This window comes from Pseudophryne corroboree, unplaced genomic scaffold (genome assembly GCF_028390025.1).
Source record: "Pseudophryne corroboree isolate aPseCor3 unplaced genomic scaffold, aPseCor3.hap2 scaffold_586, whole genome shotgun sequence".
Classification (NCBI taxonomy): Eukaryota; Metazoa; Chordata; class Amphibia; order Anura; family Myobatrachidae; genus Pseudophryne; species Pseudophryne corroboree.
In genome coordinates, this window is record NW_026970185.1 from 159,373 (window position 1) to 290,830 (window position 131,458).

Consider the following 131,458-nt stretch of genomic DNA (forward strand, 5'->3'; position numbering starts at 1 on the left):
GTTTGAAATTTTGACTTGTCTACTTAAAGATCACCAAAATCTGATAACAAGGTCAATTAAGTCCCTGGGTGGGATTGAACCACCAACCTTTTGGTTAATAGCCTTACACACTAACTGATTGCGCCACAGCGACACTTTGCAAAAGTACTTACTGACAATGGCTAATAAGCATTCATCTAGAACGATTCCTAGAAACATTTTAAAAAGTCAATAATGTGGAGAGATTTTGTAAGATGTTTCTTCCATCAACCAATGAAGAAACACATTGGTACTTTCCCATGATGAGTGAGTGCTTCGGGATCTCTGGCACTTACATGTGCAGCAGAGTACTGTAATGGAAGCATGCTGGGCCCATAACTCATAACTCAGTAATAGGTGAAAAACCATCCTTACAAAGATGTTAATCAGATACTTGGCTTTGTGGACACTTTTCAGAGAACAAATTTGTTAGCATAAAAATAAAGCCAGAAAATGAAGAGCTGTTTAAATTATACTAACAGGAGGCTTTAAAATTTTCATTCTAGTGTCTTTCGTTTGGGAGAAAAATGCAAAAGTACAATGCAGCTTTTCCTTGCCGATATCTCTCTTTTGCAAAGAGATAGGCATTGGAAAATGCAGGGCTATAACGTGTAGATGAAGCACTAACAGGAGGCTTTAAAATTTTCATTCTAGTGTCTTTCGTTTGGGAGAAAAATGCAAAAGTACAATACAGCATTTCCTTGCCGATATCTCTCTTTTGCAAAGAGATAGGCATTGGAAAATTCAGGGCTATAACGTGTAGATGAAGCACTAACAGGAGGCTTTAAAATTTTCATTCTAGTGTCTTTCGTTTGGGAGAAAAATGCAAAGGTACAATACAGTTTTTCCTTGCCGATATCTCTCTTTTGCAAAGAGATAGGCATTGGAAAATTCAGGGCTATAACGTGTAGATGAAGCACTAACAGGAGGCTTTAAAATTTTCATTCTAGTGTCCTTCGTTTGGGAGAAAAATGCAAAGGTACAATACAGCTTTTCCTTGCCAATATCTCTCTTTTGCAAAGAGCTAGGCATTGGAAAATTCAGGGCTATACCGTGTAGATGAAGCACTAACAGGAGGCTTTTAAATCTTCATTCTAGTGTCCTTCGTTTGGGAGAAAAATGCAAAGGTACAATACAGCTTTTCCTTGCCGATATCTCTCTTTTGCAAAGAGCTAGGCATTGGAAAATTCAGGGCTATAACGTGTAGATGAAGCACTAACAGTAGGCTTTAACATTTTCAATCTAGTGTCTTTCGTTTGGGAGAAAAATGCAAAGGTACAATACAGCTTTTCCTTGCCGATATCTCTCTTTTGCAAAGAGATAGGCATTGGAAAATGCAGGGCTATAACGTGTAGATGAAGCACTAACAGGAGGCTTTAAAATTTTCATTCTAGTGTCTTTCGTTTGGGAGAAAAATGCAAAAGTACAATACACTTTTCCTTGCCGATATCTCTCTTTTGCAAAGAGATAGGCATTGGAAAATTCAGGGCTATAACGTGTAGATGAAGCACTAATAGGAGGCTTTAAAATTTTCATTCTAGTGTCCTTCGTTTGGGAGAAAAATGCAAAGGTACAATACAGCTTTTCCTTGCCGATATCTCTCTTTTGCAAAGAGATAGGCATTGGAAAATTCAGGGCTATAACGTGTAGATGAAGCACTAACAGGAGGTTTTAAAATTTTCATTCTAGTGTCCTTCGTTTGGGAGAAAAATGCAAAGGTACAATACAGCTTTTCCTTGCCAATATCTCTCTTTTGCAAAGAGCTAGGCATTGGAAAATTCAGGGCTATACCGTGTAGATGAAGCACTAACAGGAGGCTTTTAAATCTTCATTCTAGTGTCCTTCGTTTGGGAGAAAAATGCAAAGGTACAATACAGCTTTTCCTTGCCGATATCTCTCTTTTGCAAAGAGCTAGGCATTGGAAAATTCAGGGCTATAACGTGTAGATGAAGCACTAACAGTAGGCTTTAACATTTTCAATCTAGTGTCTTTCGTTTGGGAGAAAAATGCAAAGGTACAATACAGCTTTTCCTTGCCGATATCTCTCTTTTGCAAAGAGATAGGCATTGGAAAATGCAGGGCTATAACGTGTAGATGAAGCACTAACAGGAGGCTTTAAAATTTTCATTCTAGTGTCTTTCGTTTGGGAGAAAAATGCAAAAGTACAATACACTTTTCCTTGCCGATATCTCTCTTTTGCAAAGAGATAGGCATTGGAAAATTCAGGGCTATAACGTGTAGATGAAGCACTAATAGGAGGCTTTAAAATTTTCATTCTAGTGTCCTTCGTTTGGGAGAAAAATGCAAAGGTACAATACAGCTTTTCCTTGCCGATATCTCTCTTTTGCAAAGAGATAGGCATTGGAAAATTCAGGGCTATAACGTGTAGATGAAGCACTAACAGGAGGCTTTAAAATTTTCATTCTAGTGTCTTTCGTTTGGGAGAAAAATGCAAAGGTACAATACAGCTTTTCCTTGCCGATATCTCTCTTTTGCAAAGAGCTAGGCATTGGAAAATTCAGGGCTATAACGTGTAGATGAAGCACTAACAGTAGGCTTTAAAATTTTCATTCTAGTGTCTTTCGTTTGGGAGAAAAATGCAAAGGTACAATACAGCTTTTCCTTGCCAATATCTCTCTTTTGCAAAGAGATAGGCATTGGAAAATTCAGGGCTATAACGTGTAGATGAAGCACTAACAGGAGGCTTTAAAATTTTCATTCTAGTGTCTTTCGTTTGGGAGAAAAATGCAAAGGTACAATACAGCATTTCCTTGCCGATATCTCTCTTTTGCAAAGAGATAGGCATTGGAAAATTCAGGGCTATTACGTGTAGATGAAGCACTAACAGGAGGCTTTAAAATTTTCATTCTAGTGTCTTTCGTTTGGGAGAAAAATGCAAAAGTACAATGCAGCTTTTCCTTGCCGATATCACTCTTTTGCAAAGAGATAGGCATTGGAAAATGCAGGGCTATAACGTGTAGATGAAGCACTAACAGGAGGCTTTAAAATTTTCATTCTAGTGTCTTTCGTTTGGGAGAAAAATGCAAAGGTACAATACAGCATTTCCTTGCCGATATCTCTCTTTTGCAAAGAGATAGGCATTGGAAAATTCAGGGCTATAATGTGTAGATGAAGCACTAACAGGAGGCTTTAAAATTTTCATTCTAGTGTCTTTCGTTTGGGAGAAAAATGCAAAGGTACAATACAGCATTTCCTTGCCGATATCTCTCTTTTGCAAAGAGATAGGCATTGGAAAATTCAGGGCTATAATGTGTAGATGAAGCACTAACAGGAGGCTTTAAAATTTTCATTCTAGTGTCTTTCGTTTGGGAGAAAAATGCAAAAGTACAATGCAGCTTTTCCTTGCCGATATCTCTCTTTTGCAAAGAGATAGGCATTGGAAAATGCAGGGCTATAACGTGTAGATGAAGCACTAACAGGAGGCTTTAAAATCTTCATTCTAGTGTCCTTCGTTTGGGAGAAAAATGCAAAGGTACAATACAGATTTTCCTTGCCGATATCTCTCTTTTGCAAAGAGATAGGCATTGGAAAATTCAGGGCTATAACGTGTAGATGAAGCACTAACAGGAGGCTTTAAAATTTTCATTCTAGTGTCTTTCGTTTGGGAGAAAAATGCAAAGGTACAATACAGCTTTTCCTTGCCGATATCTCTCTTTTGCAAAGAGCTAGGCATTGGAAAATTCAGGGCTATAACGTGTAGATGAAGCACTAATAGGAGGCTTTAAAATTTTCATTCTAGTGTCCTTCGTCTGGGAGAAAAATGCAAAGGTACAATACAGCTTTTCCTTGCCAATATCTCTCTTTTGCAAAGAGCTAGGCATTGGAAAATTCAGGGCTATAACGTGTAGATGAAGCACTAACAGGAGGCTTTAAAATTTTCATTCTAGTGTCTTTCGTTTGGGAGAAAAATGCAAAAGTACAATACAGCTTTTCCTTGCCGATATCTCTCTTTTGCAAAGAGATAGGCATTGGAAAATGCAGGGCTATAACGTGTAGATGAAGCACTAACAGGAGGCTTTAAAATTTTCATTCTAGTGTCTTTCGTTTGGGAGAAAAATGCAAAGGTACAATACAGCATTTCCTTGCCGATATCTCTCTTTTGCAAAGAGATAGGCATTGGAAAATTCAGGGCTATAATGTGTAGATGAAGCACTAACAGGAGGCTTTAAAATTTTCATTCTAGTGTCTTTCGTTTGGGAGAAAAATGCAAAGGTACAATACAGCATTTCCTTGCCGATATCTCTCTTTTGCAAAGAGATAGGCATTGGAAAATTCAGGGCTATTACGTGTAGATGAAGCACTAACAGGAGGCTTTAAAATTTTCATTCTAGTGTCTTTCGTTTGGGAGAAAAATGCAAAAGTACAATGCAGCTTTTCCTTGCCGATATCACTCTTTTGCAAAGAGATAGGCATTGGAAAATGCAGGGCTATAACGTGTAGATGAAGCACTAACAGGAGGCTTTAAAATTTTCATTCTAGTGTCTTTCGTTTGGGAGAAAAATGCAAAGGTACAATACAGCATTTCCTTGCCGATATCTCTCTTTTGCAAAGAGATAGGCATTGGAAAATTCAGGGCTATAATGTGTAGATGAAGCACTAACAGGAGGCTTTAAAATTTTCATTCTAGTGTCTTTCGTTTGGGAGAAAAATGCAAAGGTACAATACAGCATTTCCTTGCCGATATCTCTCTTTTGCAAAGAGATAGGCATTGGAAAATTCAGGGCTATAATGTGTAGATGAAGCACTAACAGGAGGCTTTAAAATTTTCATTCTAGTGTCTTTCGTTTGGGAGAAAAATGCAAAAGTACAATGCAGCTTTTCCTTGCCGATATCTCTCTTTTGCAAAGAGATAGGCATTGGAAAATGCAGGGCTATAACGTGTAGATGAAGCACTAACAGGAGGCTTTAAAATCTTCATTCTAGTGTCATTCGTTTGGGAGAAAAATGCAAAGGTACAATACAGATTTTCCTTGCCGATATCTCTCTTTTGCAAAGAGATAGGCATTGGAAAATTCAGGGCTATAACGTGTAGATGAAGCACTAACAGGAGGCTTTAAAATTTTCATTCTAGTGTCTTTCGTTTGGGAGAAAAATGCAAAGGTACAATACAGCTTTTCCTTGCCGATATCTCTCTTTTGCAAAGAGCTAGGCATTGGAAAATTCAGGGCTATAACGTGTAGATGAAGCACTAATAGGAGGCTTTAAAATTTTCATTCTAGTGTCCTTCGTCTGGGAGAAAAATGCAAAGGTACAATACAGCTTTTCCTTGCCAATATCTCTCTTTTGCAAAGAGCTAGGCATTGGAAAATTCAGGGCTATAACGTGTAGATGAAACACTAACAGGAGGCTTTAAAATTTTCATTCTAGTGTCTTTCGTTTGGGAGAAAAATGCAAAAGTACAATACAGCTTTTCCTTGCCGATATCTCTCTTTTGCAAAGAGATAGGCATTGGAAAATGCAGGGCTATAACGTGTAGATGAAGCACTAACAGGAGGCTTTAAAATTTTCATTCTAGTGTCTTTCGTTTGGGAGAAAAATGCAAAGGTACAATACAGCTTTTCCTTGCCAATATCTCTCTTTTGCAAAGAGATAGGCATTGGAAAATTCAGGGCTATAACGTGTAGATGAAGCACTAACAGGAGGCTTTAAAATTTTCATTCTAGTGTCTTTCGTTTGGGAGAAAAATGCAAAGGTACAATACAGTTTTTCCTTGCCGATATCTCTCTTTTGCAAAGAGATAGGCATTGGAAAATTCAGGGCTATAACGTGTAGATGAAGCACTAACAGGAGGCTTTTTCCTGGTGTCAACCTGTATTATTTCAGTAGACATTGAAATGAGGATGCATCTTGCTGCCTTTCCAATGAAGCAAGTTTAATTTAGTAATAGGTGAAAAACCATCCCTACAAAGGTGTTAATCAGAGACTTGGCTTTGTGGACACTTTTCAGAGAACAAATTTGTTAGCATAAAAATGGTTTCATAGGTAGGGGCGTGGCCTGGTGGCCTGAATCTACATTTTGTTGCTCCGGGTGTCCCGGGGGTTGGGGGCTGCACCCGGGGACTAGTGTGTGAGCGGTGCTGGCTCCTGCACAGTGACAGGGCATGGCCACCCAGCATGACGCCTCCCTTCTTGACCATGCTGTAATTGCAGTCGCACTGCAGTTCAGCGTGATCATAAAAAATGGTGTAGGCTCCTGCTGGTGCAGACTGTATGTGCGCGCAGGAAGCCGCCACCATTTTTGTGATCACAGCGGCTGAATGTGATGTCATACAGCCGCTGTGACCACGCCCCCTGTGTCTCCTCCGTTGCAGACCCCATTTTGAAGCCTTGCCCCCGCACCGCTCCATCCCTGACTTGGAAATGGAGTGTTGCTGACCCACCTCTCCCCCCCTTCCCCGCCCCGATTGACAGGCAGAGGCAATCACATTCTCTGCGGGGTGCCGCAGAAAATGCAGGCACATGCGTATGCTCTTAGCAATTTTTGCAGTTGGATCGCTTATTGTGATTGCAATCCAACCTGAATCAGGCCCTATTACCTATCACAATGCGCTGCGGGCAGTACAAAATTGGGTTAATATAGGAGAAAAACCCCCAGACCTGTGCTCCTTAACTGTACCTGGTGGCTAGTGGAGCGGCTGCCCAGTAATCAGTGTCCACCGCAGTGCGCACACGGCCCACCCCCTACGGCCTCGCTCCCCTTCATCAGCGGCCTTGTGATCCGGAAGGGTGGTGTGTGTGTGACTGACCTTAGGATGAAACCGGAGCCTCCGCTGCAGTGACCCAGCAACCAGGGCACGGGAGTATATAGCGCCGCTGGGAGTGATGAAGCTGCAGTAAAGATGTCTATTAGACCTAGCCTGCTGCAGCCCTTGTAGATTCTCATAAAACAAGTTCTTCTTTTCTTGTCAAAATTAATAGCTAAGAATAGGCTGCCTGAGGCAGGCCCCTGTTAATTGGCCTGCTACTGAAGGCACCAACTACAAACTGAGCTCCCTGTTCATGGAAGCGGGGTTATAGAGGAGAATGCACTGAGCTTCTTGGGAACAGTCAAAAGCTTTGAGCCGGTTGGTGCCTCAGATCAAGATCCTACTCTACACCCCAATGTGAATCCTTGTGGAGTCCAGTGTACCCCACAGAAGAAATTAATGTGTCACACCCATTGGCAGCAACCTTAGAATAGCTGCTGACGGGCACAATTGAGAAAGGAAGGGGGGGGGACATTTGAATCCAGCACATAGATGCAATTCAAATATGTAATTTGTACCTTCCTATTTTAAAATATAATGGATGAACCTCACCCTGTGAGAACAATCTTCATGATCAAGAGATCTAATATGTAAAATAAGTATGAGTTGGGATAGGGCTGGGGAGGGTGGCAGCTCGGGCAGCCCCTCCCCCGTCAAGTTAAGGAGATTCAACTGAGGAAGCACAAGGGAACTCTCGTCTGGGGACAACAACTGCAGGGAGACCACATCTTTTCAGATGAACATGGGAGGGCGGAAGGCTGCCTAATACTGAAGCACCATCAAATATCAAACCATATCCAACAACTAGTACAAGCATTCCTGGGGGAAGGTCTGCAGCAGACGGATTTGCATACGGTGATGTCATCCAAGCAGTGGGCCAAAGTTGGCTGGAACCCTCATCTGCATATAAAAAGAGAAAAGGGGCATGCAGGGCATGGCGGCCTTTTGCAGTGCTTGGATGACCCCTAGTTCGCATTAAACACCCCCACCCTCCTTTGGTGTGGGGCTCATGTTGGCCATGCCCCATCCCCTGAAGCATTCATGCTGATTTCTTGCAGCAGCTGGGCACTGTAACAGCTCCAGAGCTGCTCTGTAAGGCAAGTAAAAGGGTGTGGGCCCTGCAGCACCACCTGTAGTTCGCATTGTGCGTTGGAAGGCACAAAGTAAGCAGACGGGAGGAGAAGTCAGGATAGTACACAAGGGCATCCTTTTCTCTTAGTCCGTAGAGGATGCTGGGGTCACATTAAGAACCATGGGGTATAGACGGGATCCGCAAGAGACATGGGCACTTTAAGACTTTCAAAGGGTGTGAACTGGCTCCTCCCTCTATGCCCCTCCTCCAGACTCCAGTTATAGGAACTGTGCCCAGGGAGACGGACATTTCGAGGAAAGGATTTATTGTTAAACTAAGGTGAGCATCTTACCAGCTCACACCTTAAGCATGCCGCAGAACGTGGCATTCAACAGAACACAAGCCAACGGCATGAACAATTGCAGCAAAAAGCTGACCAGAACCGTAACACAACATGTGTATAACCACAAGTAATAACTGCAGACACAGTATGGACTGGGACGGGTGCCCAGCATCCTCTACGTACTAAGAGAAAAGGATTTACCGGTAGGTATTAAAATCCTATTTTCTCATACGACCTAGAGGATGCTGGGGTCACATTAAGAACCATGGGGTTATACCAAAGCTCTTGAACGGGTGGGAGAGTGCGTACGACTCTGCAGCACCGAATGACCCAACTTGAGGTTATCATCAGCCAAGGTATCAAACTTGTAAAACTTAGCAAAAGTGTTTACTAAATAGCTGCTCGGCAAAGTTGCAATGCCGAGACTCCCCGACCAGCTGCCCAGGATGAACCCACCTTTCTAGTAGAATGGGTCTTCACCTAATTCAGTAACGGCAATCCTGCCGTGGAATGAGCATGCTGAATCTTACCACAGATCCAGCGCATAATGGTCTGCATGGAAGCAGGACACCCAATCATGTTGGGAGCATACAGGACAAACAGAGCCTCTGTTTTCCTAATCTGAACCGTTCTGGTGACATAAATTTTCAAAGTTCTGACCACAGCCAGAGACTTTGACTCAACGAAGGTGTCAGTGGCCAAAGGCACCATGTGGAAAGATGAACCACCTTCGGCAGAAATTGTTGACGTGTCCTCAATTCTGCTCTATCTTCATGAAAGATCAAATAAAGGCTCTTGTGATACTGCATGGTTTGTACTGTTTTCCATGTGCTCCCAGATCTTTCAAGCAAGTAGCATGGTCAAGAAAGTTCTGTTTGAAAAGAAACAAACATTTACTGTCATTGTTATGCAAATAAACTTACATTAAAGCTAACAAGAAAGCACACTCGTTCTGTCTTTAAACTGATAAAAGAAACCCCAATAATATGGGGCATGCAAAAATTGAGATAAAACTCAGTTTTGCTTCTCTCCACGGAAATCATTAATAAAAGGCGAAATATTTGTTAGTTCTGAAGAGAAACCAGAGCATGACCAAGATTCCACCTGTCGCCTGAGTGCCATGCCAGCAGTTCTCATTCAGCTCAAAGTGAGCACCCAATTTGAATGAAAGAAAGCAGATTTCTCACCAGGCTTCCCCTTGCTATAAACATGGTTTGTACTCTTTTCCATGTGCTCCCAGATCTTTCAAACAATTAGTGTGGTCAAGAAAGTTCTGTTTGAAAAGAAACAAACATTTACTGTCATTTCTATGCAAATGAGCTTACATTAAAGCACACTCGTTCTATCTTTAAACCAATAAAATAAAACCCCAATAAGATGGGGCATGCAAAAATTGAGATAAAACTCAGTTTTGCTCCTCTCCACGGAAATCTTTAGTAAAAGGCGAAAGATTTGTTCGTTCTGAAGAGAAACCACAGCATGACCAAGATTCTACCTGTCGCCTGAGTGCCATGCCAGCAGTCCTCATTCAGCTCAAAGTGAGCACCCAATTTGAAAGAAAGAAAGCAGATTTCTCACCAGGCTTCCCCTTGCTATAAACATGGTTTGTACTCTTTTCCATGTGCTCCCAGATCTTTCAAGCAATTAGTATAGTCAAGAAAGTTCTGTTTGAAAAGAAACAAACATTTACTGTCATTTCTACGCAAATGAGCTTACATTAAAGCACACTCGTTCTATCTTTAAACTGATAAAAGAAACCCCAATAAGACGGGGCATGCAAAAATTGAGATAAAACTTAGTTTTGCTCCTCTCCACGGAAATCTTTAGTAAAAGGCAAAAGATTTGTTCGTTCTGAAGAGAAACCAGAGCATGACCAAGATTCCACCTGTCGCCTGAGTGCCATGCCAGCAGTCCTCATTCAGCTCAAAGTGAGCACCCAATTTGAAAGAAAGAAAGCAGATTTCTCACCAGGCTTCCCCTTGCTATAAGCATGGTTTGTACTCTTTTCCATGTGCTCCCAGATCTTTCAAGCAATTAGTATGGTCAAGAAAGTTCTGCTTGAAAAGAAACAGACATTTATTGTCATTGTTATGCAAATAAACTTACATTAAAGCTAACAAGAAAGCACACTCGTTCTGTCTTTAATCCGATAAAAGAAACCCCAATAATATGGGGCATGCAAAAATTGAGATAAAACTCAGTTTTGCTCCTCTCCACGGAAATCTTTAGTAAAAGGCGAAAGATTTGTTCGTTCTGAAGAGAAACCAGAGCATGACCAAGATTCCACCTGTCGCCTGAGTGCCGTGCCAGCAGTCCTCATTCAGATCAAAGTGAGCGCCCAATTTGAAAGAAAGCAGATTTCTCACCTGTCTTCTCCTTGCTATAAGCATGGTTTGTACTGTATTCCATGTTCTCCCAGATCTTTCAAGCAAGTAGCATGGTCAAGAAAGTTCTGTTTGAAAAGAAACAAACATTTACTGTAATTTCTATGCAAATGAGCTTACATTAAAGCACACTCATTCTATCTTTAAACCGATAAAAGAAACCCCAAAAACATGGGGCATGCAAAAATTGAGATAAAACTCGGTTTTGCTCCTCTCCACGGAAATCTTTAGTAAAAGGCGAAAGATTTGTTCGTTCTGAAGAGAAACCAGAGCATGACCAAGATTTTTATCTGAAAATATGTGTTCTCCCTGCAGTTGTTGTCCCCAGATGAGAGTTCCCTTGTGCTGCCTCAGTTGAATCTCCTTTACTTGACAGGGGGATGCTCGAGCAGCGACCCTCCCCAGCTCTAGCCCAACTCCTACTTACCTGCCAGGTGAGATACTATGATCATGAAGGTGCTTCTCCCAGGGCAAGGCTCACCCATTGCACTCTGGGTGTGCTGCTTCTGCGATTTCCCCAAATGTGGGAAACTTGACTGCATAATTTGTGTTTCCCCTGGTCGGCTCTCGTATAATTCAGATCTCTTTGTCTCAGGTCTCTCTCCAGCCTAGTTTGCTGTCTGTTTCTACTTCTCTTTTCTTGAGCCGCTCCCTTCTATGCCCTTGCGCACTATCCTGACTTCTCCCGTCTGCTTACTTCGTGCCTTCCAACGCACAATGCAAACTACAGGTAGTGCTGCAGGACCCACACCCTTTTACTTGCCTTACAGAGCGTCTCTGGAGCAGTTACAGTGCCCAGCTGCTGCAAGAAATCAGCTTGAATGCTTCAGGGGCTGGGGAATAGCCAACATGAGCCCCACACCGAAGGAGGGTGGAGGTGTGTAATGCGAACTAGGGGTCATCCAAGCGCCGCAAAAGGCCGCCATGCCCTGCACGCCCCTTGTCTCTTTTCATATGCAGACGAGGGTTGAAGCCAACTTTGACCCACTGTTTGGATGACATCACCATATGCAAATCCATCTGCTGCAGGCCTTCCCCCAGGAATGCTTGCACTAGTTGTTGCATTTGGTTTGTTGTTTGGGGGTGCTTCAGTATTAGGCAGCCTTCTGCCCTCCCATGTTCATCTGAAAATATGTGTTCTCCCTGCAGTTGTTGTCCCCAGATGAGAGTTCCCTTGTGCTGCCTCAGTTGAATCTCCTTTACTTGACAGAGATGTGCCTGAGCAGCGGCCCTCCCCAGCCCTATCCCAAATCATACTTATTTTGCATAGGCGATACCATGGTCATGAAGATTGTTCTCCCAGGGTGAGGTTCATTCATTGCATTCTGGGTATGCTGACCCCTGTGATTTCCCCAAATGTGGGAAACTCGACTGCATTATTTGTGGTAGTGGGGGACTGTGTTTGTGCTTTCCTCTGGTCAGCTCTGGTAAAAGTCAGATTTCTTTGTTTCAGTTCTTCCTCTAGCCTTGTTCTTCTTTCGAGAGTTCCCTTGTGCTGCCTCAGTTGGATCTCCTTCACTTGACAGTGGGGTGCCCGAGCAGCGACCCTCCCCAGCTCTAGCCCAACTTCTACTTACCTGCCAGGTGAGATACTATAATCATGAAGGTGCTTCTCCCAGGGCAAGGCTCACCCATTGCACTCTGGATGTGCTGCCCCTGCGATTTCCCCAAATGTGGGAAACTTGACTGCATAATTTGTGTTTCCCCTGGTCGGCTCTCGTATAATTCAGATCTCTTTGTCTCAGGTCTCTCTCCAGCCTAGTTTGCTGTCTGTTTCCACTTCTCTTTTCTTAAGCCGCTCCATTCTATGGCCTTGCGCACTATCCTTACTTCTCCCGTCTGCTTACTTTGTGCCTTCCAATGCACAATGCAAACTACAGGTAGTGCTGCAGGGCCCACACCCTTTTACTTGCCGTACAGAGCAGCTCTGGAGCTGTTACAGTGCCCAGCTACTGCAAGAAATCAGCTTGAATGCTTCAGGGGCTGGGGCATAGCCAACATGAGCCCCACACCAAAGGAGGGTGGAGGTGTTTAATGTGAACTAGGGGTCATCCAAGCGCCGCAAAAGGCCGCCATGCCCTGCACGCCCCTTTTCTCTTTTCATATGCAGACGAGGGTTGAAGCCAACTTTGACCCACTGCTTGGATGACATCACCATATGCAAATCCATCTGCTGCAGGCCTTCCCCCAGGAATGCTTGCACTAGTTGTTGCATTTGGTTTGTTGTTTGGGGGTGCTTCAGTATTAGGCAGCCTTCTGCCCTCCCATGTTCATCTGAAAATATGTGTTCTCCCTGCAGTTGTTGTCCCCAGATGAGAGTTCCCTTATGCTGCCTCAGTTGAATCTCCTTTACTTGACAGAGATGTGCCTGAGCAGCGGCCCTCCCCAGCCCTATCCCAAATCATACTTATTTTGCATAGGAGATACCATGGTCATGAAGATTATTCTCCCAGTGTGAGGTTCATTCATTGCATTCTGGGTATGCTGACCCCTGTGATTTCCCCAAATGTGTGAAACTCGACAGCATTATTTGTGGTAGTGGGGGACTGTGTTTGTGTTTTCCTCTGGTCAGCTCAGGTAAAAGTCAGATTTCTTTGTCTCAGATCTTCCTCTAGCCTTGTTCTTCTTTCGAGAATTCCCTTGTGCTGCCTCAGTTGGATCTCCTTCACTTGACAGGGGGGTACCCGAGCAGCGACCCTCCCCAGCTCTAGCCCAACTCCTACTTACCTGCCAGGTGAGATACTATGATCACGTAGGTGCTTCTCCCAGGGCAAGGCTCACCCATTGCACTCTGGGTGTGCTGCTCCTGCGATTTCCCCAAATGTGGGAAACTTGACTGCATAATTTGTGTTTCCCCTGGTCGGCTCTCGTATAATTCAGATCTCTTTGTCTCAGGTCTCTCTCCAGCCTAGTTTGCTGTCTGTTTCCACTTCTCTATTCTTAAGTGCCTTCCAATGCACAATGCAAACTACAGGTAGTGCTGCAGGGCCCACACCCTTTTACTTGCCGTACAGAGCAGCTCTGGAGCTGTTACAGTGCCCAGCTGCTGCAAGAAATCAGCTTGAATGCTTCAGGGGCTGGGGCATAGCCAACATGAGCCCCACACCGAAGGAGGGTGGGGGCGTTTAATGCGAACTAAGGGTCATCCAAGCGCCGCAAAAGGCCGCCATGCCCTGCATACCCCTTTTCTCTTTTCATATGCAGATGAGGGTTCCAGCCAACTTTGGCCCACTGCTTGGATGACATCACCGTATGCAAATCCGTCTTCTGCAGAACTTCCCCCAGGAATGCTTGTACTAGTTGTTGCATTTGGTTTGTTGTTTGGGGGTGCTTCAGTATTAGGCAGCCTTCTGCCCTCCCATGTTCATCTGAAAATATGTGTTCTCCCTGCAGTTGTTGTCCCCAGATGGGAGTTCCCTAGTGCTGCCTCAGTTGAATCTCCTTTACTTGACAGAGATGTGCCTGAGCAGCGGCCCTCCCCAGCCCTATCCCAAATCATACTTATTTTGCATAGGAGATACCATGGTCATGAAGATTGTTCTCCGAGGGTGAGGTTCATTCATTGCATTTTGGGTATGCTGACCCCTGTGATTTCCCCAAATGTAGGAAACTCGACTGCATTATTTGTGGTAGTGGGGAACTGTGTTTGTGCTTTCCTCTGGTCAGCTCTGGTAAAAGTCAGATTTCTTTGTCTCAGATTTTCCTCTAGCCTTGTTCTTCTTTCGAGAGTTCCCTGGTGCTGCCTCAGTTGGATCTCCTTCACTTGACAGGGGGGTACCCGAGCAGCAACCCTCCCCAGCTCTAGCCCAACTCCTACTTACCTGCCAGGTGAGATACTATGATCATGAAGGTGCTTCTCCCAGGGCAAGGCTCACCCATTGCACTCTGGGTGTGCTGCTCCTGCGATTTCCCCAAATGTGGGACACTTGACTGCATAATTTGTGTTTCCCCTGGTCGGCTCTCGTATAATTTAGATCTCTTTGTCTCAGGTCTCTCTCCAGCCTAGTTTGCTGTCTGTTTCCACTTCTCTTTTCTTGAGCTGCTCCCTTCTATGCCCTTGCGCACTATCCTGACTTCTCCCGTCTGCTTACTTTGTGCCTTCCAACGCACAATGCGAACTACAGGTAGTGCTGCAGGGCCCACACCCTTTTACTTGCCTTACAGAGCAGCTCTGGAGCTGTTACAGTGCCCAGCTGCTGCAAGAAATCAGCTTGAATACTTCAGGGGCTGGGGCATAGCCAACATGAGCCCCACACCGAAGGAGAATGGAGGTGTTTAATGCGAACTAGGGGTCATCCAAGTGCAGCAAAAGGCCGCCATGCCCTGCATAACCCTTTTCTCTTTTCATATGCAGATGAGGGTTCCAGCCAACTTTGGCCCACTGCTTGGATGACATCACCGTATGCAAATCCGTCTTCTGCAGACCTTTTCCTAGGAATGCTTGTACTAGTTGTTGCATTTGGTTTGTTGTTTGGGGGTGCTTCAGTATTAGGCAGCCTTCTGCTCTCCCATTTTCATCTGAAAATATGTGTTCTCCCTGCAGTTGTTGTCCCCAGATGAGAGTTCCCTTGTGCTGCCTCAGTTGAATCTCCTTTACTTGACAGAGATGTGCCTGAGCAGCGGCCCTCCCCAGCCCTATCCCAAATCATACTTATTTTGCATAGGAGATACCATTATCATGAAGATTGTTCTCCCAGTGTGAGGTTCATTCATTGCATTCTGGGTATGCTGACCCCTGTGATTTCCCCAAATGTGGGAAACTCGACTGCATTATTTGTTGTAGTGGGGGACTGTGTTTGTGCTTTCCTCTGGTCAGCTCTGGTAAAAGTCAGATTTCTATGTCTCAGATCTTCATCTAGCCTTGTTCTTTTTTCGAGAGTTTCCTTGTGCTGCCTCAGTTGGATCTCCTTCACTTGACAGGGAGGTGCCCGTACAGCGACCCTCCCCAGCTCTAGCCCAACTCCTACTTACCTGCCAGGTGAGATACTATGATCAGGAAGGTGCTTCTCCCAGGGCAAAGCTCACCCAATGCACTCTGGGTGTGCTGCTCCTACGATTTCCCCAAATGTGGGCCACTTGATTACATAATTTGTGTTTCCTCTGGTCGGCTCTCGTATAATTCAGATCTCTTTGTCTCAGGTCTCTCTCCAGCCTAGTTTGCTGTCTGTTTCCACTTCTCTTTTCTTGAGCCGCTCCCTTCTATGCCCTTGTGCACTATCCTGACTTCCCCGTCTTCTTACTTTGTGCCTTCCAACGCACAATGCAAACTACAGGTAGTGCTGCAGGGCCCACACCCTTTTACTTGCTTTACAGAGCAGCTCTGGAGCTGTTACAGTGCCCAGCTGCTGCAAGAAATCAGCTTGAATGCTTCAGGGGCTGGGGCATAGCCAACATGAGCCCCACACCGAAGGAGGGTGGAGGTGTTTAATGCGAACTAGGGGTCATCCAAGCACCGCAAAAGGCAGCCATGCCCTGCACACCCCTTTTTTATTTTCATATGCAGACGAGGGTTGAAGCCAACTTTGACCCACTGCTTGGATGACATCACCATATGCAAATCCGTCTGCTGCAGGCCTTCCCCCAGGAATGCTTGCACTAGTAGTTGCATTTGGTTTGTTGTTTGGGGGTGCTTCAGTATTAGGCAGCCTTCTGCCCTCCCATGTTCATCTGAAAATATGTGTTCTCCCTGCAGTTGTTGTCCCCAGATGAGAGTTCCCTTGTGCTGCCTCAGTTGAATCTCCTTTACTTGACAGAGATGTGCCTGAGCAGCGGCCCTCCCCAGCCCTATCCCAAATCATACTTATTTTGCATAGGAGATACCATGGTCATGAAGATTGTTCTCCCAGTGTGAGGTTCATTCATTGCACTCTGGGTATGCTGACCCCTGTGATTTCCCCAAATGTGGGAAACTCGACTGCATTATTTGTGGTAGTGGGGGACTGTGTTTGTGCTTTCCTCTGGTCAGCTCTGGTAAAAGTCAGATTTCTTTGTCTCAGATCTTCCTCTAGCCTTGTTCTTCTTTCGAGAGTTCCCTTGTGCTGCCTCAGTTGGATCTCCTTCACTTGACAGGGGGTGCCCGAGCAGCAATCCTCCACAGCTCTAGCCCAACTCCTACTTACCTGCCAGGTGAGATACTATGATCTTCACTGTTAGGGCAATCAGGATGTGGAATTCCCTGCCAGGGAAGGTGGTAATGGCGGACTCTGTAATTGGATTTAAAAAAGGAATGGATACATTTCTGAATGAAAAAGCTATCCAAGGTTATAATACTTAAAATATCAACATGGTTAATCCGGGGGTAACATGAGTTATAGTAGCTAACTAGTCATAAAACATTATTCAGCAAGTATGTAGAATCATCACAACTTAAAACAGGTTGAACACGATGGGCAATTTGCCTCTATTCAACCTCAAAAACTATGTTACTATATGTTACTATATTACTATGTTACTGTAGTATACAGAACACCACAATTTTATGAGCAGTGATAGTGAGCACTGATGAGGATACTAGAACTGACACTGAGCAGCAAGATGCAGCACTGGACTATTAGTAATGTACTGTAGTATGCTGAGCACCACAATGCAGCACAAGACAATGAGCAGTGATACTGAGCACTGATGAGGATACTACTGAGAACTGACACTGAGCAGGAGAGACACACTACTAGTATTACTGAGCAGCAATAAGTAACCACTGATACTGAGCACTGATATTGAGATTTCCACTGAGAGAACATAGCCACGTCCTCTCCGCTCTCTCTTCAATGCACGAGTAAAAATGGCGGCAACGCGCAGCTCTTTATATGGAATCCGAATCTCGCGAGAATCCGACAGCGGGATGATGACATTTTCCCTTGTTCAGGTTTTCCGAGTCAGGCGGGAACAACCGAGCCTGCCTCGGACCAGTGTAAACCACGTGGAGTTCGTCGGGAATTCGGTTCTCGGAGAACCGAACCCGCTCCTCTATATATACTATATTACTATGTTACTGTAGTATACAGAACACCACAATGCAATGAGCAGTGATAGTGAGCACTGATGAGGATACTAGAACTGACACTGAGCAGCAAGATGCAGCACTGGACTATTAGTAATGTACTGTAGTATGCTGAGTACCACAATGCAGCACAAGACAATGAGCAGTGATACTGAGCACTGATGAGGATACTACTGAGAACTGACACTGAGCAGGAGAGACACACTACTAGTATTACTGAGCAGCAATAAGTAACCACTGATACTGAGCACTGATATTGAGATTTCCACTGAGAGAACATAGCCACATCCTCTCCGCTCTCTCTTCAATGCACGAGTAAAAATGGCAGCAACGCGCAGCTCTTTATATGGAATCCGAATCTCACGAGAATCTGACAGCGGGATGATGACATTTTCCCTTGTTCAGGTTTTCCGAGTCAGGCGGGAACAACCGAGCCTGCCTCGGACCAGTGTAAACCACGTGGAGTTCGTGGGGAATTCGGTTCTCGGAGAACCGAACCCGCTCCTCTCTACCTTATACCCATCAATTTTTTTTATTTTCAATCTAAGCCCCTGCAGTTTTCTGTAAGCATCTGCTTCGCTATGATGATCAACAAGTCACAAGGGCAAACACTCAGGGCTTGAGGCGTAGATCTTAGGACCAGCTGCTACAAGCATGGCAGAGGTGTCACTATCACTGGTGACACCCAGAGAGGTGGCGAGGGAGATTGTAATGCAGTGCGCGCAGATAAACAGCGCAATGGTAAAAAGGAGGCATGGTTTCATAGGTAGGGGCGTGGCCTGGTGGCCTGAATCTACATTTTGTTGCTCCGGGTGTCCCGGGGGTTGGGGGCTGCACCCGGGGACTAGTGTGTGAGCGGTGCTGGCTCCTGCACAGTGACAGGGCATGGCCACCCAGCATGACGCCTCCCTTCTTGACCATGCTGTAATTGCAGTCGCACTGCAGTTCAGCGTGATCATAAAAAATGGTGTAGGCTCCTGCTGGTGCAGACTGTAGAGAAAAGCTGCTGTGACCACGCCCCCTGTGTCTCCTCCGTTGCAGACCCCATTTTGAAGCCTTGCCCCCGGACTAAGAGAAAAGAATGCCCTTGCGCACTATCCTGACTTCTCCTCCCGTCTGCTTAATTTGTGCCTTCCAACGCACAATGCGAACAACAGGTGGTGCTGCAGGGCCCATACCCTTTTACTTGCCTTACAGAACCGCTCTGGAGCTGTTACAGTGCCCAGCTGCTGCAAGAAATCAGCTTGAATGCATCAGGGGATGGGGCATGGCCAACATGAGCCCCACACCAAAGGAGGGTGGGGGTGTTTAATGCGAACTAGGGGTCATCCAAGCACTGCAAAAGGCCGCCATGCCCTGCATGCCCCTTTTCTCTTTTCATATGCAGATGAGGGTTCCAGTCAACTTTGGCCCACTGCTTGGATAACATCACCGTATGCAAATCCGTCTGCTGCAGACCTTCCCCCAGGAGTGCTTGTACTAGTTGTTGCATATGGGCCCTCATTCCGAGTCGTTCGCTCTGTAAATTTCATCGCATCGCAGTGAAATTCTGCTTAGTACGCATGCGCAATATTCGCACTGCGACTGCGCCAAGTAATTTTACAATGAAGAAAGTATTTTTACTCACGGCTTTTTCTTCGCTCCGGCGATCGTAATGTGATTGACAAGGAAATGGGTGTTACTGGGCGGAAACAGGCCGTTTTATGGGCGTGTGGGAAAAAACGCTACAGTTTCCGGAAAAAACGCAGGAGTGGCCGGAGAAACGGGGGAGTGATTGGGCGAACTCTGGGAGTGTTTGTGACGTCAAACCAGGAACGACAAGCACTGAACTGATCGCAGATGCCGAGTAAGTCTGAAGCTACTCTGAAACTGCTAAGTAGTTTGTAATCGCAATATTGCGAATACATCGGTCGCAATTTTAAGAAGCTAAGATTCACTCCCAGTAGGCGGCGGCTTAGCGTGTGTAACTCTGCTAAAATCGCCTTGCGAGCGATCAACTCGGAATGAGGGCCATGGTTTGATATTTGATGGTGCTTCAGTATTAGGCAGCCTTCCGCCCTCCCATGTTCATCTGAAAAGATGTGGTCTCCCTGCAGTTGTTGTCCCCAGATGAGAGTTCCCTTGTGCTGCCTCAGTTGAATCTCCTTTACTTGACAGAGATGTGCCTGAGCAGCGGCCCTCACCAGCCCTATCCCAAATCATACTTATTTTGCATAGGAGATACCATGGTCATGAAGATTGTTCTCCCAGGGTGAGGTTCATTCATTGCATTCTGGGTATGCTGACCCCTGTGATTTTCCCAAATGTGGGAAACTCGACTGCATTATTTGTGGTAGTGGGGGACTGTGTTTGTGCTTTCCTCTGGTCAGCTCTGGTAAAAGTCAGATTTCTTTGTCTCAGATCTTCCTCTAGCCTTGTTCTTCTTTCGAGAGTTCCCTGGTGCTGCTTCAGTTGGATCTCCTTCACAGGGGGGAACCCGAGCAGCGACCCTCCCCAGCTCTAGCCCAACTCCTACTTACCTGCCAGGTGAGATACTATGATCATGAAGGTGCTTCTCCCAGGGCAAGGCTCAACCATTGCACTCTGGGTGTGCTGCTCCTGCGATTTCCCCAAATGTGGGAAACTTGACTGCATAATTTGTGTTTCCCCTCGTCGGCTCTCGTATAATTCAGATCTCTTTGTCTCAGGTCTCTCTCCAGCCTAGTTTGCTGTCTGTTTCCACTTCTCTTTTCTTGAGCCGCTCCCTTCTATGCCCTTGCGCACTATCCTGACTTCTCCCGTCTGCTTACTTCGTGCCTTCCAACGCACAATGCGAACTACAGGTAGTGCTGCAGGGCCCACACCCTTTTACTTGCCTTACAGAGTAGCTCTGGAGCAGTTACAGTGCCCAGCTGCTGCAAGAAATCAGCTTGAATGCTTCAGGGGCTGGGGCATAGCCAACATGAGCCCCACACCGAAGGAGGGAGGAGGTGTGTAATGCAAACTAGGGGTCATCCAAGCGCTGCAAAAGGCCGCTATGCCCTGCACGCCCCTTTTCTCTTTTCATATGCAGACAAGGGTTGAAGCCAACTTTGACCCACTGCTTGGATGACATCACCATATGCAAATCCATCTGCTGCAGGCCATCCCCCAGGAATGCTTGCACTAGTTGTTGCATTTGGTTTGTTGTTTGGGGGTGCTTCAGTATTAGGCAGCCTTCTGCCCTCACATGTTCATCTGAAAATATGTGTTCTTTCTGCAGTTGTTGTCCCCAGATGAGAGTTCCCTTGTGCTGCCTCAGTTGAATCTCCTTTACTTGACAGAGATGTGCCTGAGCAGCGGCCCTCCCCAGCCCTATCCCAAATCATACTTATTTTGCATAGGCGATACCATGGTCATGAAGATTGTTCTCCAAGGGTGAGGTTCATTCATTGCATTCTGGGTATGCTGACCCCTGTGATTTCCCCAAATGTGGGAAACTCGACTGCATTATTTGTGGTAGTGGGGGACTGTGTTTGTGCTTTCCTCTGGCCAGCTTTGGAAAAAGTCAGATTTCTTTGTCTCAGATCTTCCTCTAGCCTTGTTCTTCTTTCGAGAGTTCCCTTGTGCTGCCTCAGTTGGATCTCTTTCACTTGACAGGGGGGTGCCCGAACAGCGACCCTCCCCAGCTCTAGCCCAACTCCTACTTACCTGCCAGGTGAGATACTATGATCATGAAGGTGCTTCTCCCAGGGCAAGGCTCACCCATTGCACTCTGGGTGTGCTGCCCCTGCGATTTCCCCAAATGTGGGAAACTTGACTGCATAATTTGTGTTTCCCTTGGTCGGCTCTCGTATAATTCAGATCTCTTTGTCTCAGGTCTCTCTCCAGCCTAGTTTGCTGTCTGTTTCCACTTCTCTTTTCTTCAGCCGCTCCCTTCTATACCCTTGTGCACTATCCTGACTTCTCCTCCCGTCTGCTTACTTTGTGCCTTCCAATGCACAATGCAAACTACAGGTAGTGCTGCAGGGCCCACACCCTTTTACTTGCCTTACAGAGCAGCTCTGGAGCTGTTACAGTGCCCAGCTGCTGCAAGAAATCAGCTTGAATGCTTCAGGGGATGGGGCATGGCCAACATGAGCCCCACACCAAAGGAGGGTGGAGGTGTTTAATGCGAACTAGGGGTCATCCAAGCACCGCAAAAGGCCGCCATGCCCTGCACGCCCCTTTTCTCTTTTCATATGCAGATGAGGGTTGAAGCCAACTTTGACCCACTGCTTGGATGACATCACCGTATGCAAATCCGTCTTCTGCAGAACTTCCCCCAGGAATGCTTGCACTAGTTGTTGCATTTGGTTTGTTGTTTGGGGGTGCTTCAGTATTAGGCAGCCTTCTGCCCTCCCATGTTCATCTGAAAATATGTGTTCTCCCTGCAGTTGTTGTCCCCAGATGAGAGTTCCCTTGTGCTGCCTCAGTTAAATCTCCTTAACTTGACAGAGATGTGCATGAGCAGCGGCCCTCCCCAGCCCTATTCCAAATCATACTTATTTTGCATAGGAGATACCATGGTCATGAAGATTTTTCTCCCAGGGTGAGGTTCATTCATTGCATTTTGGGTATGCTGACCCCTGTGATTTCCCCAAATGTGGGAAACTCAACTGCATTATTTGTGGTAGTGGGGGACTGTGTTTGTGCTTTCCTCTGGTCAGCTCTGGTAAAAGTCAGATTTCTTTGTCTCAGATTTTCCTCTAGCCTTGTTCTTCTTTCGAGAGTTCCCTTGTGCTGCCTTAGTTGGATCTCCTTCACTTTACAGGGGGGTACCCGAGCAGCGACCCTCCCCAGCTCTAGCCCAACTCCTACTTACCTGCCAGGTGAGATACTATGATCATGAAGGTGCTTCTCCCAGGGCAAGGCTCACCCATTGCACTCTGGGTGTGCTGCTCCTGCGATTTCCCCAAATGTGGGAAACTTGACTGTATAATTTGTGTTTCCCCTGGTCGGCTCTCGTATAATTCAGATCTCTTTGTCTCAGGTCTCTCTCCAGCCTAGTTTGCTGTCTGTTTCCACTTCTCTTTTCTTGAGCCGCTCCCTTCTATGCCCTTGCGCACTATCCTGACTTCTCCTCCTGTCTGCTTACTTTGTGCCTTCCAACGCACAATGCGAACTACAGGTAGTGCTGCAGGGCCCACACCCTTTTACTTGCCTTACAGAGCAGCTCTGGAGCTGTTACAGTGCCCAGCTGCTGCAAGAAATCAGCTTGAATGCTTCAGGGGCTGGGGCATAGCCAACATGAGCCCCACACCAAAGGAGGGTGGAGGTGTTTAATGCAAACTAGGGGTCAGCCAAGCGCCGCAAAAGGCCACCATGCCCTGCACGCCCCTTTTCTCTTTTCATATGCAGACGAGGGTTGAAGCCAACTTTGACCCACTGCTTGGATGACATCACCATATGCAAATCCATCTGTGGCAGGCCTTCCCCCAGGAATGCTTGCACTAGTTGTTGCATTTGGTTTGTTGTTTGGGGGTGCTTCAGTATTAGGCAGTCTTCTGCCCTCCCATGTTCATCTGAAAATATATGTTCTCCCTGCAGTTGTTGTCCCAAGATGAGAGTTCCCTTGTGCTGCCTCAGTTGAATCTCCTTTACTTGACAGAGATGTGCATGAGCAGCGGCCCTCCCCAGCCCTATTCCAAATCATACTTATTTTGCATAGGAGATACCATGGTCATGAAGATTTTTCTCCCAGTGTGAGGTTCATTCATTGCATTTTGGGTATGCTGACCCCTGTGATTTCCCCAAATGTGGGAAACTTGACTGCATTATTTGTGGTAGTGGGAGACTGTGTTTGTGCTTTCCTCTGGTCAGCTCTGGTAAAAGTCAGATTTCTTTGTCTCAGATCTTCCTCTAGCCTTGTTCTTCTTTCGAGAGTTCCCTTGTGCTGCCTCAGTTGGATCTCCTTCACTTCACAGGGGGGAACCCGAGCAGCGACCCTCCCCAGCTTTAGCCCAACTCCTACTTACCTGCCAGGTGAGATACTATGATCATGAAGGTGCTTCTCCAAGGGCAAGGCTCAACCATTGCACTCTGGGTGTGCTGCTCCTGCGATTTCCCCAAATGTGGGAAACTTGACTGCATAATTTGTGTTTCCCCTCGTCGGCTCTCGTATAATTCAGAAAGAAACCTTTCAATGAACATAGGGCCCAACTATAAGGTGAGCGTCATATTGAAGGGGGAGGATAAATCCTTTGCTGTATGAATATAAAGCTTTATGAGAAGATCAGAATAAAGAAACCTTTCAAGACACATAGGGCTCTTTATTAAGGTGAGCGTCTATACGTAGGGAGAGAGTGATCCCATGTGAATTCAGAAGTGGCGTAAAAGATACCTTTTGAGGCACGTTCCCCTTTAGAGGAGGTTAGTCCAAAGGTGCGAACCTGTTGGAAGAAGTCTTCACCTGAATATTAAAGAAATTCATGAGGAATCTTGATATATTGTAGCGCTTGTGGACCACTCCATATTTTTTGTATTATATGTAAATTAGTGAGTGGTGATCCTAGGGAAGTGGTACAAAGCAGCTACAGGGCGCAAGTCTTACCACTCTTGTTTTTTGTTGGAACAGTCCCCCACTACCACAAATAATGCTGTCGAGTTTCACACATTTGGGGAAATCACAGGGGTCAGCATACCCAGAATGCAATGAATGAACCTCACACTGGGAGAATAATCTTCATGACCATGGTATCTCCTATGCAAAATAAGTATGATTTGGGATAGGGCTGGGGAGGGCCGCTGCTCAGGCACATCTCTGTCAAGTAATGGAGATTCAACTGAGGCAGCATAAGGGAACTCTCATCTGGGGACAACAACTGCAGGGAGAACACATATTTTCAGATGAACATGGGAGGGCAGAAGGCTGCCTAATACTGAAGCACCCCCAAACAACAAACCAAATGCAACAACTAGTGCAAGAATTCCTGGGGGAAGGCCTGCAGCAGATGGATTTGCATATGGTGATGTCATCCAAGCAGTGGGTCAAAGTTGGCTTCAACCCTCGTCTGCATATGAAAAGAGAAAAGGGGCGTGCAGGGCATGGCGGCCTTTTGCGGCGCTTGGATGACCCCTAGTTCGCATTAAACACCTCCACCCTCCTTTGGTGTGGGGCTCATGTTGGCTATGCCCCAGCCCCTGAAGCATTCAAGCTGATTTCTTGCAGTAGCTGGGCACTGTAACAGCTCCAGAGCTGCTCTGTACGGCAAGTAAAAGGGTGTGGGCCCTGCAGCACTACCTGTAGTTTGCATTGTGCATTGGAAGGCACAAAGTAAGCAGACGGGAGAAGTAAGGATAGTGCGCAAGGCCATAGAATGGAGCGGCTTAAGAAAAGAGAAGTGGAAACAGACAGCAAACTAGGCTGGAGAGAGACCTGAGACAAAGAGATCTGAATTATACGAGAGCCGACCAGGGGAAACACAAATTATGCAGTCAAGTTTCCCACATTTGGGGAAATCGCAGGGGCAGCACATCCAGAGTGCAATGGGTGAGCCTTGCCCTGGGAGAAGCACCTTCATGATTATAGTATCTCACCCGGCAGGTAAGTAGAAGTTGGGCTAGAGCTGGGGAGGGTCGCTGCTCGGGCACCCCCCTGTCAAGTGAAGGAGATCCAACTGAGGCAGCACAAGGGAACTCTCGAAAGAAGAACAAGGCTAGAGGAAGAACTGAAACAAAGAAATCTGACTTTTACCAGAGCTGACCAGAGGAAAGCACAAACACAGTCCCCCACTACCACAAATAATGCAGTTGAGTTTCCCACATTTGGGGAAATCACAGGGCTCAGCATACCCAGAATGCAATGAATGAACCTCACCCTGGGAGAACAATCTTCAAGACCATGGTCTCTCCTATGCAAAATAAGTATGATTTGGGATAGGGCTGGGGAGGGCCGCTGCTCAGGCACATCTCTGTCAAGTAAAGGAGATTCAACTGAGGCAGCACAAGGGAACTCTCATCTGGGGACAACAACTGCAGGGAGAACACATATTTTCAGATGAACATGGGAGGGCAGAAGGCTGCCTAATACTGAAGCACCCCCAAACAACAAACCAAATGCAACAACTAGTGCAAGCATTCCTGGGGGAAGGCCTGCAGCAGATGGATTTGCATATGGTGATGCCATCCAAGCAGTGGGTCAAAGTTGGCTTCAACCCTCGTCTGCATATGAAAAGAGAAAAGGGGCGTGCAGGGCATGGCGGCCTTTTGCGGCGCTTGGATGACCCCTAGTTCGCATTACACACCTCCACCCTCCTTCGGTGTGGGGCTCATGTTGGCTATGCCCCAGCCCCTGAAGCATTCAAGCTGATTTCTTGCAGCAGCTGGGCACTGTAACTGCTCCAGAGCTGCTCTGTAAGGCAAGTAAAAGGGTGTGGGCCCTGCAGCACTACCTGTAGTTTGCATTGTGCGTTGGAAGGCACGAAGTAAGCAGACGGGAGAAGTCAGGATAGTGCGCAAGGGCATAGAAGGGAGCGGCTCAAGAAAAGAGAAGTGGAAACAGACAGCAAACTAGGCTGGAGAGAGACCTGAGACAAAGAGATCTGAATTATACGAGAGCCGACCAGGGGAAACACAAATTATGCAGTCAAGTTTCCCACATTTGGGGAAATCACAGGGGCAGCACAACCAGAGTGCAATGGGTGAGCCTTGCCCTGGGAGAAGCACCTTCATGATCATAGTATCTCACCTGGCAGGTAAGTAGGAGTTGGGCTAGAGCTGGGGAGGGTCGCTGCTCGGGCACCCCCCTGTCAAGTGAAAGAGATCCAACTGAGGCAGCACAAGGGAACTCTCGAAAGAAGAACAAGGCTAGAGGAAGATCTGAGATAAAGAAATCTGATTTTTACCAGAGCTGACCAGAGGAAAGCACAAACACAGTCCCCCACTACCACAAATAATGCAGTCGACTTTCCCACATTTGGGGAAATCACAGGGGTCAGCATACCCAAAATGCAATGAATGAACCTCACCCTGGGAGAACAATCTTCATGACCATGGTATCGCCTATGCAAAATAAGTATGATTTGGGATAGGGCTGGGGAGGGCCGCTGCTCAGGCACATCTCTGTCAAGTAAAGGAGATTCAACTGAGGCAGCACAAGGGAACTCTCATCTGGGGACAACAACTGCAGGGAGAACACATATTTTCAGATGAACATGGGAGGGCAGAAGGCTGCCTAATACTGAAGCACCCCCAAACAACAAACCAAATGCAACAACTAGTGCAAGCATTCCTGGGGGAAGGCCTGCAGCAGATGGATTTGCATATGGTGATGTCATCCAAACAGTGGGTCAAAGTTGGCTTCAACCCTCGTCTGCATATGAAAAGAGACAAGGGGCGTGCAGGGCATGGCGGCCTTTTGCGGCGCTTGGATGACCCCTAGTTCGCATTACACACCTCCACCCTCCTTCGGTGTGGGGCTCATGTTGGCTATTCCCCAGCCCCTGAAGCATTCAAGCTGATTTCTTGCAGCAGCTGGGCACTGTAACTGCTCCAGAGACGCTCTGTAAGGCAAGTAAAAGGGTGTGGGTCCTGCAGCACTACCTGTAGTTTGCATTGTGCGTTGGAAGGCACGAAGTAAGCAGACGGGAGAAGTCAGGATAGTGCGCAAGGGCATAGAAGGGAGCGGCTCAAGAAAAGAGAAGTAGAAACAGACAGCAAACTAGGCTGGAGAGAGACCTGAGACAAAGAGATCTGAATTATACGAGAGCCGACCAGGGGAAACACAAATTATGCAGTCAAGTTTCCCACATTTGGGGAAATCGCAGAAGCAGCACACCCAGAGTGCAATGGGTGAGCCTTGCCCTGGGAGAAGCACCTTCATGATCATAGTATCTCACCTGGCAGGTAAGTAGGAGTTGGGCTAGAGCTGGGGAGGGTCGCTGCTCGAGCATCCCCCTGTCAAGTAAAGGAGATTCAACTGAGGCAGCACAAGGGAACTCTCATCTGGGGACAACAACTGCAGGGAGAACACATATTTTCAGATAAAAATCTTGGTCATGCTCTGGTTTCTCTTCAGAACGAACAAATCTTTCGCCTTTTACTAAAGATTTCCGTGGAGAGGAGCAAAACCGAGTTTTATCTCAATTTTTGCATGCCCCATGTTTTTGGGGTTTCTTTTATCGGTTTAAAGATAGAATGAGTGTGCTTTAATGTAAGCTCATTTGCATAGAAATGACAGTAAATGTTTGTTTCTTTTCAAACAGAACTTTCTTGACCATGCTACTTGCTTGAAAGATCTGGGAGCACATGGAATACAGTACAAACCATGCTTATAGCAAGGAGAAGACAGGTGAGAAATCTGCTTTCTTTCAAATTGGGCGCTCACTTTGATCTGAATGAGGACTGCTGGCACGGCACTCAGGCGACAGGTGGAATCTTGGTCATGCTCTGGTTTCTCTTCAGAACGAACAAATCTTTCGCCTTTTACTAAATATTTCCGTGGAGAGGAGCAAAACTGAGTTTTATCTCAATTTTTGCATGCCCCATATTATTGGGGTTTCTTTTATCGGATTAAAGACAGAACGAGTGTGCTTTCTTGTTAGCTTTAATGTAAGTTTATTTGCATAACAATGACAATAAATGTCTGTTTCTTTTCAAGCAGAACTTTCTTGACCATACTAATTGCTTGAAAGATCTGGGAGCACATGGAAAAGAGTACAAACCATGCTTATAGCAAGGGGAAGCCTGGTGAGAAATCTGCTTTCTTTCTTTCAAATTGGGTGCTCACTTTGAGCTGAATGAGGACTGCTGGCATGGCACTCAGGCGACAGGTGGAATCTTGGTCATGCTCTGGTTTCTCTTCAGAACGAACAAATCTTTTGCCTTTTACTAAAGATTTCCGTGGAGAGGAGCAAAACTGAGTTTTATCTCAATTTTTGCATGCCCCGTCTTATTGGGGTTTCTTTTATCAGTTTAAAGATAGAACGAGTGTGCTTTAATGTAAGCTCATTTGCGTAGAAATGACAGTAAATGTTTGTTTCTTTTCAAACAGAACTTTCTTGACTATACTAATTGCTTGAAAGATCTGGGAGCACATGGAAAAGAGTACAAACCATGTTTATAGCAAGGGGAAGCCTGGTGAGAAATCTGCTTTCTTTCTTTCTTTCAAATTGGGTGCTCACTTTGAGCTGAATGAGGACTGCTGGCATGGCACTCAGGCGACAGGTAGAATCTTGGTCATGCTGTGGTTTCTCTTCAGAACGAACAAATCTTTCGCCTTTTACTAAAGATTTCCGTGGAGAGGAGCAAAACTGAGTTTTATCTCAATTTTTGCATGCCCCATCTTATTGGGGTTTTATTTTATTGGTTTAAAGATAGAACGAGTGTGCTTTAATGTAAGCTCATTTGCATAGAAATGACAGTAAATGTTTGTTTCTTTTCAAACAGAACTTTCTTGACCACACTAATTGTTTGAAAGATCTGGGAGCACATGGAAAAGAGTACAAACCTTGTTTATAGCAAGGGGAAGCCTGGTGAGAAATCTGCTTTCTTTCATTCAAATTGGGTGCTCACTTTGAGCTGAATGAGAACTGCTGGCATGGCACTCAGGCGACAGGTGGAATCTTGGTCATGCTCTGGTTTCTCTTCAGAACTAACAAATATTTCGCCTTTTATTAAAGATTTCCGTGGAGAGGAGCAAAACTGAGTTTTATCTCAATTTTTGCATGCCCCATATTATTGGGGTTTCTTTTATCAGTTTAAAGACAGAACGAGTGTGCTTTCTTGTTAGCTTTAATGTAAGTTTATTTGCATAACAATGACAGTAAATGTTTGTTTCTTTTCAAACAGAACTTTCTTGACCATGCTACTTGCTTGAAAGATCTGGGAGCACATGGAAAACAGTACAAACCATGCAGTATCACAAGAGCCTTTATTTGATCTTTCATGAAGATAGAGCAGAATTGAGGACACGTCAACAATTTCTGCCGAAGGTGGTTCATCTTTCCACATGGTGCCTTTGGCCACTGACACCTTCGTTGAGTCAAAGTCTCTGGCTGTGGTCAGAACTTTGAAAATTTATGTCACCAGAACGGTTCAGATTAGGAAAACAGAGGCTCTGTTTGTCCTGTATGCTCCCAACAGGATTGGGTGTCCTGCTTCCATGCAGACCATTATGCGCTGGATCTGTGGTAAGATTCAGCATGCTCATTCCACGGCAGGATTGCCGTTACTGAATTAGGTGAAGACCCATTCTACTAGAAAGGTGGGTTCATCCTGGGCAGCTGGTCGGGGAGTCTCGGCATTGCAACTTTGCCGAGCAGCTATTTAGTAAACACTTTTGCTAAGTTTTACAAGTTTGATACCTTGGCTGATGATAACCTCAAGTTGGGTCATTCGGTGCTGCAGAGTCGTACGCACTCTCCCACCCGTTCAAGAGCTTTGGTATAACCCCATGGTTCTTAATGTGACCCCAGCATCCTCTAGGTCGTATGAGAAAATAGGATTTTAATACCTACCGGTAAATCCTTTTCTCTTAGTACGTAGAGGATGCTGGGCACCCGTCCCAGTCCATACTGTGTCTGCAGTTATTACTTGTGGTTATACACATGTTGTGTTACGGTTCTGGTCAGCTTTTTGCTGCAATTGTTCATGCCGTTGGCTTGTGTTCTGTTGAATGCCACGTTCTGCGGCATGCTTAAGGTGTGAGCTGGTAAGATGCTCACCTTAGTTTAACAATAAATCCTTTCCTCGAAATGTCCGTCTCCCTGTGCACAGTTCCTATAACTGGAGTCTGGAGGAGGGGCATAGAGGGAGGAGCCAGTTCACACCCTTTGAAAGTCTTAAAGTGCCCATGTCTCTTGCGGATCCCGTCTATACCCCATGGTTCTTAATGTGACCCCAGCATCCTCTACGGACTAAGAGAAAAGGATGCCCTTGTGTACTATCCTGACTTCTCCTCCCGTCTGCTAACTTTGTGCCTTCCAACGCACAATGCGAACTACAGGTGGTGCTGCAGGGCCCACACCCTTTTACTTGCCTTACAGAGCAGCTCTGGAGCTGTTACAGTGCCCAGCTGCTGCAAGAAATCAGCATGAATGCTTCAGGGGCTGGGGCATAGCCAACATGAGCCCCACACCGAAGGAGGGTGGAGGTGTTTAATGCGAACTAGGGGTCATCCAAGCGCCGCAAAAGGCCGCCATGCCCTGCATGCCCCTTTTCTCTTTTTATATGCAGATGAGGGTTCCAGCCAACTTTGGCCCACTGCTTGGATGACATCACCGTATGCAAATCCGTCTGCTGCAGACCTTCCCCCAGGAATGCTTGTACTAGTTGTTGGATATGGTTTGATATTTGATGGTGCTTCAGTATTAGGCAGCCTTCCGCCCTCCCATGTTCATCTGAAAAGATGTGGTCTCCCTGCAGTTGTTGTCCCCAGACGAGAGTTCCCTTGTGCTTCCTCAGTTGAATCTCCTTAACTTGACGGGGGAGGGGCTGCCAGAGCTGCCACCCTCCCCAGCCCTATCCCAACTCATACTTATTTTACATATTAGATCTCTTGATCATGAAGATTGTTCTCACAGGGTGAGGTTCATCCATTATATTTTAAAATAGGAAGGTACAAATTACATATTTGAATTGCATCTATGTGCTGGATTCAAATGTCCCCCCCCCCCCTTCCTTTCTCAATTGTGCCCGTCAGCAGCTATTCTAAGGTTGCTGCCAATGGGTGTGACACATTCATTTCTTCTGTGGGGTACACTGGACTCCACAAGGATTCACATTGGGGTGTAGAGTAGGATCTTGATCTGAGGCACCAACCGGCTCAAAGCTTTTGACTGTTCCCAAGAAGCTCAGTGCATTCTCCTCTATAACCCCGCTTCCATGAACAGGGAGCTCAGTTTGTAGTTGGTGCCTTCAGTAGCAGGCCAATTAACAGGGGCCTGCCTCAGGCAGCCTATTCTTAGCTATTAATTTTGACAAGAAAAGAAGAACTTGTTTTATGAGAATCTACAAGGGCTGCAGCAGGCTAGGTCTAATAGACATCTTTACTGCAGCTTCATCACTCCCAGCGGCGCTGTATACTCCCGTGCCCTGGTTGCTGGGTCACTGCAGCGGAGGCTCCGGTTTCATCCTAAGTTCAGTCACACACACACCACCCTTCCGGATCACGAGGCCGCTGATGAAGGGGAGCGAGGCCGTAGGGGGTGGGCCGTGTGCGCACTGCGGTGGACACTGATTACTGGGCAGCCGCTCCACTAGCCACCAGGTACAGTTAAGGAGCACAGGTCTGGGGGGTTTTCTCCTATATTAACCCAATTTTGTACTGCCCGCAGCGCATTGTGATAGGTAATAGGGCCTGATTCAGGTTGGATTGCAATCACAATAAGCGATCCAACTGCAAAAATTGCTAAGAGCATACGCATGTGCCTGCATTTTCTGCGGCACCCCGCAGAGAATGCGATCGCCTCTGCCTGTCAATCGGGGCGGGGAAGGGGGGGAGAGGTGGGTCAGCAACACTCCATTTCCAAGTCAGGGATGGAGCGGTGCGGGGGCAAGGCTTCAAAATGGGGTCTGCAACGGAGGAGACACAGGGGGCGTGGTCACAGCGGCTGTATGACATCACATTCAGCTGCTGTGATCACAAAAATGGTGGCGGCTTCCTGCGCGCACATACAGTCTGCACCAGCAGGAGCCTACACCATTTTTTATGATCACGCTGAACTGCAGTGCGACTGCAATTACAGCATGGTCAAGAAGGGAGGCGTCATGCTGGGTGGCCATGCCCTGTCACTGTGCAGGAGCCAGCACCGCTCACACACTAGTCCCCGGGTGCAGCCCCCAACCCCCGGGACACCCGGAGCAACAAAATGTAGATTCAGGCCACCAGGCCACGCCCCTACCTATGAAACCATGCCTCCTTTTTACCATTGCGCTGCTTATCTGCGCGCACTGCATTACAATCTCCCTCGCCACCTCTCTGGGTGTCACCAGTGATAGTGACACCTCTGCCATGCTTGTAGCAGCTGGTCCTAAGATCTACGCCTCAAGCCCTGAGTGTTTGCCCTTGTGACTTGTTGATCATCATAGCGAAGCAGATGCTTACAGAAAACTGCAGGGGCTTAGATTGAAAATAAAAAAATTGATGGGTATAAGGTAGAGAGGAGCGGGTTCGGTTCTCCGAGAACCGAATTCCCCACGAACTCCACGTTGTTTACACTGGTCCGAGGCAGGCTCGGTTGTTCCCGCCTGACTCGGAAAACCTGAACAAGGGAAAATGTCATCATCCCGCTGTCGGATTCTCGCGAGATTCGGATTCCATATAAAGAGCTGCGCGTTGCTGCCATTTTTACTCGTGCATTGAAGAGAGAGCGGAGAGGACGTGGCTATGTTCTCTCAGTGGAAATCTCAATATCAGTGCTCAGTATCAGTGGTTACTTATTGCTGCTCAGTAATACTAGTAGTGTGTCTCTCCTGCTCAGTGTCAGTTCTCAGTAGTATCCTCATCAGTGCTCAGTATCACTGCTCATTGTCTTGTGCTGCATTGTGGTGCTCAGCATACTACAGTACATTACTAATAGTCCAGTGCTGCATCTTGCTGCTCAGTGTCAGTTCTAGTATCCTCATCAGTGCTCACTATCACTGCTCATTGCATTGTGGTGTTCTGTATACTACAATAACATAGTAATATAGTAACATAGTTTTTGAGGTTGAATAGAGGCAAATTGCCCATCGTGTTCAACCTGTTTTAAGTTGTGATGATTCTACATACTTGCTGAATAATGTTTTATGACTAGTTAGCTACTATAACTCATGTTACCCCCGGATTAACCATGTTGATATTTTAAGTATTATAACCTTGGATAGCTTTTTCATTCAGAAATGTATCCATTCCTTTTTTAAATCCAATTACAGAGTCCGCCATTACCACCTTCCCTGGCAGGGAATTCCACATCCTGATTGCCCTAACAGTGAAGAAACCTTTCCTCCATTGCGTTCTGAACTTTCCTCCAGTCGCAGCAAGTGACCACGTGTTCTTTTAATAAATAATTCCTCTGATAACTCTTTGTTATGTATCTTTACATATTTGAAGATATTAATAATATCTCCTCTTAGGCACCTCTTTTCTAGTGTATAAATATTCAGCCTAGTAAGTCTTTCCTTATAGTCCAGTACTTTTAGGCCTTTAATCAATTTAGTCTTCAGGATCTCTTACACTTCCATGAGCAGCAGAGTAGTGCAATGGAAGCATGCTGGGCCCATAACCCAGAGGTTGATTGATCGAAACTATCCTCTGCTGTGTGCATTTTTTTTTTTATAATTAAAGTAATCAAAAACTGGGATTGATATTTTGGCTCTTTTATTTTTACTTAAAGTACAATAACTTTTATCATTTTAATTTGTTTTAATAGTATATTGACAGCATTGTTTTCTTTAAAAAATCCACTTAATTTTCTTTACCCTATTACTGAAATGGTAATTGACAAAAACAAACTACATTGTCACCAGAAGAGCAATGCAAAATGTACAAGTGATATATGAAAATCATCTTCCATCTTGAATTTCAATGATGCATTGGGACAACAATTTGTGAGAAACATCTTCACCCATAAAGAAAGATTTTCTTAATTCCTTACCTGTGTGCTGATTAGATATCACCTTGTTTTCACATTAAACAGACTTCCCCATGAGGAAGCAGCAAGGATGCAGTGACGTTTCCTGGTGTCAACCTGTATTATTTCAGTAGACATTGAAATGAGGATGCATCTTTGATGCCTTTCCAATGAAGCAAGTTTATTTCAGTAATAGGTGAAAAACCATTCCTACAAAGGTGTTAATCAGAGACTTGGCTTTGTGGACACTTTTCAGAGAGCAAATTTGTTAGCATAAACATAAAATCAGAAAATGAAGAGCTGTTTAATCACTCAATTGGACTTTTCTGCCAGCATATTTTTTTTTCTCTGCAACCCACTGCTAAATTGTGCTTCCTAGCTGTTTTTTTATAAAATCACTTAATGAAATCTAACTCTGATTACATCAGAGAAGGCCAGGTACCCTACACCATAAGGGGGGTTTTTGAAATTTTGACTTGTCTACTTAAAGATCACCAAAATCTGATTACAAGGTCAATTACATCCCTGGGTGGGATTGAACCACCAACCTTTTGGTTAATAGCCAAACATGCTAACCGATTGCGCCACAGAGACACCTTGCGAAAGTCAATACTGACAAAGGCTAATAATCATTCATCTAGAACGTTTCCTAGAAAAACTTTAAAAAGTCAATAATCTGGAGAATTTTTGTAAGATACACATTGGTACTTTCCCATGATGAGTGAGTGCTTCAGGATTTCTTGCACTTACATGGGCTATTAACCAAAAGGTTGGTGGTTCAATCCCACCCAGGGATGTAATTGACCTTGTCATCAGATTTTGGTGATCTTTAAGTAGACAAGTCAAAATTTCAAACCCCCTCTTATGGTGTAGGGTACCTGGCCTTCTCTGACGTAATCAGAGTTAGATTTAATTAAGTGATTTTATAAAAAACAGCTAGGAAGCACAATTTAGCAGTGGGTTGCAGAGAAAAAAATAACATTTTAAACCTACCGGTAATTTTTTTTTCTCGTAGTCCGTAGAGGATGATGGGGACTCCGTAAGGACCATGGGGGATAGACGGGCTCCGCAGCAGACATGGGCACTTTAAGAAAGACTTTAGATCTGGGTGTGCACTGGCTCCTCCCTCTATGCCCCTCCTCCATACCTCAGTTAGAGAAACTGTGCCCAGAGGAGACGGACAGTACGAGGAAAGGATTTTTGTTAATCCAAGGTCAAGATTCATACCAGCCACACCAATCACACCGTATAACTTGTGATATACTACCCAGTTAACAGTATGAAAACAACATAGCATCAGTCCAAGACCGATGAAAACTAACATATAACCCTTATGTAAGCAATAACTATATACAAGTCTTGCAGAAGTAGACCGCACTTGGGACGGGCACCCAGCATCCTCTACGGACTACGAGAAAAAGATTTACCGGTAGGTTTAAAATCTTATTTTCTCTTACGTCCTAGAGGATGCTGGGGACTCCGTAAGGACCATGGGGATTATACCAAAGCTCCCAAACGGGCAGGAGAGTGCGGATGACTCTGCAGCACCGATTGAGCAAACAGGAGGTCCTCCTCAGCCAGGGTATCAAACTTATAGAACTTTGCAAAGGTGTTTGAACCAACTTTGACCCACTGCTTGGATGACATCACCATATGCAAATCCATCTGCGGCAGGCCTTCCCCCAGGAATGCTTGCACTAGTTGTTGCATTTGGTTTGTTGTTTGGGGGTGCTTCAGTATTAGGCAGCCTTCTGCCCTCCCATGTTCATCTGAAAATATGTGTTCTCCCTGCAGTTGTTGTCCCCAGATGAGAGTTCCCTTGTGCTGCCTCAGTTGAATCTCCTTTACTTGACAGAGATGTGCCTGAGCAGCGGCCCTCCCCAGCCCTATCCCAAATCATACTTATTTTGCATAGGAGATACCATGGTCATGAAGATTGTTCTCCCAGGGTTAGGTTCATTCATTGCATTCTGGGTATGCTGACCCCTGTGATTTCCCCAAATGTGGGAAACTCAACTGCATTATTTGTGGTAGTGGGGGACTGTGTTTGTGCTTTCCTCTGGTCAGCTCTGGTAAAAGTCAGATTTCTTTGTCTCAGATCTTCCTCTAGCCTTGTTCTTCTTTCGAGAGTTCCCTTGTGCTGCCTCAGTTGGATCTCCTTCACTTGACAGGGGAGTGCCCGAGCAGCGACCCTCCCCAGCTCTAGCCCAACTCCTACTTACCTGCCAGGTGAGATACTATGATCATGAAGATGCTTCTCCCAGGGCAAGGCTCACCCATTGCACTCTGGGTGTGCTGCCCCTGCGATTTCCCCAAATGTGGGAAACTTGACTGCATAATTTGTGTTTCCCCTGGTCGGCTCTCATATAATTCAGATCTCTTTGTCTCAGGTCGCTCTCCAGCCTAGTTTGCTGTCTGTTTCCACTACTTTTTCTTGAGCTGCTCCCTTCTATACCCTTGTGCACTATCCTGACTTCTCCCGTCTGCTTACTTTGTGCCTTCCAACGCACAATGCAAACTACAGGTAGTGCTGCAGGGCCCACACCCTTTTACTTGCTTTACAGAGCAGCTCTGGAGCTGTTACAGTGCCCAGCTGCTGCAAGAAATCAGCTTGAATGCTCCAGGGGCTGGGGCATAGCCAACATGAGCCCCACACCGAAGGAGGGTGGAGGTGTTTAATGCGAACTAGGGGTCATCCAAGCGCCGCAAAAGGCCGCCATGCCCTGCACACCCCTTTATTCTTTTCATATGCAGACGAGGGTTGAAGCCAACTTTGACCCACTGCTTGGATGACATCACCATATTCAAATCCATCTGCTGCAGGCCTTCCCCTAGGAATGCTTGCACTAGTTGTTGCATTTGGTTTGTTGTTTGGGGGTGCTTCAGTATTAGGCAGCCTTCTGCCCTCCCATGTTCATCTGAAAATATGTGTTCTCCCTGCAGTTGTTGTCCCCAGATGAGAGTTCCCTTGTGCTGCCTCAGTTGAATCTCCTTTACTTGACAGAGATGTGCCTGAGCAGCGGCCCTCCCCAGCCCTATCCCAAATCATACTTATTTTGCATAGGAGATACCATGGTCATGAAGATTGTTCTCCCAGGGTTAGGTTCATTCATTGCATTCTGGGTATGCTGACCCCTGTGATTTCCCCAAATGTGGGAAACTCAACTGCATTATTTGTGGTAGTGGGGGACTGTGTTTGTGCTTTCCTCTGGTCAGCTCTGGTAAAAGTCAGATTTCTTTGTCTCAGATCTTCCTCTAGCCTTGTTCTTCTTTCGAGAGTTCCCTTGTGCTGCCTCAGTTGGATCTCCTTCACTTGACAGGGGGGTGCCCGAGCAGCGCCCCTTCCCAGCTCTAGCCCAACTCCTACTTACCTGCCAGGTGAGATACTATGATCATGAAGATGCTTCTCCCAGGGCAAGGCTCACCCATTGCACTCTGGGTGTGCTGCCCCTGCGATTTCCCCAAATGTGGGAAACTTGACTGCATAATTTGTGTTTCCCCTGGTCGGCTCTCATATAATTCAGATCTCTTTGTCTCAGGTCTCTCTCCAGCCTAGTTTGCTGTCTGTTTCCACTTCTTTTTTCTTGAGCCCCTCCCTTCTATACCCTTGTGCACTATCCTGACTTCTCCCGTCTGCTTACTTCGTGCCTTCCAACGCACAATGCAAACTACAGGTAGTGCTGCAGGGCCCACACCCTTTTACTTGCTTTACAGAGCAGCTCTGGAGCTGTTACAGTGCCCAGCTGCTGCAAGAAATCAGCTTGAATGCTTCAGGGGCTGGGGCATAGCCAACATGAGCCCCACACCGAAGGAGGGTGGAGGTGTTTAATGCGAACTAGGGGTCATCCAAGCGCCGCAAAAGGCCGCCATGCCCTGCACACCCCTTTTTTCTTTTCATATGCAGATGAGGGTTGAAGCCAACTTTGACCCACTGCTTGGATGACATCACCATATGCAAATCCATCTGCTGCAGGCCTTCCCCCAGGAATGCTTGCACTAGTAGTTGCATTTGGTTTGTTGTTTGGGGGTGCTTCAGTTTTAGGCAGCCTTCTGCCCTCCATGTTCATCTGAAAATATGTGTTCTCCCTGCAGTTGTTGTCCCCAGATGAGAGTTCCCTTGTGCTGCCTCAGTTGAATCTCCTTTACTTGACAGAGATGTGCCTGAGCAGCGGCCCTCCCCAGCCCTATCCCAAATCATACTTATTTTGCATAGGAGATACCATGGTCATGAAGATTGTTCTCCCAGGGTTAGGTTCATTCATTGCATTCTGGGTATGCTGACCCCTGTGATTTCCCCAAATGTGGGAAACTCAACTGCATTATTTGTGGTAGTGGGGGACTGTGTTTGTGCTTTCCTCTGGTCAGCTCGGGTAAAAGTCAGATTTCTTTGTCTCAGATCTTCCTCTAGCCTTGTTCTTCTTTCGAGAGTTCCCTTGTGCTGCCTCAGTTGGATCTCCTTCACTTGACAGGGGGGTGCCCGAGCAGCGACCCTCCCCAGCTCTAGCCCAACTCCTACTTACCTGCCAGGTGAGATACTATGATCATGAAGATGCTTCTCCCAGGGCAAGGCTCACCCATTGCACTCTGGGTGTGCTGCCCCTGCGATTTCCCCAAATGTGGGAAACTTGACTGCATAATTTGTGTTTCCCCTGGTCGGCTCTCATATAATTCAGATCTCTTTGTCTCAGGTCTCTCTCCAGCCTAGTTTGCTGTCTGTTTCCACTTCTTTTTTCTTGAGCCCCTCCTTCTATACCCTTGTGCACTATCCTGACTTCTCCCGTCTGCTTACTTTGTGCCTTCCAACGCACAATGCAAACTACAGGTAGTGCTGCAGGGCCCACACCCTTTTACTTGCTTTACAGAGCAGCTCTGGAGCTGTTACAGTGCCCAGCTGCTGCAAGAAATCAGCTTGAATGCTTCAGGGGCTGGGGCATAGCCAACATGAGCCCCACACCGAAGGAGGGTGGAGGTGTTTAATGCGAACTAGGGGTCATCCAAGCGCCGCAAAAGACCGCCATGCCCTGCACACCCCTTTTTTCTTTTCATATGCAGACGAGGGTTGAAGCCAACTTTGACCCACTGCTTGGATGACATCACCATATGCAAATCCATCTGCTGCAGGCCTTCCCCCAGGAATGCTTGCACTAGTAGTTGCATTTGGTTTGTTGTTTGGGGGTGCTTCAGTTTTAGGCAGCCTTCTGCCCTCCCATGTTCATCTGAAAATATGTGTTCTCCCTGCAGTTGTTGTCCCCAGATGAGAGTTCCCTTGTGCTGCCTCAGTTGAATCTCATTTACTTGACAGAGATGTGCCTGAGCAGCGGCCCTCCCCAGCCCTATCCCAAATCATACTTATTTTGCATAGGAGATACCATGGTCATGAAGATTGTTCTCCCAGGGTGAGGTTCATTCATTGCATTCTGGGTATGCTGACCCCTGTGATTTCCCCAAATGTGGGAAACTCGACTGCATTATTTGTGGTAGTGGGGGACTGTGTTTGTGCTTTCCTCTGGTCAGCTCTGGTAAAAGTCAGATTTCTTTGTCTCAGATCTTCCTCTAGCCTTGTTCTTCTTTCGAGAGTTCCCTTGTGCTGCCTCAGTTGGATCTCCTTCACTTGACAGGGGGTGCCCAAGCAGCAATCCTTCACAGCTCTAGCCCAACTCCTACTTACCTGCCAGGTGAGATACTATGATCTTCACTGTTAGGGCAATCAGGATGTGGAATTCCCTGCCAGGGAAGGTGGTAATGGTGGACTCTGTAATTGGATTTAAAAAAGGAATGGATACATTTCTGAATGAAAAAGCTATCCAAGGTTATAATACTTAAAATATCAACATGGTTAATCCGGGGGTAACATGAGTTGTAGTAGTTAACTAGTCATAAAACATTATTCAGCAAGTATGTAGAATCATCACAACTTAAAACAGGTTGAACACGATGGGCAATTTGCCTCTTTTCAACCTCAAAAACTATATTACTATATGTTACTATATTACTATGTTACTGTAGTATACAGAACACCACAATGTAATGAGCAGTGATAGTGAGCACTGATGAGGATACTAGAACTGACACTAAGCAGCAAGATGCAGCACTGGACTATTAGTAATGTACTGTAGTATGCTGAGCACCACAATGCAGCACAAGACAATGAGCAGTGATACTGAGCACTGATGAGGATACTACTGAGAACTGACACTGAGCAGGAGAGACACACTACTAGTATTACTGAGCAGCAATAAGTAACCACTGATACTGAGCACTGATATTGAGATTTCCACTGAGAGAACATAGCCACGTCCTCTCCACTCTCTCTTCAATGCACGAGTAAAAATGGCGGCAACGCGCAGCTCTTTATATGAAATCCGAATCTCGCGAGAATCCGACAGCGGGATGATGACATTTTCCCTTGTTCAGGTTTTCCGAGTCAGGCGGGAACAACCGAGCCTGCCTCGGACCAGTGTAAACCACGTGGAGTTCGTGGGGAATTCGGTTCTCGGAGAACCGAACCCGCTCCTCTCTACCTTATACCCATAAAAATTTTTATTTTCAATCTAAGCCCCTGCAGTTTTCTGTAAGCATCTGCTTCGCTATGATGATCAACAAGTCACAAGGGCAAACACTCAGGGCTTGAGGCGTAGATCTTAGGACCAGCTGCTACAAGCATGGCAGAGGTGTCACTATCACTGGTGACACCCAGAGAGGTGGCGAAGGAGATTGTAATGCAGTGCGCGCAGATAAGCAGCGCAATGGTAAAAAGGAGGCATGGTTTCATAGGTAGGGGCGTGGCCTGGTGGCCTGAATCTACATTTTGTTGCTCCGGGTGTCCCGGGGGTTGGGGGCTGCACCCGGGGACTAGTGTGTGAGCGGTGCTGGCTCCTGCACAGTGACAGGACATGCGTATGCTCTTAGCAATTTTTGCAGTTGGATCGCTTATTGTGATTGCAACCAAACCTGAATCAGGCCCTATTACCTATCACAATGCGCTGCGGGCAGTACAAAATTGGTTTAATATGGGAGAAAAACCCCCAGACCTGTGCTCCTTAACTGTACCTGGTGGCTTGTGGAGCGGCTGCCCAGTAATCAGTGTCCACGCCAGTGCGCACACGGTCCACCCCCTACGGCCACGCTCCCCTTCATCAGCGGCCTCGTGATCCGGAAGGGTGGTGTGTGTGTGACTGACCTTAGGAAGAAACCGGAGCCTCCGCTGCAGTGATCCAGCAACCAGGGCACGGGAGTATACAGCGCCGCTGGGAGTGATGAAGCTGCAGTAAAGATGTCTATTAGACCTAGCCTGCTGCAGCCCTTGTAGATTCTCATAAAAAAAGTTCTTATTTTCTTGTCAAAATTAATAGCTAAGAATAGGCTGCCTGAGGCAGGCCCCTGTTAAGTGGCCTGCTACTGAAGGCACCAACTACAAACTGAGCTCCCTGTTCATGGAAGCGGGGTTATAGAGGAGAATGCGCTGAGCATCTTGGGAACAGTCAAAAGCTTTGAGCCGGTTGGTGCCTCAGATCAAGATCCTACTCTACACCCCAATGTGAATCCTTGTGGAGTCCAGTGTACCCCACAGAAGAAATTAATGTGTCACACCCATTGGCAGCAACCTTAGACTAGCTGCTGACGGGCACAATTGAGAAAGGAAGGGGGGGGGGACATTTGAATCCAGCACATAGATGCAATTCAAATATGTAATTTGAACCTTCCTATTTTAAAATATAATAAATGAACCTCACCCTGTGAGAACAATCTTCATGATATAGAGATCTGATATGCAAAATAAGTATGAGTTGGGATAGGGCTGGGGAGGGTGGCTGCTCGGGCAAGCCCCTCGCCCGTCAAGTTAAGGAGATTCAACTGAGGAGGCACAAGGGAACTCTCGTCTGGGGACAACAACTGCAGGGAGACCACATCTTTTCAGATGAACATGGGAGGGCGGAAGGCTGCCTAATACTGAAGCACCATCAAATATCAAACCATATGCAATAACTAGTACAAGCATTCCTGGGGGAAGGTCTGCAGGAGACAAATTTGCATACGGTGATGTCATCCAAGCAGTGGGCCAAAGTTGGCTGGAACCCTCATCTGCATATGAAAAGAGAAAAGGGTTATGCAGGGCATGGCGGCCTTTTGCGGCGCTTGGATGACCCCTAGTTCGCATTAAACACCTCCACCCTCCTTCGGTGTGGGGCTCATGTTGGCTATGCCCCAGCCCCTGAAGCATTCAAGCTGATTTCTTGCAGCAGCTGGGCACTGTAACAGCTCCAGAGCTGCTCTGTAAGGCAAATAAAAGGGTGTGGGCCCTGCAGCACTACCTGTAGTTCGCATTGTGCGTTGGAAGGCACAAAGTAAGCAGACGGGAGAAGTCAGGATAGTGCGCAAGGGCATAGAAGGGAGCGGCTCAAGAAAAGAGAAGTGGAAACAGACAGCAAACTAGGCTGGAGAGAGACCTGAGACAAAGAGATCTGAATTATGCGAGAGTCGACCAGGGGAAACACAAATTATGCAGTCAAGTTTCCCACATTTGGGGAAATCGCAGGGGCAGCACACCCAGAGTGCAATGGGTGAGCCTTGCCCTGGGAGAAGCACCTTCAAGATCATAGTATCTCACCTGGCAGGTAAGTAGGAGTTGGGCTAGAGCTGGGGAGGGTCGCTGCTCGGGCACCCCCCTGTCAAGTGAAGGAGATCCAACTGAGGCAGCACAATGGAACTCTCGAAAGAAGAACAAGGCTAGAGGAAGATCTGAGACAAAGAAATCTGACTTTTACCAGAGCTGACCAGCGGAAAACACAAACACAGTCCACCACTACCACAAATAATGCAGGCGAGTTTCCCACATTTGGGGAAATCACAGGGGTCAGCATACCCAGAATGCAATGAATGAACCTCACCCTGGGTGAACAATTTTCATGACCATGGTGTCTCCTATGCAAAATAAGTATGATTTGGGATAGGGCTGGGGAGGGCCGCTGCTCAGGCACATCTCTGTCAAGTAAAGGAGATTCAACTGAGGCAGCACAAGGGAACTCTCATCTGGGGACAACAACTGCAGGGAGAACACATATTTTCAGATGAACATGGGAGGGCAGAAGGCTGCCTAATACTGAAGCACCCCCAAACAACAAACCAAATGCAACAACTAGTGCAAGCATTCCTGGGGGAAGGCCTGCAGCAGATGGATTTGCATATGGTGATGTTATCCAAGCAGTGGGTCAAAGTTGGCTTCAACCCTCATCTGCATATGAAAAGAGAAAAGGGGCGTGCAGGGCATGGCAGCCTTTTGCGGTGCTTGGATGACCCCTAGATCGCATTAAACACCCCCACCCTCCTTTGGTGTGGGGCTCATGTTGGCCATGCCCCATCCCATGAAGCATTCAAGCTGATTTCTTGCAGCAGCTGGGCACTGTAACAGCTCCAGAGCTGCTCTGTAAGGCTAGTAAAAGGGTGTGGGCCCTGCAGCACTACCTGTAGTTTGCATTGTGCATTGGAAGGCACAAAGTAAGCAGACGGGAGGAGAAGTCAGGATAGTGCACAAGGGTATAGAAGGGAGGGGCTCAAGAAAAAAGAAGTGGAAACAGACAGCAAACTAGGCTGGAGAGAGACCTGAGACAAAGAGATCTGAATTATACGAGAGCCGACCAGAGGAAACACAAATTATGCAGTCAAGTGTCCCACATTTGGGGAAATCGTAGGAGCAGCACACCCAGAGTGCAATGGGTGAGCCTTGCCCTGGGAGAAGCACCGTCCTGATTATAGTATCTCACCTGGGTGTGCTGCCCCTGCGATTTCCCCAAATGTGGGAAACTTGACTGCATAATTTGTGTTTCCCCTGGTCGGCTCTCATATAATTCAGATCTCTTTGTCTCAGGTCTCTTTCCAGCCTAGTTTGCTGTCTGTTTCCACTTCTTTTTTCTTGAGCCCCTCCCTTCTATACCCTTGTGGACTATCCTGACTTCTCCTCCTGTCTGCTTACTTTGTGCCTTCCAATGCACAATGCAAACTACAGGTAGTGCTGCAGGGCCCACACCCTTTTACTTGCCTTACAGAGCAGCTCTGGAGCTGTTACAGTGCCAAGCTGCTGCAAGAAATCAGCTTGAATGCTTCAGGGGCTGGGGCATGGCCAACATGAGCCCCACACCGAAGGAGGGTGGGGGTGTTTAATGCGAACTAAGGGTCATCCAAGCGCCGCAAAAGGCCGCCATGCCCTGCATACCCCTTTTCTCTTTTCATATGCAGATGAGGGTTCCAGCCAACTTTGGCCCACTGCTTGGATGACATCACTGTATGCAAATCCGTCTTCTGCAGACCTTCCCCCAGGAATGCTTGTACTAGTTGTTGCATTTGGTTTGTCGTTTGGGGGTGCTTCAGTATTAGGCAGCCTTCTGCCCTCCCATGTTCATCTGAAAATATGTGTTCTCACTGCAGTTGTTGTCCCCAGATGGGAGTTCCCTTGTGCTGCCTCAGTTGAATCTCCTTTACTCTAAAACTTTTAAAACTTAGCAAAAGTGTTTACTAAATAGCTGCTCGGCAAAGTTGCAATGCCGAGACTCCCCGACCAGCTGCCCAGGATGAACCCACCTTTCTAGTAGAATGGGTCTTCACCTAATTCAGTAACGGCAATCCTGCCGTGGAATGAGCATGCTGAATCTTACCACAGATCCAGCGCATAATGGTCTACATGGAAGCAGGACACCCAATCCTGTTGGGAGCATACAGGACAAACAGAGCCTCTGTTTCCTAATCTGAACCGTTCTGGTGACATAAATTTTCAAAGTTCTGACCACAGCCAGAGACTTTGACTCAACGAAGGTGTCAGTGGCCAAAGGCACCATGTGGAAAGATGAACCACCTTCGGCAGAAATTGTTGACGTGTCCTCAATTCTGCTCTATCTTCATGAAAGATCAAATAAAGGCTCTTGTGATACTGCATGGTTTGTACTGTTTTCCATGTGCTCCCAGATCTTTCAAGAAAGAAGCATGGTCAAGAAAGTTCTGTTTGAAAAGAAACAACATTTACTGTCATTGTTATAGAATTTGGGAGAAAAAACAAGAAGAAATCTGCACTGTTGACGCACTGGACAGAATGAATGAATCATAAAATATAACCTTTATTAAGTATGTATTAAAATTGGATAAATATTAATATTATTATCCCAAACTGCAGTGAAACATAAAGGTTAAAATCACAGAACTAACATACATGTGCATAAGAAGAATAAAGAGATGTGAAAAAAAGGTTTAAAAAGCGTGTCCTTGTGTGATTATTTTTGAAGGCACAACCCTGGCGGGGTTGTTTATATAGATATATATGTTGCTAATAATCACTTTCTAGCGTAATGTTATTAAATAGCTGTTAGTATCTATGTCGTCAGGTACCACTGGGTCGTATCCTATATACTCCTGTGGGAAACTTGACTGCATAATTTGTGTTTCCCCTGGTCGGCTCTCGTATAATTCAGATCTCTTTGTCTCAGGTCTCTCTCCAGCCTAGTTTGCTGTCTGTTTCCACTTCTCTTTTCTTGAGCCGCTGCCTTCTATGCCCTTGTGCACTCTCCTGACTTCTCCTGTCTGCTTACTTTGTGCCTTCCAACGCACAATGCAAACTACAGGTAGTGCTGCAGGGCCCACACCCTTTTACTAGCCTTACAGAGCAGCTCTGGAGCTGTTACAGTGCCCAGCTGCAGCAAGAAATCAGCTTGAATGCTTCAGGGGCTGGGGCATAGCCAACATGAGCCCCACACCGACGGAGGGTGGAGGTGTTTAATGCGAACTAGGGGTCAGCCAAGCGCCGCAAAAGGCCGCCATGCCCTGCATGCCCCTTTTCTCTTTTCATATGCAGACGAGGGTTGAAGCCAACTTTGACCCACTGCTTGGATGACATCACCATATGCAAATCCATCTGCGGCAGGCCTTCCCCCAGGAATGCTTGCACTAGTTGATGCATTTGGTTTGTTGTTTGGGGGTGCTTCAGTATTAGGCAGCCTTCTGCCCTCCCATGTTCATCTGAAAATATGTGTTCTCCCTGCAGTTGTTGTCCCCAGATGAGAGTTCCCTTGTGCTGCCTCAGTTGAATCTCCTTTACTTGACAGAGATGTGCCTGAGCAGCGGCCCTCCCCAGCCCTATCCCAAATCATACTTATTTTGCATAGGAGATACCATGGTCATGAAGATTGTTCTCCCAGGGTTAGGTTCATTCATTGCGTTCTGGGTATGCTGACCTCTGTGATTTCCCCAAATGTGGGAAACTCAACTGCATTATTTGTGGTAGTGGGGGACTGTGTTTGTGCTTTCCTCTGGTCAGCTCTGGTAAAAGTCAGATTTCTTTGTCTCAGATCTTCCTCTAGCCTTGTTCTTCTTTCAAGAGTTCCATTGTGCTGCCTTAGTTGGATCTCCTTCACTTGACAGGGGGGTGCCCGAGCAGCGACCCTCCCCAGCTCTAGCCCAACTCCTACTTACCTGCCAGGTGAGATACTATGATCATGAAGTTGCTTCTCCCAGGGCAAGGCTCACCTATTGCACTCTGGGTGTGCTGCCCCTGCGATTTCCCCAAATGTGGGAAACTTGACTGCATAATTTGTGTTTCCCCTAGTCGGCTCTCATATAATTCAGATCTCTTTGTCTCAGGTCTCTCTCCAGCCTAGTTTGCTGTCTGTTTCCACTTCTTTTTTCTTGAGCCCCTCCCTTCTACACCCTTGTGCACTATCCTGACTTCTCCTCCTGTCTGCTTACTTTGTGCCTTCCGATGCACAATGCAAACTACAGGTAGTGCTGCAGGGCCCACACCCTTTTACTTGCCTTACAGAGCAGCTCTGGAGCTGTTACAGTGCCAAGCTGCTGCAAGAAATCAGCTTGAATGCTTCAGGGGCTGGGGCATGGCCAACATGAGCCCCACACCGAAGGAGGGTGGGGGTGTTTAATGCGAACTAAGGGTCATCCAAGCGCCGCAAAAGGCCGCCATGCCCTGCATACCCCTTTTCTCTTTTCATATGCAGATGAGGGTTCCAGCCAACTTTGGCCCACTGCTTGGATGACATCACTGTATGCAAATCCGTCTTCTGCAGACCTTCCCCCAGGAATGCTTATACTAGTTGTTGCATTTGGTTTGTTGTTTGGGGGTGCTTCAGTATTAGGCAGCCTTCTGCCCTCCCATGTTCATCTGAAAATATGTGTTCTCCCGGCAGTTGTTGTCCCCAGATGAGAGTTCCTTTGTGCTGCCTCAGTTGAATCTCCTTTACTTGACAGAGATGTGCCTGAGCAGCGGCCCTCCCCAGCCCTATCCCAAATCATACTTATTTTGCATAGGAGATACCATGGTCATAAAGATTGTTCTCCCAGGGTGAGGTTCATTCATTGCATTCTGGGTATGCTGACCCCTGTGATTTCCCCAAATGTGGGAAACTCAACTGCATTATTTGTGGTAGTGGGGGACTGTGTTTGTGTTTTCCTCTGGTCAGCTCTGGTAAAAGTCAGATTTCTTTGTCTCAGATCTTCCTCTAGCCTTGTTCTTCTTTCGAGAGTTCCATTGTGCTGCCTCAGTTTGATCTCCTTCACTTGACAGGGGGGTACCCGAGCAGCGACCCTCCCCAGCTCTAGCCCAACTCCTACATACCTGCCAGGTGAGATACTATGATCATGAAGGTGCTTCTCCCAGGGCAAGGCTCACCCATTGCACTCTGGGTGTGCTGCTCCTGCGATTTCCCCAAATGTGGGAAACTTGACTGCATAATTTGTGTTTCCCCTGGTCGGCTCTCGTATAATTCAGATCTCTTTGTCTCAGGTCTCTCTCCAGCCTAGTTTGCTGTCTGTTTCCACTTCTCTTTTCTTGAGCCGCTGCCTTCTATACCCTTGTGCACTCTCCTGACTTCTCCTGTCTGCTTACTTTGTGCCTTCCAACGCACAATGCAAACTACAGGTAGTGCTGCAGGGCCCACACCCTTTTACTTGCCTTTCAGAGCAGCTCTGGAGCTGTTACAGTGCCCAGCTGCTGCAAGAAATCAGCTTGAATGCTTCAGGGGCTGGGGCATAGCCAACATGAGCCCCACACCGACGGAGGGTGGAGGTGTTTAATGCGAACTAAGGGTCATCCAAGCGCCGCAAAAGGCCGCCATGCCCTGCATAACCCTTTTCTCTTTTCATATGCAGATGAGGGTTCCAGCCAACTTTGGCCCACTGCTTGGATGACATCACCGTATGCAAATCCGTCTTCTGCAGACCTTTTCCCAGAAATGCTTGTACTAGTTGTTGCATTTGGTTTGTTGTTTGGGGGTGCTTCAGTATTAGGCAGCCTTCTGCTCTCCCATGTTCATCTGAAAATATGTGTTCTCCCTGCAGTTGTTGTCCCCAGATGAGAGTTCCCTTGTGCTGCCTCAGTTGAATCTCCTTTACTTGACAGAGATGTGCCTGAGCAGCGGCCCTCCCCAGCCCTATCCCAAATCATACTTATTTTGCATAGGAGATACCATGGTCATAAAGATTGTTCTCCCAGGGTGAGGTTCATTCATTGCATTCTGGGTATGCTGACCCCTGTGATTTCCCCAAATGTGGGAAACTCGACTGCATTATTTGTGGTAGTGGGGGACTGTGTTTGTGCTTTCCTCTGGTCAGCTCTGGTAAAAGTCAGATTTCTTTGTCTCAGATCTTCCTCTAGCCTTGTTCTTTTTTTGAGAGTTTCCTTGTGCTGCCTCAGTTGGATCTCCTTCACTTGACAGGGGGGTGCCCGAACAGCGACCCTCCCCAGCTCTAGCCCAACTCCTACTTACCTGCCAGGTGAGATACTATGATCAGGAAGGTGCTTCTCCCAGGGCAATGCACTCTGGGTGTGCTGCTCCTACGATTTCCCCAAATGTGGGACACTTGATTACATAATTTGTGTTTCCTCTGGTCGGCTCTCGTATAATTCAGATCTCTTTGTCTCAGGTCTCTCTCCAGCCTAGTTTGCTGTCTGTTTCCACTTCTCTTTTCTTGAGCCGCTCCCTTCTATGCCCTTGTGCACTATCCTGACTTCTCCCGTCTGCTTACTTTGTGCCTTCCAACGCACAATGCAAACTACAGGTAGTGCTGCAGGGCCCACACCCTTTTACTTGCTTTACAGAGCAGCTCTGGAGCTGTTACAGTGCCCAGCTGCTGCAAGAAATCAGCTTGAATGCTTCAGGGGCTGGGGCATAGCCAACATGAGCCCCACACCGAAGGAAGGTGGAGGTGTTTAATGCGAACTAGGGGTCATCCAAGCGCCGCAAAAGGCCGCCATGCCCTGCACACCCCATTTTTATTTTCATATGCAGACGAGGGTTGAAGCCAACTTTGACCCACTGCTTGGATGACATCACCATATGCAAATCCATCTGCTGCAGGCCTTCCCCCAGGAATGCTTGCACTAGTAGTTGCATTTGGTTTGTTGTTTGGGGGTGCTTCAGTATTAGGCTGCCTTCTGCCCTCCCATGTTCATCTGAAAATATGTGTTCTCCCTGCAGTTGTTGTCCCCAGATGAGAGTTCCCTTGTGTTGCCTCAGTTGAATCTCCTTTACTTGACAGAGATGTGCCTGAGCAGCGGCCCTCCCCAGCGCTATCCCAAATCATACTTATTTTGCATAGGCGATACCATGGTCATGAAGATTGTTCTCCCAGGGTGAGGTTCATTCATTGCACTCTGGGTATGCTGACCCCTGTGATTTCCCCAAATGTGGGAAACTCGACTGCATTATTTTTGGTAGTGGGGGACTGTGTTTGTGCTTTCCTCTGGTCAGCTCTGGTAAAAGTCAGATTTCTTTGTCTCAGATCTTCCTCTAGCCTTGTTCTTCTTTCGAGAGTTCCCTTGTGCTGCCTCAGTTGGATCTCCTTCACTTGACAGGGGGTGCCCGAGCAGCAATCCTCCACAGCTCTAGCCCAACTCCTACTTACCTGCCAGGTGAGATACTATGATCTTCACTGTTAGGGCAATCAGGATGTGGAATTCCCTGCCAGGGAAGGTGGTAATGGTGGACTCTGTAATTGGATTTAAAAAAGGAATGGATACATTTCTGAATGAAAAAGCTATCCAAGGTTATAATACTTAAAATATCAACATGGTTAATCCGGGGGTAACATGAGTTATAGTAGCTAACTAGTCATAAAACATTATTCAGCAAGTATGTAGAATCATCACAACTTAAAACAGGTTGAACAACGATGGGCAATTTGCCTCTATTCAACCTCAAAAACTATGTTACTATATGTTACTATATTACTATGTTACTGTAGTATACAGAACACCACAATGTAATGAGCAGTGATAGTGAGCACTGATGAGGATACTAGAACTGACACTGAGCAGCAAGATGCAGCACTGGACTATTAGTAATGTACTGTAGTATGCTGAGCACCACAATGCAGCACAAGACAATGAGCAGTGATACTGAGCACTGATGAGGATACTACTGAGAACTGACACTGAGCAGGAGAGACACACTACTAGTATTACTGAGCAGCAATAAGTAACCACTGATACTGAGCACTGATATTGAGATTTCCACTGAGAGAACATAGCCACGTCCATTCCGCTCTCTCTTCAATGCACGAGTAAAAATGGCGGCAACGCGCAGCTCTTTATATGGAATCTGAATCTCGCGAGAATCCGACAGCGGGATGATGACATTTTCCCTTGTTCAGGTTTTCCGAGTCAGGCGGGAACAACCGAGCCTGCCTCGGACCAGTGTAAACCACGTGGAGTTCGTGGGGAATTCGGTTCTCGGAGAACCGAACCCGCTCCTCTCTACCTTATACCCATCAATTTTTTTATTTTCAATCTAAGCCCCTGCAGTTTTCTGTAAGCATCTGCTTCGCTATGATGATCAACAAGTCACAAGGGCAAACACTCAGGGCTTGAGGCGTAGATCTTAGGACCAGCTGCTACAAGCATGGCAGAGGTGTCACTATTACTGGTGACACCCAGAGAGGTGGCGAGGGAGATTGTAATGCAGTGCGCGCAGATAAGCAGCGCAGTGGTAAAAAGGAGGCATGGTTTCATAGGTAGGGGCGTGGCCTGGTGGCCTGAATCTACATTTTGTTGCTCCGGGTGTCCCGGGGGTTGGGGGCTGCACCCAGGGACTAGTGTGTGAGCGGTGCTGGCTCCTGCACAGTGAAAAGGCATGGCCACCCAGCATGACGCCTCCCTTCTTGACCATGCTGTAATTGCAGTCGCACTGCAGTTCAGCGTGATCATAAAAAATGGTGTAGCCTCCTGCTGGTGCAGACTGTATGTGCGCGCAGGAAGCCGCCACCATTTTTGTGATCACAGCGGCTGAATGTGATGTCATACAGCCGCTGTGACCACGCCCCCTGTGTCTCCTCCGTTGCAGACCCCATTTTGAAGCCTTGCACCCGCACCGCTCCATCCCTGACTTGGAAATGGAGTGTCGCTGACCCACCTATCCCCCCCCCCCCCGCCCCGATTGACAGAAAATGCAGGCACATGCGTATGCTCTTAGCAATTTTTGCAGTTGGATCGCTTATTGTGATTGCAATCCAACCTGAATCAGGCCCTATTACCTATCACAATGCGCTGCGGGCAGTACAAAATTGGGTTAATATAGGAGAAAAACCCCCAGACCTGTGCTCCTTAACTGTAGCTGGTGGCTAGTGGAGCGGCTGCCCAGTAATCAGTGTCCACGCCAGTGCGCACACGGTCCACCCCCTACGGCCACGCTCCCCTTCATCAGCGGCCTCGTGATCCGGAAGGGTGGTGTGTGTGTGACTGACCTTAGGATGAAACCGGAGCCTCCGCTGCAGTGACCCAGCAACCGGGGCACGGGAGTATACAGCGCCGCTGGGAGTGATGAAGCTGCAGTAAAGATGTCTATTAGACCTAGCCTGCTGCAGCCCTTGTAGATTCTCATAAAACAAGTTCTTCTTTTCTTGTCAAAATTTATTGCTAAGAATAGGCTGCCTGAGGCAGGCCCCTGTTAAGTGGCCTGCTACTGAAGGCACCAACTACAAACTGAGCTCCCTGTTCATGGAAGCGGGGTTATAGAGGAGAATGCACTGAGCATCTTGGGAACAGTCAAAAGCTTTGAGCCGGTTGGTGCCTCAGATCAAGATCCTACTCTACACCCCAATGTGAATCCTCGTGGAGTCCAGTGTACCCCACAGAAGAAATAAATGTGTCACACCCATTGGCAGCAACCTTAGAATAGCTGCTGACGGGCACAATTGAGAATGGAAGGGGGGGGGGGGGGGACATTTGAATCCAGCACATAAATGCAATTCAAATATGTAATTTGTACCTTCCTATTTTAAAATATAATGGATGAACCTCACCCTGTGAGAACAATCTTCATGATCAAGAAATCTCATATGCAAAATAAGTATGAGTTGGGATAGGGCTGGGGAGGGTGTCTGCTCTGGCAGCCCCTCCCCCGTCAAGTTAAGGAGATTCAACTGAGGAAGCACAAGGGAACTCTCGTCTGGGGACAACAACTGCAGGGAGACCACATCTTTTCAGATGAACATGGGAGGGCGGAAGGCTGCCTAATACTGAAGCACCATCAAATATCAAACCATATGCAACATCTAGTACAAGCATTCCAGGGGGAAGGTCTGCAGCAGACGGATTTGCATACAGTGATGTTATCCAAGCAGTGGGCCAAAGTTGGCTGGAACCCTCATCTGCATATGAAAAGAGAAAAGGGGCGTGCAGGGCATGGCGGCCTTTTGCAGTGCTTGGATGACCCCTAGTTCTCATTAAACACCCCCACCCTCCTTTGGTGTGGGGCTCATGTTGGCCATGCCCCATCCCCTGAAGCATTCAAGCTGATTTCTTGCAGCAGCTGGGCACTGTAACAGCTCCAGAGCTGTTCTGTAAGGCAAGTAAAAGGGTGTGGGCCCTACAGCACCACCTGTAGTTCGCATTGTGCGTTGGAAGGCACAAAGTAAGCAGACGGGAGGAGAAGTCAGGATAGTGCGCAAGGGCATCCTTTTCTCTTAGTCCGTAGAGGATGCTGGGGTCACATTAAGAACCATGGGGTATAGACGGGATCCGCAAGAGACATGGGCACTTTAAGACTATCAAAGGGTGTGAACTGGCTCCTCCCTCTATGCCCCTCCTCCAGACTCCAGTTATAGGAACTGTGCCCAGGGAGACGGACATTTCGAGGAAAGGATTTATTGTTAAACTAAGGTGAGCATCTTACCAGCTCACACCTTAAGCATGCCGCAGAACGTGGCATTCAACAGAACACAAGCCAACGGCATGAACAATAGGTATTAAAATCCTATTTTCTCATACGACCTAGAGGATGCTGGGGTCACATTAAGAACCATGGGGTTATACCAAAGCTCTTGAACGGGTGGAAGAGTGCGTACGACTCTGCAGCACCGAATGACCCAACTTGAGGTTATCATCGGCCAAGGTATCAAACTTGTAAAACTTAGCAAAAGTGTTTACTAAATAGCTGCTCGGCAAAGTTGCAATGCCGAGACTCCCCGACCAGCTGCCCAGGATGAACCCACCTTTCTAGTAGAATGGGTCTTCACCTAATTCAGTAACGGCAATCCTGCCGTGGAATGAGCATGCTGAATCTTACCACAGATCCAGCGCATAATGGTCTGCATGGAAGCAGGACACCCAATCCTGTTGGGAGCATACAGGACAAACAGAGCCTCTGTTTTCCTAATCTGAACCGTTCTGGTGACATAAATTTTCAAAGTTCTGACCACAGCCAGAGACTTTGACTCAACGAAGGTGTCAGTGGCCAAAGGCACCATGTGGAAAGATGAACCACCTTCGGCAGAAATTGTTGACGTGTCCTCAATTCTGCTCTATCTTCATGAAAGATCAAATAAAGGCTCTTGTGATACTGCATGGTTTGTACTGTTTTCCATGTGCTCCCAGATCTTTCAAGCAAGTAGCATGGTCAAGAAAGTTCTGTTTGAAAAGAAACAAACATTTACTGTCATTGTTATGCAAATAAACTTACATTAAAGCTAACAAGAAAGCACACTCGTTCTGTCTTTAAACTGATAAAAGAAACCCCAATAATATGGGCATACCTCCCAACTTTGTCGGCTCGCATAGAGGGACACACGCGTGGCGAAGTCGTGCGCGCTCCCCAAAAGGGCGTGGCCTAAGTAAAAGGGGTGTGGCTTCGCGGGAGGACCCGCGATCGCGAGTCACGCCCCCGTTTTCGGCACTGAGGGGGCATGCCCAGCGCTCTGTGAGCCGCTGGCATGCCACCTCTCCCTCTGACTTCAGTGAATAGACGCTGTGCGCATGCGCACAGCGTCTATTCACCGCTGCTCTGCTAAGCAGGGCAGCGACAGACAGAGCCTCCCAATTGTCCTCCCCACTGCGGGACACTGCGGCCCGCAGGTGGGACAGCGGGACAGTCCCCAAAAAACGGGACTGTCCCGCGAAAATCGGGACAGTTGGGAGGTATGATATGGGGCATGCAAAAATTGAGATAAAACTCAGTTTTGCTCCTCTCCACGGAAATCTTTAATAAAAGGCGAAATATTTGTTAGTTCTGAAGAGAAACCAGAGCATGACCAAGATTCCACCTGTCGCCTGAGTGCCATGCCAGCAGTTCTCATTCAGCCAGGGCCGGCGCTACCACTAGGCAGCTTTAGGCAGCTGCCTATGGGCGGCGACCACTGGAGGGCGGCACTGCTTAGTGAACGAAAGTGAAAGAGAACACTTTTTTATCATGTGCCTCAGCAGAAACAGAGGAGCTGCTCGTGTGCGCCCACCACGTCTGTCTGACTCTGCCTTCAAAAGTGAGTTGACTGACTGTGTGCCTACTTCTGCAACCCTGCCGTGCCGCCGCCCCCCCACCTCTGCGATCATAACACATTCCACTATGTTATGTGGGCTATGTGCAGCCTGCTGCCGCCTGTGCTCCTGAGTCCGGGGTCCCACAGTATCAGCCTATCACTGACTACCCGCCGCTCCCCCACGCGATGGTCTCCCGCGTCCCCCCCCATCACCCCTGCATTTGGGCACAGGGCACATGAAGGAGAGTCACCCGCTGGCCTGGTCCGCTCCGCATCACTGACTACCCGCCGCTCCCCCACGCGATGGTCTCCCGCGCCGCGTCCCCCCCCCATCACCCCTGCATTTGGGCACAGGGCACATGAAGGAGAGTCACCCGCTGGCCTGGTCCGCACTGCTGCCGCATCGGGCGCCGCCTCTCCCTAGAATCCAGTGCAAATTGTTATCCGCGCTACCCCCCCAATCCCGCGACCGGCTCCCGCATCAGTACCTGCTGCTGCCTCTTTTTGTGACAAGCGCCCCCACAGCTATTAGGCTCCCGCTGCACCCCCCCCCCCCTCCCCTCCTGTTAGCTTTAATGTAAGTTTATTTGCATAACAATGACAGTAAATGTTTGTTTCTTTTCAAACAGAACTTTCTTGACCATGCTACTTGCTTTAAAGATCTGGGAGCACATGGAATACAGTACAAACCATGCTTATAGCAAGGAGAAGCCAGGTGAGAAATCTGCTTTCTTTCAAATTGGGCGCTCACTTTGATCTGAATGAGGACTGCTGGCACAGCACTCAGGCGACAGGTGGAATCTTGGTCATGCTCTGGTTTCTCTTCAGAACGAACAAATCTTTCGCCTTTTATTAAAGATTATCCGTGGAGAGGAGCAAAACTGAGTTTTATCTCAATTTTTGCATGCCCCATATTATTGGGGTTTCTTTTATCAGTTTAAAGACAGAACGAGTGTGCTTTCTTGTTAGCTTTAATGTAAGTTTATTTGCATAACAATGACAATAAATGTCTGTTTCTTTTCAAGCAGAACTTTCTTGACCATACTAATTGCTTGAAAGATCTGGGAGCACATGGAAAAGAGTACAAACCATGTTTATAGCAAGGGGAAGCCTGGTGAGAAATCTGCTTTCTTTCTTTCTTTCAAATTGGGTGCTCACTTTGAGCTGAATGAGGACTGCTGGCATGGCACTCAGGCGACAGGTGGAATCTTGGTCATGCTCTGGTTTCTCTTCAGAACGAACAAATCTTTCGCCTTTTACTAAAGATTTCCGTGGAGAGGAGCAAAACTGAGTTTTATCTCAATTTTTGCATGCCCCATCTTATTGGGGTTTTATTTTATCTGTTTAAAGATAGAACGAGTGTGCTTTAATGTAAGCTCATTTGCATAGAAATTACAGTAAATGTTTGTTTCTTTTCAAACAGAACTTTCTTGACCACACTAATTGCTTGAAAGATCTGGGAGCACATGGAAAAGAGTACAAACCATGTTTATAGCAAGGGGAAGCCTGGTGAGAAATCTGCTTTCTTTCATTTAAATTGGGTGCTGACTTTCAGCTGAATGAGAACTGCTGGCATGGCACTCAGGCGACAGGTGGAATCTTGGTCATGCTCTGGTTTCTCTTCAGAACTAACAAATATTTCGCCTTTTATTAAAGATTTCCGTGGAGAGGAGCAAAACTGAGTTTTATCTCAATTTTTGCATGCCCCATATCATACCTCCCAACTGTCCCGATTTTCGCGGGACAGTCCCGTTTTTTGGGGACTGTCCCGCTGTCCCACCTGCGGGCCGCAGTGTCCCGCAGTGGGGAGGACAATTGGGAGGCTCTGTCTGTCGCTGCCCTGCTTAGCAGAGCAGCGGTGAATAGACGCTGTGCGCATGCGCACAGCGTCTATTCACTGAAGTCAGAGGGAGAGGTGGCATGCCAGCGGCTCACAGAGCGCTGGGCATGCCCCCTCAGTGCCGAAAACGGGGGCGTGACTCGCGATCGCGGGTCCTCCCGCGAAGCCACGCCCCCTTTTACTTAGGCCACGCCCTTTTTGGGAGCGCGCGCGACTTCGCCGCACGTGTGTCCCTCTTTGCGAGCCGACAAAGTTGGGAGGTATGCCCATATTATTGGGGTTTCTTTTATCAGTTTAAAGACAGAACGAGTGTGCTTTCTTGTTAGCTTTAATGTAAGTTTATTTGCATAACAATGACAGTAAATGTTTGTTTCTTTTCAAACAGAACTTTCTTGACCATGCTACTTGCTTGAAAGATCTGGGAGCACATGGAAAACAGTACAAACCATGCAGTATCACAAGAGCCTTTATTTGATCTTTCATGAAGATAGAGCAGAATTGAGGACACGTCAACAATTTCTGCCGAAGGTGGTTCATCTTTCCACATGGTGCCTTTGGCCACTGACACCTTCGTTGAGTCAAAGTCTCTGGCTGTGGTCAGAACTTTGAAAATTTATGTCACCAGAACGGTTCAGATTAGGAAAACAGAGGCTCTGTTTGTCCTGTATGCTCCCAACAGGATTGGGTGTCCTGCTTCCATGCAGAGCATTATGCGCTGGATCTGTGGTAAGATTCAGCATGCTCATTCCACGGCAGGATTGCCGTTACTGATTTAGGTGAAGACTCATTCTACTAGAAAGGTGGGTTCATCCTGGGCAGCTGGTCGGGGACTCTCGGCATTGCAACTTTGCCGAGCAGCTATTTAGTAAACACTTTTGCTAAGTTTTACAAGTTTGATACCTTGGCCGATGATAACCTCAAGTTGGGTCATTCGGTGCTGCAGAGTCGTACGCACTCTTCCACCCGTTCAAGAGCTTTGGTATAACCCCATGGTTCTTAATGTGACCCCAGCATCCTCTAGGTCGTATGAGAAAATAGGATTTTAATACCTACCGGTAAATCCTTTTCTCTTAGTCTGTAGAGGATGCTGGGCATCCGTCCCAGTCCATACTGTGTCTGCAGTTATTACTTGTGGTTATACACATGTTGTGTTATGGTTCTGGTCAGCTTTTTGCTGCAATTGTTCATGCCGTTGGCTTGTGTTCTGTTGAATGCCACATTCTGCGGCATGCTTAAGGTGTGAGCTGGTAAGATGCTCACCTTAGTTTAACAATAAATACTTTCCTGGAAAATGTCCGTCTCCCTGGGCACAGTTCCTATAACTGGAGTCTGGAGGAGGGGCATAGAGGGAGGAGCCAGTTCACACCCTTTGATAGTCTTAAAGTGCCCATGTCTCTTGCGGATCCCGTCTATACCCCATGGTTCTTAATGTGACCCCAGCATCCTCTACGGACTAAGAGAAAAGGATGCCCTTGCGCACTATCCTGACTTCTCCTCCCGTCTGCTTACTTTGTGCCTTCCAACGCACAATGCAAACTACAGGTGGTGCTGCAGGGCCCACACCCTTTTACTTGCCTTACAGAACAGCTCTGGAGCTGTTACAGTGCCCAGCTGCTGCCAGAAATCAGCTTGAATGCTTCAGGGGATGGGGCATGGCCAACATGAGCCCCACACCAAAGGAGGGTGGGGGTGTTTAATGAGAACTAGGGGTCATCCAAGCACTGCAAAAGGCCGCCATGCCCTGCACGCCCCTTTTCTCTTTTCATATGCAGATGAGGGTTCCAGCCAACTTTGGCCCACTGCTTGGATAACATCACTGTATGCAAATCCGTCTGCTGCAGACCTTCCCCCAGGAATGCTTGTACTAGATGTTGCATATGGTTTGATATTTGATGGTGCTTCAGTATTAGGCAGCCTTCCGCCCTCCCATGTTCATCTGAAAAGATGTGGTCTCCCTGCAGTTGTTGTCCCCAGACGAGAGTTCCCTTTGTGCTTCCTCAGTTGAATCTCCTTAACTTGACGGGGGAGGGGCTGCCCGAGCAGCCACCCTCCCCAGCCCTATCCCAACTCATACTTATTTTGCATATGAGATCTCTTGATCATGAAGATTGTTCTCACAGGGTGAGGTTCATCCATTATATTTTAAAATAGGAAGGTACAAATTACATATTTGAATTGCATTTATGTGCTGGATTCAAATGTCCCCCCCCCCCCCCCCTTCCATTCTCAATTGTGCCCGTCAGCAGCTATTCTAAGGTTGCTGCCAATGGGTGTGACACATTAATTTCTTCTGTGGGGTACACTGGACTCCACAAGGATTCACATTGGGGTGTAGAGTAGGATCTTGATCTGAGGCACCAACCGGCTCAAAGCTTTTGACTGTTCCCAAGATGCTCAGTGCATTCTCCTCTATAACCCCGCTTCCATGAACAGGGAGCTCAGTTTGTAGTTGGTGCCTTCAGTAGCAGGCCACTTAACAGGGGCCTGCCTCAGGCAGCCTATTCTTAGCTATAAATTTTGACAAGAAAAGAAGAACTTGTTTTATGAGAATCTACAAGGGCTGCAGCAGGCTAGGTCTAATAGACATCTTTACTGCAGCTTCATCACTCCCAGCGGCGCTGTATACTCCCATGCCCTGGTTGCTGGGTCACTGCAGCGGAGGCTCCGGTTTCATCCTAAGGTCAGTCACACACACACCACCCTTCCGGATCACGAGGCCGCTGATGAAGGGGAGCGTGGCCGTAGGGGGTGGACCGTGTGCGCACTGGCGTGGACACTGATTACTGGGCAGCCGCTCCACTAGCCACCAGGTACAGTTAAGGAGCACAGGTCTGGGGGGTTTTCTCCTATATTAACCCAATTTTGTACTGCCCGCAGCGCATTGTGATAGGTATTAGGGCCTGATTCAGGTTGGATTGCAATCACAATAAGCGATCCAACTGCAAAAATTGCTAAGAGCATACGCATGTGCCTGCATTTTCTGCGGCACCCCGTAGAGAATGCGATCGCCTCTGCCTGTCAATCGGGGCGGGGGGGGGGGGATAGGTGGGTCAGCAACACTCCATTTCCAAGTCAGGGATGGAGCGGTGCGGGGGCAAGGCTTCAAAATGGGGTCTGCAACGGAGGAGACACAGGGGGCGTGGTCACAGCGGCTGTATGACATCACATTCAGCCGCTGTGATCACAAAAATGGTGGCGGCTTCCTGCGCGCACATACAGTCTGCACCAGCAGGAGGCTACACCATTTTTTATGATCACGCTGAACTGCAGTGCGACTGCAATTACAGCATGGTCAAGAAGGGAGGCGTCATGCTGGGTGGCCATGCCCTGTCACTGTGCAGGAGCCAGCACCGCACACACACTAGTCCCCGGGTGCAGCCCCCAACCCCCGGGACACCCGGAGCAACAAAATGTAGATTCAGGCCACCAGGCCACGCCCCTACCTATGAAACCATGCCTCCTTTTTACCATTGCACTGCTTATCTGCGCGCACTGCATTACAATCTCCCTCGCCACCTCTCTGGGTGTCACCAGTGATAGTGACACCTCTGCCATGCTTGTAGCAGCTGGTCCTAAGATCTACGCCTCAAGCCCTGAGTGTTTGCCCTTGTGACTTGTTGATCATCATAGCGAAGCAGATGCTTACAGAAAACTGCAGGGGCTTAGATTGAAAATAAAAAAAATTGATGGGTATAAGGTAGAGAGGAGCGGGTTCGGTTCTCCGAGAACCGAATTCCCCACGAACTCCACGTGGTTTACACTGGTCCGAGGCAGGCTCGGTTGTTCCCGCCTGACTCGGAAAACCTGAACAAGGGAAAATGTCATCATCCCGCTGTCGGATTCTCGCGAGATTCGGATTCCATATAAAGAGCTGCGCGTTGCTGCCATTTTTACTCGTGCATTGAAGAGAGAGCGGAGAGGACGTGGCTATGTTCTCTCAGTGGAAATCTCAATATCAGTGCCCAGTATCAGTGGTTACTTATTGCTGCTCAGTAATACTAGTAGTGTGTCTCTCCTGCTCAGTGTCAGTTCTCAGTAGTATCCTCATCAGTGCTCAGTATCACTGCTCATTGTCTTGTGCTGCATTGTGGTGCTCAGCATACTACAGTACATTACTAATAGTCCAGTGCTGCATCTTGCTGCTCAGTGTCAGTTCTAGTATCCTCATCAGTGCTCACTATCACTGCTCATTACATTGTGGTGTTCTGTATACTACAGTAACATAGTAATATAGTAACATATAGTAACATAGTTTTTGAGGTTGAATAGAGGCAAATTGCCCATCGTGTTCAACCTGTTTTAAGTTGTGATGATTCTACATACTTGCTGAATAATGTTTTATGACTAGTTAGCTACTATAACTCATGTTACCCCCGGATTAACCATGTTGATATTTTAAGTATTATAACCTTGGATAGCTTTTTCATTCAGAAATGTATCCATTCCTTTTTTAAATCCAATTACAGAGTCCGCCATTACCACCTTCCCTGGCAGGGAATTCCACATCCTGATTGCCCTAACAGTGAAGATCATAGTATCTCACCTGGCAGGTAAGTAGGAGTTGGGCTAGAGCTGTGGAGGATTGCTGCTCGGGCACCCCCTGTCAAGTGAAGGAGATCCAACTGAGGCAGCACAAGGGAACTCTCGAAAGAAGAACAAGGCTAGAGGAAGATCTGAGACAAAGAAATCTGACTTTTACCAGAGCTGACCAGAGGAAAGCACAAACACAGTCCCCCACTACCACAAATAATGCAGTCGAGTTTCCCACATTTGGGGAAATCACAGGGGTCAGCATACCCAGAGTGCAATGAATGAACCTCACCCTGGGAGAACAATCTTCATGACCATGGTATCGCCTATGCAAAATAAGTATGATTTGGGATAGGGCTGGGGAGGGCCGCTGCTCAGGCACATCTCTGTCAAGTAAAGGAGATTCAACTGAGGCAACACAAGGGAACTCTCATCTGGGGACAACAACTGCAGGGAGAACACATATTTTCAGATGAACATGGGAGGGCAGAAGGCTGCCTAATACTGAAGCACCCCCAAACAACAAACCAAATGCAACTACTAGTGCAAGCATTCCTGGGGGAAGGCCTGCAGCAGATGGATTTGCATATGGTGATGTCATCCAAGCAGTGGGTCAAAGTTGGCTTCAACCCTCGTCTGCATATGAAAATAAAAATGGGGTGTGCAGGGCATGGCGGCCTTTTGCGGCGCTTGGATGACCCCTAGTTCGCATTAAACACCTCCACCTTCCTTCGGTGTGGGGCTCATGTTGGCTATGCCCCAGCCCCTGAAGCATTCAAGCTGATTTCTTGCAGCAGCTGGGCACTGTAACAGCTCCAGAGCTGCTCTGTAAAGCAAGTAAAAGGGTGTGGGCCCTGCAGCACTACCTGTAGTTTGCATTGTGCGTTGGAAGGCACAAAGTAAGCAGACGGGAGAAGTCAGGATAGTGCACAAGGGCATAGAAGGGAGCGGCTCAAGAAAAGAGAAGTGGAAACAGACAGCAAACTAGGCTGGAGAGAGACCTGAGACAAAGAGATCTGAATTATACGAGAGCCGACCAGAGGAAACACAAATTATGTAATCAAGTGTCCCACATTTGGGGAAATCGTAGGAGCAGCACACCCAGAGTGCATTGCCCTGGGAGAAGCACCTTCCTGATCATAGTATCTCACCTGGCAGGTAAGTAGGAGTTGGGCTAGAGCTGGGGAGGGTCGCTGTTCGGGCACCCCCCTGTCAAGTGAAGGAGATCCAACTGAGGCAGCACAAGGAAACTCTCAAAAAAAGAACAAGGCTAGAGGAAGATCTGAGACAAAGAAATCTGACTTTTACCAGAGCTGACCAGAGGAAAGCACAAACACAGTCCCCCACTACCACAAATAATGCAGTCGAGTTTCCCACATTTGGGGAAATCACAGGGGTCAGCATACCCAGAGTGCAATGAATGAACCTCAACCTGGGAGAACAATCTTCATGACCATGGTATCGCCTATGCAAAATAAGTATGATTTGGGATAGGGCTGGGGAGGGCCGCTGCTCAGGCACATCTCTGTCAAGTAAAGGAGATTCAACTGAGGCAACACAAGGGAACTCTCATCTGGGGACAACAACTGCAGGGAGAACACATATTTTCAGATGAACATGGGAGGGCAGAAGGCTGCCTAATACTGAAGCACCCCCAAACAACAAACCAAATGCAACTACTAGTGCAAGCATTCCTGGGGGAAGGCCTGCAGCAGATGGATTTGCATATGGTGATGTCATCCAAGCAGTGGGTCAAAGTTGGCTTCAACCCTCGTCTGCATATGAAAATAAAAATGGGGTGTGCAGGGCATGGCGGCCTTTTGCGGCGCTTGGATGACCCCTAGTTCGCATTAAACACCTCCACCTTCCTTCGGTGTGGGGCTCATGTTGGCTATGCCCCAGCCCCTGAAGCATTCAAGCTGATTTCTTGCAGCAGCTGGGCACTGTAACAGCTCCAGAGCTGCTCTGTAAAGCAAGTAAAAGGGTGTGGGCCCTGCAGCACTACCTGTAGTTTGCATTGTGCGTTGGAAGGCACAAAGTAAGCAGACGGGAGAAGTCAGGATAGTGCACAAGGGCATAGAAGGGAGCGGCTCAAGAAAAGAGAAGTGGAAACAGACAGCAAACTAGGCTGGAGAGAGACCTGAGACAAAGAGATCTGAATTATACGAGAGCCGACCAGAGGAAACACAAATTATGTAATCAAGTGTCCCACATTTGGGGAAATTGTAGGAGCAGCACACCCAGAGTGCATTGCCCTGGGAGAAGCACCTTCCTGATCATAGTATCTCACCTGGCAGGTAAGTAGGAGTTGGGTTAGAGCTGGGGAGGGTCGCTGTTCGGGCACCCCCCTGTCAAGTGAAGGAGATCCAACTGAGGCAGCACAAGGAAACTCTCAAAAAAAGAACAAGGCTAGAGGAAGATCTGAGACAAAGAAATCTGACTTTTACCAGAGCTGACCAGAGGAAAGCACAAACACAGTCCCCCACTACCACAAATAATGCAGTCAAGTTTCCCACATTTGGGGAAATCACAGGGGTCAGCATACCCAGAATGCAATGAATGAACCTCACCCTGGGAGAACAATCTTCATGACAATGGTATCTCCTATGCAAAATAAGTATGATTTGGGATAGGGCTGGGGAGGGCCGCTGCTCAGGCACATCTCTGTCAAGTAAAGGAGATTCAACTGAGGCAGCACAAGGGAACTCTCATCTGGGGACAACAACTGCAGGGAGAACACATATTTTCAGATGAACATGGGAGAGCAGAAGGCTGCCTAATACTGAAGCACCCCCAAACAACAAACCAAATGCAACAACTAGTACAAGCATTCCTGGGAAAAGGTCTGCAGAAGACGGATTTGCATACGGTGATGTCATCCAAGCAGTGGGCCAAAGTTGGCTGGAACCCTCATCTGCATATGAAAAGAGAAAAGGGGTATGCAGGGCATGGCGGCCTTTTGCGGCGCTTGGATGACCCTTAGTTCGCATTAAACACCTCCACCCTCCGTCGGTGTGGGGCTCATGTTGGCTATGCCCCAGCCCCTGAAGCATTCAAGCTGATTTCTTGCAGCAGCTGGGCACTGTAACAGCTCCAGAGCTGCTCTGAAAGGCAAGTAAAAGGGTGTGGGCCCTGCAGCACTACCTGTAGTTTGCATTGTGCGTTGGAAGGCACAAAGTAAGCAGACAGGAGAAGTCAGGAGAGTGCACAAGGGCATAGAAGGCAGCGGCTCAAGAAAAGAGAAGTGGAAACAGACAGCAAACTAGGCTGGAGAGAGACCTGAGACAAAGAGATCTGAATTATACGAGAGCCGACCAGGGGAAACACAAATTATGCAGTCAAGTTTCCCACATTTGGGGAAATCGCAGGAGCAGCACACCCAGAGTGCAATGGGTGAGCCTTGCCCTGGGAGAAGCACCTTCATGATCATAGTATCTCACCTGGCAGGTATGTAGGAGTTGGGCTAGAGCTGGGGAGGGTCGCTGCTCGGGTACCCCCCTGTCAAGTGAAGGAGATCAAACTGAGGCAGCACAATGGAACTCTCGAAAGAAGAACAAGGCTAGAGGAAGATCTGAGACAAAGAAATCTGACTTTTACCAGAGCTGACCAGAGGAAAACACAAACACAGTCCCCCACTACCACAAATAATGCAGTTGAGTTTCCCACATTTGGGGAAATCACAGGGGTCAGCATACCCAGAATGCAATGAATGAACCTCACCCTGGGAGAACAATCTTTATGACCATGGTATCTACTATGCAAAATAAGTATGATTTGGGATAGGGCTGGGGAGGGCCGCTGCTCAGGCACATCTCTGTCAAGTAAAGGAGATTCAACTGAGGCAGCACAAAGGAACTCTCATCTGGGGACAACAACTGCCGGGAGAACACATATTTTCAGATGAACATGGGAGGGCAGAAGGCTGCCTAATACTGAAGCACCCCCAAACAACAAACCAAATGCAACAACTAGTACAAGCATTCCTGGGGGAAGGTCTGCAGAAGACGGATTTGCATACAGTGATGTCATCCAAGCAGTGGGCCAAAGTTGGCTGGAACCCTCATCTGCATATGAAAAGAGAAAAGGGGTATGCAGGGCATGGCGGCCTTTTGCGGCGCTTGGATGACCCTTAGTTCGCATTAAACACCCCCACCCTCCTTCGGTGTGGGGCTCATGTTGGCCATGCCCCAGCCCCTGAAGCATTCAAGCTGATTTCTTGCAGCAGCTTGGCACTGTAACAGCTCCAGAGCTGCTCTGTAAGGCAAGTAAAAGGGTGTGGGCCCTGCAGCACTACCTGTAGTTTGCATTGTGCATCGGAAGGCACAAAGTAAGCAGACAGGAGGAGAAGTCAGGATAGTGCACAAGGGTGTAGAAGGGAGGGGCTCAAGAAAAAAGAAGTGGAAACAGACAGCAAACTAGGCTGGAGAGAGACCTGAGACAAAGAGATCTGAATTATATGAGAGCCGACTAGGGGAAACACAAATTATGCAGTCAAGTTTCCCACATTTGGGGAAATCGCAGGGGCAGCACACCCAGAGTGCAATGGGTGAGCCTTGCCCTGGGAGAAGCAACTTCATGATCATAGTATCTCACCTGGCAGGTAAGTAGGAGTTGGGCTAGAGCTGGGGAGGGTCGCTGCTCGGGCACCCCCCTGTCAAGTGAAGGAGATCCAACTGAGGCAGCACAATGGAACTCTTGAAAGAAGAACAAGGCTAGAGGAAGATCTGAGACAAAGAAATCTGACTTTTACCAGAGCTGACCAGAGGAAAGCACAAACACAGTCCCCCACTACCACAAATAATGCAGTTGAGTTTCCCACATTTGGGGAAATCACAGAGGTCAGCATACCCAGAACGCAATGAATGAACCTAACCCTGGGAGAACAATCTTCATGACCATGGTATCTCCTATGCAAAATAAGTATGATTTGGGATAGGGCTGGGGAGGGCCGCTGCTCAGGCACATCTCTGTCAAGTAAAGGAGATTCAACTGAGGCAGCACAAGGGAACTCTCATCTGGGGACAACAACTGCAGGGAGAACACATATTTTCAGATGAACATGGGAGGGCAGAAGGCTGCCTAATACTGAAGCACCCCCAAACAACAAACCAAATGCAACAACTAGTGCAAGCATTCCTGGGGGAAGGCCTGCCGCAGATGGATTTGCATATGGTGATGTCATCCAAGCAGTGGGTCAAAGTTGGCTTCAACCCTCGTCTGCATATGAAAAGAGAAAAGGGGCATGCAGGGCATGGCAGCCTTTTGCGGCGCTTGGCTGACCCCTAGTTCGCATTAAACACCTCCACCCTCCGTCGGTGTGGGGCTCATGTTGGCTATGCCCCAGCCCCTGAAGCATTCAAGCTGATTTCTTGCTGCAGCTGGGCACTGTAACAGCTCCAGAGCTGCTCTGTAAGGCAAGTAAAAGGGTGTGGGCCCTGCAGCACTACCTGTAGTTTGCATTGTGCGTTGGAAGGCACAAAGTAAGCAGACAGGAGAAGTCAGGAGAGTGCACAAGGGCATAGAAGGCAGCGGCTCAAGAAAAGAGAAGTGGAAACAGACAGCAAACTAGGCTGGAGAGAGACCTGAGACAAAGAGATCTGAATTATACGAGAGCCGACCAGGGGAAACACAAATTATGCAGTCAAGTTTCCCACAGGAGTATATAGGATACGACCCAGTGGTACCTGACGACATAGATACTAACAGCTATTTAATAACATTACGCTAGAAAGTGATTATTAGCAACATATATATCTATATAAACAACCCCGCCAGGGTTGTGCCTTCAAAAATAATCACACACGGACACGCTTTTTAAACCTTTTTTTCACATCTCTTTATTCTTCTTATGCACATGTATGTTAGTTCTGTGATTTTAACCTTTATGTTTCACTGCAGTTTGGGATAATAATATTAATATTTATCCAATTTTAATACATACTTAATAAAGGTTATATTTTATGATTCATTCATTCTGTCCAGTGCGTCAACAGTGCAGATTTCTTCTTGTTTTTTCTCCCAAATTCTATAACAATGACAGTAAATGTTGTTTCTTTTCAAACAGAACTTTCTTGACCATGCTTCTTTCTTGAAAGATCTGGGAGCACATGGAAAACAGTACAAACCATGCAGTATCACAAGAGCCTTTATTTGATCTTTCATGAAGATAGAGCAGAATTGAGGACACGTCAACAATTTCTGCCGAAGGTGGTTCATCTTTCCACATGGTGCCTTTGGCCACTGACACCTTCGTTGAGTCAAAGTCTCTGGCTGTGGTCAGAACTTTGAAAATTTATGTCACCAGAACGGTTCAGATTAGGAAAACAGAGGCTCTGTTTGTCCTGTATGCTCCCAACAGGATTGGGTGTCCTGCTTCCATGTAGACCATTATGCGCTGGATCTGTGGTAAGATTCAGCATGCTCATTCCATGGCAGGATTGCCGTTACTGAATTAGGTGAAGACCCATTCTACTAGAAAGGTGGGTTCATCCTGGGCAGCTGGTCGGGGAGTCTCGGCATTGCAACTTTGCCGAGCAGCTATTTAGTAAACACTTTTGCTAAGTTTTAAAAGTTTTAGAGTAAAGGAGATTCAACTGAGGCAGCACAAGGGAACTCCCATCTGGGGACAACAACTGCAGTGAGAACACATATTTTCAGATGAACATGGGAGGGCAGAAGGCTGCCTAATACTGAAGCACCCCCAAACGACAAACCAAATGCAACAACTAGTACAAGCATTCCTGGGGGAAGGTCTGCAGAAGACGGATTTGCATACAGTGATGTCATCCAAGCAGTGGGCCAAAGTTGGCTGGAACCCTCATCTGCATATGAAAAGAGAAAAGGGGTATGCAGGGCATGGCGGCCTTTTGCGGCGCTTGGAAGACCCTTAGTTCGCATTAAACACCCCCACCCTCCTTCGGTGTGGGGCTCATGTTGGCCATGCCCCAGCCCCTGAAGCATTCAAGCTGATTTCTTGCAGCAGCTTGGCACTGTAACAGCTCCAGAGCTGCTCTGTAAGGCAAGTAAAAGGGTGTGGGCCCTGCAGCACTACCTGTAGTTTGCATTGTGCATTGGAAGGCACAAAGTAAGCAGACAGGAGGAGAAGTCAGGATAGTCCACAAGGGTATAGAAGGGAGGGGCTCAAGAAAAAAGAAGTGGAAACAGACAGCAAACTAGGCTGGAAAGAGACCTGAGACAAAGAGATCTGAATTATATGAGAGCCGACCAGGGGAAAACAAATTATGCAGTCAAGTTTCCCACATTTGGGGAAATCGCAGGGGCAGCACACCCAGGTGAGATACTATAATCAGGACGGTGCTTCTCCCAGGGCAAGGCTCACCCATTGCACTCTGGGTGTGCTGCTCCTACGATTTCCCCAAATGTGGGACACTTGACTGCATAATTTGTGTTTCCTCTGGTCGGCTCTCGTATAATTCAGATCTCTTTGTCTCAGGTCTCTCTCCAGCCTAGTTTGCTGTCTGTTTCCACTTCTTTTTTCTTGAGCCCCTCCCTTCTATACCCTTGTGCACTATCCTGACTTCTCCTCCCGTCTGCTTACTTTGTGCCTTCCAATGCACAATGCAAACTACAGGTAGTGCTGCAGGGCCCACACCCTTTTACTTGCCTTACAGAGCAGCTCTGGAGCTGTTACAGTGCCCAGCTGCTGCAAGAAATCAGCTTGAATGCTTCATGGGATGGGGCATGGCCAACATGAGCCCCACACCAAAGGAGGGTGGGGGTGTTTAATGCGATCTAGGGGTCATCCAAGCACCGCAAAAGGCTGCCATGCCCTGCACGCCCCTTTTCTCTTTTCATATGCAGATGAGGGTTGAAGCCAACTTTGACCCACTGCTTGGATAACATCACCATATGCAAATCCATCTGCTGCAGGCCTTCCCCCAGGAATGCTTGCACTAGTTGTTGCATTTGGTTTGTTGTTTGGGGGTGCTTCAGTATTAGGCAGCCTTCTGCCCTCCCATGTTCATCTGAAAATATGTGTTCTCCCTGCAGTTGTTGTCCCCAGATGAGAGTTCCCTTGTGCTGCCTCAGTTGAATCTCCTTTACTTGACAGAGATGTGCCTGAGCAGCGGCCCTCCCCAGCCCTATCCCAAATCATACTTATTTTGCATAGGAGACACCATGGTCATGAAAATTGTTCACCCAGGGTGAGGTTCATTCATTGCATTCTGGGTATGCTGACCCCTGTGATTTCCCCAAATGTGGGAAACTCGCCTGCATTATTTGTGGTAGTGGGGGACTGTGTTTGTGTTTTCCGCTGGTCAGCTCTGGTAAAAGTCAGATTTCTTTGTCTCAGATCTTCCTCTAGCCTTGTTCTTCTTTCGAGAGTTCCATTGTGCTGCCTCAGTTGGATCTCCTTCACTTGACAGGGGGGTGCCCGAGCAGCGACCCTCCCCAGCTCTAGCCCAACTCCTACTTACCTGCCAGGTGAGATACTATGATCTTGAAGGTGCTTCTCCCAGGGCAAGGCTCACCCATTGCACTCTGGGTGTGCTGCCCCTGCGATTTCCCCAAATGTGGGAAACTTGACTGCATAATTTGTGTTTCCCCTGGTCGACTCTCGTATAATTCAGATCTCTTTGTCTCAGGTCTCTCTCCAGCCTAGTTTGCTGTCTGTTTCCACTTCTCTTTTCTTGAGCTGCTCCCTTCTATGCCCTTGCGCACTATCCTGACTTCTCCCGTATGCTTACTTTGTGCCTTCCAACGCACAATGCGAACTACAGGTAGTGCTGCAGGGCCCACACCCTTTTATTTGCCTTACAGAGCAGCTCTGGAGCTGTTACAGTGCCCAGCTGCTGCAAGAAATCAGCTTGAATGCTTCAGGGGCTGGGGCATAGCCAACATGAGCCCCACACCGAAGGAGGGTGGAGGTGTTTAATGCGAACTAGGGGTCATCCAAGCGCCGCAAAAGGCCGCCATGCCCTGCATAACCCTTTTCTCTTTTCATATGCAGATGAGGGTTCCAGCCAACTTTGGCCCACTGCTTGGATGACATCACCGTATGCAAATTCGTCTCCTGCAGACCTTCCCCCAGGAATGCTTGTACTAGTTATTGCATATGGTTTGATATTTGATGGTGCTTCAGTATTAGGCAGCCTTCCGCCCTCCCATGTTCATCTGAAAAGATGTGGTCTCCCTGCAGTTGTTGTCCCCAGACGAGAGTTCCCTTGTGCCTCCTCAGTTGAATCTCCTTAACTTGACGGGGGAGGGGCTTGCCCGAGCAGCCACCCTCCCCAGCCCTATCCGAACTCATACTTATTTTGCATATGAGATCTCTATATCATGAAGATTGTTCTCACAGGGTGAGGTTCATCCATTATATTTTAAAATAGGAAGGTTCAAATTACATATTTGAATTGCATCTATGTGCTGGATTCAAATGTCCCCCCCCCCTTCCTTTCTCAATTGTGCCCGTCAGCAGCTATTCTAAGGTTGCTGCCAATGGGTGTGACACATTAATTTCTTCAGTGGGGTACACTGGACTCCACAAGGATTCACATTGGGGTGTAGAGTAGGATCTTGATCTGAGGCACCAACCGGCTCAAAGCTTTTGACTGTTCCCAAGATGCTCAGCGCATTCTCCTCTATAACCCCGCTTCCATGAACAGGGAGCTCAGTTTGTAGTTGGTGCCTTCAGTAGCAGGCCACTTAACAGGGGCCTGCCTCAGGCAGCCTATTCTTAGCTATTAATTTTGACAAGAAAATAAGAACTTTTTTTATGAGAATCTACAAGGGCTGCAGCAGGCTAGGTCTAATAGACATCTTTACTGCAGCTTCATCACTCCCAGCGGCGCTGTATACTCCCGTGCCCTGGTTGCTGGATCACTGCAGCGGAGGCTCCGGTTTCTTCCTAAGGTCAGTCACACACACACCGCCCTTCCGGATCACGAGGCCGCTGATGAAGGGGAGCGTGGCCGTAGGGGGTGGACCGTGTGCGCACTGGCGTGGACACTGATTACTGGGCAGCCGCTCCACAAGCCACCAGGTACAGTTAAGGAGCACAGGTCTGGGGGTTTTTCTCCCATATTAAACCAATTTTGTACTGCCCGCAGCGCATTGTGATAGGTAATAGGGCCTGATTCAGGTTGGGTTGCAATCACAATAAGCGATCCAACTGCAAAAATTGCTAAGAGCATACGCATGTGCCTGCATTTTCTGCGGCACCCCGCAGAGAATGCGATCGCCTCTGCCTGTCAATCGGGGCAGGGGGAGAGAGGGGGGTCAGCAACACTCCATTTCCAAGTCAGGGATGGAGCGGTGCGGGGGCAAGGCTTCAAAATGGGGTCTGCAACGGAGGAGACACAGGGGGCGTGGTCACAGCGGCTGTATGACATCACATTCAGCCGCTGTGATCACAAAAATGGTGGCGGCTTCCTGCGCGCACATACAGTCTGCACAAGCAGAAGGCTACACCATTTTTTATGATCACGCTGAACTGCAGTGCGACTGCAATTACAGCATGGTCAAGAAGGGAGGCGTCATGCTGGGTGGCCATGTCCTGTCACTGTGCAGGAGCCAGCACCGCTCACACACTAGTCCCCGGGTGCAGCCCCCAACCCCCGGGACACCCGGAGCAACAAAATGTAGATTCAGGCCACCAGGCCACGCCCCTACCTATGAAACCATGCCTCCTTTTTACCATTGCGCTGCTTATCTGCGCGCACTGCATTACAATCTCCTTCGCCACCTCTCTGGGTGTCACCAGTGATAGTGACACCTCTGCCATGCTTGTAGCAGCTGGTCCTAAGATCTACGCCTCAAGCCCTGAGTGTTTGCCCTTGTGACTTGTTGATCATCATAGCGAAGCAGATGCTTACAGAAAACTGCAGGGGCTTAGATTGAAAATAAAAAAATTTATGGGTATAAGGTAGAGAGGAGCGGGTTCGGTTCTCCGAGAACCGAATTCCCCACGAACTCCACGTGGTTTACACTGGTCCGAGGCAGGCTCGGTTGTTCCCGCCTGACTCGGAAAACCTGAACAAGGGAAAATGTCATCATCCCGCTGTCGGATTCTCGCGAGATTCGGATTTCATATAAAGAGCTGCGCGTTGCCGCCATTTTTACTCGTGCATTGAAGAGAGAGTGGAGAGGACGTGGCTATGTTCTCTCAGTGGAAATCTCAATATCAGTGCTCAGTATCAGTGGTTACTTATTGCTGCTCAGTAATACTAGTAGTGTGTCTCTCCTGCTCAGTGTCAGTTCTCAGTAGTATCCTCATCAGTGCTCAGTATCACTGCTCATTGTCTTGTGCTGCATTGTGGTGCTCAGCATACTACAGTACATTACTAATAGTCCAGTGCTGCATCTTGCTGCTCAGTGTCAGTTCTAGTATCCTCATCAGTGCTCACTATCACTGCTCATTACATTGTGGTGTTCTGTATACTACTGTAACATAGTAATATAGTAACATATAGTAATATAGTTTTTGAGGTTGAAAAGAGGCAAATTGCCCATCGTGTTCAACCTGTTTTAAGATGTGATGATTCTACATACTTGCAGAATAATGTTTTATGACTAGTTAACTACTACAACACATGTTACCCCCGGATTAACCATGTTGATATTTTAAGTATTATAACCTTGGATAGCTTTTTCATTCAGAAATGTATCCATTCCTTTTTTAAATCCAATTACAGAGTCCACCATTACCACCTTCCCTGGCAGGGAATTCCACATCCTGATTGCCCTAACAGTGAAGATCATAGTATCTCACCTGGCAGGTAAGTAGGAGTTGGGCTAGAGCTGTGGAGGATTGCTGCTTGGGCACCCCCTGTCAAGTGAAGGAGATCCAACTGAGGCAGCACAAGGGAACTCTCGAAAGAAGAACAAGGCTAGAGGAAGATCTGAGACAAAGAAATCTGACTTTTACCAGAGCTGACCAGAGGAAAGCACAAACACAGTCCCCCACTACCACAAATAATGCAGTCGAGTTTCCCACATTTGGGGAAATCACAGGGGTCAGCATACCCAGAATGCAATGAATGAACCTCACCCTGGGAGAACAATCTTCATGACCACGGTATCTCCTATGCAAAATAAGTATGATTTGGGATAGGGCTGGGGAGGGCCGCTGCTCAGGCACATCTCTGTCAAGTAAAGGAGATTCAACTGAGGCAGCACAAGGGAACTCTCATCTGGGGACAACAACTGCAGGGAGAACACATATTTTCAGATGAACATGGGAGGGCAGAAGGCTGCCTAAAACTGAAGCACCCCCAAACAACAAACCAAATGCAACTACTAGTGCAAGCATTCCTGGGGGAAGGCCTGCAGCAGATGGATTTGCATATGGTGATGTCATCCAAGCAGTGGGTCAAAGTTGGCTTCAACCCTCGTCTGCATATGAAAAGAAAAAAGGGGTGTGCAGGGCATGGCGGTCTTTTGCGGCGCTTGGATGACCCCTAGTTCGCATTAAACACCTCCACCCTCCTTCGGTGTGGGGCTCATGTTGGCTATGCCCCAGCCCCTGAAGCATTCAAGCTGATTTCTTGCAGCAGCTGGGCACTGTAACAGCTCCAGAGCTGCTCTGTAAAGCAAGTAAAAGGGTGTGGGCCCTGCAGCACTACCTGTAGTTTGCATTGTGCGTTGGAAGGCACAAAGTAATCAGACGGGAGAAGTCAGGATAGTGCACAAGGGTATAGAAGGAGGGGCTCAAGAAAAAAGAAGTGGAAACAGACAGCAAACTAGGCTGGAGAGAGACCTGAGACAAAGAGATCTGAATTATATGAGAGCCGACCAGGGGAAACACAAATTATGCAGTCAAGTTTCCCACATTTGGGGAAATCGCAGGGGCAGCACACCCAGAGTGCAATGGGTGAGCCTTGCCCTGGGAGAAGCATCTTCATGATCATAGTATCTCACCTGGCAGGTAAGTAGGAGTTGGGCTAGAGCTGGGGAGGGTCGCTGCTCGGGCACCCCCCTGTCAAGTGAAGGAGATCCAACTGAGGCAGCACAAGGGAACTCTCGAAAGAAGAACAAGGCTAGAGGAAGATCTGAGACAAAGAAATCTGACTTTTACCCGAGCTGACCAGAGGAAAGCACAAACACAGTCCCCCACTACCACAAATAATGCAGTTGAGTTTCCCACATTTGGGGAAATCACAGGGGTCAGCATACCCAGAATGCAATGAATGAACCTAACCCTGGGAGAACAATCTTCATGACCATGGTATCTCCTATGCAAAATAAGTATGATTTGGGATAGGGCTGGGGAGGGCCGCTGCTCAGGCACATCTCTGTCAAGTAAAGGAGATTCAACTGAGGCTGCACAAGGGAACTCTCATCTGGGGACAACAACTGCAGGGAGAACACATATTTTCAGATGAACATGGGAGGGCAGAAGGCTGCCTAATACAGAAGCACCCCCAAACAACAAACCAAATGCAACAACTAGTGCAAGCATTCCTGGGGGAAGGCCTGCAGCAGATGGATTTTAATATGGTGATGTCATCCAAGCAGTGGGTCAAAGTTGGCTTCAACCCTCGTCTGCATATGAAAAGAATAAAGGGGTGTGCAGGGCATGGCGGCCTTTTGCGGCGCTTGGATGACCCCTAGTTCGCATTAAACACCTCCACCCTCCTTCGGTGTGGGGCTCATGTTGGCTATGCCCCAGCCCCTGAAGCATTCAAGCTGATTTCTTGCAGCAGCTGGGCACTGTAACAGCTCCAGAGCTGCTCTGTAAAGCAAGTAAAAGGGTGTGGGCCCTGCAGCACTACCTGTAGTTTGCATTGTGCGTTGGAAGGCACAAAGTAAGCAGACGGGAGAAGTCAGGATAGTGCACAAGGGTATAGAAGGGAGGGGCTCAAGAAAAAAGAAGTGGAAACAGACAGCAAACTAGGCTGGAGAGAGACCTGAGACAAAGAGATCTGAATTATATGAGAACCGACCAGGGGAAACACAAATTATGCAGTCAAGTTTCCCACATTTGGGGAAATCGCAGGGGCAGCACACCCAGAGTGCAATGGGTGAGCCTTGCCCTGGGAGAAGCATCTTCATGATCATAGTATCTCACCTGGCAGGTAAGTAGGAGTTGGGCTAGAGCTGGGGAGGGTCGCTGCTCGGGCACCCCCCTGTCAAGTGAAGGAGATCCAACTGAGGCAGCACAAGGGAACTCTCGAAAGAAGAACAAGGCTAGAGGAAGATCTGAGACAAAGAAATCTGACTTTTACCAGAGCTGACCAGAGGAAAGCACAAACACAGTCCCCCACTACCACAAATAATGCAGTTGAGTTTCCCACATTTGGGGAAATCACAGGGGTCAGCATACCCAGAATGCAATGAATGAACCTAACCCTGGGAGAACAATCTTCATGACCATGGTATCTCCTATGCAAAATAAGTATGATTTGGGATAGGGCTGGGGAGGGCCGCTGCTCAGGCACATCTCTGTCAAGTAAAAGAGATTCAACTGAGGCAGCACAAGGGAACTCTCATCTGGGGACAACAACTGCAGGGAGAACACATATTTTCAGATGAACATGGGAGGGCAGAAGGCTGCCTAAAACTGAAGCACCCCCAAACAACAAACCAAATGCAACTACTAGTGCAAGCATTCCTGGGGGAAGGCCTGCAGCAGATGGATTTGCATATGGTGATGTCATCCAAGCAGTGGGTAAAAGTTGGCTTCAACCCTCGTCTGCATATGAAAAGAAAAAAGGGGTGTGCAGGGCATGGCGGCCTTTTGCGGCGCTTGGATGACCCCTAGTTCGCATTAAACACCTCCACCCTCCTTCGGTGTGGGGCTCATGTTGGCTATGCCCCAGCCCCTGAAGCATTCAAGCTGATTTCTTGCAGCAGCTGGGCACTGTAACAGCTCCAGAGCTGCTCTGTAAAGCAAGTAAAAGGGTGTGGGCCCTGCAGCACTACCTGTAGTTTGCATTGTGCGTTGGAAGGCACAAAGTAAGCAGACGGGAGGAGAAGTCAGGATAGTGCACAAGGGTATAGAAGGGAGGGGCTCAAGAAAAAAGAAGTGGAAACAGACAGCAAACTAGGCTGGAGAGAGACCTGAGACAAAGAGATCTGAATTATATGAGAGCCGACCAGGGGAAACACAAATTATGCAGTCAAGTTTCCCACATTTGGGGAAATCACAGGGGCAGCACACCCAGAGTGCAATGGGTGAGCCTTGCCCTGGGAGAAGCATCTTCATGATCATAGTATCTCACCTGGCAGGTAAGTAGGAGTTGGGCTAGAGCTGGGGAGGGTCGCTGCTCGGGCACCCCCCTGTCAAGTGAAGGAGATCCAACTGAGGCAGCACAAGGGAACTCTCGAAAGAAGAACAAGGCTAGAGGAAGATCTGAGACAAAGAAATCTGACTTTTACCAGAGCTGACCAGAGGAAAGCACAAACACAGTCCCCCACTACCACAAATAATGCAGTTGAGTTTCCCACATTTGGGGAAATCACAGGGGTCAGCATACCCAGAATGCAATGAATGAACCTAACCCTGGGAGAACAATCTTCATGACCATGGTATCTCCTATGCAAAATAAGTATGATTTGGGATAGGGCTGGGGAGGGCCGCTGCTCAGGCACATCTCTGTCAAGTAAAGGAGATTCAACTGAGGCAGCACAAGGGAACTCTCATCTGGGGACAACAACTGCAGGGAGAATACATATTTTCAGATGAACATGGGAGGGCAGAAGGCTGCCTAATACTGAAGCACCCCCAAACAACAAACCAAATGCAACAACTAGTGCAAGCATTCCTGGGGGAAGGCCTGCAGCAGATGGATTTGAATATGGTGATGTCATCCAAGCAGTGGGTCAAAGTTGGCTTCAACCCTCGTCTGCATATGAAAAGAATAAAGGGGTGTGCTGGGCATGGCGGCCTTTTGCGGCGCTTGGATGACCCCTAGTTCGCATTAAACACCTCCACCCTCCTTCGGTGTGGGGCTCATGTTGGCTATGCCCCAGCCCCTGGAGCATTCAAGCTGATTTCTTGCAGCAGCTGGGCACTGTAACAGCTCCAGAGCTGCTCTGTAAAGCAAGTAAAAGGGTGTGGGCCCTGCAGCACTACCTGTAGTTTGCATTGTGCGTTGGAAGGCACAAAGTAAGCAGACGGGAGAAGTCAGGATAGTGCACAAGGGTATAGAAGGGAGGGGCTCAAGAAAAAGTAGTGGAAACAGACAGCAAACTAGGCTGGAGAGCGACCTGAGACAAAGAGATCTGAATTATATGAGAGCCGACCAGGGGAAACACAAATTATGCAGTCAAGTTTCCCACATTTGGGGAAATCGCAGGGGCAGCACACCCAGAGTGCAATGGGTGAGCCTTGCCCTGGGAGAAGCATCTTCATGATCATAGTATCTCACCTGGCAGGTAAGTAGGAGTTGGGCTAGAGCTGGGGAGGGTCGCTGCTCGGGCACCCCCCGTCAAGTGAAGGAGATCCAACTGAGGCAGCACAAGGGAACTCTCGAAAGAAGAACAAGGCTAGAGGAAGATCTGAGACAAAGAAATCTGACTTTTACCAGAGCTGACCAGAGGAAAGCACAAACACAGTCCCCCACTACCACAAATAATGTAGTTGAGTTTCCCACATTTGGGGAAATCACAGGGGTCAGCATACCCAGAATGCAATGAATGAACCTAACCCTGGGAGAACAATCTTCATGACCATGGTATCTCCTATGCAAAATAAGTATGATTTGGGATAGGGCTGGGGAGGGCCGCTGCTCAGGCACATCTCTGTCAAGTAAAGGAGATTCAACTGAGGCAGCACAAGGGAACTCTCATCTGGGGACAACAACTGCAGGGAGAACACATATTTTCAGATGAACATGGGAGGGCAGAAGGCTGCCTAATACTGAAGCACCCCCAAACAACAAACCAAATGCAACAACTAGTGCAAGCATTCCTGGGGGAAGGCCTGCCGCAGATGGATTTGCATATGGTGATGTCATCCAAGCAGTGGGTCAAAGTTGGTTCAAACACCTTTGCAAAGTTCTATAAGTTTGATACCCTGGCTGAGGAGGACCTCCTGTTTGCTCAATCGGTGCTGCAGAGTCATCCGCACTCTCCTGCCCGTTTGGGAGCTTTGGTATAATCCCCATGGTCCTTACGGAGTCCCCAGCATCCTCTAGGACGTAAGAGAAAATAAGATTTTAAACCTACCGGTAAATCTTTTTCTCGTAGTCCGTAGAGGATGCTGGGTGCCCGTCCCAAGTGCGGTCTACTTCTGCAAGACTTGTATATAGTTATTGCTTACATAAGGGTTATATGTTAGTTTTCATCGGTCTTGGACTGATGCTATGTTGTTTTCATACTGTTAACTGGGTAGTATATCACAAGTTATACGGTGTGATTGGTGTGGCTGGTATGAATCTTGACCTTGGATTAACAAAAATCCTTTCCTCGTACTGTCCGTTTCCTCTGGGCACAGTTTCTCTAACTGAGGTATGGAGGAGGGGCATAGAGGGAGGAGCCAGTGCACACCCAGATCTAAAGTCTTTCTTAAAGTGCCCATGTCTGCTGCGGAGCCCGTCTATCCCCCATGGTCCTTACGGAGTCCCCATCATCCTCTACGGACTACGAGAAAAAAAAATTACCGGTAGGTTTAAAATGTTATTTTTTTCTCTGCAACCCACTGCTAAATTGTGCTTCCTAGCTGTTTTTTATAAAATCACTTAATTAAATCTAACTCTGATTACGTCAGAGAAGGCCAGGTACCCTACACCATAAGAGTGGGTTTGAAATTTTGACTTGTCTACTTAAAGATCACCAAAATCTGATGACAAGGTCAATTACATCCCTGGGTGGGATTGAACCACCAACCTTTTGGTTAATAGCCCATGTAAGTGCAAGAAATCCTGAAGCACTCACTCATCATGGGAAAGTACCAATGTGTTTCTTACAAAAATTCTCCAGATTATTGACTTTTTAAAGTTTTTCTAGGAAACGTTCTAGATGAATGATTATTAGCCTTTGTCAGTATTGACTTTTGCAAGGTGTCTCTGTGGCGCAATCGGTTAGCATGTTTGGCTATTAACCAAAAGGTTGGTGGTTCAATCCCACCCAGGGATGTAATTGACCTTGTAATCAGATTTTGGTGATCTTTAAGTAGACAAGTCAAAATTTCAAAAACCCCCCTTATGGTGTAGGGTACCTGGCCTTCTCTGATGTAATCAGAGTTAGATTTGATTAAGTGATTTTATAAAAAAACAGCTAGGAAGCACAATTTAGCAGTGGGTTGCAGAGAAAAAAAAATATGCTGGCAGAAAAGTCCAATTGAGTGATTAAACAGCTCTTCATTTTCTGATTTTATGTTTATGCTAACAAATTTGCTCTCTGAAAAGTGTCCACAAAGCCAAGTCTCTGATTAACACCTTTGTAGGAATGGTTTTTCACCTATTACTGAAATAAACTTGCTTCATTGGAAAGGCATCAAAGATGCATCCTCATTTCAATGTCTACTGAAATAATACAGGTTGACACCAGGAAACGTCACTGCATCCTTGCTGCTTCCTCATGGGGAAGTCTGTTTAATGTGAAAACAAGGTGATATCTAATCAGCACACAGGTAAGGAATTAAGAAAATCTTTCTTTATGGGTGAAGATGTTTCTCACAAATTGTTGTCCCAATGCATCATTGAAATTCAAGATGGAAGATGATTTTCATATATCACTTGTACATTTTGCATTGCTCTTCTGGTGACAATGTAGTTTGTTTTTGTCAATTACCATTTCAGTAATAGGGTAAAGAAAATTAAGTGGATTTTTTAAAGAAAACAATGCTGTCAATATACTATTAAAACAAATTAAAATGATAAAAGTTATTGTACTTTAAGTAAAAATAAAAGAGCCAAAATATCAATCCCAGTTTTTGATTACTTTAATTATAAAAAAAAAAAAATGCACATAGCAGAGGATAGTTTCGATCAATCAACCTCTGGGTTATGGGCCCAGCATGCTTCCATTGCACTACTCTGCTGCTCATGGAAGTGTAAGAGATCCTGAAGACTAAATTGATTAAAGGCCTAAAAGTACTGGACTATAAGGAAAGACTTACTAGGCTGAATATTTATACACTAGAAAAGAGGTGCCTAAGAGGAGATATTATTAATATCTTCAAATATGTAAAGATACATAACAAAGAGTTATCAGAGGAATTATTTATTAAAAGAACACGTGGTCACTCGCTGCGACTGGAGGAAAGTTCAGAACGCAATGGAGGAAAGGTTTCTTCACTGTTAGGGCAATCAGGATGTGGAATTCCCTGCCAGGGAAGGTGGTAATGGCGGACTCTGTAATTGGATTTAAAAAAGGAATGGATACATTTCTGAATGAAAAAGCTATCCAAGGTTATAATACTTAAAATATCAACATGGTTAATCCGGGGGTAACATGAGTTATAGTAGCTAACTAGTCATAAAACATTATTCAGCAAGTATGTAGAATCATCACAACTTAAAACAGGTTGAACACGATGGGCAATTTGCCTCTATTCAACCTCAAAAACTATGTTACTATATTACTATGTTATTGTAGTATACAGAACACCACAATGCAATGAGCAGTGATAGTGAGCACTGATGAGGATACTAGAACTGACACTGAGCAGCAAGATGCAGCACTGGACTATTAGTAATGTACTGTAGTATGCTGAGCACCACAATGCAGCACAAGACAATGAGCAGTGATACTGAGCACTGATGAGGATACTACTGAGAACTGACACTGAGCAGGAGAGACACACTACTAGTATTACTGAGCAGCAATAAGTAACCACTGATACTGAGCACTGATATTGAGATTTCCACTGAGAGAACATAGCCACGTCCTCTCCGCTCTCTCTTCAATGCATGAGTAAAAATGGCAGCAAAGCGCAGCTCTTTATATGGAATCCGAATCTCGCGAGAATCCGACAGCGGGATGATGACATTTTCCCTTGTTCAGGTTTTCCGAGTCAGGCGGGAACAACCGAGCCTGCCTCGGACCAGTGTAAACCACGTGGAGTTCGTGGGGAATTCGGTTCTCGGAGAACCGAACCCGCTCCTCTCTACCTTATACCCATCAATTTTTTTATTTTCAATCTAAGCCCCTGCAGTTTTCTGTAAGCATCTGCTTCGCTATGATGATCAACAAGTCACAAGGGCAAACACTCAGGGTTTGAGGCGTAGATCTTAGGACCAGCTGCTACAAGCATGGCAGAGGTGTCACTATCACTGGTGACACCCAGAGAGGTGGCGAGGGAGATTGTAATGCAGTGCGCGCAGATAAGCAGCGCAATGGTAAAAAGGAGGCATGGTTTCATAGGTAGGGGCGTGGCCTGGTGGCCTGAATCTACATTTTGTTGCTCCGGGTGTCCCGGGGGTTGGGGGCTGCACCCGGGGACTAGTGTGTGAGCGGTGCTGGCTCCTGCACAGTGACAGGGCATGGCCACCCAGCATGACGCCTCCCTTCTTGACCATGCTGTAATTGCAGTCGCACTGCAGTTCAGCGTGATCATAAAAAATGGTATAGGCTCCTGCTGGTGCAGACTGTATGTGCGCGCAGGAAGCCGCCACCATTTTTGTGATCACAGCGGCTGAATGTGATGTCATACAGCCGCTGTGACCACGCCCCCTGTGTCTCCTCCGTTGCAGACCCCATTTTGAAGCCTTGCCCCCGCACCGCTCCATCCCTGACTTGGAAATGGAGTGTTGCTGACCCACCTCTCCCCCCCTTCCCCGCCCCGATTGACAGGCAGAGGCGATCACATTCTCTGCGGGGTGCCGCAGAAAATGCAGGCACATGCGTATGCTCTTAGCAATTTTTGCAGTTGGATCGCTTATTGTGATTGCAATCCAACCTGAATCAGGCCCTATTACCTATCACAATGCGCTGCGGGCAGTACAAAATTGGGTTATTATAGGAGAAAAACCCCCAGACCTGTGCTCCTTAACTGTACCTGGTGGCTAGTGGAGCGGCTGCCCAGTAATCAGTGTCCACCGCAGTGCACACACGGCCCACCCCCTACGGCCTCGCTCCCCTTCATCAGCGGCCTCGTGATCCGGAAGGGTGGTGTGTGTGTGACTGACCTTAGGATGAAACCGGAGCCTCCGCTGCAGTGACCCAGCAACCAGGGCACGGGAGTATACAGCGCCGCTGGGAGTGATGAAGCTGCAGTAAAGATGTCTATTAGACCTAGCCTGCTGCAGCCCTTGTAGATTCTCATAAAACAAGTTCTTCTTTTCTTGTCAAAATTAATAGCTAAGAATAGGCTGCCTGAGGCAGGCCCCTGTTAATTGGCCTGCTACTGAAGGCACCAACTACAAACTGAGCTCCCTGTTCATGGAAGCGGGGTTATAGAGGAGAATGCACTGAGCTTCTTGGGAACAGTCAAAAGCTTTGAGCCGGTTGGTGCCTCAGATCAAGATCCTACTCTACACCCCAATGTGAATCCTTGTGGAGTCCAGTGTACCCCACAGAAGAAATTAATGTGTCACACCCATTGGCAGCAACCTTAGAATAGCTGCTGACGGGCACAATTGAGAAAGGAAGGGGGGGGGACATTTGAATCCAGCACATAGATGCAATTCAAATATGTAATTTGTACCTTCCTATTTTAAAATATAATGGATGAACCTCACCCTGTGAGAACAATCTTCATGATCAAGAGATCTAATATGTAAAATAAGTATGAGTTGGGATAGGGCTGGGGAGGGTGGCAGCTCGGGCAGCCCCTCCCCCGTCAAGTTAAGGAGATTCAACTGAGGAAGCACAAGGGAACTCTCGTCTGGGGACAACAACTGCAGGGAGACCACATCTTTTCAGATGAACATGGGAGGGCGGAAGGCTGCCTAATACTGAAGCACCATCAAATATCAAACCATATCCAACAACTAGTACAAGCATTCCTGGGGGAAGGTCTGCAGCAGACGGATTTGCATACGGTGATGTCATCCAAGCAGTGGGCCAAAGTTGGCTGGAACCCTCATCTGCATATAAAAAGAGAAAAGGGGCATGCAGGGCATGGCGGCCTTTTGCAGTGCTTGGATGACCCCTAGTTCGCATTAAACACCCCCACCCTCCTTTGGTGTGGGGCTCATGTTGGCCATGCCCCATCCCCTGAAGCATTCATGCTGATTTCTTGCAGCAGCTGGGCACTGTAACAGCTCCAGAGCTGCTCTGTAAGGCAAGTAAAAGGGTGTGGGCCCTGCAGCACCACCTGTAGTTCGCATTGTGCGTTGGAAGGCACAAAGTAAGCAGACGGGAGGAGAAGTCAGGATAGTACACAAGGGCATCCTTTTCTCTTAGTCCGTAGAGGATGCTGGGGTCACATTAAGAACCATGGGGTATAGACGGGATCCGCAAGAGACATGGGCACTTTAAGACTTTCAAAGGGTGTGAACTGGCTCCTCCCTCTATGCCCCTCCTCCAGACTCCAGTTATAGGAACTGTGCCCAGGGAGACGGACATTTCGAGGAAAGGATTTATTGTTAAACTAAGGTGAGCATCTTACCAGCTCACACCTTAAGCATGCCGCAGAACGTGGCATTCAACAGAACACAAGCCAACGGCATGAACAATTGCAGCAAAAAGCTAACCAGAACCGTAACACAACATGTGTATAACCACAAGTAATAACTGCAGACACAGTATGGACTGGGACGGGTACCCAGCATCCTCTACGTACTAAGAGAAAAGGATTTACCGGTAGGTATTAAAATCCTATTTTCTCATACGACCTAGAGGATGCTGGGGTCACATTAAGAACCATGGGGTTATACCAAAGCTCTTGAACGGGTGGGAGAGTGCGTACGACTCTGCAGCACCGAATGACCCAACTTGAGGTTATCATCAGCCAAGGTATCAAACTTGTAAAACTTAGCAAAAGTGTTTACTAAATAGCTGCTCGGCAAAGTTGCAATGCCGAGACTCCCCGACCAGCTGCCCAGGATGAACCCACCTTTCTAGTAGAATGGGTCTTCACCTAATTCAGTAACGGCAATCCTGCCGTGGAATGAGCATGCTGAATCTTACCACAGATCCAGCGCATAATGGTCTGCATGGAAGCAGGACACCCAATCATGTTGGGAGCATACAGGACAAACAGAGCCTCTGTTTTCCTAATCTGAACCGTTCTGGTGACATAAATTTTCAAAGTTCTGACCACAGCCAGAGACTTTGACTCAACGAAGGTGTCAGTGGCCAAAGGAACCATGTGGAAAGATGAACCACCTTCGGCAGAAATTGTTGACGTGTCCTCAATTCTGCTCTATCTTCATGAAAGATCAAATAAAGGCTCTTGTGATACTGCATGGTTTGTACTGTTTTCCATGTGCTCCCAGATCTTTCAAGCAAGTAGCATGGTCAAGAAAGTTCTGTTTGAAAAGAAACAAACATTTACTGTCATTGTTATGCAAATAAACTTACATTAAAGCTAACAAGAAAGCACACTCGTTCTGTCTTTAAACTGATAAAAGAAACCCCAATAATATGGGGCATGCAAAAATTGAGATAAAACTCAGTTTTGCTCCTCTCCACGGAAATCTTTAATAAAAGGCGAAATATTTGTTAGTTCTGAAGAGAAACCAGAGCATGACCAAGATTCCACCTGTCGCCTGAGTGCCATGCCAGCAGTTCTCATTCAGCTCAAAGTGAGCACCCAATTTGAATGAAAGAAAGCAGATTTCTCACCAGGCTTCCCCTTGCTATAAACATGGTTTGTACTCTTTTCCATGTGCTCCCAGATCTTTCAAACAATTAGTGTGGTCAAGAAAGTTCTGTTTGAAAAGAAACAAACATTTACTGTCATTTCTATGCAAATGAGCTTACATTAAAGCACACTCGTTCTATCTTTAAACCAATAAAATAAAACCCCAATAAGATGGGGCATGCAAAAATTGAGATAAAACTCAGTTTTGCTCCTCTCCACGGAAATCTTTAGTAAAAGGCGAAAGATTTGTTCGTTCTGAAGAGAAACCACAGCATGACCAAGATTCTACCTGTCGCCTGAGTGCCATGCCAGCAGTCCTCATTCAGCTCAAAGTGAGCACCCAATTTGAAAGAAAGAAAGCAGATTTCTCACCAGGCTTCCCCTTGCTATAAACATGGTTTGTACTCTTTTCCATGTGCTCTCAGATCTTTCAAGCAATTAGTATAGTCAAGAAAGTTCTGTTTGAAAAGAAACAAACATTTACTGTCATTTCTACGCAAATGAGCTTACATTAAAGCACACTCGTTCTATCTTTAAACTGATAAAAGAAACCCCAATAAGACGGGGCATGCAAAAATTGAGATAAAACTCAGTTTTGCTCCTCTCCACGGAAATCTTTAGTAAAAGGCAAAAGATTTGTTCGTTCTGAAGAGAAACCAGAGCATGACCAAGATTCCACCTGTCGCCTGAGTGCCATGCCAGCAGTCCTCATTCAGCTCAAAGTGAGCACCCAATTTGAAAGAAAGAAAGCAGATTTCTCACCAGGCTTCCCCTTGCTATAAGCATGGTTTGTACTCTTTTCCATGTGCTCCCAGATCTTTCAAGCAATTAGTATGGTCAAGAAAGTTCTGCTTGAAAAGAAACAGACATTTATTGTCATTGTTATGCAAATAAACTTACATTAAAGCTAACAAGAAAGCACACTCGTTCTGTCTTTAATCCGATAAAAGAAACCCCAATAATATGGGGCATGCAAAAATTGAGATAAAACTCAGTTTTGCTCCTCTCCACGGAAATCTTTAGTAAAAGGCGAAAGATTTGTTCGTTCTGAAGAGAAACCAGAGCATGACCAAGATTCCACCTGTCGCCTGAGTGCCGTGCCAGCAGTCCTCATTCAGATCAAAGTGAGCGCCCAATTTGAAAGAAAGCAGATTTCTCACCTGTCTTCTCCTTGCTATAAGCATGGTTTGTACTGTATTCCATGTGCTCCCAGATCTTTCAAGCAAGTAGCATGGTCAAGAAAGTTCTGTTTGAAAAGAAACAAACATTTACTGTCATTTCTATGCAAATGAGCTTACATTAAAGCACACTCATTCTATCTTTAAACCGATAAAAGAAACCCCAAAAAGATGGGGCATGCAAAAATTGAGATAAAACTCGGTTTTGCTCCTCTCCACGGAAATCTTTAGTAAAAGGCGAAAGATTTGTTCGTTCTGAAGAGAAACCAGAGCATGACCAAGATTTTTATCTGAAAATATGTGTTCTCCCTGCAGTTGTTGTCCCCAGATGAGAGTTCCCTTGTGCTGCCTCAGTTGAATCTCCTTTACTTGACAGGGGGATGCTCGAGCAGCGACCCTCCCCAGCTCTAGCCCAACTCCTACTTACCTGCCAGGTGAGATACTATGATCATGAAGGTGCTTCTCCCAGGGCAAGGCTCACCCATTGCACTCTGGGTGTGCTGCTTCTGCGATTTCCCCAAATGTGGGAAACTTGACTGCATAATTTGTGTTTCCCCTGGTCGGCTCTCGTATAATTCAGATCTCTTTGTCTCAGGTCTCTCTCCAGCCTAGTTCATATGCAGACGAGGGTTGAAGCCAACTTTGACCCACTGCTTGGATGGCATCACCATATGCAAATCCATCTGCTGCAGGCCTTCCCCCAGGAATGCTTGCACTAGTTGTTGCATTTGGTTTGTTGTTTGGGGGTGCTTCAGTATTAGGCAGCCTTCTGCCCTCCCATGTTCATCTGAAAATATGTGTTCTCCCTGCAGTTGTTGTCCCCAGATGAGAGTTCCCTTGTGCTGCCTCAGTTGAATCTCCTTTACTTGACAGAGATGTGCCTGAGCAGCGGCCCTCCCCAGCCCTATCCCAAATCATACTTATTTTGCATAGGAGAGACCATGGTCTTGAAGATTGTTCTCCCAGGGTGAGGTTCATTCATTGCATTCTGGGTATGCTGACCCCTGTGATTTCCCCAAATGTGGGAAACTCAACTGCATTATTTGTGGTAGTGGGGGACTGTGTTTGTGCTTTCCTCTGGTCAGCTCTGGTAAAAGTCAGATTTCTTTGTTTCAGTTCTTCCTCTAGCCTTGTTCTTCTTTCGAGAGTTCCCTTGTGCTGCCTCAGTTGGATCTCCTTCACTTGACAGGGGGGTGCCCGAGCAGCGACCCTCCCCAGCTCTAGCCCAACTTCTACTTACCTGCCAGGTGAGATACTATAATCATGAAGGTGCTTCTCCCAGGGCAAGGCTCACCCATTGCACTCTGGATGTGCTGCCCCTGCGATTTCCCCAAATGTGGGAAACTTGACTGCATAATTTGTGTTTCCCCTGGTCGGCTCTCGTATAATTCAGATCTCTTTGTCTAAGGTCTCTCTCCAGCCTAGTTTGCTGTCTGTTTCCACTTCTCTTTTCTTAAGCCGCTCCATTCTATGGCCTTGCGCACTATCCTTACTTCTCCCGTCTGCTTACTTTGTGCCTTCCAATGCACAATGCAAACTACAGGTAGTGCTGCAGGGCCCACACCCTTTTACTTGCCGTACAGAGCAGCTCTGGAGCTGTTACAGTGCCCAGCTACTGCAAGAAATCAGCTTGAATGCTTCAGGGGCTGGGGCATAGCCAACATGAGCCCCACACCAAAGGAGGGTGGAGGTGTTTAATGCGAACTAGGGGTCATCCAAGCGCCGCAAAAGGCCGCCATGCCCTGCACGCCCCTTTTCTCTTTTCATATGCAGACGAGGGTTGAAGCCAACTTTGACCCACTGCTTGGATGACATCACCATATGCAAATCCATCTGCTGCAGGCCTTCCCCCAGGAATGCTTGCACTAGTTGTTGCATTTGGTTTGTTGTTTGGGGGTGCTTCAGTATTAGGCAGCCTTCTGCCCTCCCATGTTCATCTGAAAATATGTGTTCTCCCTGCAGTTGTTGTCCCCAGATGAGAGTTCCCTTATGCTGCCTCAGTTGAATCTCCTTTACTTGACAGAGATGTGCCTGAGCAGCGGCCCTCCCCAGCCCTATCCCAAATCATACTTATTTTGCATAGGAGATACCATGGTCATGAAGATTATTCTCCCAGTATGAGGTTCATTCATTGCATTCTGGGTATGCTGACCCCTGTGATTTCCCCAAATGTGTGAAACTCGACAGCATTATTTGTGGTAGTGGGGGACTGTGTTTGTGCTTTCCTCTGGTCAGCTCAGGTAAAAGTCAGATTTCTTTGTCTCAGATCTTCCTCTAGCCTTGTTCTTCTTTCGAGAATTCCCTTGTGCTGCCTCAGTTGGATCTCCTTCACTTGACAGGGGGGTACCCGAGCAGCGACCCTCCCCAGCTCTAGCCCAACTCCTACTTACCTGCCAGGTGAGATACTATGATCATGAAGGTGCTTCTCCCAGGGCAAGGCTCACCCATTGCACTCTGGGTGTGCTGCTCCTGCGATTTCCCCAAATGTGGGACACTTGACTGCATAATTTGTGTTTCCCCTGGTCGGCTCTCGTATAATTTAGATCTCTTTGTCTCAGGTCTCTCTCCAGCCTAGTTTGCTGCCTGTTTCCACTTCTCTTTTCTTGAGCCGCTCCCTTCTATGCCCTTGCGCACTATCCTGACTTCTCCCGTCTGCTTACTTTGTGCCTTCCAACGCACAATGCGAACTACAGGTAGTGCTGCAGGGCCCACACCCTTTTACTTGCCTTACAGAGCAGCTCTGGAGCTGTTACAGTGCCCAGCTGCTGCAAGAAATCAGCTTGAATACTTCAGGGGCTGGGGCATAGCCAACATGAGCCCCACACCGAAGGAGAATGGAGGTGTTTAATGCGAACTAGGGGTCATCCAAGCGCCGCAAAAGGCCGCCATTCCCTGCATAACCCTTATTCTCTTTTCATATGCAGATGAGGGTTCCAGCCAACTTTGGCCCACTGCTTGGATGACATCACCGTATGCAAATCCGTCTTCTGCAGACCTTCTCCCAGGAATGCTTTTACTAGTTGTTGCATTTGGTTTGTTGTTTGGGGGTGCTTCAGTATTAGGCAGCCTTCTGCCCTCCCATGTTCATCTGAAAATATGTGTTCTCCCTGCAGTTGTTGTCCCCAGATGAGAGTTCCCTTGTGCTGCCTCAGTTGAATCTCCTTTACTTGACAGAGATGTGCCTGAGCAGCGGCCCTCCCCAGCCCTATCCCAAATCATACTTATTTTGCATAGGAGATACCATGGTCATGAAGATTGTTCTCCCAGGGTTAGGTTCATTCATTGCATTCTGGGTATGCTGACCCCTGTGATTTCCCCAAATGTGGGAAACTCAACTGCATTATTTGTGGTAGTGGGGGACTGTGTTTGTGCTTTCCTCTGGTCAGCTCTGGTAAAAGTCAGATTTCTTTGTCTCAGATCTTCCTCTAGCCTTGTTCTTCTTTCGAGAGTTCCCTTGTGCTGCCTCAGTTGGATCTCCTTCACTTGACAGGGGGGTGCCCGAGCAGCGACCCTCCCCAGCTCTAGCCCAACTCCTACTTACCTGCCAGGTGAGATACTATGATCATGTAGGTGCTTCTCCCAGGGCAAGGCTCACCCAATGCACTCTGGGTGTGCTGCCCCTGCGATTTCCCCAAATGTGGGAAACTTGACTGCATAATTTGTGTTTCCCCTGGTCGGCTCTCATATAATTCAGATCTCTTTGTCTCAGGTCTCTCTCCAGCCTAGTTTGCTGTCTGTTTCCACTTCTTTTTTCTTAAGCCCCTCCCTTCTATACCCTTGTGGACTATCCTGACATCTCCTCCTGTCTGCTTACTTTGTGCCTTCCAATGCACAATGCAAACTACAGGTAGTGCTGCAGGGCCCACACCCTTTTACTTGCCTTACAGAGCAGCACTGGAGCTGTTACAGTGCCCAGCTGCTGCAAGAAATCAGCTTGAATGCTTCAGGGGCTGGGGCATAGCCAACATGAGCCCCACACCGACGGAGGGTGGAGGTGTTTAATGCAAACTAAGGGTCATCCAAGCACCGCAAAAGGCCGCCATGCCCTGCATACCCCTTTTCTCTTTTCATATGCAGATGAGGGTTCCAGCCAACTTTGGCCCACTGCTTGGATGACATCACCGTATGCAAATCCGTCTTCTGCAGACCTTTTCCCAGGAATGCTTGTACTAGTTGTTGCATTTGGTTTGTTGTTTGGGGGTGCTTCAGTATTAGGCAGCCTTCTGCTCTCCCATTTTCATCTGAAAATATGTGTTCTCCCTGCAGTTGTTGTCCCCAGATGAGAGTTCCCTTGTGCTGCCTCAGTTGAATCTCCTTTACTTGACAGAGATGTGCCTGAGCAGCGGCCCTCCCCAGCCCTATCCCAAATCATACTTATTTTGCATAGGAGATACCATTATCATGAAGATTGTTCTCCCAGGGTGAGGTTCATTCATTGCATTCTGGGTATGCTGACCCCTGTGATTTCCCCAAATGTGGGAAACTCGACTGCATTATTTGTTGTAGTGGGGGACTGTGTTTGTGCTTTCCTCTGGTCAGCTCTGGTAAAAGTCAGATTTCTATGTCTCAGATCTTCATCTAGCCTTGTTCTTTTTTCGAGAGTTTCCTTGTGCTGCCTCAGTTGGATCTCCTTCACTTGACAGGGGGGTGCCCGTACAGCGACCCTCCCCAGCTCTAGCCCAACTCCTACTTACCTGCCAGGTGAGATACTATGATCAGGAAGGTGCTTCTCCCAGGGCAAGGCTCACCCAATGCACTCTGGGTGTGCTGCTCCTACGATTTCCCCAAATGTGGGACACTTGATTACATAATTTGTGTTTTCTCTGGTCGGCTCTCGTATAATTCAGATCTCTTTGTCTCAGGTCTCTCTCCAGCCTAGTTTGCTGTCTGTTTCCACTTCTCTTTTCTTGAGCCGCTCCCTTCTATGCCCTTGTGCACTATCCTGACTTCCCCGTCTGCTTACTTTGTGCCTTCCAACGCACAATGCAAACTACAGGTAGTGCTGCAGGGCCCACACCCTTTTACTTGCTTTACAGAGCAGCTCTGGAGCTGTTACAGTGCCCAGCTGCTGCAAGAAATCAGCTTGAATGCTTCAGGGGCTGGGGCATAGCCAACATGAGCCCCACACCGAAGGAGGGTGGAGGTGTTTAATGCGAACTAGGGGTCATCCAAGCGCCGCAAAAGGCCGCCATGCCCTGCACACCCCTTTTTTATTTTCATATGCAGACGAGGGTTGAAGCCAACTTTGACCCACTGCTTGGATGACATCACCATATGCAAATCCGTCTGCTGCAGGCCTTCCCCCAGGAATGCTTGCACTAGTAGTTGCATTTGGTTTGTTGTTTGGGGGTGCTTCAGTATTAGGCAGCCTTCTGCCCTCCCATGTTCATCTGAAAATATGTGTTCTCCCTGCAGTTGTTGTCCCCAGATGAGAGTTCCCTTGTGCTGCCTCAGTTGAATCTCCTTTACTTGACAGAGATGTGCCTGAGCAGCGGCCCTCCCCAGCCCTATCCCAAATCATACTTATTTTGCATAGGAGATACCATGGTCATGAAGATTGTTCTCCCAGGGTGAGGTTCATTCATTGCACTCTGGGTATGCTGACCCCTGTGATTTCCCCAAATGTGGGAAACTCGACTGCATTATTTGTGGTAGTGGGGGACTGTGTTTGTGCTTTCCTCTGGTCAGCTCTGGTAAAAGTCAGATTTCTTTGTCTCAGATCTTCCTCTAGCCTTGTTCTTCTTTCGAGAGTTCCCTTGTGCTGCCTCAGTTGGATCTCCTTCACTTGACAGGGGGTGCCCGAGCAGCAATCCTCCCCAGCTCTAGCCCAACTCCTACTTACCTGCCAGGTGAGATACTATGATCTTCACTGTTAGGGCAATCAGGATGTGGAATTCCCTGCCAGGGAAGGTGGTAATGGCGGACTCTGTAATTGGATTTAAAAAAGGAATGGATACATTTCTGAATGAAAAAGCTATCCAAGGTTATAATACTTAAAATATCAACATGGTTAATCCGGGGGTAACATGAGTTATAGTAGCTAACTAGTCATAAAACATTATTCAGCAAGTATGTAGAATCATCACAACTTAAAACAGGTTGAACACGATGGGCAATTTGCCTCTATTCAACCTCAAAAACTATGTTACCATATGTTACTATATTACTATGTTACTGTAGTATACAGAACACCACAATGTAATGAGCAGTGATAGTGAGCACTGATGAGGATACTAGAACTGACACTGAGCAGCAAGATGCAGCACTGGACTATTAGTAATGTACTGTAGTATGCTGAGCACCACAATGCAGCACAAGACAATGAGCAGTGATACTGAGCACTGATGAGGATACTACTGAGAACTGACACTGAGCAGGAGAGACACACTACTAGTATTACTGAGCAGCAATAAGTAACCACTGATACTGAGCACTGATATTGAGATTTCCACTGAGAGAACATAGCCACGTCCTCTCCGCTCTCTCTTCAATGCACGAGTAAAAATGGCGGCAACGCGCAGCTCTTTATATGGAATCCGAATCTCGCGAGAATCCGACAGCGGGATGATGACATTTTCCCTTGTTTAGGTTTTCCGAGTCAGGCGGGAACAACCGAGCCTGCCTCGGACCAGTGTAAACCACGTGGAGTTCGTCGGGAATTCGGTTCTCGGAGAACCGAACCCGCTCCTCTATATATACTATATTACTATGTTACTGTAGTATACAGAACACCACAATGCAATGAGCAGTGATAGTGAGCACTGATGAGGATACTAGAACTGACACTGAGCAGCAAGATGCAGCACTGGACTATTAGTAATGTACTGTAGTATGCTGAGCACCACAATGCAGCACAAGACAATGAGCAGTGATACTGAGCACTGATGAGGATACTACTGAGAACTGACACTGAGCAGGAGAGACACACTACTAGTATTACTGAGCAGCAATAAGTAACCACTGATACTGAGCACTGATATTGAGATTTCCACTGAGAGAACATAGCCACGTCCTCTCCACTCTCTCTTCAATGCACGAGTAAAAATGGCAGCAACGCGCAGCTCTTTATATGGAATCCGAATCTCACGAGAATCTGACAGCGGGATGATGACATTTTCCCTTGTTCAGGTTTTCCGAGTCAGGCGGGAACAACCGAGCCTGCCTCGGACCAGTGTAAACCACGTGGAGTTCGTGGGGAATTCGGTTCTCGGAGAACCGAACCCGCTCCTCTCTACCTTATACCCATCAATTTTTTTTATTTTCAATCTAAGCCCCTGCAGTTTTCTGTAAGCATCTGCTTCGCTATGATGATCAACAAGTCACAAGGGCAAACACTCAGGGCTTGAGGCGTAGATCTTAGGACCAGCTGCTACAAGCATGGCAGAGGTGTCACTATCACTGGTGACACCCAGAGAGGTGGCGAGGGAGATTGTAATGCAGTGCGCGCAGATAAACAGCGCAATGGTAAAAAGGTGGCATGGTTTCATAGGTAGGGGCGTGGCCTGGTGGCCTGAATCTACATTTTGTTGCTCCGGGTGTCCCGGGGGTTGGGGGCTGCACCCGGGGACTAGTGTGTGAGCGGTGCTGGCTCCTGCACAGTGACAGGGCATGGCCACCCAGCATGACGCCTCCCTTCTTGACCATGCTGTAATTGCAGTCGCACTGCAGTTCAGCGTGATCATAAAAAATGGTGTAGGCTCCTGCTGGTGCAGACTGTAGAGAAAAGCTGATGTGACCACGCCCCCTGTGTCTCCTCCGTTGCAGACCCGATTTTGAAGCCTTGCCCCAGGACTAAGAGAAAAGAATGCCCTTGCGCACTATCCTGACTTCTCCTCCCGTCTGCTTAATTTGTGCCTTCCAGCGCACAATGCGAACAACAGGTGGTGCTGCAGGGCCCACACCCTTTTACTTGCCTTACAGAACAGCTCTGGAGCTGTTACAGTGCCCAGCTGCTGCAAGAAATCAGCTTGAATGCATCAGGGGATGGGGCATGGCCAACATGAGCCCCACACCAAAGGAGGGTGGGGGTGTTTAATGCGAACTAGGGGTCATCCAAGCACTGCAAAAGGCCGCCATGCCCTGCATGCCCCTTTTCTATTTTCATATGCAGATGAGGGTTCCAGTCAACTTTGGCCCACTGCTTGGATAACATCACCGTATGCAAATCCGTCTGCTGCAGACCTTCCCCCAGGAGTGCTTGTACTAGTTGTTGCATATGGGCCCTCATTCCGAGTCGTTCGCTCTGTAAATTTCATTGCATCGCAGTGAAATTCTGCTTAGTACGCATGCGCAATATTCGCACTGCGACTGCGCCAAGTAATTTTACAATGAAGAAAGTATTTTTACTCACGGCTTTTTCTTCGCTCCGGCGATCGTAATGTGATTGACAGGAAATGGGTGTTACTGGGCAGAAACAGGCCGTTTTATGGGCGTGTGGGAAAAAACGCTACAGTTTCCGGAAAAAACGCAGGAGTGGCCGGAGAAACGGGGGAGTGTCTGGGCGAACTCTGGGAGTGTTTGTGACGTCAAACCAGGAACGACAAGCACTGAACTGATCGCAGATGCCGAGTAAGTCTGAAGCTACTCTGAAACTGCTAAGTAGTTTGTAATCGCAATATTGCGAATACATCGGTCGCAATTTTAAGAAGCTAAGATTCACTCCCAGTAGGCGGCGGCTTAGCGTGTGTAACTCTGCTAAAATCGCCTTGCGAGCGATCAACTCGGAATGAGGGCCATGGTTTGATATTTGATGGTGCTTCAGTATTAGGCAGCCTTCCGCCCTCCCATGTTCATCTGAAAATATGTGTTCTCCCTGCAGTTGTTGTCCCCAGATGAGAGTTCCCTTGTGCTGCCTCAGTTGAATCTCCTTTACTTGACAGAGATGTGCCTGAGCAGCGGCCCTCACCAGCCCTATCCCAAATCATACTTATTTTGCATAGGAGATACCATGGTCATGAAGATTGTTCTCCCAGGGTGAGGTTCATTCATTGCATTCTGGGTATGCTGACCCCTGTGATTTTCCCAAATGTGGGAAACTCGACTGCATTATTTGTGGTAGTGGGGGACTGTGTTTGTGCTTTCCTCTGGTCAGCTCTGGTAAAAGTCAGATTTCTTTGTCTCAGATCTTCCTCTAGCCTTGTTCTTCTTTCGAGAGTTCCCTGGTGCTGCTTCAGTTGGATCTCCTTCACTTCACAGGGGGGAACCCGAGCAGCGACCCTCCCCAGCTCTAGCCCAACTCCTACTTACCTGCCAGGTGAGATACTATGATCATGAAGGTGCTTCTCCCAGGGCAAGGCTCAACCATTGCACTCTGGGTGTGCTGCTCCTGCGATTTCCCCAAATGTGGGAAACTTGACTGCATAATTTGTGTTTCCCCTCGTCGGCTCTCGTATAATTCAGATCTCTTTGTCTCAGATCTCTCTCCAGCCTAGTTTGCTGTCTGTTTCCACTTCTCTTTTCTTGAGCCGCTCCCTTCTATGCCCTTGCGCACTATCCTGACTTCTCCCGTCTGCTTACTTCGTGCCTTCCAACGCACAATGCGAACTACAGGTAGTGCTGCAGGGCCCACACCCTTTTACTTGCCTTACAGAGTAGCTCTGGAGCAGTTACAGTGCCCAGCTGCTGCAAGAAATCAGCTTGAATGCTTCAGGGGCTGGGGCATAGCCAACATGAGCCCCACACCGAAGGAGGGAGGAGGTGTGTAATGCAAACTAGGGGTCATCCAAGCGCTGCAAAAGGCCGCCATGCCCTGCACGCCCCTTTTCTCTTTTCATATGCAGACGAGGGTTGAAGCCAACTTTGACCCACTGCTTGGATGACATCACCATATGCAAATCCATCTGCTGCAGGCCTTCCCCCAGGAATGCTTGCACTAGTTGTTGCATTTGGTTTGTTGTTTGGGGGTGCTTCAGTATTAGGCAGCCTTCTGCCCTCACATGTTCATCTGAAAATATGTGTTCTCCCTGCAGTTGTTGTCCCCAGATGAGAGTTCCCTTGTCTGCCTCAGTTGAATCTCCTTTACTTGACAGAGATGTGCCTGAGCAGCGGCCCTCCCCAGCCCTATCCCAAATCATACTTATTTTGCATAGGCGATACCATGGTCATGAAGATTGTTCTCCCAGGGTGAGGTTCATTCATTGCATTCTGGGTATGCTGACCCCTGTGATTTCCCCAAATGTGGGAAACTCGACTGCATTATTTGTGGTAGTGGGGGACTGTGTTTGTGCTTTCCTCTGGCCAGCTCTGGAAAAAGTCAGATTTCTTTGTCTCAGATCTTCCTCTAGCCTTGTTCTTCTTTCGAGAGTTCCCTTGTGCTGCCTCAGTTGGATCTCTTTCACTTGACAGGGGGGTGCCCGAACAGCGACCCTCCCCAGCTCTAGCCCAACTCCTACTTACCTGCCAGGTGAGATACTATGATCATGAAGGTGCTTCTCCCAGGGCAAGGCTCACCCATTGCACTCTGGGTGTGCTGCCCCTGCGATTTCCCCAAATGTGGGAAACTTGACTGCATAATTTGTGTTTCCCTTGGTCGGCTCTCGTATAATTCAGATCTCTTTGTCTCAGGTCTCTCTCCAGCCTAGTTTGCTGTCTGTTTCCACTTCTCTTTTCTTCAGCCGCTCCCTTCTATACCCTTGTGCACTATCCTGACTTCTCCTCCCGTCTGCTTACTTTGTGCCTTCCAATGCACAATGCAAACTACAGGTAGTGCTGCAGGGCCCACACCCTTTTACTTGCCTTACAGAGCAGCTCTGGAGCTGTTACAGTGCCCAGCTGCTGCAAGAAATCAGCTTGAATGCTTCAGGGGATGGGGCATGGCCAACATGAGCCCCACACCAAAGGAGGGTGGAGGTGTTTAATGCGAACTAGGGGTCATCCAAGCACCGCAAAAGGCCGCCATGCCCTGCACGCCCCTTTTCTCTTTTCATATGCAGATGAGGGTTGAAGCCAACTTTGACCCACTGCTTGGATGACATCACCGTATGCAAATCCGTCTTCTGCAGAACTTCCCCCAGGAATGCTTGCACTAGTTGTTGCATTTGGTTTGTTGTTTGGGGGTGCTTCAGTATTAGGCAGCCTTCTGCCCTCCCATGTTCATCTGAAAATATGTGTTCTCCCTGCAGTTGTTGTCCCCAGATGAGAGTTCCCTTGTGCTGCCTCAGTTAAATCTCCTTTACTTGACAGAGATGTGCATGAGCAGCTGCCCTCCCCAGCCCTATTCCAAATCATACTTATTTTGCATAGGAGATACCATGGTCATGAAGATTTTTCTCCCAGGGTGAGGTTCATTCATTGCATTTTGGGTATGCTGACCCCTGTGATTTCCCCAAATGTGGGAAACTCAACTGCATTATTTGTGGTAGTGGGGGGCTGTGTTTGTGCTTTCCTCTGGTCAGCTCTGGTAAAAGTCAGATTTCTTTGTCTCAGATTTTCCTCTAGCCTTGTTCTGCAATGAATGAACCTCACCCTGGGAGAACAATCTTCATGACCATGGTATCGCCTATGCAAAATAAGTATGATTTGGGATAGGGCTGGGGAGGGCCGCTGCTCAGGCACATCTCTGTCAAGTATAGGAGATTCAACTGAGGCAGCACAAGGGAACTCTCATCTGGGGACAACAACTGCAGGGAGAACACATATTTTCAGATGAACATGGGAGGGCAGAAGGCTGCCTAATACTGAAGCACCCCAAACAACAAACCAAATGCAACAACTAGTACAAGCATTCCTGGGGGAAGTTCTGCAGAAGACGGATTTGCATACGGTGATGTCATCCAAGCAGTGGGCCAAAGTTGGCTGGAACCCTCATCTGCATATGAAAAGAGAAAAGGGGTATGCAGGGCATGGCGGCCTTTTGCGGCGCTTGGATGACCCTTAGTTCGCATTAAACACCCCCACCCTCCTACGGTGTGGGGCTCATGTTGACAATGCCCCAGCCCCTGAAGCATTCAAGCTGATTTCTTACAGCAGCTTGGCACTGTAACAGCTCCAGAGCTGCTCTGTAAGGCAAGTAAAAGGGTGTGTAGTTTGCATTGTGCATTGGAAGGCACAAAGTAAGCAGACAGGAGGAGAAGTCAGGATAGTACACAAGGGTATAAAAGGGAGGGGCTCAAGAAAAAAGAAGTGGAAACAGACAGCAAACTAGGCTGGAGAGAGACCTGAGACAAAGAGATCTGAATTATACGAGAGCTGACCAGGGGAAACACAAATTATGCAATCAACTTTCCCACATTTGGGGAAATCGCAGGGGCAGCACACCCAGAGTGCAATGGGTGAGCCTTGCCCTGGGAGAAGCACCTTCATGATCATAGTATCTCACCTGGCAGGTAAGTAGGAGTTGGGCTTGAGCTGGGGAGGGTCGCTGCTCGGGCACCCCCCTGTCAAGTGAAGGAGATCCAACTGAGGCAGCACAAGGGAACTCTCGAAAGAAGAACAAGGCTAGAGGAAGATCTGAAACAAAGAAATCTGACTTTTACCAGAGCTGACCAGAGGAAAACACAAACACAGTCCCCCACTACCACAAATAATGCAGTCGAGTTACCCACATTTGGGGAAATCACAGGGGTCAGCATACCCAGAATGCAATGAATGAACCTCACCCTGGGAGAATAATCTTCATGACCATGGTATCTCCTATGCAAAATAAGTATGATTTGGGATAGGGCTGGGGAGGGCCGCTGCTCAGGCACATCTCTGTCAAGTAAAGGAGATTCAACTGAGGCAGCACAAGGGAACTCTCATCTGGGGACAACAACTGCAGGGAGAACACATATTTTCAGATGAACATGGGAGGGCAGAAGGCTGCCTAATACTGAAGCACCCCCAAACAACAAACCAAATGCAACAACTAGTGCAAGCATTCCTGGGGGAAGGCCTGCCGCAGATGGATTTGCATATGGTGATGTCATCCAAGCAGTGGGTCAAAGTTGGCTTCAACCCTCGTCTGCATATGAAAAGAGAAAAGGGGCGTGCAGGGCATGGCGGCCTTTTGCGGCGCTTGGATGACCCTTAGTTTGCATTAAACACCCCCACCCTCCTTCGGTGTTGGTCTCATGTTGGCCATGCCCCAGCCCCTGAAGCATTCAAGCTGATTTCTTGCAGCAGCTTGGCACTGTAACAGCTCCAGAGCTGCTCTGTAAGGCAAGTAAAAGGGTGTGGGCCCTGCAGCACTACCTGTAGTTTGCATTGTGCATTGGAAGGCACAAAGTAAGCAGAGAGGAGAAGTCAGGATAGTGCACAAGGGTATAAAAGGGAGGGGCTCAAGAAAAAAGAAGTGGAAACAGACAGCAAACTAGGCTGGAGAGAGACCTGAGACAAAGAGATCTGAATTATACGAGAGCCGACCAGGGGAAACACAAATTCTGCAGTCAAGTTTCCCACATTTGGGGAAATCGCAGGGGCAGCACACCCAGAGTGCAATGGGTGAGCCTTGCCCTGGGAAAAGCACCTTCATGATCATAGTATCTCACCTGGCAGGTAAGTAGGAGTTGGGCTAGAGCTGGGGAGGGTCGCTGCTCGGGCACATCCCTGTCAAGTGAAGGAGATCCAACTGAGGCAGCACAAGGGAACTCTCGAAAGAAGAACAAGGCTAGAGGAAGATCTGAGACAAAGAAATCTGACTTTTTCCAGAGCTGACCAGAGGAAAACACAAACACAGTCCCCCACTACAACAAATAATGCAGTCGAGTTTCCCACATTTGGGGAAATCACAGGGGTCAGCATACCCAGAATGCAATGAATGAACCTCACCCTGGGAAAACAATCTTCATGACCATGGTATCGCCTATGCAAAATAAGTATGATTTGGGATAGGGCTGGGGAGGGCCGCTGCTCAGGCACATCTCTGTCAAGTAAAGGAGATTCAACTGAGGCAGCACAAGGGAACTCTCATCTGGGGACAACAACTGCAGGGAGAACACATATTTTCAGATGAACATGGGAGGGCAGAAGGCTGCCTAATACTGAAGCACCCCCAAACAACAAACCAAATGCAACAACTAGTGCAAGCATTCCTGGGGGAAGGCCTGCAGCAGATGGATTTGCATATGGTGATGTCATCCAAGCAGTGGGTCAAAGTTGGCTTCAACCCTCGTCTGCATGTGAAAAGAGAAAAGGGGCGTGCAGGGCATGGCGCCCTTTTGCGGCGCTTGGATGACCCCTAGTTCGCATTAAACACCTCCACCCTCCTTCGGTGTGGGGCTCATGTTGGCTATGCCTCAGCCCCTGAAGCATTCAAGCTGATTTCTTGCAGTAGCTGGGCTCTGTAACAGCTCCAGAGCTGCTCTACACGGCAAGTAAAAGGGTGTGGGCCCTGCAGCACTACCTGTAGTTTGCATTGTGCATTGGAAGGCACAAAGTAAGCAGACAGGAGAAGTAAGGATAGTGCGCAAGGGCATAGAAGGGAGCGGCTCAAGAAAAGAGAAGTGGAAACAGACAGCAAACTAGGCTGGAGAGAGACCTGAGACAAAGAGATCTGAATTATACGAGAACCGACCAGGGGAAACACAAATTATGCAGTCAAGTTTCCCACATTTGGAGAAATCGCAGGAGCAGCACACCCAGAGTGCAATGGGTGAGCCTTGCCCTGGGAGAAGCACCTTCATGATCATAGTATCTCACCTGGCAGGTAAGTAGGAGTTGGGCTAGAGCTGGGGAGGGTCGCTGCTCGGGTACCCCCTGTCAAGTGAAGGAGATCCAACTGAGGCAGCACAAGGGAACTCTCGAAAGAAGAACAAGGCTAGAGGAAGATCTGAGACAAAGAAATCTGACTTTTACCAGAGCTGACCAGAGGAAAGCACAAACACAGTCCCCCACTACCACAAATAATGCAGTCGAGTTTCCCACATTTGGGGAAATCACAGGGGTCAGCATACCCAGAATGCAATGAATGAACCTCACCCTGGGAGAACAATCTTCATGACCATGGTATCTCCTATGCAAAATAAGTATGATTTGGGATAGGGCTGGGGAGGGCCGCTGCTCAGGCACATCTCTGTCAAGTAAAGGAGAGATGGTCTGCCAGATTACATAATGCATACCAGAGCCATAACTAGACTTTTTGGTGCCCTGTGACAGAGAATTATATGCCCCCCCCTCCCCATTTTTGCAATATGGACAAAAGGTGCATGCCTTGTGGGGAAGGGGCATAACAAGATTGGTCTCAGAGAAAGCACATGAGATATGAAGATATATCTAGTATACTTGACACTCAATGGTTTGTGGTATTGCCGGGGTGCCCTCCTTAAATGCATATACAGTCACACATGGCATGTTTGTGCAAATGGCATATCAGCAGTCAGCACTAACTGGTGACATGCCATTTGTACAAGTAAGCCATGTGTGACTAATATATAAACATGCTTTATTAAATAACACCTCAAACTATCATACCCAGGATTCAAACCTATAACCTGTTGAATTCTAATCAAACACCCTACCCATTGAGCTACTTGATCCTGCATCTTTTCTAACCTCCAAAAACAGATTCAGTTGCATTTTCCAGCGTGTTTTGTTTGCGCCTTTGCAAATGTCTTACATCGACAAACTTATTTAGTACTATTTTGCAAATAGGGTTACATTGTCGCAACATTGTGTTCCCTAATTGCTTGATTTTTTAAATGCAACAATTGATAAAGACACCTGATAATTGCTCTGTGGAGTCTTATTTTGTGTTTTGTGTTTAGTCTTTAGATCTGAATTTGAATGTACTTGTGAACTAACTTAATTTCCTACTTCTAAATTCATTCCTAAATTCACTACTTACATGAATCCTGTAGTTGGGCATTTTGGGACTTCGATTGTGGGCATTGTTTTGTGTCCAGACCAGCAGCAGGTGGTGTGCATTTGCTGGAAAGGCATCGAAGACCTCCGATATGCTGCATCTCCTGATGTGTGTCTCCCTCAAGTCGCTGTCAGCAAATGCCTGCTAGACACCCCATTCCAAGCTGATTGTGACATCATGGAACATGCATCATAGAACAGGCATGCTAAAACATGGGTCTTCAACCTGCGACCCTCCAGCTGCTGTGGAACTACACATCCCAGCATGCCCTGCCTCAGTTTTAGCATACCTTAATAGCAAAACTGTGGCAGGGCATGCTGGGATGTGTAGTTTCACAGCAGCTGGAGGGCCACAGGATGAAGACCCATGTGCTAGAGCCAAGCCGCAGGTACATTGAATGCTAGCAAGCTGAATATTTAAATCCTTTTTGTTCCGCAGCATTCCAATGCGGAAGATTCCATGGAACCAGAGATCCTTCCATTGAGAAGGACATGCTGCCTGGATGACTACACTGTGCAAATTAAATCACGGAGCCAGTTGGCTTGTGGGTGGCTCTGGTGACTGGGTGGTTGGGTGGGTGGTGTGTCGGAAGTGGAGTGCATGCAAATGATTGTGTATCATCTAGCTAGTGAGAGAGAAAACTCATGCAGGAGTGTGCCTGCTTGTCAGTGGGTTATGCACCTTGCCAGACGTTAAATCTACATAGAGCAGCTGGAGGGGACAAGAGCAGGTTTGCAAAATATAGATAGAAGAGCATATATGCTGGCGCATTCTCCATGATTGTGTCAGCTTATGTTTTGGTGCACTGCACTTTCCTCCACTAAGTTTTAGCCATTTTTGTTAAGCTCAAGTGTAGTTGCTTCTCGGCCTTTTGGCTGTGATCTTGTATCGTGGTTGAAGGGTCTGCTGGAGGGAGGGATTGTTTTCTTCATTGGCGAAAGACCAAAGATATTCCAGGATGGAAGGCTTGGGAACACTATCTGTTTTTCAGTTGTGGAAGAGCACAGAGGTCGGATTGGACTACATTCTATAGTAAAGGATATCTTTCTATTTATTGACCCTCCCCTTATATGTGTCTGTGTTACAATAAAGCTTCGGTTTTGTGAATCCCTCACCCTCTTACACTCCACACCCATAGCCTTATTAACTGTTGTATTATTGTATAGTTTAAATGTAGAGTGCAGTTCATGATTTATAGTGTAGACTGGCCTGTGCTGTAGTTCTTGAACTGTACTATACCGTCAGCATTTGTATTGTGTTTTGGCTGTGCTGCAACACTGTATTTATGTGTGCAATGTTTATGTATGTTTTTTTATGTCAATAAAGACTGCTTTTTCAAGCCAATATCTGAAAACAATCAATGTTTATCTTTGATGGCAATAAAAGTGGTATGATATTTGATGCTTTTGAAATCCAATATCTGATATGTCCCCTATCTGGGAACCATATATTAAATGGCTTTTCAGAAAAGGGAGATGGGAGAAGAGCTTTCAGTACTTGTAGGACCGATGCACATAAAGAAGCAAAAAAACATATATAAACATTACACACATAAGTACCGCGTTGCGGCACAGCCAAAACACAATAGAAATGCTGACGGTATAGTACAGTTCAAGAACTACAGCACAGGCCAGCCTACACTATAAATCATGAACTGCACTATACATTTAAACTGTACAATAATACAACAGTTAATAAGGCTATGGGTGTGGAGTGTAAGAGGGTGAGGAAATCACAAGCCCGAAGCTTTATTGAAAGACTGACACATATAAGGGGAGGATTAATAAATAGAAAGACATCCTTTACTATTGAATGTAGTCCAATCCGGTCTTTCAACTCTTCCACAATTGAAAAACGGATAGTGTTCCCAAGCCTTCCATCCTGGAATATCTTTGGTCTTTCGCCAATGAAGAAAGCAATCCCTTCCTCCAGCAGACCCTTCAACCACAATACAAGATCACAGCCAAAAGGCCGAGAAACAACTACACTTGAGCTTAACAAAAATGGCTAAAACTTAGTGGAGGAAAGTGCAGTGCACCAAAACATAAGCTGACACAATCATGGAGAATGTGCCAGCATATATGCTCTTCTATCTATATTTTGCAAACCTGCTCTTGTCCCCTCCAGCTGCTCTATGTAGATTTAACGTCTGGCAAGGTGCATAACCCACTGACAAGCAGGCACACTCTCACTAGCTGGATGATACACAATCATTTGCATGTGCTCCACCTCCGAAACACCACCCACCCAACCACCCAGTCACCAGAGCCACCCACAAACCAACTGGCTCCGTGATTTAATTTGCACAGTGTAGTCATCCAGGCAGCATGTCCTTTCAATGGAAGGATCTCTGGTTCCATGGAATCTTCCGCATTGGAATGCTGCGGAACAAAAAGGATTTAAATATTCAGCTTGCTAGCATTCAATGTACCTGCGGCTTGGCTCTAGCACATGGGTCTTCATCCTGTGGCCCTCCAGCTGCTGTGAAACTACACATCCCAGCATGCCCTGCCACAGTTTTGCTATTAAGGTATGCTAAAACTGAGGCAGGGCATGCTGGGATGTGTAGTTCCACAGCAGCTGGAGGGTCGCAGGTTGAAGACCCATGTTTTAGCATGCCTGTTCTATGATGCATGTTCCGTGATGTCACAATCAGCTTGGAATGGGGTGTCTAGCAGGCATTTGCTGACAGCGACTTGAGGGAGACACACATCAGGAGATGCAGCATATCGGAGGTCTTCGATGCCTTTCCAGCAAATGCACACCACCTGCTGCTGGTCTGGACACAAAACAATGCCCACAATCGAAGTCCCAAAATGCCCAACTACATGATTCATGTAAGTAGTGAATTTAGGAATGAATTTAGAAGTAGGAAATTAAGTTAGTTCACTAGTACATTCAAATTCAGATCTAAAGTCTAGGTAGGCCTCACGTCTTGGCAGCTGCCAGCATTTAAAAATGCCTTGATTAGAGGTACGGAATTAAATGTAGATAAGAAGTAGACACAAAATAAGACTCCGCAGAGCAGTTATCAGGTGTTTTTATCAATTGCTGCATTTAAAAAATCAAGCAATTAGGGAACACAATGTTGCAACAATGTAACCCTATTTGCAAAATAGTACTAAATAAGTTTGTCGATGTAAGACATTTGCAAAGGCGCATCCAAAACACGCTGGAAAATGCAACTGAATCTGTTTTTGGAGGCTAGAATAGGAAATGTGCATCGGTCCTACAAGTACTGAAAGCTCTTCTCCCATCTCCCTTTTCTGAAAAGCCATTTAATATATGGTTCCCAGATAGGGGACATATCAGATATTGCCTTTCAAAAGCAGCAAATATCATACCACTTCTATTGCCATCAAAGATAAACATTGATTGTTTTCAGATATTGGATTGAAAAAGCAGTCTTTATTGACATAAAGAAGCAAAAAAAACATACATAAACATTACACACATAAGTACTGTGTTGCAGCACAGCCAAAACACAATACAAATGCTGTCGGTATAGTGCAGTTCAAGAACTACAGCACAGGCCAGCCTACACTATAAATCATGAACTGCACTATACATTTAAACAATACAATAGTTAATAAGGCTATGGGTGTGGAGTGTAAGAGGGTGACGGAATCACAAGCCCAAAGCTTTATTGAAAGACAGACACATATAAAGGGAGGATTAATAAATACAAAGATACCCTTTACTATAGAATGTAGTCCAATCCGGTCTTTCAACTCTTCCACAACTGAAAAACGGATAGTGTTCCCAAGCCTTCCATCCTGGAATATCTTCAGTCTCTCGCCAATGAAGAAAACAATCCCTCCAGCAGACTCTTCAACCACGATACAATATCACAGCCAAAAGAGCGAGAAGCAACTACACTTGCGTTTAAACAAAATGGCTAAAACTTAGTGGAGGAAAGTGCAGTGCACCAAAACATAAGCTGACACAATCATGGAGAATGCGCCAGCATATATGCTCTTCTGTCTATATTTTCCAAACCTGCTCTTGTCCCCTCCAGTTGCTCTATGTAGATTTGACGTCTGGCAAGGTGCATAACTCACTGACAAGCAGGCACACTCCTGCATGAGTTTTCTCTCTCACTAGCTGGATGATACACATTCATTTATATGTGCTCCACCTCCGACACACCGCCCACCCAACCACCCAGTCACCAGAGCCACCCACAAGCCAACTGGCTCCGTGATTTAATTTGCACAGTGCAGTCATCCAGGCAGCATGTCCTTCTCAATGGAATAATCTCTGGTTCCATGGAATCTTCCGCATTGGAATGCTGCGGAACAAAAAGGATTTAAACATTCAGCTTGCTAGCATTCAATGTACCTGCGGTTTGGTTCTAGCACATGGGTCTTCATCCTGTGGCCCTCCAGCTGCTGTGAAACTACACATCCCAGCATGCCCTGCCACAGTTTTGCTATTAAGGTATGCTAAAACTGAGGCAGGGCATGCTGGGATATGTAGTTCCACAGCAGCTGGAGGATCGCAGGTTGAAGACCCATGTTCTAGCATGCCTGTTCTATGATGCATGTTCCGTGATGTCACAATCAGCTTGGAATGGGGTGTCTAGCATGCATTTGCTGACAGCCACTTGAGGCAGACACACATCAGGAGATGCAGCATATCGGAGATCTTCGATGCCTTTCCAGCAAATGCACACCACCAGCTGCTGGTCTGGACACAAAACAATGCCCACAATTGAAGGCTCAAAATGCCCAACTACAGGATTAATGTAAGTAGTGAATTTAGGAATGAATTTAGAAGTAGGAAATTAAGTTAGTTCACAAGTACATTCAAATTCAGATCTAAAGACTAGGTAGGCCTCACGTCCTGGCAGCGCCCAGCATTTAAAAATGCCTTGATTATAGGTAGGGAATTAAATGTAGATAAGAAGTAGACACAAAAGAAGACTCCACAGAGCAATTATCAGGTGTCTTTATCAATTTTTGCATTTAAAAAATCAAGCAATTAGGGAACACAATGTTGCGACAATGTAACCCTATTTGCAAAATAGTACTAAATAAGTTTGTCGATGTAAGACATTTGCAAAGGCGCAAACAAAACACGCTGGAAAATGCAACTGAATCTGTTTTTGGAGGTTAGAATAGATGCAGGATCAAGTAGCTCAATGGGTAGGGTGTTTGACTAGAATTTAACAGGTTATAGGTTTGAATCCTGGGTATGATAGTTTGAGGTGTTATTTAATAAAGTATGTTTATATATTAGTCACACATGGCTTACTTGTACAAATGGCATGTCACCAGTTAGTGCTGACTGCTGATATGCCATTTACACAAACATGCCATGTGTGACTGTATATGCATTTAAGGAGGGCACCCCTGCAATACCACAAACCATTGAGTGTCAAGTATACTAGATATATCTTCATATCTCATGTGCTTTCTCTGAGACCAATCTTGTTATGCCCCTTCCCCACAAGGCATGCGCCTTTTGTCCATATTGCAAAAATGGGGGGGTGGGCATATAATTCTCTGTCACAGGGCACCAAAAAGTCTAGTTATGGCTCTGGTATGCATTATGTAATCTGGCAGACCATCTCTCCAACACTGGCTGGTTGGAATAGAAATCCGGTTATCTATGTGAGCAAATGACCATCAACGATTTACTCTCAAACACTAAAAAATGGACAAAAATGGTCCCCTAAACAAATTGGTTAAATTTTGGGTTTAACCAATTTGTGTAATGACCATTTTTGACCACTTTTCTAGTGTTTGGGAGCAAATGGTTAATTGACATTTGCTCCTATACATTACCAGATTTTCATTCCATCCATCCAGACTGGATAGATAGCCTGACAGATAATTGTGTAGTGTACGCCCAGGCTAACTGTTAGTCATGCTTTATTTTATGATGGCACATAAATGGGTGGGCAGATCCAGGGCAAGCACTGCCCACTCATGCATAGTTGTCAACTGATGTGAAGTTCCAGGGGGCAATCTCAGTTATAAAGAGAAGTATCTGGAAATTGTCCCTAGTTAAAAAAAAAAAAAAAAAATTTGACCAACTCCATTTATTTAGTATGATATCCCAGGTGATAGGATGCCGGCAGTCAGAACAACAGACTTTATTAAATAACACATCTCAAACTACCATACCCAGGATTCAAACCTATAACCTGTTGAATTCTAATCAAACACCCTACCTATTGAGCTATTTGATCCTGCATAAAAATTGTGAACATTATATGAAGCTATTGGTACTTTGCAAAAAAAAAGAATCAGCATTACAACGCAGCAGATCCATGCAGTTTGCAGCCACACACTACATGTATCTGCTCAGCCACAATGCTGATTATTTCTTCACAAAGTACAAGGTGAGCTCCAAACAGAATTCTCTAGCTTAGAATTATACCTTTCTTTGCCAAACCTAGAAGTCGGGCCCCCCACCCTGGGATCCCCCAGAGGGAGGCCTGCACCGTCATGCGGCAGGCTTGTCCATTTTGGAAGCAGGCTGATGGGCAGCCCAGGATTGCTTCAGTCTGGGCTTGGCAGGTCCGGAAACATGAGCTTGCTTTGGGTATGCCTGACCTTGGGTACGCTTTACCTGGAGGATGAAAGGGCAAAGAAAAGTACTTTTAGCCTTCTGCGTGGTAGGAGTCATACTAGGTAGGCAAGCTGTTTTAGCAGTAGCCAGATCAGCTACAATCTTATTGAGGTCTTCTCCAAAAGGAGATTCAACTGAGGCAGCACAAGGGAACTCTCATCTGGGGACAACAACTGCAGGGAGAACACATATTTTCAGATGAACATGGTAGGGCAGAAGGCTGCCTAATACTGAAGCACCCCCAAACAACAAATCAAATGCAACTTACTTGACAGAGATGTGCCTGAGCAACGGCCCTCCCCAGCCCTATCCCAAATCATACTTATTTTGCATAGGAGATACCATGGTCATGAAGATTGTTCTCCCAGGGTTAGGTTCATTCATTGCATTCTGGGTATGCTGACCCCTGTGATTTCCCCAAATGTGGGAAACTCGACTGCATTATTTGTGGTAGTGGGGGACTGTGTTTGTGCTTTCCTCTGGTCAGCTCTGGTAAAAGTCAGATTTCTTTGTCTCAGATCTTACTCTAGCCTTGTTCTTCTTTCGAGAGTTCCCTTGTGCTGCCTCAGTTGGATCTCCTTCACTTGACAGGGGGGTGCCCGAGCAGCGACCCTCCCCAGCTCTAGCCCAACTCCTACTAACCTGCCAGGTGAGATACTATGATCATGAAGTTGCTTCTCCCAGGGCAAGGCTCACCCATTGCACTCTGGGTGTGCTGCCCCTTGCGATTTCCCCAAATGTGGGAAACTTGACTGCATAATTTGTGTTTCCCCTGGACAGCTCTCGTATAATTCAGATCTCTTTGTCTCAGGTCTCTCTCCAGCCTAGTATGCTGTCTGTTTCCACTTCTCTTTTCTTGAGCCCCTCCCTTCTATAACCTTGTGCACTATCCTGACTTCTCCTCCCAACTGCTTACTTTGTGCCTTCCAATGCACAATGCAAACTACAGGTAGTGCTGCAGGGCCCACACCCTTTTACTTGCCTTACAGAGCAGCTCTGGAGCTGTTACAGTACCCAGCTGCTGCAAGAAATCAGCTTGAATGCTTCAGGGGCTGGGGCATGGCCAACATGAGCCCCACACCGAAGGAGGGTGGGGGTGTTTAATGCGAACTAGGGGTCATCCAAGCGTCGCAAAAGGCCGCCATGCCCTGCATATCCCTTTTCTCTTTTCATAAGCAGACGAGGGTTGAAGCCAACTTTGACCCACTGCTTGGATGACATCACTTGCTGCCTTTCCAATGAAGCAAGTTTAATTTAGTAATAGGTGAAAAACCATCCCTACAAAGGTGTTAATCAGATACTTGGCTTTGTGGACACTTTTCAGAGAACAAATTTGTTAGCATAAAAATAAAGCCAGAAAATGAAGATCTGTTTAATCACTCAGTTGGATTTTTCTGCCAGCATATTTCTTTTTCTCTGCAACCCACTTCTAAATTGTGCTTCCTAGCTATTTTTTATAAAATCACTTAATCAAATCTAACTCTGATTACATCAGAGAAGGCCAGGTACCCTACACCATAAGAGGGGGTTTGAAATTTTGACTTGTCTACTTAAAGATCACCAAAATCTGATAACAAGGTAAATTACGTCCCTGGGTAGGATTGAACCACCAACCTTTTGGTTAATAACCGAACACGCTAACTGATTGCGCCACAGAGACACATTGCAAAAGTATATACTGACAAAGGCTAATAAGCATTCATCTAGAACGTTTCCTAGAAAAACTTTAAAAAGTCAATAATCTGGAGAGTTTTTGTAAGATGTTTCTTCCATCAACCAATGAAGAAACACATTGGTACTTTCCCATGATGAGTGAGTGCTTCAGGATCTCTTGCACTTACATGTGCAGCAGAGTACTGCAATGGAAGCATGCTGGGCCCATAGCCCAGAGGTAGGCAGATTGAAACTATCCTCTGCTATATGCATTTTTTTTTGTTAATTAAAGTAATCCAAAACTGGGATTGATATTTTTGCTCTTTTATTTTTACTTTAAGTACAATAACTTTTATTATTTTAATTTGTTTTAATAGTATATTGACAGTATTGTTTTCTTTCAAAAATCCACTTAATTTTCTTTACCCTATTATTCAAATGGTAATTGACAAAAACAAACTACATTGTCACCAGAAGAGCAATACAAAATGTACAAGTGATATATTAAAATCATCTTTCCAGCTTGAATTTCAATGATGCATTGGGGCAACGATTTTGTGAGAAACCTCTTCACCCTTAAATAAAGATTTTCTTAATTCCTTACCTGTGTGCTAATTAGATATCACCTTGTTTTCACATTAAACAGACTTCCACATGAGAAAGCAGCAAGGATGCAGTGGCGTTAATGTTTCCTGGTGTCAACCTGTATTATTTCAGTAGATATTGAAATGAGGATGCATCTTGCTGCCTTTCCAATGAAGCATGTTTAATTTAGTAATAGGTGAAAAACCATCCCTACAAAGGTGTTAATCAGATACTTGGCTTTGTGGACTCTTTTCAGAGAACAAATTTGTTAGCATAAAAATAAAGCCAGAAAATGAAGAGCTGTTTAATCACTCAGTTGGATTTTTCTGCCAGCATATTTCTTTTTCTCTGCAACCCACTTCTAAATTGTGCTTCCTAGCTATTTTTTTATAAAATCACTTAATCAAATCTAACTCTGATTACATCAGAGTAGGCCAGGTACCCTACACCATAAGAGGAGGTTTGAAATTTTGACTTGTCTACTTAAAGATCACCAAAATCTGATAACAAGGTCAATTACATCCCTGGGTGGGATTGAACCACCAACCCTTTGGTTAATAACCAAACACACTAACCGATTGCGCCACAGAGACACTTTGCGAAAGTCCATACTGACAAAGGCTAATAAGCATTCATCTAGAACGTTTCCTAGAAAAACTTTAAAAAGTCAATAATCTGGAGAGTTTTTGTAAGATGTTTCTTCCATCAACCAACGAAGAAACACATTGGTACTTTCCCATGATGAGTGAGTGCTTCAGGATCTCTTGCACTTACATGTGCAGCAGAGTACTGTAATAAAAACATGCTGGGTTCATAACCCAGAGGTAGGCAGATTGAAACTATCCTCTGCTATATGCATTTTTTTTTGTTAATTAAAGTAATCCAAAACTGGGATTGATATTTTTGCTCTTTTATTTTTACTTAAAGTACAATAACTTTTACCATTTTAATTTGTTTTAATAGTATATTGACAGTATTGTTTTCTTTCAAAAATCCACTTAATTTTCTTTACCCTATTATTAAAATGGTAATTGACAAAAACAAACTACATTGTCACCAGAAGAGCAATACAAAATGTACAAGTGATATATTAAAATCATCTTTCCAGCTTGAATTTCAATGATGCATTGGGGCAACGATTTTGTGAGAAACATCTTCACCCTTAAATAAAGATTTTCTTAATTCCTTACCTGTGTGCTAATTAGATATCACCTTGTTTTCACATTAAACAGACTTCCACATGAGAAAGCAGCAAGGATGCAGTGGCTTTAATGTTTCCTGGTGTCAACCTGTATTATTTCAGTAGATATTGAAATGAGGATGCATCTTGCTGCCTTTCCAATGAAGCAAGTTTAATTTAGTAATAGGTGAAAAACCATCCCTACAAAGATGTTAATCAGATACTTGGCTTTGTGGACACTTTTCAGAGAACAAATTTGTTAGCATAAAAATAAAGCCAGAAAATGAAGAGCTGTTTAATCACTCAATTGGATTTTTTTGCCAGCATATTTCTTTTTCTCTGCAAACCACTGCTAAATTGTGCTTCCTAGCTGTTTTTATAAAATCACTGAATCAAATCTAACTCTGATTACATCAGAGAAGGCCAGGTACCCTACACCATAACAGGGGTTTTTGAAATTTTGACTTGTCTACTTAAAGATCACCAAAATCTGATAACAAGGTCAATTACATCCCTTGGTGGGATTGAACCACCAACCCTTTGGTTAATAACCAATCACACTAACCGATTGCGCCACAGAGACACTTTGCAAAAGTCCATACTGACAAAGGCTAATAAGCATTCATCTAGAACGTTTCCTAGAAAAACTTTAAAAAGTCAATAATCTGGAGAGTTTTTGTAAGATGTTTCTTCCATCAACCAACGAAGAAACACATTGGTACTTTCCCATGATGAGTGAGTGCTTCAGGATCTCTTGCACTTACATGTGCAGCAGAGTACTGTAATGAAAGCATGCTGGGTTCATAACCCAGAGGTAGGCAGATTGAAACTATCCTCTGCTATATGCATTTTTTTTTGTTAATTAAAGTAATCCAAAACTGGGATTGATATTTTTGCTCTTTTATTTTTACTTAAAGTACAATAACTTTTACCATTTTAATTTGTTTTAATAGTATATTGACAGTATTGTTTTCTTTCAAAAATCCACTTAATTTTCTTTACCCGATTATTAAAATGGTAATTGACAAAAACAAACTACATTGTCACCAGAAGAGCAATACAAAATGTACAAGTGATATATTAAAATCATCTTTCCAGCTTGAATTTCAATGATGCATTGGGGCAACGATTTTGTGAGAAACATCTTCACCCTTAAATAAAGATTTTCTTAATTCCTTACCTGTGTGCTAATTAGATATCACCTTGTTTTCACATTAAACAGACTTCCACATGAGAAAGCAGCAAGGATGCAGTGGCGTTAATGTTTCCTGGTGTCAACCTGTATTATTTCAGTAGATATTGAAATGAGGATGCATCTTGCTGCCTTTCCAATGAAGCAAGTTTAATTTAGTAATAGGTGAAAAACCATCCCTACAAAGATGTTAATCCGATACTTGGCTTTTTGGACACTTTTCAGAGAACAAATTTGTTAGCATAAAAATAAAGCCAGAAAATGAAGAGCTGTTTAATCACTCAATTGGATTTTTCTGCCAGCATATTTCATTTTCTCTGCAACCCACTGCTAAATTGTGCTTCCTAGCTGTTTTTTTATAAAATCACTTAATCAAATCTAACTCTGATTACATCAGAGTAGGCCAGGTACCCTACACCATAAGAGGGGGTTTGAAATTTTGACTTGTCTACTTAAAGATCACCAAAATCTGATGACAAGGTCAATAACATCCCTGGGTGGGATTGAACCACCAACCCTTTGGTTAATAACCAAACACACTAACCGATTGCACCACAGAGACACTTTGCAAAAGTACATACTGACAAAGGCTAATAAGCATTCATCTAGAACGTTTCCTAGAAAAACTTTAAATAGTCAATAATCTGGAGAGTTTTTGTAAGATGTTTCTTCCGTCAACCAATGAAGAAACACATTGGTACTTTCCCATGATGAGTGAGTGCTTCAGGATCTCTTGCAATTACATGTGCAGCAGAGTACTGTAATGGAAGCATGCTGGGTCCATAACCCAGAGGTAGGCAGATTGAAACTATCCTCTGCTATATGCATTTTTTTTTGTTAAAGTAAACCAAAACTGGGATTGATATTTTTGCTCTTTTATTTTTACTTAAAGTACAATAACTTTTACCATTTTAATTTGTTTTAATAGTATATTGACAGTATTGTTTTCTTTCAAAAATCCACTTAATTTTCTTTATCCGATTATTAAAATGGTAATTGACAAAAACAAACTACATTGTCACCAGAAGAGCAATACAAAATGTACAAGTGATATATTAAAATCATCTTTCCAGCTTGAATTTCAATGATGCATTGGGGCAACGATTTTGTGAGAAACATCTTCACCCTTAAATAAAGATTTTCTTAATTCCTTACCTGTGTGCTAATTAGATATCACCTTGTTTTCACATTAAACAGACTTCCACATGAGAAAGCAGCAAGGATGCAGTGGCTTTAATGTTTCCTGGTGTCAACCTGTATTATTTCAGTAGATATTGAAATGAGGATGCATCTTGCTGCCTTTCCAATGAAGCACGTTTAATTTAGTAATAGGTGAAAAACCATCCCTACAAAGGTGTTAATCAGATACTTGGCTTTGTGGACACTTTTCAGAGAACAAATTTGTTAGCATAAAAATAAAGCCAGAAAATGAAGAGCTGTTTAATCACTCAGTTGGATTTTTCTGCCAGCATATTTCTTTTTCTCTGCAACCCACTTCTAAATTGTGCTTCCTAGCTATTTTTTATAAAATCACTTAATCAAATCTAACTCTGATTACATCAGAGTAGGCCAGGTACCCTACACCATAAGAGGAGGTTTGAAATTTTGACTTGTCTACTTAAAGATCACCAAAATCTGATAACAAGGTCAATTACATCCCTGGGTGGGATTGAACCACCAACCCTTTGGTTAATAACCAAACACACTAACCGATTGCGCCACAGAGACACTTTGCGAAAGTCCATACTGACAAAGGCTAATAAGCATTCATCTAGAACGTTTCCTAGAAAAACTTTAAAAAGTCAATAATCTGGAGAGTTTTTGTAAGATGTTTCTTCCATCAACCAACGAAGAAACACATTGGTACTTTCCCATGATGAGTGAGTGCTTCAGGATCTCTTGCACTTACATGTGCAGCAGAGTACTGTAATGAAAGCATGCTGGGTTCATAACCCAGAGGTAGGCAGATTGAAACTATCCTCTGCTATATGCATTTTTTTTTGTTAATTAAAGTAATCCAAAACTGGGATTGATATTTTTGCTCTTTTATTTTTACTTAAAGTACAATAACTTTTACCATTTTAATTTGTTTTAATAGTATATTGACAGTATTGTTTTCTTTCAAAAATCCACTTAATTTTCTTTACCCTATTATTAAAATGGTAATTGACAAAAACAAACTACATTGTCACCAGAAGAGCAATACAAAATGTACAAGTGATATATTAAAATCATCTTTCCAGCTTGAATTTCAATGATGCATTGGGGCAACGATTTTGTGAGAAACATCTTCACCCTTAAATAAAGATTTTCTTAATTCCTTACCTGTGTGCTAATTAGATATCACCTTGTTTTCACATTAAACAGACTTCCACATGAGAAAGCAGCAAGGATGCAGTGGCTTTAATGTTTCCTGGTGTCAACCTGTATTATTTCAGTAGATATTGAAATGAGGATGCATCTTGCTGCCTTTCCAATGAAGCAAGTTTAATTTAGTAATAGGTGAAAAACCATCCCTACAAAGATGTTAATCAGATACTTGGCTTTGTGGACACTTTTCAGAGAACAAATTTGTTAGCATAAAAATAAAGCCAGAAAATGAAGAGCTGTTTAATCACTCAATTGGATTTTTTTGCCAGCATATTTCTTTTTCTCTGCAAACCACTGCTAAATTGTGCTTCCTAGCTGTTTTTATAAAATCACTGAATCAAATCTAACTCTGATTACATCAGAGAAGGCCAGGTACCCTACACCATAACAGGGGTTTTTGAAATTTTGACTTGTCTACTTAAAGATCACCAAAATCTGATAACAAGGTCAATTACATCCCTGGGTGGGATTGAACCACCAACCCTTTGGTTAATAACCAATCACACTAACCGATTGCGCCACAGAGACACTTTGCAAAAGTCCATACTGACAAAGGCTAATAAGCATTCATCTAGAACGTTTCCTAGAAAAACTTTAAAAAGTCAATAATCTGGAGAGTTTTTGTAAGATGTTTCTTCCATCAACCAACGAAGAAACACATTGGTACTTTCCCATGATGAGTGAGTGCTTCAGGATCTCTTGCACTTACATGTGCAGCAGAGTACTGTAATGAAAGCATGCTGGGTTCATAACCCAGAGGTAGGCAGATTGAAACTATCCTCTGCTATATGCATTTTTTTTTGTTAATTAAAGTAATCCAAAACTGGGATTGATATTTTTGCTCTTTTATTTTTACTTAAAGTACAATAACTTTTACCATTTTAATTTGTTTTAATAGTATATTGACAGTATTGTTTTCTTTCAAAAATCCACTTAATTTTCTTTACCAGATTATTAAAATGGTAATTGACAAAAACAAACTACATTGTCACCAGAAGAGCAATACAAAATGTACAAGTGATATATTAAAATCATCTTTCCAGCTTGAATTTCAATGATGCATTGGGGCAACGATTTTGTGAGAAACATCTTCACCCTTAAATAAAGATTTTCTTAATTCCTTACCTGTGTGCTAATTAGATATCACCTTGTTTTCACATTAAACAGACTTCCACATGAGAAAGCAGCAAGGATGCAGTGGCGTTAATGTTTCCTGGTGTCAACCTGTATTATTTCAGTAGATATTGAAATGAGGATGCATCTTGCTGCCTTTCCAATGAAGCAAGTTTAATTTAGTAATAGGTGAAAAACCATCCCTACAAAGATGTTAATCCGATACTTGGCTTTTTGGACACTTTTCAGAGAACAAATTTGTTAGCATAAAAATAAAGCCAGAAAATGAAGAGCTGTTTAATCACTCAATTGGATTTTTCTGCCAGCATATTTCATTTTCTCTGCAACCCACTGCTAAATTGTGCTTCCTAGCTGTTTTTTTTATAAAATCACTTAATCAAATCTAACTCTGATTACATCAGAGTAGGCCAGGTACCCTACACCATAAGAGGGGGTTTGAAATTTTGACTTGTCTACTTAAAGATCACCAAAATCTGATGACAAGGTCAATAACATCCCTGGGTGGGATTGAACCACCAACCCTTTGGTTAATAACCAAACACACTAACCGATTGCACCACAGAGACACTTTGCAAAAGTACATACTGACAAAGGCTAATAAGCATTCATCTAGAACGTTTCCTAGAAAAACTTTAAATAGTCAATAATCTGGAGAGTTTTTGTAAGATGTTTCTTCCGTCAACCAATGAAGAAACACATTGGTACTTTCCCATGATGAGTGAGTGCTTCAGGATCTCTTGCAATTACATGTGCAGCAGAGTACTGTAATGGAAGCATGCTGGGTCCATAACCCAGAGGTAGGCAGATTGAAACTATCCTCTGCTATATGCATTTTTTTTTGTTAATTAAAGTAAACCAAAACTGGGATTGATATTTTTGCTCTTTTATTTTTACTTAAAGTACAATAACTTTTACCATTTTAATTTGTTTTAATAGTATATTGACAGTATTGTTTTCTTTCAAAAATCCACTTAATTTTCTTTATCCGATTATTAAAATGGTAATTGACAAAAACAAACTACATTGTCACCAGAAGAGCAATACAAAATGTACAAGTGATATATTAAAATCATCTTTCCAGCTTGAATTTCAATGATGCATTGGGGCAACGATTTTGTGAGAAACATCTTCACCCTTAAATAAAGATTTTCTTAATTCCTTACCTGTGTGCTAATTAGATATCACCTTGTTTTCACATTAAACAGACTTCCACATGAGAAAGCAGCAAGGATGCAGTGGCGTTAATGTTTCCTGGTGTCAACCTGTATTATTTCAGTAGATATTGAAATGAGGATGCATCTTGCTGCCTTTCCAATGAAGCAAGTTTAATTTAGTAATAGGTTAAAAACCATCCCTACAAAGGTGTTAATCAGAAACTTGGCTTTGTGGACACTTTTCAGAGAACAAATTTTCCAATGCCTAGCTCTTTGCAAAAGAGAGATATCGGCAAGGAAAAGCTGTATTGTACCTTTGCATTTTTCTCCCAAACGAAAGACACTAGAATGAAAAATTTAAAGCCTCCTGTTAGTGCTTCATCTACACGTTATAGCCCTGAATTTTCCAATGCCTATCTCTTTGCAAAAGAGAGATATCGGCAAGGAAAAGCTGTATTGTACCTTTGCATTTTTCTCCCAAACGAAAGAAACTAGAATGAAAATTTTAAAGCCTCCTGTTAGTGCTTCACCTACACGTTATAGCCCTGAATTTTCCAATGCCTATCTCTTTGCAAAAGAGAGATATCGGCAAGGAAAAGCTGTATTGTACCTTTGCATTTTTCTCCCAAACGAAGGACACTAGAATTAAAATTTTAAAGCCTCCTATTAGTGCTTCATCTACACGTTATAGCCCTGAATTTTCCAATGCCTATCTCTTTGCAAAAGAGAGATATCGGCAAGGAAAAGCTGTATTGTACCTTTGCATTTTTCTCCCAAACGAAAGACACTAGAATGAAAATTTTAAAGCCTCCTGTTAGTGCTTCATCTACACGTTATAGCCCTGCATTTTCCAATGCCTATCTCTTTGCAAAAGAGAGATATCGGCAAGGAAAAGCAGCATTGTACCTTTGCATTTTTCTCCCAAACGAAAGACACTAGAATGAAAATTGTAAAGCCTCCTGTTAGTGCTTCATCTACACGTTATAGCCCTGCATTTTCCAATGCCTAGCTCTTTGCAAAAGAGAGATATTGGCAAGGAAAAGCTGTATAGTACCTTTGCATTTTTCTCCCAAACGAAAGACACTAGAATGAAAATTTTAACGCCTCCTGTTAGTGCTTCATCTACACGTTATAGCCCTGCATTTTCCAATGCCTATCTCTTTGCAAAAGAGAGATATCGGCAAGGAAAAGCAGCATTGTACTTTTGCATTTTTCTCCCAAACGAAAGACACTAGAATGAAAATTTTAAAGCCTCCTGTTAGTGCTTCATCTACACGTTATAGCCCTGAATTTTCCAATGCCTAGCTCTTTGCAAAAGAGAGATATTGGCAAGGAAAAGCTGTATTGTACCTTTGCATTTTTCTCCCAAACGAAGGACACTAGAATGAAAATTTTAAAGCCTCCTATTAGTGCTTCATCTACACGTTATAGCCCTGAATTTTCCAATGCCTAGCTCTTTGCAAAAGAGAGATATCGGCAAGGAAAAGCTGTATTGTACCTTTGCATTTTTCTCCCAAACGAAAGACACTAGAATGAAAATTTTAAAGCCTCCTGTTAGTGCTTCATCTACACGTTATAGCCCTGAATTTTCCAATGCCTATCTCTTTGCAAAAGAGAGATATCGGCAAGGAAAAGCTGTATTGTACCTTTGCATTTTTCTCCCAAACGAAGGACACTAGAATGAAGATTTAAAAGCCTCCTGCTAGTGCTTCATCTACACGGTATAGCCCTGAATTTTCCAATGCCTAGCTCTTTGCAAAAGAGAGATATTGGCAAGGAAAAGCTGTATTGTACCTTTGCATTTTTCTCCCAAACGAAAGACACTAGAATGAAAATTTTAAAGCCTCCTGTTAGTGCTTCATCTACACGTTATAGCCCTGAATTTTCCAATGCCTAGCTCTTTGCAAAAGAGAGATATCGGCAAGGAAAAGCTGTATTGTACCTTTGCATTTTTCTCCCAAACGAAGGACACTAGAATGAAAATTTTAAAGCCTACTATTAGTGCTTCATCTACACGTTATAGCCCTGAATTTTCCAATGCCTATCTCTTTGCAAAAGAGAGATATCGGCAAGGAAATGCTGTATTGTACCTTTGCATTTTTCTCCCAAACGAAAGACACTAGAATGAAAATTTTAAAGCCTCCTGTTAGTGCTTCATCTACACGTTATAGCCCTGCATTTTCCAATGCCTATCTCTTTGCAAAAGAGAGATATCGGCAAGGAAAAGCTGTATTGTACCTTTGCATTTTTCTCCCAAACGAAAGACACTAGAATGAAAATTTTAAAGCCTCCTGTTAGTGCTTCATCTACACGTTATAGCCCTGCATTTTCCAATGCCTATCTCTTTGCAAAAGAGAGATATCGGCAAGGAAAAGCAGCATTGTACTTTTGCATTTTTCTCCCAAACGAAAGACACTAGAATGAAAATTTTAAAGCCTCCTGTTAGTGCTTCATCTACACGTTATAGCCCTGAATTTTCCAATGCCTAGCTCTTTGCAAAAGAGAGATATTGGCAAGGAAAAGCTGTATTGTACCTTTGCATTTTTCTCCCAAACGAAGGACACTAGAATGAAAATTTTAAAGCCTCCTATTAGTGCTTCATCTACACGTTATAGCCCTGAATTTTCCAATGCCTAGCTCTTTGCAAAAGAGAGATATCGGCAAGGAAAAGCTGTATTGTACCTTTGCATTTTTCTCCCAAACGAAAGACACTAGAATGAAAATTTTAAAGCCTCCTGTTAGTGCTTCATCTACACGTTATAGCCCTGAATTTTCCAATGCCTATCTCTTTGCAAAAGAGAGATATCGGCAAGGAAAAGCTGTATTGTACCTTTGCATTTTTCTCCCAAACGAAGGACACTAGAATGAAAATTTAAAAGCCTCCTGTTAGTGCTTCATCTACACGGTGTAGCCCTGAATTTTCCAATGCCTAGCTCTTTGCAAAAGAGAGATATTAGAAAAGACACTAGAATTAAAATTTTAAAGCCTCCTGTTAGTGCTTCATCTACACGTTATAGCCCTGAATTTTCCAATGCCTAGCTCTTTGCAAAAGAGAGATATCGGCAAGGAAAAGCTGTATTGTACCTTTGCATTTTTCTCCCAAACGAAAGACACTAGAATGAAAATTTTAAAGCCTCCTGTTAGTGCTTCATCTACACGTTATAGCCCTGAATTTTCCAATGCCTAGCTCTTTGCAAAAGAGAGATATCGGCAAGGAAAAGCTGTATTGTACCTTTGCATTTTTCTCCCAAACGAAAGACACTAGAATGAAAATTTTAAAGCCTCCTGTTAGTGCTTCATCTACACGTTATAGCCCTGAATTTTCCAATGCCTATCTCTTTGCAAAAGAGAGATATCGGCAAGGAAAAGCTGTATTGTACCTTTGCATTTTTCTCCCAAACGAAGGACACTAGAATGAAAATTTTAAAGCCTCCTATTAGTGCTTCATCTACACGTTATAGCCCAGAATTTTCCAATGCCTATCTCTTTGCAAAAGAGAGATATCGGCAAGGAAAAGCTGTATTGTACCTTTGCATTTTTCTCCCAAACGAAGGACACTAGAATGAACATTTTAAAGCCTCCTGTTAGTGCTTCATCTACACGTTATAGCCCTGAATTTTCCAATGCCTATCTCTTTGCAAAAGAGAGATATCGGCAAGGAAAAACTGTATTGTACCTTTGCATTTTTCTCCCAAACGAAAGACACTAGAATGAAAATTGTAAAGCCTCCTGTTAGTGCTTCATCTACACGTTATAGCCCTGCATTTTCCAATGCCTAGCTCTTTGCAAAAGAGAGATATTGGCAAGGAAAAGCTGTATTGTACCTTTGCATTTTTCTCCCAAACGAAAGACACTAGAATGAAAATTTTAAAGCCTCCTGTTAGTGCTTCATCTACACGTTATAGCCCTGCATTTTCCAATGCCTAGCTCTTTGCAAAAGAGAGATATCGGCAAGGAAAAGCTGTATTGTACCTTTGCATTTTTCTCCCAAACGAAAGACACTAGAATGAAAATTTTAAAGCCTCCTATTAGTGCTTCATCTACACGTTATAGCCCTGAATTTTCCAATGCCTAGCTCTTTGCAAAAGAGAGATATCGGCAAGGAAAAGCTGTATTGTACCTTTGCATTTTTCTCCCAAACGAAAGACACTAGAATGAAAATTTTAAAGCCTCCTGTTAGTGCTTCATCTACACGTTATAGCCCTGAATTTTCCAATGCCTATCTCTTTGCAAAAGAGAGATATCGGCAAGGAAAAGCTGTATTGTACCTTTGCATTTTTCTTCCAAACGAAGGACACTAGAATGAAAATTTTAAAGCCTCCTATTAGTGCTTCATCTACACGTTATAGCCCTGAATTTTCCAATGCCTATCTCTTTGCAAAAGAGAGATATCGGCAAGGAAAAACTGTATTGTACCTTTGCATTTTTCTCCCAAACGAAAGACACTAGAATGAAAATTGTAAAGCCTCCTGTTAGTGCTTCATCTACACGTTATAGCCCTGCATTTTCCAATGCCTATCTCTTTGCAAAAGAGAGATATTGGCAAGAAAAAGCTGTATTGTACCTTTGCATTTTTCTCCCAAACGAAAGACACTAGAATGAAAATTTTAAAGCCTCCTGTTAGTGCTTCATCTACACGTTATAGCCCTGCATTTTCCAATGCCTATCTCTTTGCAAAAGAGAGATATCGGCAAGGAAAAGCAGCATTGTACTTTTGCATTTTTCTCCCAAACGAAAGACACTAGAATGAAAATTTTAAAGCCTCCTGTTAGTGCTTCATCTACACGTTATAGCCCTGAATTTTCCAATGCCTAGCTCTTTGCAAAAGAGAGATATTGGCAAGGAAAAGCTGTATTGTACCTTTGCATTTTTCTCCCAAACGAAGGACACTAGAATGAAAATTTTAAAGCCTCCTATTAGTGCTTCATCTACACGTTATAGCCCTGAATTTTCCAATGCCTAGCTCTTTGCAAAAGAGAGATATCGGCAAGGAAAAGCTGTATTGTACCTTTGCATTTTTCTCCCAAACGAAGGACACTAGAATGAAAATTTTAAAGCCTCCTATTAGTGCTTCATCTACACGTTATAGCCCTGAATTTTCCAATGCCTATCTCTTTGCAAAAGAGAGATATCGGCAAGGAAAAACTGTATTGTACCTTTGCATTTTTCTCCCAAACGAAAGACACTAGAATGAAAATTGTAAAGCCTCCTGTTAGTGCTTCATCTACACGTTATAGCCCTGCATTTTCCAATGCCTAGCTCTTTGCAAAAGAGAGATATTGGCAAGGAAAAGCTGTATTGTACCTTTGCATTTTTCTCCCAAACGAAAGACACTAGAATGAAAATTTTAAAGCCTCCTGTTAGTGCTTCATCTACACGTTATAGCCCTGCATTTTCCAATGCCTAGCTCTTTGCAAAAGAGAGATATCGGCAAGGAAAAGCTGTATTGTACCTTTGCATTTTTCTCCCAAACGAAAGACACTAGAATGAAAATTTTAAAGCCTCCTATTAGTGCTTCATCTACACGTTATAGCCCTGAATTTTCCAATGCCTAGCTCTTTGCAAAAGAGAGATATCGGCAAGGAAAAGCTGTATTGTACCTTTGCATTTTTCTCCCAAACGAAAGACACCAGAATGAAAATTTTAAAGCCTCCTGTTAGTGCTTCATCTACACGTTATAGCCCTGAATTTTCCAATGCCTATCTCTTTGCAAAAGAGAGATATCGGCAAGGAAAAGCTGTATTGTACCTTTGCATTTTTCTTCCAAACGAAGGACACTAGAATGAAAATTTTAAAGCCTCCTATTAGTGCTTCATCTACACGTTATAGCCCTGAATTTTCCAATGCCTATCTCTTTGCAAAAGAGAGATATCGGCAAGGAAAAACTGTATTGTACCTTTGCATTTTTCTCCCAAACGAAAGACACTAGAATGAAAATTGTAAAGCCTCCTGTTAGTGCTTCATCTACACGTTATAGCCCTGCATTTTCCAATGCCTATCTCTTTGCAAAAGAGAGATATTGGCAAGAAAAAGCTGTATTGTACCTTTGCATTTTTCTCCCAAACGAAAGACACTAGAATGAAAATTTTAAAGCCTCCTGTTAGTGCTTCATCTACACGTTATAGCCCTGCATTTTCCAATGCCTATCTCTTTGCAAAAGAGAGATATCGGCAAGGAAAAGCAGCATTGTACTTTTGCATTTTTCTCCCAAACGAAAGACACTAGAATGAAAATTTTAAAGCCTCCTGTTAGTGCTTCATCTACACGTTATAGCCCTGAATTTTCCAATGCCTAGCTCTTTGCAAAAGAGAGATATTGGCAAGGAAAAGCTGTATTGTACCTTTGCATTTTTCTCCCAAACGAAGGACACTAGAATGAAAATTTTAAAGCCTCCTATTAGTGCTTCATCTACACGTTATAGCCCTGAATTTTCCAATGCCTAGCTCTTTGCAAAAGAGAGATATCGGCAAGGAAAAGCTGTATTGTACCTTTGCATTTTTCTCCCAAACGAAAGACACTAGAATGAAAATTTTAAAGCCTCCTGTTAGTGCTTCATCTACACGTTATAGCCCTGAATTTTCCAATGCCTATCTCTTTGCAAAAGAGAGATATCGGCAAGGAAAAGCTGTATTGTACCTTTGCATTTTTCTCCCAAACGAAGGACACTAGAATGAAAATTTAAAAGCCTCCTGTTAGTGCTTCATCTACACGGTATAGCCCTGAATTTTCCAATGCCTAGCTCTTTGCAAAAGAGAGATATTGGCAAGGAAAAGCTGTATTGTACCTTTGCATTTTTCTCCCAAACGAAAGACACTAGAATGAAAATTTTAAAGCCTCCTGTTAGTGCTTCATCTACATGTTATAGCCCTGAATTTTCCAATGCCTATCTCTTTGCAAAAGAGAGATATTGGCAAGGAAAAGCTGTATTGTACCTTTGCATTTTTCTCCCAAACGAAAGACACTAGAATGAAAATTTTAAAGCCTCCTGTTAGTGCTTCATCTACACGTTATAGCCCTGAATTTTCCAATGCCTAGCTCTTTGCAAAAGAGAGATATCGGCAAGGAAAAGCTGTATTGTACCTTTGCATTTTTCTCCCAAACGAAAGACACTAGAATGAAAATTTTAAAGCCTCCTGTTAGTGCTTCATCTACACGTTATAGCCCTGAATTTTCCAATGCCTATCTCTTTGCAAAAGAGAGATATCGGCATGGAAAAGCTGTATTGTACCTTTGCATTTTTCTCCCAAACGAAGGACACTAGAATGAAAATTTAAAAGCCTCCTGTTAGTGCTTCATCTACACGGTATAGCCCTGAATTTTCCAATGCCTAGCTCTTTGCAAAAGAGAGATATTGGCAAGGAAAAGCTGTATTGTACCTTTGCATTTTTCTCCCAAACGAAAGACACTAGAATGAAAATTTTAAAGCCTCCTATTAGTGCTTCATCTACACGTTATAGCCCTGAATTTTCCAATGCCTATCTCTTTGCAAAAGAGAGATATCGGCAAGGAAAAACTGTATTGTACCTTTGCATTTTTCTCCCAAACGAAGGACACTAGAATGAAAATTTAAAAGCCTCCTGTTAGTGCTGCATCTACACGGTATAGCCCTGAATTTTCCAATGCCTAGCTCTTTGCAAAAGAGAGATATTGGCAAGGAAAAGCTGTATTGTACCTTTGCATTTTTCTCCCAAACGAAAGACACTAGAATGAAAATTTTAAAGCCTCCTATTAGTGCTTCATCTACACGTTATAGCCCTGAATTTTCCAATGCCTATCTCTTTGCAAAAGAGAGATATCGGCAAGGAAAAACTGTATTGTACCTTTGCATTTTTCTCCCAAACGAAAGACACTAGAATGAAAATTGTAAAGCCTCCTGTTAGTGCTTCATCTACACGTTATAGCCCTGCATTTTCCAATGCCTAGCTCTTTGCAAAAGAGAGATATTGGCAAGGAAAAGCTGTATTGTACCTTTGCATTTTTCTCCCAAACGAAAGACACTAGAATGAAAATTTTAAAGCCTCCTATTAGTGCTTCATCTACACGTTATAGCCCTGAATTTTCCAATGCCTATCTCTTTGCAAAAGAGAGATATCGGCAAGGAAAAACTGTATTGTACCTTTGCATTTTTCTCCCAAACGAAAGACACTAGAATGAAAATTGTAAAGCCTCCTGTTAGTGCTTCATCTACACGTTATAGCCCTGAATTTTCCAATGCCTAGCTCTTTGCAAAAGAGAGATATTGGCAAGGAAAAGCTGTATTGTACCTTTGCATTTTTCTCCCAAACGAAGGACACTAGAATGAAAATTTTAAAGCCTCCTATTAGTGCTTCATCTACACGTTATAGCCCTGAATTTTCCAATGCCTAGCTCTTTGCAAAAGAGAGATATCGGCAAGGAAAAGCTGTATTGTACCTTTGCATTTTTCTCCCAAACGAAAGACACTAGAATGAAAATTTTAAAGCCTCCTGTTAGTGCTTCATCTACACGTTATAGCCCTGCATTTTCCAATGCCTAGCTCTTTGCAAAAGAGAGATATCGGCAAGGAAAAGCTGTATTGTACCTTTGCATTTTTCTCCCAAACGAAAGACACTAGAATGAAAATTTTAAAGCCTCCTATTAGTGCTTCATCTACACGTTATAGCCCTGAATTTTCCAATGCCTAGCTCTTTGCAAAAGAGAGATATCGGCAAGGAAAAGCTGTATTGTACCTTTGCATTTTTCTCCCAAACGAAAGACACCAGAATGAAAATTTTAAAGCCTCCTGTTAGTGCTTCATCTACACGTTATAGCCCTGAATTTTCCAATGCCTATCTCTTTGCAAAAGAGAGATATCGGCAAGGAAAAGCTGTATTGTACCTTTGCATTTTTCTCCCAAACGAAGGACACTAGAATGAAAATTTAAAAGCCTCCTGTTAGTGCTTCATCTACACGGTATAGCCCTGAATTTTCCAATGCCTAGCTCTTTGCAAAAGAGAGATATTGGCAAGGAAAAGCTGTATTGTACCTTTGCATTTTTCTCCCAAACGAAAGACACTAGAATGAAAATTTTAAAGCCTCCTGTTAGTGCTTCATCTACATGTTATAGCCCTGAATTTTCCAATGCCTATCTCTTTGCAAAAGAGAGATATTGGCAAGGAAAAGCTGTATTGTACCTTTGCATTTTTCTCCCAAACGAAAGACACTAGAATGAAAATTTTAAAGCCTCCTGTTAGTGCTTCATCTACACGTTATAGCCCTGAATTTTCCAATGCCTAGCTCTTTGCAAAAGAGAGATATCGGCAAGGAAAAGCTGTATTGTACCTTTGCATTTTTCTCCCAAACGAAAGACACTAGAATGAAAATTTTAAAGCCTCCTGTTAGTGCTTCATCTACACGTTATAGCCCTGAATTTTCCAATGCCTATCTCTTTGCAAAAGAGAGATATCGGCATGGAAAAGCTGTATTGTACCTTTGCATTTTTCTCCCAAACGAAGGACACTAGAATGAAAATTTAAAAGCCTCCTGTTAGTGCTTCATCTACACGGTATAGCCCTGAATTTTCCAATGCCTAGCTCTTTGCAAAAGAGAGATATTGGCAAGGAAAAGCTGTATTGTACCTTTGCATTTTTCTCCCAAACGAAAGATACTAGAATGAAAATTTTAAAGCCTCCTATTAGTGCTTCATCTACACGTTATAGCCCTGAATTTTCCAATGCCTATCTCTTTGCAAAAGAGAGATATCGGCAAGGAAAAACAGTATTGTACCTTTGCATTTTTCTCCCAAACGAAGGACACTAGAATGAAAATTTAAAAGCCTCCTGTTAGTGCTGCATCTACACGGTATAGCCCTGAATTTTCCAATGCCTAGCTCTTTGCAAAAGAGAGATATTGGCAAGGAAAAGCTGTATTGTACCTTTGCATTTTTCTCCCAAACGAAAGACACTAGAATGAAAATTTTAAAGCCTCCTATTAGTGCTTCATCTACACGTTATAGCCCTGAATTTTCCAATGCCTATCTCTTTGCAAAAGAGAGATATCGGCAAGGAAAAACTGTATTGTACCTTTGCATTTTTCTCCCAAACGAAAGACACTAGAATGAAAATTGTAAAGCCTCCTGTTAGTGCTTCATCTACACGTTATAGCCCTGCATTTTCCAATGCCTAGCTCTTTGCAAAAGAGAGATATTGGCAAGGAAAAGCTGTATTGTACCTTTGCATTTTTCTCCCAAACGAAAGACACTAGAATGAAAATTTTAAAGCCTCCTATTAGTGCTTCATCTACACGTTATAGCCCTGAATTTTCCAATGCCTATCTCTTTGCAAAAGAGAGATATCGGCAAGGAAAAACTGTATTGTACCTTTGCATTTTTCTCCCAAACGAAAGACACTAGAATGAAAATTGTAAAGCCTCCTGTTAGTGCTTCATCTACACGTTATAGCCCTGAATTTTCCAATGCCTAGCTCTTTGCAAAAGAGAGATATTGGCAAGGAAAAGCTGTATTGTACCTTTGCATTTTTCTCCCAAACGAAGGACACTAGAATGAAAATTTTAAAGCCTCCTATTAGTGCTTCATCTACACGTTATAGCCCTGAATTTTCCAATGCCTAGCTCTTTGCAAAAGAGAGATATCGGCAAGGAAAAGCTGTATTGTACCTTTGCATTTTTCTCCCAAACGAAGGACACTAGAATGAAAATTTTAAAGCCTCCTATTAGTGCTTCATCTACACGTTATAGCCCTGAATTTTCCAATGCCTAGCTCTTTGCAAAAGAGAGATATCGGCAAGGAAAAGCTGTATTGTACCTTTGCATTTTTCTCCCAAACGAAGGACACTAGAATGAAAATTTTAAAGCCTCCTATTAGTGCTTCATCTACACGTTATAGCCCTGAATTTTCCAATGCCTATCTCTTTGCAAAAGAGAGATATCGGCAAGGAAAAACTGTATTGTACCTTTGCATTTTTCTCCCAAACGAAAGACACTAGAATGAAAATTGTAAAGCCTCCTGTTAGTGCTTCATCTACACGTTATAGCCCTGCATTTTCCAATGCCTAGCTCTTTGCAAAAGAGAGATATTGGCAAGGAAAAGCTGTATTGTACCTTTGCATTTTTCTCCCAAACGAAAGACACTAGAATGAAAATTTTAAAGCCTCCTGTTAGTGCTTCATCTACACGTTATAGCCCTGCATTTTCCAATGCCTAGCTCTTTGCAAAAGAGAGATATCGGCAAGGAAAAGCTGTATTGTACCTTTGCATTTTTCTCCCAAACGAAAGACACTAGAATGAAAATTTTAAAGCCTCCTATTAGTGCTTCATCTACACGTTATAGCCCTGAATTTTCCAATGCCTAGCTCTTTGCAAAAGAGAGATATCGGCAAGGAAAAGCTGTATTGTACCTTTGCATTTTTCTCCCAAACGAAAGACACCAGAATGAAAATTTTAAAGCCTCCTGTTAGTGCTTCATCTACACGTTATAGCCCTGAATTTTCCAATGCCTATCTCTTTGCAAAAGAGAGATATCGGCAAGGAAAAGCTGTATTGTACCTTTGCATTTTTCTCCCAAACGAAGGACACTAGAATGAAAATTTTAAAGCCTCCTATTAGTGCTTCATCTACACGTTATAGCCCTGAATTTTCCAATGCCTAGCTCTTTGCAAAAGAGAGATATCGGCAAGGAAAAGCTGTATTGTACCTTTGCATTTTTCTCCCAAACGAAAGACACTAGAATGAAAATTTTAAAGCCTCCTGTTAGTGCTTCATCTACACGTTATAGCCCTGAATTTTCCAATGCCTATCTCTTTGCAAAAGAGAGATATCGGCAAGGAAAAGCTGTATTGTACCTTTGCATTTTTCTCCCAAACGAAGGACACTAGAATGAAAATTTAAAAGCCTCCTGTTAGTGCTTCATCTACACGGTATAGCCCTGAATTTTCCAATGCCTAGCTCTTTGCAAAAGAGAGATATTGGCAAGGAAAAGCTGTATTGTACCTTTGCATTTTTCTCCCAAACGAAAGACACTAGAATGAAAATTTTAAAGCCTCCTGTTAGTGCTTCATCTACATGTTATAGCCCTGAATTTTCCAATGCCTATCTCTTTGCAAAAGAGAGATATTGGCAAGGAAAAGCTGTATTGTACCTTTGCATTTTTCTCCCAAACGAAAGACACTAGAATGAAAATTTTAAAGCCTCCTGTTAGTGCTTCATCTACACGGTATAGCCCTGAATTTTCCAATGCCTATCTCTTTGCAAAAGAGAGATATCGGCAAGGAAAAACTGTATTGTACCTTTGCATTTTTCTCCCAAACGAAAGACACTAGAATGAAAATTGTAAAGCCTCCTGTTAGTGCTTCATCTACACGGTATAGCCCTGCATTTTCCAATGCCTAGCTCTTTGCAAAAGAGAGATATTGGCAAGGAAAAGCTGTATTGTACCTTTGCATTTTTCTCCCAAACGAAAGACACTAGAATGAAAATTTAAAAGCCTCCTATTAGTGCTTCATCTACACGTTATAGCCCTGAATTTTCCAATGCCTATCTCTTTGCAAAAGAGAGATATCGGCAAGGAAAATCTGTATTGTACCTTTGCATTTTTCTCCCAAACGAAGGAAACTAGAATGAAAATTTTAAAGCCTCCTGTTAGTGCTTCATCTACACGTTATAGCCCTGAATTTTCCAATGCCTATCTCTTTGCAAAAGAGGGATATCGGCCAGGAAAAACTGTATTGTACCTTTGCATTTTTCTCCCAAACGAAAGACACTAGAATGAAAATTTTAAAGCCTCCTGTTAGTGCTTCATCTACACGTTATAGCCCTGCATTTTCCAATGCCTATCTCTTTGCAAAAGAGAGATATCGGCAAGGAAAAGCTGCATTGTACCTTTGCATTTTTCTCCCAAACGAAAGACACTAGAATGAAAATTTAAAAGCCTCCTGTTAGTGCTTCATCTACACGGTATAGCCCTGAATTTTCCAATGCCTAGCTCTTTGCAAAAGAGAGATATTGGCAAGGAAAAGCTGTATTGTACCTTTGCATTTTTCTCCCAAACGAAGGACACTAGAATGAAAATTTTAAAGCCTCCTGTTAGTGCTTTATCTACACGTTATAGCCCTGACTTTTCCAATGCCTATCTCTGTGCAAAAGAGAGATATCGGCAAGGAAAATCTGTATTGTACCTTTGCATTTTTCTCCCAAACGAAGGAAACTAGAATGAAAAATTTAAAGCCTCCTGTTAGTGCTTCATCTACACGTTATAGCCCTGAATTTTCCAATGCCTATCTCTTTGCAAAAGAGAGATATCGGCAAGGAAAAACTGTATTGTACCTTTGCATTTTTCTCCCAAACGAAAGAAACTAGAATGAAAATTTTAAAGCCTCCTGTTAGTGCTTCATCTACACGTTATAGCCCTGAATTTTCCAATGCCTATCTCTTTGCAAAAGAGAGATATCGGCAAGGAAAATCTGTATTGTACCTTTGCATTTTTCTCCCAAACGAAGGAAACTAGAATGAAAAATTTAAAGCCTCCTGTTAGTGCTTCATCTACACGTTATAGCCCTGAATTTTCCAATGCCTATCTCTTTGCAAAAGAGAGATATCGGCCAGGAAAAACTGTATTGTACCTTTGCATTTTTCTCCCAAACGAAAGAAACTAGAATGAAAATTTTAAAGCCTCCTGTTAGTGCTTCATCTACACGTTATAGCCCTGAATTTTCCAATGCCTATCTCTTTGCAAAAGAGAGATATCGGCAAGGAAAAGCTGTATTGTACCTTTGCATTTTTCTCC

The 131,458-nt window shown here is 45.5% G+C and overlaps 86 non-coding genes and 15 pseudogenes across 86 annotated transcripts; 59 read left to right on the forward strand and 42 right to left on the reverse strand.

Moving 5' to 3' along the window:
- Positions 1-9,174: 9,174 nt before the first annotated feature.
- LOC135034918 (U5 spliceosomal RNA) lies at positions 9,175-9,290 on the reverse strand. The gene has a single exon (XR_010230020.1). It is a non-coding gene; the product is annotated as a U5 spliceosomal RNA (small nuclear RNA).
- Positions 9,291-9,565: 275 nt separating this feature from the next.
- Positions 9,566-9,681, reverse strand: LOC135034911 (U5 spliceosomal RNA). Its single transcript, XR_010230013.1, has one exon. It is a non-coding gene; the product is annotated as a U5 spliceosomal RNA (small nuclear RNA).
- A 274-nt stretch (positions 9,682-9,955) lies between these two features.
- On the reverse strand, positions 9,956-10,071 carry LOC135034914 (U5 spliceosomal RNA). The gene has a single exon (XR_010230016.1). It is a non-coding gene; the product is annotated as a U5 spliceosomal RNA (small nuclear RNA).
- Positions 10,072-10,357: 286 nt separating this feature from the next.
- On the reverse strand, positions 10,358-10,473 carry LOC135034901 (U5 spliceosomal RNA). Its single transcript, XR_010230004.1, has one exon. It is a non-coding gene; the product is annotated as a U5 spliceosomal RNA (small nuclear RNA).
- A 270-nt stretch (positions 10,474-10,743) lies between these two features.
- LOC135034906 (U5 spliceosomal RNA) lies at positions 10,744-10,859 on the reverse strand. The gene has a single exon (XR_010230009.1). It is a non-coding gene; the product is annotated as a U5 spliceosomal RNA (small nuclear RNA).
- Positions 10,860-11,003: 144 nt separating this feature from the next.
- LOC135034860 (U1 spliceosomal RNA) lies at positions 11,004-11,166 on the forward strand. The gene has a single exon (XR_010229976.1). It is a non-coding gene; the product is annotated as a U1 spliceosomal RNA (small nuclear RNA).
- A 671-nt stretch (positions 11,167-11,837) lies between these two features.
- On the forward strand, positions 11,838-12,001 carry LOC135034939 (U1 spliceosomal RNA). The gene has a single exon (XR_010230041.1). It is a non-coding gene; the product is annotated as a U1 spliceosomal RNA (small nuclear RNA).
- Positions 12,002-12,153: 152 nt separating this feature from the next.
- Positions 12,154-12,316, forward strand: LOC135034886 (U1 spliceosomal RNA). The gene has a single exon (XR_010229993.1). It is a non-coding gene; the product is annotated as a U1 spliceosomal RNA (small nuclear RNA).
- A 671-nt stretch (positions 12,317-12,987) lies between these two features.
- On the forward strand, positions 12,988-13,151 carry LOC135034833 (U1 spliceosomal RNA). The gene has a single exon (XR_010229954.1). It is a non-coding gene; the product is annotated as a U1 spliceosomal RNA (small nuclear RNA).
- Positions 13,152-13,303: 152 nt separating this feature from the next.
- LOC135034867 (U1 spliceosomal RNA) lies at positions 13,304-13,466 on the forward strand. Its single transcript, XR_010229983.1, has one exon. It is a non-coding gene; the product is annotated as a U1 spliceosomal RNA (small nuclear RNA).
- A 615-nt stretch (positions 13,467-14,081) lies between these two features.
- Positions 14,082-14,245, forward strand: LOC135034962 (U1 spliceosomal RNA). The gene has a single exon (XR_010230063.1). It is a non-coding gene; the product is annotated as a U1 spliceosomal RNA (small nuclear RNA).
- Positions 14,246-14,397: 152 nt separating this feature from the next.
- On the forward strand, positions 14,398-14,539 carry LOC135034874 (U1 spliceosomal RNA; annotated as a pseudogene).
- A 692-nt stretch (positions 14,540-15,231) lies between these two features.
- On the forward strand, positions 15,232-15,395 carry LOC135034961 (U1 spliceosomal RNA). The gene has a single exon (XR_010230062.1). It is a non-coding gene; the product is annotated as a U1 spliceosomal RNA (small nuclear RNA).
- A 152-nt stretch (positions 15,396-15,547) lies between these two features.
- Positions 15,548-15,710, forward strand: LOC135034897 (U1 spliceosomal RNA). Its single transcript, XR_010230000.1, has one exon. It is a non-coding gene; the product is annotated as a U1 spliceosomal RNA (small nuclear RNA).
- Positions 15,711-16,380: 670 nt separating this feature from the next.
- Positions 16,381-16,544, forward strand: LOC135034937 (U1 spliceosomal RNA). The gene has a single exon (XR_010230039.1). It is a non-coding gene; the product is annotated as a U1 spliceosomal RNA (small nuclear RNA).
- A 3,240-nt stretch (positions 16,545-19,784) lies between these two features.
- On the forward strand, positions 19,785-19,948 carry LOC135034840 (U1 spliceosomal RNA). Its single transcript, XR_010229961.1, has one exon. It is a non-coding gene; the product is annotated as a U1 spliceosomal RNA (small nuclear RNA).
- Positions 19,949-20,095: 147 nt separating this feature from the next.
- Positions 20,096-20,231, forward strand: LOC135034881 (U1 spliceosomal RNA; annotated as a pseudogene).
- A 698-nt stretch (positions 20,232-20,929) lies between these two features.
- Positions 20,930-21,093, forward strand: LOC135034947 (U1 spliceosomal RNA). The gene has a single exon (XR_010230049.1). It is a non-coding gene; the product is annotated as a U1 spliceosomal RNA (small nuclear RNA).
- Positions 21,094-21,245: 152 nt separating this feature from the next.
- LOC135034845 (U1 spliceosomal RNA) lies at positions 21,246-21,408 on the forward strand. The gene has a single exon (XR_010229966.1). It is a non-coding gene; the product is annotated as a U1 spliceosomal RNA (small nuclear RNA).
- A 674-nt stretch (positions 21,409-22,082) lies between these two features.
- Positions 22,083-22,246, forward strand: LOC135034862 (U1 spliceosomal RNA). The gene has a single exon (XR_010229978.1). It is a non-coding gene; the product is annotated as a U1 spliceosomal RNA (small nuclear RNA).
- A 152-nt stretch (positions 22,247-22,398) lies between these two features.
- On the forward strand, positions 22,399-22,561 carry LOC135034842 (U1 spliceosomal RNA). Its single transcript, XR_010229963.1, has one exon. It is a non-coding gene; the product is annotated as a U1 spliceosomal RNA (small nuclear RNA).
- A 674-nt stretch (positions 22,562-23,235) lies between these two features.
- LOC135034831 (U1 spliceosomal RNA) lies at positions 23,236-23,399 on the forward strand. The gene has a single exon (XR_010229952.1). It is a non-coding gene; the product is annotated as a U1 spliceosomal RNA (small nuclear RNA).
- Positions 23,400-23,551: 152 nt separating this feature from the next.
- LOC135034891 (U1 spliceosomal RNA) lies at positions 23,552-23,687 on the forward strand (annotated as a pseudogene).
- Positions 23,688-24,116: 429 nt separating this feature from the next.
- On the reverse strand, positions 24,117-24,301 carry LOC135034895 (U1 spliceosomal RNA; annotated as a pseudogene).
- A 671-nt stretch (positions 24,302-24,972) lies between these two features.
- LOC135034888 (U1 spliceosomal RNA) lies at positions 24,973-25,135 on the reverse strand. The gene has a single exon (XR_010229995.1). It is a non-coding gene; the product is annotated as a U1 spliceosomal RNA (small nuclear RNA).
- Positions 25,136-25,287: 152 nt separating this feature from the next.
- On the reverse strand, positions 25,288-25,451 carry LOC135034944 (U1 spliceosomal RNA). Its single transcript, XR_010230046.1, has one exon. It is a non-coding gene; the product is annotated as a U1 spliceosomal RNA (small nuclear RNA).
- Positions 25,452-26,122: 671 nt separating this feature from the next.
- Positions 26,123-26,285, reverse strand: LOC135034884 (U1 spliceosomal RNA). The gene has a single exon (XR_010229991.1). It is a non-coding gene; the product is annotated as a U1 spliceosomal RNA (small nuclear RNA).
- A 152-nt stretch (positions 26,286-26,437) lies between these two features.
- Positions 26,438-26,601, reverse strand: LOC135034941 (U1 spliceosomal RNA). Its single transcript, XR_010230043.1, has one exon. It is a non-coding gene; the product is annotated as a U1 spliceosomal RNA (small nuclear RNA).
- Positions 26,602-27,272: 671 nt separating this feature from the next.
- On the reverse strand, positions 27,273-27,435 carry LOC135034861 (U1 spliceosomal RNA). Its single transcript, XR_010229977.1, has one exon. It is a non-coding gene; the product is annotated as a U1 spliceosomal RNA (small nuclear RNA).
- Positions 27,436-27,579: 144 nt separating this feature from the next.
- On the forward strand, positions 27,580-27,695 carry LOC135034909 (U5 spliceosomal RNA). The gene has a single exon (XR_010230011.1). It is a non-coding gene; the product is annotated as a U5 spliceosomal RNA (small nuclear RNA).
- A 270-nt stretch (positions 27,696-27,965) lies between these two features.
- LOC135034910 (U5 spliceosomal RNA) lies at positions 27,966-28,081 on the forward strand. Its single transcript, XR_010230012.1, has one exon. It is a non-coding gene; the product is annotated as a U5 spliceosomal RNA (small nuclear RNA).
- A 286-nt stretch (positions 28,082-28,367) lies between these two features.
- LOC135034904 (U5 spliceosomal RNA) lies at positions 28,368-28,483 on the forward strand. Its single transcript, XR_010230007.1, has one exon. It is a non-coding gene; the product is annotated as a U5 spliceosomal RNA (small nuclear RNA).
- Positions 28,484-28,761: 278 nt separating this feature from the next.
- Positions 28,762-28,877, forward strand: LOC135034912 (U5 spliceosomal RNA). Its single transcript, XR_010230014.1, has one exon. It is a non-coding gene; the product is annotated as a U5 spliceosomal RNA (small nuclear RNA).
- Positions 28,878-29,152: 275 nt separating this feature from the next.
- On the forward strand, positions 29,153-29,268 carry LOC135034915 (U5 spliceosomal RNA). Its single transcript, XR_010230017.1, has one exon. It is a non-coding gene; the product is annotated as a U5 spliceosomal RNA (small nuclear RNA).
- A 6,764-nt stretch (positions 29,269-36,032) lies between these two features.
- Positions 36,033-36,196, forward strand: LOC135034873 (U1 spliceosomal RNA). Its single transcript, XR_010229988.1, has one exon. It is a non-coding gene; the product is annotated as a U1 spliceosomal RNA (small nuclear RNA).
- Positions 36,197-36,348: 152 nt separating this feature from the next.
- LOC135034852 (U1 spliceosomal RNA) lies at positions 36,349-36,490 on the forward strand (annotated as a pseudogene).
- A 691-nt stretch (positions 36,491-37,181) lies between these two features.
- LOC135034885 (U1 spliceosomal RNA) lies at positions 37,182-37,345 on the forward strand. The gene has a single exon (XR_010229992.1). It is a non-coding gene; the product is annotated as a U1 spliceosomal RNA (small nuclear RNA).
- A 152-nt stretch (positions 37,346-37,497) lies between these two features.
- LOC135034853 (U1 spliceosomal RNA) lies at positions 37,498-37,639 on the forward strand (annotated as a pseudogene).
- Positions 37,640-38,330: 691 nt separating this feature from the next.
- LOC135034896 (U1 spliceosomal RNA) lies at positions 38,331-38,494 on the forward strand. Its single transcript, XR_010229999.1, has one exon. It is a non-coding gene; the product is annotated as a U1 spliceosomal RNA (small nuclear RNA).
- Positions 38,495-38,646: 152 nt separating this feature from the next.
- Positions 38,647-38,788, forward strand: LOC135034854 (U1 spliceosomal RNA; annotated as a pseudogene).
- Positions 38,789-39,479: 691 nt separating this feature from the next.
- Positions 39,480-39,643, forward strand: LOC135034957 (U1 spliceosomal RNA). The gene has a single exon (XR_010230058.1). It is a non-coding gene; the product is annotated as a U1 spliceosomal RNA (small nuclear RNA).
- A 2,951-nt stretch (positions 39,644-42,594) lies between these two features.
- On the reverse strand, positions 42,595-42,757 carry LOC135034847 (U1 spliceosomal RNA). The gene has a single exon (XR_010229968.1). It is a non-coding gene; the product is annotated as a U1 spliceosomal RNA (small nuclear RNA).
- A 152-nt stretch (positions 42,758-42,909) lies between these two features.
- Positions 42,910-43,073, reverse strand: LOC135034828 (U1 spliceosomal RNA). Its single transcript, XR_010229949.1, has one exon. It is a non-coding gene; the product is annotated as a U1 spliceosomal RNA (small nuclear RNA).
- A 674-nt stretch (positions 43,074-43,747) lies between these two features.
- LOC135034898 (U1 spliceosomal RNA) lies at positions 43,748-43,903 on the reverse strand. The gene has a single exon (XR_010230001.1). It is a non-coding gene; the product is annotated as a U1 spliceosomal RNA (small nuclear RNA).
- Positions 43,904-46,263: 2,360 nt separating this feature from the next.
- LOC135034952 (U1 spliceosomal RNA) lies at positions 46,264-46,427 on the forward strand. The gene has a single exon (XR_010230053.1). It is a non-coding gene; the product is annotated as a U1 spliceosomal RNA (small nuclear RNA).
- A 152-nt stretch (positions 46,428-46,579) lies between these two features.
- LOC135034890 (U1 spliceosomal RNA) lies at positions 46,580-46,714 on the forward strand (annotated as a pseudogene).
- A 702-nt stretch (positions 46,715-47,416) lies between these two features.
- LOC135034933 (U1 spliceosomal RNA) lies at positions 47,417-47,580 on the forward strand. Its single transcript, XR_010230035.1, has one exon. It is a non-coding gene; the product is annotated as a U1 spliceosomal RNA (small nuclear RNA).
- Positions 47,581-47,732: 152 nt separating this feature from the next.
- Positions 47,733-47,895, forward strand: LOC135034864 (U1 spliceosomal RNA). Its single transcript, XR_010229980.1, has one exon. It is a non-coding gene; the product is annotated as a U1 spliceosomal RNA (small nuclear RNA).
- A 671-nt stretch (positions 47,896-48,566) lies between these two features.
- LOC135034926 (U1 spliceosomal RNA) lies at positions 48,567-48,730 on the forward strand. Its single transcript, XR_010230028.1, has one exon. It is a non-coding gene; the product is annotated as a U1 spliceosomal RNA (small nuclear RNA).
- A 975-nt stretch (positions 48,731-49,705) lies between these two features.
- On the forward strand, positions 49,706-49,869 carry LOC135034927 (U1 spliceosomal RNA). The gene has a single exon (XR_010230029.1). It is a non-coding gene; the product is annotated as a U1 spliceosomal RNA (small nuclear RNA).
- A 4,664-nt stretch (positions 49,870-54,533) lies between these two features.
- On the reverse strand, positions 54,534-54,646 carry LOC135034920 (U5 spliceosomal RNA). The gene has a single exon (XR_010230022.1). It is a non-coding gene; the product is annotated as a U5 spliceosomal RNA (small nuclear RNA).
- A 1,035-nt stretch (positions 54,647-55,681) lies between these two features.
- On the forward strand, positions 55,682-55,798 carry LOC135034917 (U5 spliceosomal RNA). Its single transcript, XR_010230019.1, has one exon. It is a non-coding gene; the product is annotated as a U5 spliceosomal RNA (small nuclear RNA).
- Positions 55,799-56,088: 290 nt separating this feature from the next.
- On the forward strand, positions 56,089-56,204 carry LOC135034900 (U5 spliceosomal RNA). The gene has a single exon (XR_010230003.1). It is a non-coding gene; the product is annotated as a U5 spliceosomal RNA (small nuclear RNA).
- A 275-nt stretch (positions 56,205-56,479) lies between these two features.
- On the forward strand, positions 56,480-56,592 carry LOC135034921 (U5 spliceosomal RNA). The gene has a single exon (XR_010230023.1). It is a non-coding gene; the product is annotated as a U5 spliceosomal RNA (small nuclear RNA).
- A 4,830-nt stretch (positions 56,593-61,422) lies between these two features.
- Positions 61,423-61,586, reverse strand: LOC135034925 (U1 spliceosomal RNA). Its single transcript, XR_010230027.1, has one exon. It is a non-coding gene; the product is annotated as a U1 spliceosomal RNA (small nuclear RNA).
- A 975-nt stretch (positions 61,587-62,561) lies between these two features.
- LOC135034951 (U1 spliceosomal RNA) lies at positions 62,562-62,725 on the reverse strand. The gene has a single exon (XR_010230052.1). It is a non-coding gene; the product is annotated as a U1 spliceosomal RNA (small nuclear RNA).
- A 975-nt stretch (positions 62,726-63,700) lies between these two features.
- Positions 63,701-63,864, reverse strand: LOC135034948 (U1 spliceosomal RNA). The gene has a single exon (XR_010230050.1). It is a non-coding gene; the product is annotated as a U1 spliceosomal RNA (small nuclear RNA).
- A 671-nt stretch (positions 63,865-64,535) lies between these two features.
- LOC135034865 (U1 spliceosomal RNA) lies at positions 64,536-64,698 on the reverse strand. The gene has a single exon (XR_010229981.1). It is a non-coding gene; the product is annotated as a U1 spliceosomal RNA (small nuclear RNA).
- A 152-nt stretch (positions 64,699-64,850) lies between these two features.
- LOC135034955 (U1 spliceosomal RNA) lies at positions 64,851-65,014 on the reverse strand. The gene has a single exon (XR_010230056.1). It is a non-coding gene; the product is annotated as a U1 spliceosomal RNA (small nuclear RNA).
- Positions 65,015-65,716: 702 nt separating this feature from the next.
- LOC135034879 (U1 spliceosomal RNA) lies at positions 65,717-65,851 on the reverse strand (annotated as a pseudogene).
- A 152-nt stretch (positions 65,852-66,003) lies between these two features.
- On the reverse strand, positions 66,004-66,167 carry LOC135034953 (U1 spliceosomal RNA). Its single transcript, XR_010230054.1, has one exon. It is a non-coding gene; the product is annotated as a U1 spliceosomal RNA (small nuclear RNA).
- A 2,360-nt stretch (positions 66,168-68,527) lies between these two features.
- Positions 68,528-68,683, forward strand: LOC135034899 (U1 spliceosomal RNA). Its single transcript, XR_010230002.1, has one exon. It is a non-coding gene; the product is annotated as a U1 spliceosomal RNA (small nuclear RNA).
- A 674-nt stretch (positions 68,684-69,357) lies between these two features.
- Positions 69,358-69,521, forward strand: LOC135034830 (U1 spliceosomal RNA). The gene has a single exon (XR_010229951.1). It is a non-coding gene; the product is annotated as a U1 spliceosomal RNA (small nuclear RNA).
- A 152-nt stretch (positions 69,522-69,673) lies between these two features.
- LOC135034850 (U1 spliceosomal RNA) lies at positions 69,674-69,836 on the forward strand. The gene has a single exon (XR_010229971.1). It is a non-coding gene; the product is annotated as a U1 spliceosomal RNA (small nuclear RNA).
- A 3,304-nt stretch (positions 69,837-73,140) lies between these two features.
- On the reverse strand, positions 73,141-73,304 carry LOC135034928 (U1 spliceosomal RNA). Its single transcript, XR_010230030.1, has one exon. It is a non-coding gene; the product is annotated as a U1 spliceosomal RNA (small nuclear RNA).
- A 691-nt stretch (positions 73,305-73,995) lies between these two features.
- Positions 73,996-74,137, reverse strand: LOC135034855 (U1 spliceosomal RNA; annotated as a pseudogene).
- A 152-nt stretch (positions 74,138-74,289) lies between these two features.
- LOC135034907 (U1 spliceosomal RNA) lies at positions 74,290-74,453 on the reverse strand. The gene has a single exon (XR_010230010.1). It is a non-coding gene; the product is annotated as a U1 spliceosomal RNA (small nuclear RNA).
- A 671-nt stretch (positions 74,454-75,124) lies between these two features.
- LOC135034834 (U1 spliceosomal RNA) lies at positions 75,125-75,287 on the reverse strand. Its single transcript, XR_010229955.1, has one exon. It is a non-coding gene; the product is annotated as a U1 spliceosomal RNA (small nuclear RNA).
- A 152-nt stretch (positions 75,288-75,439) lies between these two features.
- LOC135034919 (U1 spliceosomal RNA) lies at positions 75,440-75,603 on the reverse strand. The gene has a single exon (XR_010230021.1). It is a non-coding gene; the product is annotated as a U1 spliceosomal RNA (small nuclear RNA).
- Positions 75,604-76,298: 695 nt separating this feature from the next.
- Positions 76,299-76,440, reverse strand: LOC135034877 (U1 spliceosomal RNA; annotated as a pseudogene).
- Positions 76,441-76,592: 152 nt separating this feature from the next.
- On the reverse strand, positions 76,593-76,756 carry LOC135034922 (U1 spliceosomal RNA). The gene has a single exon (XR_010230024.1). It is a non-coding gene; the product is annotated as a U1 spliceosomal RNA (small nuclear RNA).
- A 691-nt stretch (positions 76,757-77,447) lies between these two features.
- Positions 77,448-77,589, reverse strand: LOC135034856 (U1 spliceosomal RNA; annotated as a pseudogene).
- Positions 77,590-77,740: 151 nt separating this feature from the next.
- On the reverse strand, positions 77,741-77,904 carry LOC135034950 (U1 spliceosomal RNA). Its single transcript, XR_010230051.1, has one exon. It is a non-coding gene; the product is annotated as a U1 spliceosomal RNA (small nuclear RNA).
- Positions 77,905-84,667: 6,763 nt separating this feature from the next.
- On the reverse strand, positions 84,668-84,783 carry LOC135034916 (U5 spliceosomal RNA). The gene has a single exon (XR_010230018.1). It is a non-coding gene; the product is annotated as a U5 spliceosomal RNA (small nuclear RNA).
- A 275-nt stretch (positions 84,784-85,058) lies between these two features.
- On the reverse strand, positions 85,059-85,174 carry LOC135034913 (U5 spliceosomal RNA). Its single transcript, XR_010230015.1, has one exon. It is a non-coding gene; the product is annotated as a U5 spliceosomal RNA (small nuclear RNA).
- A 274-nt stretch (positions 85,175-85,448) lies between these two features.
- On the reverse strand, positions 85,449-85,564 carry LOC135034905 (U5 spliceosomal RNA). The gene has a single exon (XR_010230008.1). It is a non-coding gene; the product is annotated as a U5 spliceosomal RNA (small nuclear RNA).
- A 286-nt stretch (positions 85,565-85,850) lies between these two features.
- On the reverse strand, positions 85,851-85,966 carry LOC135034902 (U5 spliceosomal RNA). The gene has a single exon (XR_010230005.1). It is a non-coding gene; the product is annotated as a U5 spliceosomal RNA (small nuclear RNA).
- A 270-nt stretch (positions 85,967-86,236) lies between these two features.
- LOC135034903 (U5 spliceosomal RNA) lies at positions 86,237-86,352 on the reverse strand. Its single transcript, XR_010230006.1, has one exon. It is a non-coding gene; the product is annotated as a U5 spliceosomal RNA (small nuclear RNA).
- A 144-nt stretch (positions 86,353-86,496) lies between these two features.
- On the forward strand, positions 86,497-86,659 carry LOC135034863 (U1 spliceosomal RNA). The gene has a single exon (XR_010229979.1). It is a non-coding gene; the product is annotated as a U1 spliceosomal RNA (small nuclear RNA).
- A 334-nt stretch (positions 86,660-86,993) lies between these two features.
- Positions 86,994-87,157, forward strand: LOC135034929 (U1 spliceosomal RNA). The gene has a single exon (XR_010230031.1). It is a non-coding gene; the product is annotated as a U1 spliceosomal RNA (small nuclear RNA).
- Positions 87,158-87,309: 152 nt separating this feature from the next.
- LOC135034887 (U1 spliceosomal RNA) lies at positions 87,310-87,472 on the forward strand. Its single transcript, XR_010229994.1, has one exon. It is a non-coding gene; the product is annotated as a U1 spliceosomal RNA (small nuclear RNA).
- Positions 87,473-88,143: 671 nt separating this feature from the next.
- On the forward strand, positions 88,144-88,307 carry LOC135034841 (U1 spliceosomal RNA). The gene has a single exon (XR_010229962.1). It is a non-coding gene; the product is annotated as a U1 spliceosomal RNA (small nuclear RNA).
- A 152-nt stretch (positions 88,308-88,459) lies between these two features.
- LOC135034875 (U1 spliceosomal RNA) lies at positions 88,460-88,601 on the forward strand (annotated as a pseudogene).
- Positions 88,602-89,294: 693 nt separating this feature from the next.
- Positions 89,295-89,458, forward strand: LOC135034924 (U1 spliceosomal RNA). Its single transcript, XR_010230026.1, has one exon. It is a non-coding gene; the product is annotated as a U1 spliceosomal RNA (small nuclear RNA).
- Positions 89,459-89,610: 152 nt separating this feature from the next.
- On the forward strand, positions 89,611-89,752 carry LOC135034889 (U1 spliceosomal RNA; annotated as a pseudogene).
- Positions 89,753-90,447: 695 nt separating this feature from the next.
- On the forward strand, positions 90,448-90,611 carry LOC135034938 (U1 spliceosomal RNA). Its single transcript, XR_010230040.1, has one exon. It is a non-coding gene; the product is annotated as a U1 spliceosomal RNA (small nuclear RNA).
- Positions 90,612-90,763: 152 nt separating this feature from the next.
- On the forward strand, positions 90,764-90,926 carry LOC135034894 (U1 spliceosomal RNA). Its single transcript, XR_010229998.1, has one exon. It is a non-coding gene; the product is annotated as a U1 spliceosomal RNA (small nuclear RNA).
- Positions 90,927-91,596: 670 nt separating this feature from the next.
- LOC135034823 (U1 spliceosomal RNA) lies at positions 91,597-91,760 on the forward strand. The gene has a single exon (XR_010229944.1). It is a non-coding gene; the product is annotated as a U1 spliceosomal RNA (small nuclear RNA).
- Positions 91,761-94,999: 3,239 nt separating this feature from the next.
- On the forward strand, positions 95,000-95,163 carry LOC135034851 (U1 spliceosomal RNA). Its single transcript, XR_010229972.1, has one exon. It is a non-coding gene; the product is annotated as a U1 spliceosomal RNA (small nuclear RNA).
- Positions 95,164-95,315: 152 nt separating this feature from the next.
- On the forward strand, positions 95,316-95,451 carry LOC135034883 (U1 spliceosomal RNA; annotated as a pseudogene).
- A 697-nt stretch (positions 95,452-96,148) lies between these two features.
- LOC135034940 (U1 spliceosomal RNA) lies at positions 96,149-96,312 on the forward strand. Its single transcript, XR_010230042.1, has one exon. It is a non-coding gene; the product is annotated as a U1 spliceosomal RNA (small nuclear RNA).
- A 152-nt stretch (positions 96,313-96,464) lies between these two features.
- On the forward strand, positions 96,465-96,627 carry LOC135034846 (U1 spliceosomal RNA). The gene has a single exon (XR_010229967.1). It is a non-coding gene; the product is annotated as a U1 spliceosomal RNA (small nuclear RNA).
- Positions 96,628-97,301: 674 nt separating this feature from the next.
- Positions 97,302-97,465, forward strand: LOC135034932 (U1 spliceosomal RNA). The gene has a single exon (XR_010230034.1). It is a non-coding gene; the product is annotated as a U1 spliceosomal RNA (small nuclear RNA).
- Positions 97,466-98,245: 780 nt separating this feature from the next.
- Positions 98,246-98,408, reverse strand: LOC135034868 (U1 spliceosomal RNA). Its single transcript, XR_010229984.1, has one exon. It is a non-coding gene; the product is annotated as a U1 spliceosomal RNA (small nuclear RNA).
- A 152-nt stretch (positions 98,409-98,560) lies between these two features.
- Positions 98,561-98,724, reverse strand: LOC135034959 (U1 spliceosomal RNA). The gene has a single exon (XR_010230060.1). It is a non-coding gene; the product is annotated as a U1 spliceosomal RNA (small nuclear RNA).
- A 671-nt stretch (positions 98,725-99,395) lies between these two features.
- LOC135034876 (U1 spliceosomal RNA) lies at positions 99,396-99,558 on the reverse strand. Its single transcript, XR_010229989.1, has one exon. It is a non-coding gene; the product is annotated as a U1 spliceosomal RNA (small nuclear RNA).
- A 152-nt stretch (positions 99,559-99,710) lies between these two features.
- Positions 99,711-99,874, reverse strand: LOC135034824 (U1 spliceosomal RNA). The gene has a single exon (XR_010229945.1). It is a non-coding gene; the product is annotated as a U1 spliceosomal RNA (small nuclear RNA).
- A 671-nt stretch (positions 99,875-100,545) lies between these two features.
- Positions 100,546-100,708, reverse strand: LOC135034839 (U1 spliceosomal RNA). The gene has a single exon (XR_010229960.1). It is a non-coding gene; the product is annotated as a U1 spliceosomal RNA (small nuclear RNA).
- Positions 100,709-100,859: 151 nt separating this feature from the next.
- On the reverse strand, positions 100,860-101,023 carry LOC135034829 (U1 spliceosomal RNA). Its single transcript, XR_010229950.1, has one exon. It is a non-coding gene; the product is annotated as a U1 spliceosomal RNA (small nuclear RNA).
- Positions 101,024-108,752: 7,729 nt separating this feature from the next.
- On the forward strand, positions 108,753-108,916 carry LOC135034936 (U1 spliceosomal RNA). The gene has a single exon (XR_010230038.1). It is a non-coding gene; the product is annotated as a U1 spliceosomal RNA (small nuclear RNA).
- Positions 108,917-109,068: 152 nt separating this feature from the next.
- LOC135034848 (U1 spliceosomal RNA) lies at positions 109,069-109,232 on the forward strand. The gene has a single exon (XR_010229969.1). It is a non-coding gene; the product is annotated as a U1 spliceosomal RNA (small nuclear RNA).
- Positions 109,233-131,458: the final 22,226 nt, after the last annotated feature.